Genomic DNA, 125442 nt, shown 5'->3' with positions numbered 1-125442 from the left:
TAACCTAACCTAACCTAACCTAACCTAACCTAACCTAACCTAACCTAACCTAACCTAACCTAACCTAACCTAACCTAACCTAACCTAACCTAACCTAACCTAACCTAACCTAACCTAACCTAACCTAACCTAACCTAACCTAACCTAACCTAACCTAACCTAACCTAACCTAACCTAACCTAACCATAACCTAACCTAACCTAACCTAACCTAACCTAACCTAACCTAACCTAACCTAACCTAACCTAACCTAACCTAACCTAACCTAACCTAACCTAACCTAACCTAACCTAACCTAACCTAACCTAACCTAACCTAACCTAACCTAACCTAACCTAACCTAACCTAACCTAACCTAACCTAACCTAACCTAACCTAACCTAACCTAACCTAACCTAACCTAACCTAACCTAACCTAACCTAACCTAACCTAACCTAACCTAACCTAACCTAACCTAACCTAACCTAACCTAACCTAACCTAACCTAACCTAACCTAACCTAACCTAACCTAACCTAACCTAACCTAACCTAACCTAACCTAACCTAACCTAACCTAACCTAACCTAACCTAACCTAACCTAACCTAACCTAACCTAACCTAACCTAACCTAACCTAACCTAACCTAACCTAACCTAACCTAACCTAACCTAACCTAACCTAACCTAACCTAACCTAACCTAACCTAACCTAACCTAACCTAACCTAACCTAACCTAACCTAACCTAACCTAACCTAACCTAACCTAACCTAACCTAACCTAACCTAACCTAACCTAACCTAACCTAACCTAACCTAACCTAACCTAACCTAACCTAACCTAACCTAACCTAACCTAACCTAACCTAACCTAACCTAACCTAACCTAACCTAACCTAACCTAACCTAACCTAACCTAACCTAACCTAACCTAACCTAACCTAACCTAACCTAACCTAACCTAACCTAACCTAACCTAACCTAACCTAACCTAACCTAACCTAACCTAACCTAACCTAACCTAACCTAACCTAACCTAACCTAACCTAACCTAACCTAACCTAACCTAACCTAACCTAACCTAACCTAACCTAACCTAACCTAACCTAACCTAACCTAACCTAACCTAACCTAACCTAACCTAACCTAACCTAACCTAACCTAACCTAACCTAACCTAACCTAACCTAACCTAACCTAACCTAACCTAACCTAACCTAACCTAACCTAACCTAACCTAACCTAACCTAACCTAACCTAACCTAACCTAACCTAACCTAACCTAACCTAACCTAACCTAACCTAACCTAACCTAACCTAACCTAACCTAACCTAACCTAACCTAACCTAACCTAACCTAACCTAACCTAACCTAACCTAACCTAACCTAACCTAACCTAACCTAACCTAACCTAACCTAACCTAACCTAACCTAACCTAACCTAACCTAACCTAACCTAACCTAACCTAACCTAACCTAACCTAACCTAACCTAACCTAACCTAACCTAACCTAACCTAACCTAACCTAACCTAACCTAACCTAACCTAACCTAACCTAACCTAACCTAACCTAACCTAACCTAACCTAACCTAACCTAACCTAACCTAACCTAACCTAACCTAACCTAACCTAACCTAACCTAACCTAACCTAACCTAACCTAACCTAACCTAACCTAACCTAACCTAACCTAACCTAACCTAACCTAACCTAACCTAACCTAACCTAACCTAACCTAACCTAACCTAACCTAACCTAACCTAACCTAACCTAACCTAACCTAACCTAACCTAACCTAACCTAACCTAACCTAACCTAACCTAACCTAACCTAACCTAACCTAACCTAACCTAACCTAACCTAACCTAACCTAACCTAACCTAACCTAACCTAACCTAACCTAACCTAACCTAACCTAACCTAACCTAACCTAACCTAACCTAACCTAACCTAACCTAACCTAACCTAACCTAACCTAACCTAACCTAACCTAACCTAACCTAACCTAACCTAACCTAACCTAACCTAACCTAACCTAACCTAACCTAACCTAACCTAACCTAACCTAACCTAACCTAACCTAACCTAACCTAACCTAACCTAACCTAACCTAACCTAACCTAACCTAACCTAACCTAACCTAACCTAACCTAACCTAACCTAACCTAACCTAACCTAACCTAACCTAACCTAACCTAACCTAACCTAACCTAACCTAACCTAACCTAACCTAACCTAACCTAACCTAACCTAACCTAACCTAACCTAACCTAACCTAACCTAACCTAACCTAACCTAACCTAACCTAACCTAACCTAACCTAACCTAACCTAACCTAACCTAACCTAACCTAACCTAACCTAACCTAACCTAACCTAACCTAACCTAACCTAACCTAACCTAACCTAACCTAACCTAACCTAACCTAACCTAACCTAACCTAACCTAACCTAACCTAACCTAACCTAACCTAACCTAACCTAACCTAACCTAACCTAACCTAACCTAACCTAACCTAACCTAACCTAACCTAACCTAACCTAACCTAACCTAACCTAACCTAACCTAACCTAACCTAACCTAACCTAACCTAACCTAACCTAACCTAACCTAACCTAACCTAACCTAACCTAACCTAACCTAACCTAACCTAACCTAACCTAACCTAACCTAACCTAACCTAACCTAACCTAACCTAACCTAACCTAACCTAACCTAACCTAACCTAACCTAACCTAACCTAACCTAACCTAACCTAACCTAACCTAACCTAACCTAACCTAACCTAACCTAACCTAACCTAACCTAACCTAACCTAACCTAACCTAACCTAACCTAACCTAACCTAACCTAACCTAACCTAACCTAACCTAACCTAACCTAACCTAACCTAACCTAACCTAACCTAACCTAACCTAACCTAACCTAACCTAACCTAACCTAACCTAACCTAACCTAACCTAACCTAACCTAACCTAACCTAACCTAACCTAACCTAACCTAACCTAACCTAACCTAACCTAACCTAACCTAACCTAACCTAACCTAACCTAACCTAACCTAACCTAACCTAACCTAACCTAACCTAACCTAACCTAACCTAACCTAACCTAACCTAACCTAACCTAACCTAACCTAACCTAACCTAACCTAACCTAACCTAACCTAACCTAACCTAACCTAACCTAACCTAACCTAACCTAACCTAACCTAACCTAACCTAACCTAACCTAACCTAACCTAACCTAACCTAACCTAACCTAACCTAACCTAACCTAACCTAACCTAACCTAACCTAACCTAACCTAACCTAACCTAACCTAACCTAACCTAACCTAACCTAACCTAACCTAACCTAACCTAACCTAACCTAACCTAACCTAACCTAACCTAACCTAACCTAACCTAACCTAACCTAACCTAACCTAACCTAACCTAACCTAACCTAACCTAACCTAACCTAACCTAACCTAACCTAACCTAACCTAACCTAACCTAACCTAACCTAACCTAACCTAACCTAACCTAACCTAACCTAACCTAACCTAACCTAACCTAACCTAACCTAACCTAACCTAACCTAACCTAACCTAACCTAACCTAACCTAACCTAACCTAACCTAACCTAACCTAACCTAACCTAACCTAACCTAACCTAACCTAACCTAACCTAACCTAACCTAACCTAACCTAACCTAACCTAACCTAACCTAACCTAACCTAACCTAACCTAACCTAACCTAACCTAACCTAACCTAACCTAACCTAACCTAACCTAACCTAACCTAACCTAACCTAACCTAACCTAACCTAACCTAACCTAACCTAACCTAACCTAACCTAACCTAACCTAACCTAACCTAACCTAACCTAACCTAACCTAACCTAACCTAACCTAACCTAACCTAACCTAACCTAACCTAACCTAACCTAACCTAACCTAACCTAACCTAACCTAACCTAACCTAACCTAACCTAACCTAACCTAACCTAACCTAACCTAACCTAACCTAACCTAACCTAACCTAACCTAACCTAACCTAACCTAACCTAACCTAACCTAACCTAACCTAACCTAACCTAACCTAACCTAACCTAACCTAACCTAACCTAACCTAACCTAACCTAACCTAACCTAACCTAACCTAACCTAACCTAACCTAACCTAACCTAACCTAACCTAACCTAACCTAACCTAACCTAACCTAACCTAACCTAACCTAACCTAACCTAACCTAACCTAACCTAACCTAACCTAACCTAACCTAACCTAACCTAACCTAACCTAACCTAACCTAACCTAACCTAACCTAACCTAACCTAACCTAACCTAACCTAACCTAACCTAACCTAACCTAACCTAACCTAACCTAACCTAACCTAACCTAACCTAACCTAACCTAACCTAACCTAACCTAACCTAACCTAACCTAACCTAACCTAACCTAACCTAACCTAACCTAACCTAACCTAACCTAACCTAACCTAACCTAACCTAACCTAACCTAACCTAACCTAACCTAACCTAACCTAACCTAACCTAACCTAACCTAACCTAACCTAACCTAACCTAACCTAACCTAACCTAACCTAACCTAACCTAACCTAACCTAACCTAACCTAACCTAACCTAACCTAACCTAACCTAACCTAACCTAACCTAACCTAACCTAACCTAACCTAACCTAACCTAACCTAACCTAACCTAACCTAACCTAACCTAACCTAACCTAACCTAACCTAACCTAACCTAACCTAACCTAACCTAACCTAACCTAACCTAACCTAACCTAACCTAACCTAACCTAACCTAACCTAACCTAACCTAACCTAACCTAACCTAACCTAACCTAACCTAACCTAACCTAACCTAACCTAACCTAACCTAACCTAACCTAACCTAACCTAACCTAACCTAACCTAACCTAACCTAACCTAACCTAACCTAACCTAACCTAACCTAACCTAACCTAACCTAACCTAACCTAACCTAACCTAACCTAACCTAACCTAACCTAACCTAACCTAACCTAACCTAACCTAACCTAACCTAACCTAACCTAACCTAACCTAACCTAACCTAACCTAACCTAACCTAACCTAACCTAACCTAACCTAACCTAACCTAACCTAACCTAACCTAACCTAACCTAACCTAACCTAACCTAACCTAACCTAACCTAACCTAACCTAACCTAACCTAACCTAACCTAACCTAACCTAACCTAACCTAACCTAACCTAACCTAACCTAACCTAACCTAACCTAACCTAACCTAACCTAACCTAACCTAACCTAACCTAACCTAACCTAACCTAACCTAACCTAACCTAACCTAACCTAACCTAACCTAACCTAACCTAACCTAACCTAACCTAACCTAACCTAACCTAACCTAACCTAACCTAACCTAACCTAACCTAACCTAACCTAACCTAACCTAACCTAACCTAACCTAACCTAACCTAACCTAACCTAACCTAACCTAACCTAACCTAACCTAACCTAACCTAACCTAACCTAACCTAACCTAACCTAACCTAACCTAACCTAACCTAACCTAACCTAACCTAACCTAACCTAACCTAACCTAACCTAACCTAACCTAACCTAACCTAACCTAACCTAACCTAACCTAACCTAACCTAACCTAACCTAACCTAACCTAACCTAACCTAACCTAACCTAACCTAACCTAACCTAACCTAACCTAACCTAACCTAACCTAACCTAACCTAACCTAACCTAACCTAACCTAACCTAACCTAACCTAACCTAACCTAACCTAACCTAACCTAACCTAACCTAACCTAACCTAACCTAACCTAACCTAACCTAACCTAACCTAACCTAACCTAACCTAACCTAACCTAACCTAACCTAACCTAACCTAACCTAACCTAACCTAACCTAACCTAACCTAACCTAACCTAACCTAACCTAACCTAACCTAACCTAACCTAACCTAACCTAACCTAACCTAACCTAACCTAACCTAACCTAACCTAACCTAACCTAACCTAACCTAACCTAACCTAACCTAACCTAACCTAACCTAACCTAACCTAACCTAACCTAACCTAACCTAACCTAACCTAACCTAACCTAACCTAACCTAACCTAACCTAACCTAACCTAACCTAACCTAACCTAACCTAACCTAACCTAACCTAACCTAACCTAACCTAACCTAACCTAACCTAACCTAACCTAACCTAACCTAACCTAACCTAACCTAACCTAACCTAACCTAACCTAACCTAACCTAACCTAACCTAACCTAACCTAACCTAACCTAACCTAACCTAACCTAACCTAACCTAACCTAACCTAACCTAACCTAACCTAACCTAACCTAACCTAACCTAACCTAACCTAACCTAACCTAACCTAACCTAACCTAACCTAACCTAACCTAACCTAACCTAACCTAACCTAACCTAACCTAACCTAACCTAACCTAACCTAACCTAACCTAACCTAACCTAACCTAACCTAACCTAACCTAACCTAACCTAACCTAACCTAACCTAACCTAACCTAACCTAACCTAACCTAACCTAACCTAACCTAACCTAACCTAACCTAACCTAACCTAACCTAACCTAACCTAACCTAACCTAACCTAACCTAACCTAACCTAACCTAACCTAACCTAACCTAACCTAACCTAACCTAACCTAACCTAACCTAACCTAACCTAACCTAACCTAACCTAACCTAACCTAACCTAACCTAACCTAACCTAACCTAACCTAACCTAACCTAACCTAACCTAACCTAACCTAACCTAACCTAACCTAACCTAACCTAACCTAACCTAACCTAACCTAACCTAACCTAACCTAACCTAACCTAACCTAACCTAACCTAACCTAACCTAACCTAACCTAACCTAACCTAACCTAACCTAACCTAACCTAACCTAACCTAACCTAACCTAACCTAACCTAACCTAACCTAACCTAACCTAACCTAACCTAACCTAACCTAACCTAACCTAACCTAACCTAACCTAACCTAACCTAACCTAACCTAACCTAACCTAACCTAACCTAACCTAACCTAACCTAACCTAACCTAACCTAACCTAACCTAACCTAACCTAACCTAACCTAACCTAACCTAACCTAACCTAACCTAACCTAACCTAACCTAACCTAACCTAACCTAACCTAACCTAACCTAACCTAACCTAACCTAACCTAACCTAACCTAACCTAACCTAACCTAACCTAACCTAACCTAACCTAACCTAACCTAACCTAACCTAACCTAACCTAACCTAACCTAACCTAACCTAACCTAACCTAACCTAACCTAACCTAACCTAACCTAACCTAACCTAACCTAACCTAACCTAACCTAACCTAACCTAACCTAACCTAACCTAACCTAACCTAACCTAACCTAACCTAACCTAACCTAACCTAACCTAACCTAACCTAACCTAACCTAACCTAACCTAACCTAACCTAACCTAACCTAACCTAACCTAACCTAACCTAACCTAACCTAACCTAACCTAACCTAACCTAACCTAACCTAACCTAACCTAACCTAACCTAACCTAACCTAACCTAACCTAACCTAACCTAACCTAACCTAACCTAACCTAACCTAACCTAACCTAACCTAACCTAACCTAACCTAACCTAACCTAACCTAACCTAACCTAACCTAACCTAACCTAACCTAACCTAACCTAACCTAACCTAACCTAACCTAACCTAACCTAACCTAACCTAACCTAACCTAACCTAACCTAACCTAACCTAACCTAACCTAACCTAACCTAACCTAACCTAACCTAACCTAACCTAACCTAACCTAACCTAACCTAACCTAACCTAACCTAACCTAACCTAACCTAACCTAACCTAACCTAACCTAACCTAACCTAACCTAACCTAACCTAACCTAACCTAACCTAACCTAACCTAACCTAACCTAACCTAACCTAACCTAACCTAACCTAACCTAACCTAACCTAACCTAACCTAACCTAACCTAACCTAACCTAACCTAACCTAACCTAACCTAACCTAACCTAACCTAACCTAACCTAACCTAACCTAACCTAACCTAACCTAACCTAACCTAACCTAACCTAACCTAACCTAACCTAACCTAACCTAACCTAACCTAACCTAACCTAACCTAACCTAACCTAACCTAACCTAACCTAACCTAACCTAACCTAACCTAACCTAACCTAACCTAACCTAACCTAACCTAACCTAACCTAACCTAACCTAACCTAACCTAACCTAACCTAACCTAACCTAACCTAACCTAACCTAACCTAACCTAACCTAACCTAACCTAACCTAACCTAACCTAACCTAACCTAACCTAACCTAACCTAACCTAACCTAACCTAACCTAACCTAACCTAACCTAACCTAACCTAACCTAACCTAACCTAACCTAACCTAACCTAACCTAACCTAACCTAACCTAACCTAACCTAACCTAACCTAACCTAACCTAACCTAACCTAACCTAACCTAACCTAACCTAACCTAACCTAACCTAACCTAACCTAACCTAACCTAACCTAACCTAACCTAACCTAACCTAACCTAACCTAACCTAACCTAACCTAACCTAACCTAACCTAACCTAACCTAACCTAACCTAACCTAACCTAACCTAACCTAACCTAACCTAACCTAACCTAACCTAACCTAACCTAACCTAACCTAACCTAACCTAACCTAACCTAACCTAACCTAACCTAACCTAACCTAACCTAACCTAACCTAACCTAACCTAACCTAACCTAACCTAACCTAACCTAACCTAACCTAACCTAACCTAACCTAACCTAACCTAACCTAACCTAACCTAACCTAACCTAACCTAACCTAACCTAACCTAACCTAACCTAACCTAACCTAACCTAACCTAACCTAACCTAACCTAACCTAACCTAACCTAACCTAACCTAACCTAACCTAACCTAACCTAACCTAACCTAACCTAACCTAACCTAACCTAACCTAACCTAACCTAACCTAACCTAACCTAACCTAACCTAACCTAACCTAACCTAACCTAACCTAACCTAACCTAACCTAACCTAACCTAACCTAACCTAACCTAACCTAACCTAACCTAACCTAACCTAACCTAACCTAACCTAACCTAACCTAACCTAACCTAACCTAACCTAACCTAACCTAACCTAACCTAACCTAACCTAACCTAACCTAACCTAACCTAACCTAACCTAACCTAACCTAACCTAACCTAACCTAACCTAACCTAACCTAACCTAACCTAACCTAACCTAACCTAACCTAACCTAACCTAACCTAACCTAACCTAACCTAACCTAACCTAACCTAACCTAACCTAACCTAACCTAACCTAACCTAACCTAACCTAACCTAACCTAACCTAACCTAACCTAACCTAACCTAACCTAACCTAACCTAACCTAACCTAACCTAACCTAACCTAACCTAACCTAACCTAACCTAACCTAACCTAACCTAACCTAACCTAACCTAACCTAACCTAACCTAACCTAACCTAACCTAACCTAACCTAACCTAACCTAACCTAACCTAACCTAACCTAACCTAACCTAACCTAACCTAACCTAACCTAATAAAAATAACTCAAAAATAACTTAAAAATAACTTAAAAATAACATAAAAATAACATAAAAATAACTCAAAAATAACATGAAAATAACATAAAAATAACTTAAAAATAACTTAAAAATAACTTGGAAATAACTTACAAATAACTTGAAAATAACTTGGAAATAACTTAAAAATAACTTAAAAATAACATAAAAATAACATAAAAATAACATAAAAATAACATAAAAATAACTTGAAAATAACTTGAAAATAACATGAAAATAACTTGAAAATAACATGAAAATAACATAAAAATATAAAAATAACTTGAAAATAACTTGAAAATAACATAAAAATAACATAAAAATAACATAAAAATAACTTAAAAATAACTTGAAAATAACATGAAAATAACATAAAAATAACATAAAAATAACATAAAAATAACATAAAAATAACTTGAAAATAACTTGAAAATAACATAAAAATAACATAATAATAACTTCAAAATAACATAAAAATAACTTGAAAATAACATAAAAATAACTTGAAAATAACATTAAAATAACATAAAAATAACATAAAAATAACTTGAAAATAACATAAAAATAACAAAAATAACTTAAAAATAACATAAAAATAACAAAAATAACTTGAAAATAACTTAAAAATTACTTGAAAATAACTTAGAAATATTAAAAATAACTTGAAAATAACTTCAGGAATCATGGGCTGGCTTAGGGTTATTAAGATTAAATTTAACAATATTGGGCTTACGATTAAGATAACTCGACAAGGATAATTACATTAGGATTAATATAACTAGATTAATTAGGACTAAAAAATTAATAAGAATAATTATTTTCGGATTAATGACTTAGGATTAGGATTGTTATTTAGGATTAATTCCTTGTGATTAAGACAATGACTTAGGATTAATACCTTAGAATTACGGCAATTGGATTAAGATTTTTGACTTAGGATTAACATAATGACTTAGGATTAATACCTTACGATAATTGGATTAGGGTTATGACTTTAGGGGAAAAACTTAGGATTAGATTTTTGACTTAGGATTAGGATCATTGGATTAAAATAAATAACTTCACGATAATTGGATTAGGATAATTGAATTAGGATTAGGATAGTTACATTAGGATTATTACTTTAGGATAATTGACTTATGATTACAATAATTGGATTAGAATAAATTACTTCACGCTTATTGGATTAGGATACATGGCTTAGGATTACGTTCTGACTTAGGATTAGGAAAATTGGACTAGAATCAATAAATAACTTTACAATTATTGGATTAGGATAATTGACTTAAGATTATGATGATTGGATTAAAATAAATAACTTTAAGATCATTGGATTAGTATTAATGACTTAGACTTAGGATAATTGAATTAAGATTAGTGATTAAGCATAATTGGATTTGGTTTAATGACTTAGGATTACAAGAAGTGCACTAAGATTAATGACTTAGGATTAGAAGAAATGCAGTAAGATTAATGACTTAGGAATGAATGCAGTAAATTATTTGACGATAATTTGATTAGATTAATGACTTTGGGTTAGAATAATTGGATTAATTAATAATGACTTAGGATTAACTTAAGTTTTTTGTTGCTTAGTATTAGATCTAAGTCACTTAGGTATATTCGCCATGAATTGAATTTTTTTTATTATTATTAATGACTTAGGATAATTGATTTAAGATTGGCTAATTTTGACTTTGGTCAGGATTGATTGCTTATGATTTAGATAGTTGACTTAGGATTAAGAATACTGACTTAAGGTTTTGGATAAGGTAGATAGGGTTAATGACCTAGGATTGGCAGTAATGACTAGATCATTACTCCTTAACAAAAAACTTACAGTTTAAAATGTTAAGTATAAGGGTTGATTAAACGCCAAAAGGTACACAAATCAGCTAGTACCCAACATTTCATTCATGCTTAGTTCATATAATTTAAGTAATTTTGCTGCATTAACTTTTCCTTCACATTTTTTAGAATTTATTAGATGTCACAGACCCTTATGCTGGCCATTTTCGTTATTATTATTATTATTATTATTATTACTATTATTGTTATTATTATTATTATTATTATTATTATTATTATTATTATTATTATTGTTATTTAGGAAACATCTGAGATTACTGGCGCCCGGAGGTTTTTTTGGTGCACTCCTATTACCAGAAAGGGACCTGTAAGGAGCTCCTAGGAAGGAAGAGAAAATATTATCCCCGACTCTTTTTATAACATTTTTTTAAAAGCTTAGAATGGGATGATATTGGGATAAATATAAATGGAAAATATCTCAATAACTTGTAAGTTTGCAGATGATCTGGTCCTAATAGCAAGAAGAGAAGACGCGATCAAAAACATTTTACCAGCCAAAGGGGATCTCTAGACAATTTTTTAAAACCTCGTTCCCAGGCTCTGGAACTTCAGAAATAATATATAATGAATGTGTTAGTGAACAAAAACAGACATCTGTAATAGGTACTTCTGGGATCTCACGACACGCCTCGCAGTCTCCTCTTCAAAGTTTGTCTTCAATTCAAGCAACTAATTCTCAGCCCTTACCCACTGTTAATGTATTAATATGGAATATTTGCATAACTTAAATAATCTAGATCAACCTCAAATTAATTATTTTTGTAAACACGATTTGCTCTGCATTATTGAAACTTGGGTATTAGAGGATCGCTTTTGTTTACCATCTTTTCTAAAAGAATATAAATATTGCTATAGTAGCGCTGTAAAAGATAAATCTCGTGGTAGAGCAAGTGGTGGCATAATGTTATTCTATAAATCTAATTTAGGTTATACTCTGGAAGTGCTAGATAAATGTGTGTTATGGCTATTTGTTAAAATCAATTTGAATAATAATTCATATGTAATAGGAATTAACTATTGGCCCCCTAGTTGTGATATTATATTTTATACTGAATCACTAACAGAATACATACACAGACCCTATGAAAAATTTCCAATTGACACTAAATATGTTATTGCCGGTGATTTTAACTGTCGCATCGGTGATTTAGATGAAACAGAAGAATCTACCATGGAATCTTTGGGTTTAGCTGTTTGCAACGGTCGGACAAAATCTGACACACCTTCTAAATTTACGTTTATATCATTTTCAGGCAATAGCAGTACGATCGATTTGGTATGGTGTAGTTATAATTTGCTTCATGAAATTGCTAACTTGAAAATTAAAAATTTATCTCCTTTTTATGAACATAATGCGTGTATACTTTCAATCAGGTATAAAGGGCAAGTGCAAAGTATTAAAAACTCAGAAAATTATTGTGTTGAGGATTACTCATTAATTAAAATATTTCATGAAAATTTACAAAATCGTTGCAATATTTATTTTAATAGTGTCGATAGTTATGAGTTATACTGTAATTTCGTTAATACTGTTTGTTCCTCTGGATTACCGATAAAAAATAAAACTGTTGCGGATTGTTCAAATGATAGGAACCGATGGTACAACTTGTCGTGTAAAATTCTTAAAAGAGAAATGCGTGTAGCCTATCGTAAGTGGAAAAAATCATGTTTTTCTAATTCAGAATTGACAAAGTTAGTTAAAAAACAATATTATGAGGAAATAAAAAATAATTTGGCAGTAGTTGGTAATTCTCAACAATTTTGGCAAGTAGTTAGAAAATTGAAGCCTTCTAATAAATTCATAAACCTATGGTATAACTTTTTTTGTGAACATTTTACTACTTCGTCCCCCTCAATCTCTGTTTTATGCAATAATTCAAATCCTTCTCTTGATGGTAATATAACCTTGTCAGAACTCCAGTATGCGATAGGTAAGTCCCGAAATAAAAAGTCCACAGGACTAGATGGGATCCCGTATGAAGTTTTTCATGGGAACATTATTTATTAAATCTATTTAATGTTGTATCTGTTGTATATGTACAAAGGTAGTAAGTAAGAGAAGTAGTGGGGATCACTACTAGACATGTAAGTCAGTTAATAAAGGTATGTTAACTGGTGAACTACTTATTAATGAACCTGCCCAATATACGTATTTTAAAAATAATACAGTATCTGTTCTGTTATTTAAAAAAGGAGATGCTCATGACCCGAACTGTTATCGCAGTATTGGACTTTTGAACACAATAACGAAATTATTCACTTCAATACTACGTACAAGACTAGTGACTTGGGTAGAGCTAAACGGTATTATACAATCTGGATTCAGACATGGGCGCTCCTGTGTGGATAATTTGTTTATTTTGTCTTCAGTGGCAAGCATTCAATCTGAAATTAAAAAAAAGTATCTATTTGGTATTTTTATTGATTTTAGAAAAGCGTTCGATTCAGTCGATCATAATAAACTATGGGCTAAATTAGATTCTCTTGGAGTGAGTGGTAAATTTATTAGATTATTTAGTAAATTATACAAAAATGCCTCATTTAAATTATCAGTGAATAATGTTTTATCGAACTGGGAGATTGATATAACTAAATTGTTTATTCTCTTTATTGCGGATTTTCTTAGAGAAAAAGGTGTCTCAGGAATTTCGATCACGAGGTCTGTTGATATTTTAACTCTAATGTTTACTGATGACTTGGTGTTATTCGCTGATTCATGGTCTGATGCTAAAAAAAATTGCAAATTGTTTCTGAATATTGCCATATAAATTCTTTACAAGTGAATGAATGCCGATAAATCTAAAGTAATGGTTTTTCGGAGAAGTTTTAAAGTGAAAAAACTGAAACCTCTTTCACTCAATCAAATAAATTTGGAATATGTAAATCAATATCATTATCAGTGTCACTCCAATGGTTAAAAAGCGTAAAAGAGAAATAACAAAGAAGAAAAGCTAAAACAAGTGTACATTGACAAAATTTTTAATTATGTTGGTAAATTAATGGAAATGTCTGACGATAGGTTACCTAAAGTGTTGTTCAATAAACTTAAAGTAAACAGTAGAGAAGAGAATAGAAATTTGAGAAAGAAGCGTTGAGTATGGAGTATGCTAAGCATAAAGAGAAGCCAAATTATAAGTGAGAGACGCCGCTCGGTGGTGAAAGATGGACAAGAATGGTTACGGAGTTGTTACGTTTAGAAGGCAAAAGATGGTGAGACGGACGAAGTGAAAAAAGAAGAGGGAGTCAGTCAACTGGATGAGTAAAGCTCGCCTACATATTTCCAGCAGAATGGTTCAATGAACAATGATTTATATCAGTGTAGTTTCATATGTAAATAAAGGCGTATTATTATTGTAGGAACTGCAGATTTGTGGATTAGAAATTAGAATGAACATGTAGAATTAGGGATTCAATTCGAGAGAAAGAGAGAGAGAATTGATTGGATGAAAAGGAGTAAGAATCAAAAATATACTCTAAAATACTAGTATTTAAAGAAAACTACACCTTTTCATAACAAGCATATCGACAAAAACTTAGTTACATTTAACAAATCATTCTTAATTATTTTTATTTCATGTGGGGGCTTCGCCCCCACACCCCCTTTCATTTCTTTGTGGGGGCTTCGCCCCCACACCCCCATGATCGTTGAAGTACAAAGCACCAAGTGTCAAAGTACATGATGCATTACCGTAACTGTTAAAAAGCATAAAAGAGATATAACAAAGAAGAAAAGCTAAAACAAGTGTACATTGACAAATACAAAGCAACATTCCTCAATAATAATACAGTTAAACGGAATTTCTAAAGAGGTTGCCAACTACAGATCCTGTAACACTAGTGCAAATAGTTAATGTCATAAATTCCTATCATTTTTCTTATTTATTTCACTGTAATAAAAATAAATAGTGAAAGTAATAATAATAGGAAATTTAAGTCAAACTATAACATTCTAGAAACACTCTACTGACCATAATTTTAATAAAAATGTATTGAATATTCAGTAAATGGTGAGTTGTTAACATGTAAAGTGTAGTGCCAATAAACTCCGCTAGAATGCATTTGCATGTTCGATTGCTAGAGAAAGATATGTAATTATTAATTTTTCACTTTTTCCCTTAATTCAAGTCAATCAATTATTGTATAAAAAAGATTACCAAGTCGCAATTACCAATTGAAATGAGGAATGAAATAGTTTTTTAATGAAAATGTTAAACAGTTGAATTCATCAAGGAATACTATTGAATTAGAATTCAACCAAAGCAATAATTTTAAAGAGAAATAAAAGAAATTAATTGTAAAATAAAACTTGCAAAAAGTATTAAAATTTTATAAAATGAATAAGAATGCAACATTAAAATATCACTCAAAGTCAAGTGCTGCAATGATTTAAAAGATGAAAATTTAAACTACTAAAAGCATAATTGGCAATTATAATATATGTCAAAATTGTACTCATTATAAGAAACAAAAAAGGAATAACTATCTAAATAAATAATTAAATGTAAAACTTGTTTAAAGAGTATGCATCTTAATTTGTATGGAAATACATACAATTAACAATTAACAAAAGTACAATTGTTGAAATAAATAGATTCATAACTTATAATTTATTATTGAGAAATGAAAGAAGTAATAGAAATACATTAATGACCTTAATTTAAAATAAAAATCTATTCCAATGAATCTCCATTCACATCTCACAATTGCAGCAGTGCAGTACCAGCAAAATCCGATAGAAAGCATGACCTGGCCCTATGTCCATACATATGCAACAAGAGAAGTTATAATTGATCTTTTTTCTTTTAATTGTTAATGTTTTTTTTTTTAAATAAAGAATAAATAAATAATGCAAAAAAGTATTAAATATTGACAATTTCAATAAAAGAGATAAAGTAAAAAGTGAAATAGTTGAATAATTTATACAATTGAAAACAACACTTATATTCATTATCAATGAGTGGTATTAAGTTAAAAAGAATGAATAAACATAAAAATGAACAATTAAAAAGTACCAAATCCATAAAATACATTAATGAAATACGTTTGATTCTCGTATGATCCGGTGTAAGAATGGCTTACTTAACGCCAGCTATGTGGGCAGGAGGTGGGGTTTTCCTTAGCTGTTAATGTAAACTTCTTCATATTAACAGCAAAAATGAAATGTACAAGTTTAAGAAAATACATTTCATAAAAATTTTCTACTTAAGCAACATGATACAAATTATAACAATTACTATTAAATTCTCTTATTTTAAAAAACTGGAATAATATTCCAAAAATGTAGCATTTAATGAATGTAGCAAGCTAGTAAAAAATGAATAATTACATTAAAAGTACTAAAAATTTTCATTTGAAAGTATTATTTTATTATTAAATAGTTTCATAAATAACTTTGCAATTAATCAATTTCTTTAAGAATTTAGCAATAATATTCGCCATTACAAATAATAACAGTCAAATATTTAGCTAGAAAATAAGGAATAAATAAAAGAATAAATAAATAAGAAGAAAAGGTTAGGTTACAAGTGAAGGTAAATAAAATCGAAGATACATATCGATATTCTGGAAACTAGTCGAGTAGCCCTACTCACACAGACACAAGTAGCTTGAGCTTAAGCTCTTTGTGGAAAGTAAACAGGGGTAATACAATCGGAAGTGTATGGTTAACTAGTGTGGAAACTCCTAGGGGGAAATGACGTAATCACAAGTTACTAGTTTGGCGCGTTTCTCCACGTATTCAAAGACTTGTTGAACGTTTACTTGCTTAACAATGTATTAAAATGATAGAAAAGCTAGTATATTGAAAATAGAAACACAGGACTTGGAAAAAATAATAAATAACATTTATTAATAGTAATTATTTAACAAACAAACAGGAGTAATATCACTTTTTGTAGATCTAAGTCTTTTAAATAGTATCATATAGATTGGTAGTTGATTCATTATTGATAAATAATCTTCATCTTTACTGAGTATCATAATTACTAATTTCACTTAAATAGCAAAAACAAAAAAGAAATATTTCAATGATTATGTCGTCTAAAATCATTAAAGACATGAAAATTGATATTTCAAATAATGTGAAACTACTAAAATCAAGTCAAAACAGCGTAATAATTAAAATCAACTCACTTGGTAAGACGCCAATTTTCTCCCGCGCTATTAAATAAAAGTGGAAATTTAGCGCGCTTCCTTTCTCTGGTAAGTGTGCTAAAAGAGACACCTGTGTTGATGATTCTACACTATCACTGCACAATACCAACAAAACGAAGGTGGCCCTGAAAAGGCATTAAACTAGGGAAGCTAGAAACACTGTACGCGGTAAATGAAGTAACAAGTAGCGCACGTAATAAAAGAACACTTCAAATTTAGGCAGATTTTCCAATGTATATTAGAAAACGGCCGGACCATAACGTAGACACACTTTCTATTGGCTGAGTTCGTAACTCATAGCTTGTCAATTTTGCAAATATTGAAATAATTATTTATGGCTTAAAATATTGTCAAATGTTGTTACAATGTGAAATAGTAAAGAGAAAAAACATTTATTACAAAAAGGATAAGAAATTATTGAATAATAATTAATTTTGCAATGTGTATTAGAAGACAGCCGGACCATAACGTAGACAAACTTTCTATTGGCTGAGTTCGTAACTCATAGCTCGTCAATTTTGCAAATATTGAAATAAGTAAATTTATGGCTTGAAATATTGTCAAATGTTGTTAGAATGTGAAATAGTAAAGAGAAAAAACATTTATTACAAAAGGAATAAGAAATTATTGAATAATAATTAAAATATGGAATTTTCAATAAATAGAAATTGCAGTTGTGGCCGCTGGAGTCGTCTGCGTCAAGGGGGGGTACTTTACTGCAGTTCAAGTATTGTACGAACGTAGCCAATAGGAATTGAGATAGAGCCCTATATAAGACGGCCAGTTGACCGCTCTGGTCAGTCACTCAAGAATTTTTAAACCGTCAACATCTGAAGGAGAATAGCAGCGAACGTGGGATTTTACAGCTTAGGCAGCAGTTTCAAGTGAGAAGAGGCTAGCTGCTGGCCATGATTCGCCTGGATGAAGGCGCAACGTGGGACATAAAAATTCGCCTGGATGAAGGCGCAGCGTGGGACTTAAACATTCGCCTGGACGAAGGCGCAGCGTGGGAATACCATCTCATCTGTAACACCCCAGTACTAGTTACTGGTGATATTTTTGAAATGTTCGCTGCGTCTTCGGACTCGGCGAACCCCACTCACAAAGCTGTGGTGACACAGCACGCCTTCGAGTTAGGGGCTAGCCCACTTGTGTGGTTTTGCATTAGGGCTTCTGTCTGTTTTATACAGATATATGTTGCTTGTTGCTGATCAAGACAAGTGGGAATAGCAGAGAGCAGTTCCCTGCTGGCCTGTAAACACGTCGTCCGTTCTTTATGAACAGAGACTTGTGTTATTTGGTGTGGCACAGTTTCTAGAGGCTGTGGCAGACCAAATCAACTACAGGCAGTTTGGAACTTTGCCTGAAAGGTGGGGTAAACTCTTGGCTGGCCAGTAGCACACTTGTCTTCGGGCCCAAGACTCGTGTGCTAAGTGGTCAGGAGTTCAGGCTAGCTAACGTGCTAGTAACATTAGCTGCCCTGGACTGTTGATCCACAGCCATTTGGAGTTTTTCCATCTGAAGTTATTTTTTCCCTTGCCCGCGCAGCAGGATGCGCCTTTACAGGGCGCGTTGCGCACATTTTTTTATTAATTTATATGATAAATCTTGGCCGCCGGCCAAGAAAAATTTTTTTTGCTTGTTATTGAAACAGAAGTTTCCCGCGCTTTTTGAAATTATTTCCTTTTGGCGCCTTTTTTTTAAAACAACCCAACTTAAAGAAATTTGAGTGCGACTCTGAGTTGATAATTTCCCGCGCTTTTTCAAATTCAACTTTTTTTCGCGGTCTCTATTTAAAAAGAACTAATATTTTTACAATCTTTTCGCTAAGTGCGACTCTAAGTTAACAAATTTGATGTGAAGGACAGTAAGTTCGACTCTGACTTCACTTTACTAGGATGATTTGATCACCCCACCACTTCGCAGCAAGGATTCTTGGCCCTGAAAAGGACCCTTTGTTGTCCTAGCTGGTAGTTACTGATCTTATCGGCTGGTTAACGTAGCTACTTGCTAGGCTGACAATATCTCCTCTTCAGCCTCTCAGCTTGCTTCTTCTTCTTCTTCTTCTTCGAGTCTGCTAGCCAGCAGTGCATCCTTTTTCTATCTGCTTCCAAGCCTTGCCTCTTCTCACTTGATACTGCTAGCTAAAGGTGTTCCTCCTTTTTTTTTTCCTTCTTCTTCCTGTGATGTTACTCCTTCGATTGTTCTTCAATGAATGAGCTGCTCCGCACAGTACACCGTCTTATATAGAGGGGATTCGCGCATGCGCACTGCGCAACCCCCACTCCATTCATCCCCACTCTCATCCCCTCCACCAACTCACACTTGTCTCCCTTAAAACTCCTACCCACCCCACGCATAACACAACAGCCCAACCAATTAGTCATCGCCAGAACGAGTCGCGTTTGGAGTCGTTGGATTTGAATCAGTTCCAGGGTTCGAATCCATTCCAACAACTCGTTCACTAATTCCAGTCTGAGCTGAGCCCATGTTTTTTTAAAAGAACTAAACCCCAAAATCAAAGAACAATATTTTTAGCTGTTAATAAAGTGCGACACTGACTTGACAAATTTGGACAAGTATTTTTTTTTTTTTTTTCAACTTTTATTTCTGCATGCTCCATACTATGTATAATACATGCTGGTATACAACATTTACCATCAATAATCAAATAATAATTTAGAGTAGAATATAATAGTTGATAATACTAACAAAATGATATTAAATTAAATGATATAAGAAGATAATACTTAATGATAATAAAATAAAGAATATTAAAATCATAATAATCAAAATAGAGAAAAGAAAGATAAATAATGAAATTAGAAAACGCCACTTAAAATAATCAAATGATAAAAGTAGCTAAATTAAATTGAAATAATGCAAAAATATATAGAAACTTCAAACAATTACAGAATCAACCGAAATAGAATTGAAATTAATATAATTAAATAAAATAATTAAATTAGTCAAATTAATTAAATAATAAAATGAAAATGTTAATTTACTTTTGGGTCGATTCACTTAATTTACAATTTATCAAAATTCATGTTATTTACAAATTTTACAAATAACGGTAGAATTTCGGTATGCAGCAGTGACAAGTGATTCAATTCAAAGTTATTTAACAGCATAGCCCCAACTAAAGGAAGGCGAAAATTTTCAACCAGCCTGCAATCAAAAATAATATGGCTGACCGTCTGACTCGATAAATCTCCACACTGGCAGCTGGCATCACTAATAATGCGCAAGCGATGAAGGTATTGTCGCAACTTGCCATCGCCACTCAGCACCAGCGGAAGCTGGCTCACTGAGGGAAGAAGAGTTTAGTGGTGCTTCCCTTCTCGCTCGCTTGCCACCATTCATTCCACTCACTAATACTTTCACATCTTAAATTCCAGATTATAGTTGAGCGCGGAATTTTTATACATGTACAATCCAAATCCATGTTCCTGGAGGCAGCCTTCGCTAATTTGTCGGCCATCTCATCTCCAACTGTGCCTTTATGTGCAGCAACCCAGCAAAAGTGAATGGACAAGTATTGCAAGTACGAAATCCATCGTTGAATTTCGATTCGTTCAATGGATTGTTTGAGAAAATAATCAAGAGTTTAAAGAAGAATGTCTAAAAAAAGCTTTCCATTCAACCTTTCACTCTCTGTACAAACAACTTAAATTATGTTTGGATAAGCATTATAAATCTGATGACAATAATTTTTATCTAATGAGTAATATTTTTAAAGCAAGAGGGCAGCTTCTTAAATTAAATTACAACAAAACGCGTACAGAGGCACAGCATTACTCTTCCATGTGTAATTTGGGGGCTGTGCAGAATCTTTATCACTGTTGGATCCTCGCAAGGAGGTGCGGCCCCCTTGTGGGAAATTTAGGTTCATGCAGTGCAAGGTTGGCTGCATTGGAGGTCTGGACGGAGGAGACAGGGACTGCGTACGTGACCAAGTGCAGGTGGTTGTGCTTCACTTGACCAAGGAATTCCTTTTTCATGCTGTGGGCTTCAACAACGGAATATACTGTCGGCGTTCTTCCGGTTATGTGAAAAACCTCGTGTTTGTGATCCGCTCACTAAGATAGTTTTTTGTGTTCATTCCATGTTTAATTTCATATTTGGTCATGACCATAGTAATAAGCATGTAATGCCAGTTCATGTAAGTCCTCAACATTTATAATACGTTAATTTCCCTTTTATTCTCTGTCTTCAAATTATAGTTTACTCCTTTTGCTCTCCCAAAGATCGTCAGGGTCTTGGAAGGACCAATTAGTCCTTCCGAATCTTCTCCAATCAATCACTTTATAGCGGTTTGCCCAATTATCAGGGAATTTAGAGTCAGATGTTTTGGCAAAGTAGAATTAAGCATGGCACAACTAATAGATCAATTAAATGCAAATGATTGGCTATTCTTAAATAAATTTATTCCTTCAGCTGGTAATTATAGAAAAATGACAATTCAATTACTAATTGGCTATGTGTATGTAAAAAAGAGTTTTTTTTTTTTTTTTTTTTTTTTTTTCCACTTTATTTTTATATTTACAACTGCAACAATTGTTGCACCAAGTAAATCTGATCTTATTGGTTCAGTTCTCTTGAAAAGTCATGGTTGGAGCAATCACCCACTGGCGAAACTCCTTCACAATGATTTAATCACAACAGATCTCTAGGCCATTTTCGCTTCAGTCGACGAGGAGGATTGTCTGGAAGGTTTAGAGAGGAGAGTTGTTGGACAAGAGGATTAGGATGGAGAGCTAGGAGGCTGTGAAATTTACGGTAGCGAGACTTTATTAGGTCAGTGACGAAAGGGATGTGAAGGTCGGTGTGTATTGTAAGGTTAGAAATGTAGTAAGGAGCATTCAGGATTTTCCGTAGGATTTTTGACTGTAGTGTCTGCAGGCGTTTGGAGTTAGAAGGTTTGGTTGAGCCCCACACTTCAGCTCCGTATGTCCATATGGGTCTTAACAGTGTTTTGTAAATTGTCAGTTTGTGGTTCAAATCGAGTTTGGATCTGCGGTCAAGTAGTCTAGTAAGTAGCTTGTAGCGTCTGTTCACGTCTTGTCGTTTCAGTCGAGTATGTGGGTTCCAGGTGAGTCTCTTGTCAATGTACAGTCCTAAGTATCGTACTACGTCAGCTGGAGGAATCGTTACACCGTTCAGTAGAACTGGTGGACTTGCAGATTTTCGTAATGTAAAAGTAATGTGCACTGATTTTTGTTCATTAATTTTTATTTTCCATTTTCGGAACCAGGTTTCAAGAAGATTTAAATGGATTTGACTGTTCTGACTGGCTTGTATCGGATCGGAGTGGGAAGAAAGTATGGCAGTATCGTCAGCGAATGTTGAAACTATTGTATTTTGAGATAGAGGTAAGTCAGCAGTGTATATTAGAAAAAGAAAAGGGCCTAGAACGCTTCCTTGAGGGACTCCAGCTTTTATGGGTATAAAGGATGAGAGGGCCTGCCCTTGACGAACGCGGCAGTAGCGATCGGTTAAATAAGATTTTAAGATCAAGTAGTAGGTGAAAGGAAGATGATTTTTAAGTTTGTGCAGTAAGCCCGAGTGCCAGACTCGATCAAAGGCCTGAGCCACATCGAGAAAGACACCCGAACAGTACTGTTTACGCTCCAAGGAAGAGGATATGGTATCTACCACACGGTGCAGCTGTTGAGTTGTTGAATGAAATGCGCGGAAACCAAATTGATGTTCAGGCAGCAATTCCTCTATTATAGGGATTAGACGCCTTAGCAGAAGCTTCTCCAGTATTTTCCCTAAAACAGGTAAAAGGCTTATTGGACGATAGGAGCTAGGTTGCTGTGAAGGTTTATTGAGTTTCAGTATCATTTTCATTATGGAGTATTTCCAGAGCATTGGAAAGTAAGTCGTTCGTAAAACTGCGTTGTAGATGTAAGTTAGAAAGAGAATACCACTTTTTGGTAAGTTGCGTAAAATGTTACTAGTTATGAGATCATAGCCAGGAGATTTTTTAGTCGGTAGTTGCTTAATAATGTACTTTACGTCTGAGGGATTAAAGGCTTTAGGAGGTAAGGTGAGTTGTAGGGGTGAGTCTAAGTCCTCTTCAATGTTGAGTTCGTGCAGCTGATCGTTCATGTCTGGATGTGGAATAAATACATTAGATAGGTGAGTGGCAAAGAGATTAGCTTTGTCTTGGTCTGTTTTCGCCCAGGTGGAGTTGTCATGCTGTAGAGGAGGAGAACAGTCTTTGTATGCCAGAATTTTGCGAGTACAGAACCAAAGAGATTTGTCTGATGTTGTTAAGGATGATGTGTATTGACTGTAAATGTCTGACTTTAGTTTGTACAGTTCCCGTTTGAGAAGTCTCGTTAGTTGATTTAGTCGTCTATGTTCGGATGGATATCGGGTCCGTTGCCATCTTGCTCTAGCTTTCCTTTTCTCTGTCAGTAAAGTCCTTAAGTTTAGAGGCAGTAATATGTTCTGGGGGGCTTTTCTTGGTTTTGGAGGAGAGGTAGCTGTCCAGGCTGCTTGTTGAATAGTTTTAGTAAGTTGGTCGACTGCTACGTCTATGTCTTCTGCAGTTTTTAAGGCCGTGAGTAAATCTATTTTCTTGTCAACGATATTCCTGAAGAGGTCCCAGTTTGTTGGTCCAGTGATAAGTGAAGGAAAACTAGAATTGAAGGTGGGTTGAGAATTTAAAGCCAGTAAAACGGGAGAGTGGTCAGAGGATAGGTCAAATGTAGTAGAAATGTCACAAGAGGAAGAAAGTACTCTAGATGAAATGAAAATGTCTAAAATGTCTGGTGATTTCCGTGGAGATGTAGGCCAATACGTGGAATTAGAAGGTGAAATTACGGAATAGGAAGAGGTTGATAGTGAGTTTAGAAGAGTCCGTCCACGTGGGTTTGTGACACGACATCCCCACTGCTGATGTTTTGCATTGTAGTCCCCGCCCGCTAGAAAGTGAGAACCAAGAGATTGGAAAAAGGAAAGGAAGTCATTTTGAGAAATGGTTTTGTTGGGAGGACAGTATACTGCTGCTATTGTGATTTGGAGAGGTAAGATATTTAAAGAAATGGAGGTAGACATCAAAGAGTCAGTGGGAGAGCTAGGATTCACGTAATGTGATAGAGATCGACGAATGAGAATCGCTGTTCCACCTTGAGGTCGGTCTGCAGGATGGTCTGTTCGGTAGATTATGTAGTCCTTAATGTAAAAGTAAGTCGTACTCGTAAAGTGTGTTTCTGTAATGAGTGCTATGTCTATTCGTTTATTGTGCAGTAAAAGGTCCAGTTCGTCTTTGTGGGCGCTCAAACCATTGGCATTCCAGAGAAGAAAGAGGAGAGACTGTTGTTTTGATGGAGTGTTCATGACATCTTGGGCAGAATTTGGGTGACTACTGTAGTAAGGAGAGTTATCAGTGGGCTGATCATTGTTTTAAAGTCACTGAGGAAAGTGGTTAGAAGTGAGGTGATGTCAGTCGCTGCTGGTGGAGGAGGTACAAAGTGAGAAGTCGAAGGTTTATGGCTTTCTGCTGTGGCTTGAGCGTAGGTTTTGGACGAGTGAGCTAATGGGGAAGGAGTTGAAATTTGTTGAGAAGGAGGCTCAGTAATTGGAGGAAAATCGCTTGGCCTGGATGTTGGTGATGGCTGATTTCTTCTGTTTGTGACAGGCGATCCTCTTCTGAGTCGTTGCAGTTCCTTGTGGGTGTTGCATCCGAGGTAGCTTGCAGGATGATTTTCTTGGCAGTTGGCGCACTTTGCTGGTTCCTCTCGGGGTTTAACACATTCAGTGGACCAATGTGGTCCTGCACACTTCACACACCTTGGGAAGTGGTTGCAATAGGATTTGGTATGTCCAAATTCTTGGCATCTCTTGCATTGAGGGATTAGTCGTTTTTTAAATGGTTCTTCCACCTTGATTCTGGTGTAAAGGAGACTGTGAAGTGAGAAGATCTCTTCATTATTGGGACCTTGATGTAAGTCCACAAAGAACAAAGGTAGAGGAATCTTGGTAGTAGTACTTATGACATTTGTTACATTTTTGACTGAGAAACCTAATTTCTCCAGTTCCTCCTTAATAATAGTGACGGGTGTGGTATGGTGGAGATGGCGGAGAACCACTCTGAAAGGCTTGTCCTCTTTTAATTGGTACGTATGGTAGTCTGCTTTTTGTGTCATTAGGTATTTAACGATTGTTCGGTACCCTTCAACAGTGCAGGCGGTTACCATGGTGTCGCTAGCTCGTGCTTTACAAGAGAAGTTATTATCTCCGACTAAGCTGGTGAGTACTCTACACATTCCCACGTAGTTGGTTATATTTTTAATAAATATTGGAGGCGGTTTTGATGTTTTCTCTTTTTCCTGTTCAATGATATTATTTTCTTCGTCGATATTGATAGCTAATGGTGCAAACGGGTTTGCAGTAATGAAGCAGGGTGACTGTTGTACACCATTGCTTGTTGAGACAGGATGATCATGTACTGGCGCTGAAGCAGCATCAACTGATGAAGGCAAAGTTGGTTTATTGGATGGTTCGTGTATTTTTGTTGATTTAACTTTGCGGCTCTTCTTCTTTTTATTTGGAGAGCTGGCATTGAGAGCTGTCCTTTTATGAGTGACCTGGGAGGATGCAATTGAAGAGGCGTCATCACTCATGTGAGAGTGACCGTCTTGATCTAGATCACTTAGGCTCATCTTTAATTTAATGAATTAAAGATTTGCTTTACTTCTTTATAAGAAAACACAAAGGATATGGTTAAGGTTTTGATTAAGGAATAAAGTAAAGAAAGAAGTTTAATAATAAGAAATAATAATATTAATCAAATGTTTCTTTTTGTTTTTACAAATACAATAATAGAAATAACTAAGATTATATACACAAGTAATTATAAAAAGTTTTAAACAAAGAGTCAAGTTAAGGTTATGTTTATAATAATAGTTTTCTAGAAAAATTTAAATTTAAATGAGAGTCTCACATGCTCTTTAGTTTGAATTCCATGTAGGAAAAACACTACAAAGAAAAACTAGTTCACTTTAAGACCGCACTAAGACGATAAAAACTAATTTTTTAATAAATATCTACGAGCAAAATTTTTGGAAATGATTACAAGCACACACATCACAGCTGATCTGTAAAAAAAAAAAAAAAAAAAAAAAAAAAAAAAAAAAAAAAAAAAAAAAAAAAAAAAAGAGTATTTTTATTTTAATTCTCTTTCTTCACTATTTTTCTTCAAACAGAATTTATAATTTCTATTAATTTTACATTTTATTTTTTATTATGTATTTCGTGAAAGTCAATAGATTGTATGACTTATAATTAGTGCAACTCTGCAGATGGACTATTTATGTCCATGCACTTTGTCTCTTTAAGGGTTATTTTTTTTCATTATGTAAATTTTATAATTTAAAGATTAATTGAGATTATAATATTATATGCAATTTTCTATTATATTTATAAAAGTTATGTACTTATTCTTTATGTTTATAATTTATACAGTTTTAGTTTATTTCTTTTGTTGGGTCAAATTTCACTGTTATATACAATTGTATTTAAACAGTTATCAATAAATAAATAATTTAAAGATTAATAAACAATTTATTATTATTAATTCCAGTCTGTCAACACATCAAGTAGTTACCTAATTTCCAATTCATCTCATAAATATCAAATTAACAACCTAACCAAATATTAACAAAAATAGGCCAGTCAAATATAAAAATTAAACAAACTCCAGTTTTGTCCTTATTGTAACTTGATTTGCAAATGGCTAGCAAATTATTCCCATAAAATAAAATTATAACCCTTCAAACAAAATCATAATTACTCATAAACAAAGAAATTTTTATTTACTATCAACCTTTTAAAACATCTTATTACATTTTACATTTATCAGTCGTTACAATCGAATTCTGTTTACAAACAAAAACATAAAATAAAACTACACTTTTAACTTAAACATATAAAGAATAACTAAAAATCGTTCTTTAACAAATAAAATACTTAATATAAAAAACAAAAAAATTAAATAAAAGTAATACATTTTGCAATAACCATATTTATTTATTTATTTTTTAAATTATATTTTTAATAACAAAAAAAACGCACAACTACTAATAATGAATACACTACTAAAATATTAAAAAATATAAGGTTAACAAATAGAAAATAATAATAGAAATTCTCTTAATTTTAGCCAAAAATTCATGTATTTCTACAACAGGAAAAGGCTTTCTTTCTTCTCATTCCTAACTACTCTCTCCATGCTAAGCTGGCCATCAAAATTGCACAGCTTACAAACATTTTCACCACTAATTTTAAAACTTACATTGTCTATAGTAAATTTTTAAAAATGTTTCCCATTTAATCTTAGCTCAGCAAATAGGCCTTTATATTTTACAGCAATATCCAACAGGAGATAAGGTTGCCACAATATTTCTTTACCAATTATTCCATGCAAATCTTTACTATAATTACAATTTCTAGCTCTGGCAACATCTTCATTAAATAAATAAGCCCTATATCTATCAACGATACAGTCTAAATCAGATTTACTCAAATTATTTCGCCACACAAAGGATGCAATCAATTTATTAATTAAACTTCGCAATTGTCAGTACCACTTCAATTTATCATTCATCCTTTCACTGTCAACCTTCACCAATGTTCAAAAACACATTTTCACACTACATTGGTTAACATTTAACCTTCTTTTAATAAATCTACATTCTACACCATCCACACGGGAGCACCATACAGCACAGCATTTCTAATTATTCAATTAAAAAGATACATTCTTCATTCCCAACATTTTCAATTATTTTTCTAAAAAATATTAAACAATCAGCCCATTGCACAGTTCGCCTTCCTAACCGCTTCCTTCATCTTTAGCCTCTTTAAAAAGTCAACATCTACAAAATGTAATGCCCAAATAATTAAAATACCAAACCATCTCCAGCCTGGAACAACCAAAGTAAACATTTTCACAACTTTTAACTTTCCCTCTATTAACCTGCAATTTCTTTAAGCTTCAATAGCACTCTAATACTTTTCATTTCTTTCTTAAATCGGAGGGGCTATCTCCAAAAACCCAATAGGATAATATCCTTTTTCTCATCAATTCCAATTCTCAAATAACCCTCCAAATCCGATACCAATAGCTTAAAAAAAATGGCACTCAAAATTTCTCCCTCAATTACTCCTTCCTTCAGCTTCACCTTTATACAATATCCATTATTATCTCTAATACTCACAAATCCAGTCAAATGCTCTTTGCAAGTCTACCAAAAGACAATCAACATTTCTCTTTTTAATACCATAATTTATCTCAGCTATACAGTTCACAAACTCTGCAACTACATTTTCTGAGTGAAAATCTTAACCAAACAATTAACCACACCAATACCCCTGTAGTTATCTCTGCACATTTTATCCCCTTTTTTATCCAACATAAACATCACTATTTTACACCAATCAATCATCACCAATATCTTCACATTCCATTATTTTATTTAAAAAACACTTCCAAATAAAGTAGCCAATTTTCAGGTCAATTTATAAAAAAAAGTCATCATTTATTTCATCTTGCCCACCAGCTTTACCTAGTTTACATCTTTTTAAACAACCTGCCATTTCATTAGCATTAATAGCATTGTCTAAGAGAGGCTCACTAACATCTAACTTCAAGCAGTAATCGTATTCAATATTAGCAGCTATATCAACCCCAAACTGGCCGTATTCACACCCAATTCAAGATATTTAAGAGAATGCTCAAATGGTGGGTCTGTCTGCTTAATATGCCACATGATAGAACGCCTAAGATCTGCTACAACAGACTAGCTGCACTCTTCGATACTTTTCACTTGCCCTTTAACTCGACCCATGACTTGAGAAACTGTTTAACCTCTATTGGCAGATCTGATGATCAAGATGTCAACTTAATTGAAAGTGAATTTCATAATATGGTATTTGCGTACAGTAACAATTTGTTAAGTCAAGATATTGACAAAGTTATCACTTCTAGTTATAATAATTATTATACAAGTTTCTGTTATTTCAATTTTCATTACTCATATATATTATTTAACACTCATATTAACAAAATTAGAGCTGTCTGTCTGTCAGTTACGTTTAGCCTCCAAGCACCATACCAGACTATACTGTAAAGGGGTAAATAACAGATAGCGAAGTATTCGTAACGTGGGGTTAAAGTTGAAAAAGAATAAAACAGAGGTTCCGTGTGAGGAGAGGTAGTGGGGGTTGGCAGGTGTGTAAGGGACTAGGCAGAGAGTGGGCAGCCACAGCCTAGCGCAGACCGACTGACAGACGCAAGCCGAGAAGCTAACATAAAATCTAGGTGAGCTTGTGTGTCGGTGTAATAGTCCCTTACTCACACGGCCTGGTGTAGCGGTGTTAACTCTGTGTGTGTTTTAAGACTTATCAAAGTAGCTAGTAAGCGCATTGTATATATTTGATTATTATTTGATATATATCCGTATTATTTGATAGAAGAGTTCCTTTATGTTATTTTCAGTTTGCCTTTTTATTTGCTTAATAAAGTTTTGTTCCGTTAACCAATTAACTGTTCCTCATTATTATTCCCTTCCCTAGAGTGTGCGTGTGTGTGTGTGTGTGTAGATTGGAGTGTGCGTGTGTTCGAGAGCATCTCAAGGAGCGCAGCAGCGCTGCGAACGAGAGACCGCGAAAGCAGCGACTCGCTGGGTTTACAATACATTAAAGGTGAAAAGTTTATTTTCCACAAAGAACAATGCCGTTGTTGCTCACTTCCACATAGAGAGGATATTCTTCACTTTCTGCTAAACTGTCCTTTATATTCTACAGCTAGAACTAAATATTTAAGTAAATATATAAAGAATGTGGACGACTGTAGTAATGTCATCACCATACTGGATATTGTTTCTATTCAACAACTCAATCATATTTACTTCTATATTCATAGCAGCCTTAACTTAAGCAAATTAAAGTTACAAATTTAACTGATTATAAAAAAAAAATTTATAAACCTAAATGTGTGATTTTATAATATTCAAAAATTCATTTAGTATCCTGTGCTGGTAGAGGGCCACAAGTAGTGGAAAAAATAAAGGAGAAACTAGTTCTAAGCAAAAATAGCGTCAACTTATTCAATATGAAACTGCTTCCAATCTGACACTGGCAACTACAACTGGACTCATCGAAGGCGTACATGAAAATGTAATTGGTGAATCTGATAACGAAGGTATTGGTGCTCATGATGGTATGTTATCTTTAGTAAACCCTAACAAAAATAAATTAAAATCATTACGCATTTTATCCTATAATATCGCGGGTTTTACAAATAAAGTGCATAATTCTGAGTTTATTGATTATGTAAGTAGTTTCCATGTATTTTTTCTGTTTGAATCATTTTTATTAGACAACGATGCTTATTTAGTTACCAAATGTTTTCCTGAGTTTAAAATTATTTTTATTCCAGCTGAAAAATCAAAAATATTTGGTAGAGCAAGTGGTGGGGGGCATATTTATGGAGTTAAAAACACAAAATTTTTACTGAAAATAAGTAAGGTAGTTAAATTAAATGAATTTCATGTAATACAACTGTTAATTGCTAATAGCAATCTGTATATACTACCGGTATATTTAAACTGCAATAAATGGTATGAGGATTATGAAAAACTGTGTACATTTCTATATGACTTTCAATATTTCAGTTTTATGTTAATAGGTGATTTTAATGCTAGAATTGGCAGTTTACAGAATATACCATCTAAAATGTTTTTTGAAGAAAGAAATGTAATATTTCCAAAAAGAAAGTCAAAAGATTTAATTGTAAATAAGAGTGGATGTCGCCTGTTAGAATGCTTTAGTGATTATGACTTGCTGATATTAAATGGTAGAACGATTAAAGACTGTAACGGAGAAGTCACATTTGTCAGTGCTGTGGGATGTTCCGTAATTGATCTTTGTGTGGCTTCTAAAGAATGTATTCCATTGATAGATAATTTTGAAGTAGATACTCAGTCCTTTTCGGACCATATGCCAATAGTTGTTTCTTTTAAAATTCGTGGTCACGGTGTTTCGGATGGTAATGTTCTCTCTCTACTCCCTAAATTCAACTGGAATATGCAAAATAAAGTTAATTTTCAAAATAAATTACGGATAAACACAGAAGATTGTAGAGCAAAGTGCACAGTGCTAGACTTGGATCATATCTACAACCTGATATCGGATTCCTCCAATTTCCAGCTAAATTATAATGCAAAGGGTAGTTATAGAGCGCGGAAAAATCAGAAATGGTTTGATAAGGATTGTAAAAAATTGCGTACATTGTCGCTTAAGGAACTAAAAAAGTTTAGGAAAACAAATAATGATGAGGATAGAAGTTTGTACCAAAAATTTAATAAACATTATAAAGCTCTATGTGATCAAAAGAGAAAGGATTATTACACAGATTTAGTAAATCAGTTTAAAACTATTAAGGATACCAAAGGGTTTTGGGATTTAGTGAATAATTTTAAGAATAAGGTATTTATAGTTGGAGGGGATATAGATTTAATAGAATGGATAAATTACTTCAGGGCTCTCTATAATCCGCCGCTACTCACTGTCCGTATTTCTTATGCTTCACCCTTTGTGATAAATGAATTTCTGGATAAACCGTTCACAATGTCTGAATTAAAAGTAGTATTAGATAACTCTAAAATAAATAAAGCACCGGGGACTGACCAAATTCCATATGAGTTTTACAAATATGCGCCTGAAAATTTCCATGAAATCCTTTTGAGCTATTTTAATAATATTTTCGAAAAGGGATGGGTACCACTGGAATTTAAAAAATCAGTGATATATCCAATACACAAAAATGGGGATACAAACTATAGAGGAATTGCATTTGAAAATACCATTGGGAAAAATTTTTTCAGGTTTATTATTGCGAAGATTGACGCAGTGGGTGCAGGATAATGACATTCTGAGTGAATTTCAAGCAGGTTTTAGACCAGGGTATTCCACTGTCGATAACCTTATCAAATATTATAAATATTAAGTTGGCGGAAAAAAGACAGAAAGTTTATATATTTTTTCTAGACCTCTCTGCGGCTTTTGATCGAGTGGATCGTCACGCTCTAATTTATAAATTACATGAAATCGGAATTTCTACAAAAATAGTGCGTATTATAAAGGAACTTTTCGAGAATACAGAAGCAATGGTATGGTATAGAAATGAATATTCTCATAAATTTGAGACAACAATGGGTGTAAAACAGGGGGCATTGTTGAGCCCTTTATTCTTTACCCTTTTTATTAATGATATTGAAGATGATCTTATAGGAGGAATTAATATTAACCGAAATAAAATTAAATTGTTAGCCTTTGCTGACGACATAGCGGTGATTGCATTGGATCCTGTTGAGTTACAATATAATATTCATGTTTTAGAAAAGTATTGCCTCAAATGGAACCTAAAGATTAACACAAATAAATCAAAAGTAATGGTATGTCGAAACGGCGCAAGACCGTCTAATAAAGAGCGTTGGTCTTTAGGTAATGAAAATATAGAAATAGTTAATTGTTACAAATATCTTGGATTGCGCATAACTCCTCAGTTAAATTTAAATAAACATTTAAATGATAAATTATTAAAGGCAAAAATAGGTCTAAATTCCGTTTGGAAATCATTTATAGCAAATAGCAAAATTCCTGTTTCGGCCAAGTTAGAAATGTTCAACGCTGTTTCTCGTGCAATCATGTGCTATGGCGCGCAAGTTTCGGGTGGAAAGTCTTATAGGCAAGGAGAACAGTTATTCACGTACTTTATTAAAAAGTTATTAAGATTGCCTAGGAACACCCCAAATTACATTATCACCTTGGAAACAAATATGCCTCCATTGTACATCCATACATTGCAGTTACATCATAATTACATTATAAAAGTACTAAGTATGCCAAATTATAGGTACCCTAAGATAGTAGCATTAGAGACAATTAAAAGACAAATTTATTGGTATAAGGATCTTTGTAATGTAAATTCGGAAAATGGCTCAATAATAAAAATCAATTTTGATAATGTAGATGATTGTAAAAAGGAGTTAAATTTATTAAGAGAACAAATTCACAGAAATCATATAGAAGCATGCATAATTAGAGCACAAAATTCTCAGTTTAGTATAATTTATAAATATCTAAATTTCAGTTTCGGTGATGAATCATTCTATTTCTGCGATAAATATACAACTGACAATATTAGTTGGATAATTAAAATAAGAGGAGAACTATTGAATCTAAATTATAAAAGATACAATAGTAATGAATCACAAGTCTGTTCGCTATGCAGTAGGGAAGAAATAGAAAATATCATTCACTTCATTTGTATTTGCCCTGCTTATAGAGATCTCCGATTGAAGTTTTTAAATAAGATTATATTGTCCCAACAAGAATTAATACAGTATCTAAATGGTGATTGGATTTCTTTATTCAATTACACCAAGCGTGCTTGGATCTTACGATATCAAAAGATACATAATTAATCGATTAGTGTAAAATAAAGAATTTATTTTATTTAATATAAAAAGTATTTCTTTTAGTTTATTATCGATTTACTAAAATACATATTATTTACTCGTATACAATGTTTTCCATACTTATTTAGTTAAGAATATTTATTTATATATATGATTTATTATTGATATATTATGTATATTTATATATTATTTATTTATTATTTGTCCTTTATTGGGAATTGTATATTATTAAAGAACATTTATTTTGTATTTGCTAGCTAGCACCCCCGCTGATGGTTTTGTACCAAGCGTATGTCCTTTATTTGATAATTATTGAATAAGTTGATCTGTTAATTTTGAAATTTATGTACATATTTAAATAAAAGACTTTATCTATCTATCTATCTATCTATCCTGTGCTGGTTCATTTAGATTATTTTCTTGTAATATTATTATTATTATTACTAAGTATTGGTTTTATTTTATCTAAGTTATTATACTGATAAAGATGTTACTTTCTCTTTCTTTTTTATGTAATTTCATTTTTTGTTTTGTTTTATGTTCTTCAATTTTGTAAATACTTTACCCAACTCCCTACAATAAGCCTCAGGCTTTAATGTAGTATAAATAAATAAATAAATAAATAAATATTAGGAGGGTATCAATTTAATAGATAGGTATTCCAAGCTTCCATAGCAATGGGAGAAGGCATTTTAACCTCGTATCTTCTAGTATATTTTATTCTTTTCCAAAAGTCTCAACTCTTCCTACAATCTCAAACTTTGTTACAAATATCTTCCTACAACTCAACTTTTTTAAACTTTATAACATTCATATAGTTTTTTTTACAAATAATATACGCTTGCAACTTATTTATTACATTTCCAGCTTCTATCATTTTTTTCAACTAAAGTTTTACACTTATAGCATTCCCGGTCAAACCATGCTTTTTTCAAATTATTTTCACCATATTTCACATGTTTAAACATACCAACCTCACAGGCATGATTCTCAATCGATTTTATTCACTTTTTATTTAAGCAATCTGCTGTTTCCCAAGCAAAATCTACTTGCACATGTTTACTACAAATCATTTTCTCATGCTACAATTCACTTCATTTTCAATTCCATACAAATTTTCAGCAAGTCAAATAGTTTTTACCTAGTTTTATATTACCACGTAACTTTAAGGACAAAACAACAGGGAAATGCTCTCAGTTAATTAACATAAAAATCATCAATAAAATTAATACACTTTTCATTTGCCCAAACCAAATCTATCACGGAACACCCAACACAACTTGAAAAAGTAAACTGTCAGGGACTGTCTCAATTAGATCGCCCATTAATTCAAACTAAACACTTTTCTTCCATAATTTTAACCAAGTTAATACCCAACTTCTGTCTAAAGACAAACTCCAAGCCCAATACAAAACTCAAACATTTCAATGTTAAAAACATCTTATTATTTTACAAAAAGAAAAAGCTGTCTGCCAAATCTTTAACTTAGCGGCTGGACGCTCTTTCTCTTATCTTCATTGGCCAAACTTAAATCCTGTACATGTCAACTCACCTAAAAAATAGTATTACCTAACTGCTTTACTTACTCAACTCCGGTTCCAGTTCCACCATTTTCTATTCGCTAGATTCACTCAACGAAAAAATCCAACGAGTCCGTCCGCTTTCAAAAACATTTAACTCACTCCTCATTCAACTCCACCAATTCCAGTCGATTTAACCAATCAAATTGCTAGTGTCAGTCAACTTCTACATACTAGCCTCAAGTCACTTTTATTTTAGTGTAAACCACTACAGTATTCATTTTAATTTCCCTCAATTTTTTCGGGCGGGGCGGAATCACTTTTTTTAAAAATACCCATTTCAATCAACTCGTTCCACCATAAAATAAACACAACTTTATTTCAACCCATCCTCATATACAGTCACTCCCATTAATATTCAGACAGACAGTACATACACAAGTTAAAAATTCACCAAAATTAAAAGTGCCACCGAATTTATTCAAATTTTTATAAATTCATTTCATTTTATACTTACTATTAATTAATAAAAACTATTTTATCAAGTACATAAAAATGTTTTCGTAGATTAAAAAAAATATATATATGTATAATAATAAGTGCAAATTCTACCTCTCATAAATATTGGCACACTATTATAATTCATAGTTTGTCCAAGCTTTTGCCCCAATATTTATACAATTTGTAAATATATATAGCAGCGTTATATATTAAAAGAATTCAAAAAGATCACCGACTTAGTGCTCCCAAACTTCAATGTCAAATTTTTCACTTCTTCACAGAGCAAAAAATGTTCGCAGAGTGCTAAGAAAACTCCACTATCATCGTAGGGTAGCCTGCAAGGATTCTTTTGTCAGTAACATAAATCCTATTAAGAGAGTGAAATTTGCCGAAAAATATTTTAATGCAAATAGTCACTTTTGCAATCATATACTCTAGAGATTAATCAAAATTTTATCTTTTTCAGTCTCATGGTTTATAGTAATATATTAAAAAATAATTTCAAAAAAAGTGACAAAAAATTGCGTATTTTAGGCTCTTTTAAATTCTACCAAGATAACCACCCCAAATATATAGTTGCCCAAAAGTTTTCCAAACCTCTCCGCAGTCTCCACATCTTAATACCATTCAACATTTATGCCAATATTTAGCTAGTGCTTTAAGCAAACGAGTAATATCTAACAAAAATTCATTAAAACCATGTTTCCTGCAAGAATGGGAAAAAACACCACCTTAATTAACCAAAAACTTCTTTCATCCATGCCTCATCCTTTCAGGGCTGTTGTAAGTCAAAATAGTAGCAGATTTTAAATATTCAACATTTAAACTCTACCACTTCTGGTGTCCCAATATTTTTCACAGCCTTATTTTACACTTTTTCAAAAAGTCCTACCCAACAGTTTGCAATTTCATCCATTTATACTTATATATAATTTCTACACATGTTGCTAATGTTATTTAAAACAAAAAAAATACAAACTTTTCTATGTAGTTTTCATTTTCCTTTTAAACCATTTTCTAATAGGTGTCCCAATATTAATGGCAGTCACTGTACATTTTACTACAATCATATTTCCTTCATTTCCTCCTCCTCTTCTTGTCTACATTCAATAATGCATTTTCTTTTCCAATCCATCTTACTTCCTTTCCATTTTTTACAACCAATTTTCATCCTCCAAAAGAAATTCTCTTTAAAAAAATAAAAAATATAAAATCTAAACATCAGGTAAATGCCATATACAATTATTCTAAACAGTCTCTTACAATTACAACTTTTCTTTTACTTTATCTTCATTTCTCTCCTCATAACTTTTTCTCTTATTTTCAACTTTATATTTTATTTCCAACCATCTCTCTTTTACAAATCTTATTTCAACTTATAATTATTATTATTATTATTTCTTTTCATTTTATTTCATTTTTTTTTAAAAACTTTTATTACTCTTATTTTATTTTACTTTTGTATTTCTATTTTATTCTTATTTTTATATTTTCTACTTAATATTATTATTATTACTTATCTACTTTTATGCTTCACTCACTTCCTCAAAAGCGTATGTAACCCTAATAGCAATAAATTAACCTCTATCAAATAAACTAAACACATAAATTGTCTATATCAAATTCTATTTTTCATTCTTAACAATAAATCAAGTGATAATCCACACTAGCGCCACCAGCAGGACTGTAGTTGCTCCAGTCACTGCCTTCATCTTATTTCCAAACAAAACATCACTTTTCAAGTGTCCCTACCTACGTAGCTAGCTACCATTTCCGCTATTACTATTCCAATACTTACCTATCACCTTCATACAAAAAACACTTCTTTTCCCAATTAAATAAATAATAATCATAAAATTCAACAAAATCAAACTCCAACAAAACTACCTTGAATACTATGCTAGTATGCTGCTCTGTCTGCATATTATTAATTCTCCATTTCTCTTCCTTTCTTTAAATCTATTATACTTTATTTCCATTTTCCCAAAATTTCATTACAAGTACCCTTTAATTTACACATAACCTTTACCTATGCATTTCTTCATTTTTTTAATCAAGCAATTTTCAAACTTATACTGCTCTTACATAAAAACCATTATTTCATTTATCTCAACCTTCAACCACAATCCTCCTAGCCAATCACATAGCTAGTCTCCCTACCTCACTCTCCCTCTCACTCTACTGGCTGGCTGGTGTGCCTCGCTTTACAACTAGCTAGCTACATATACATATGCCTGCCCGCACCGGCTACTGCCTGTTCTGCCTACTTCACTGCTCTCACTGCCTCGTACGCTTCTTCGCTGCTCCGCCAATACATCTCCCCACAAATTCCCATATTTCTGTCCGTCACTATGCCTGCCTGCCTTCATTCATTGCCTTCCCTTCTACATACCTACATCAACTCACCCAACACTAATACCCATGTAAATCCTACAATCTTACAAGTAAATTAACCCTATTCCTTCTACTAAACAAAACTTTCAACATATAAAACTCTTATCTCTCTTAACTAACCCAAACAAAATTATAAAACATTATTTCCAAAACTAACTTCCAAAACCTTTCACTACTTCCTTCATTTCCCAACCACACTCAGCCACACTTCCTCTTATTTCTTTCTACACCTAAACTTTCTTATAAACAATGTCATTATTTTTACACAATCAAAAAATTAATATTTTCCTTTAATATATTCATTTCATTCTTCAAAAATTTACATAGTATCATCCACAAAAATATACATTTCTTTTTTTATATCAATCAAATAACAAACATAGTATATTCTCAATATTCATAATCAATACAAACAACTAATCATAACAGTACTATTCTTTAAACACTAATATTAATCAAAATACCCAATTTCACTACATTCAAAAACATTAAACAACCAAAACACACTCACTCAAACCTTCCATCTGGTTACAATTTCACCAAACTCGCGCCATAATCACGCATCAAATAAACTACTCCAACCAACAAACAAACAAACTTTCCTCAAATTATACTACACACATTAATCAACAACCAAATTCATTTTTTTCAATCAAACTTCACACACTACACAACCACTTCTACTTCCCTCACAAAACATACCACTCACTACACACATCATACTTTAATTCTTTCTTCATCATATTTCATCAATGTACAATCAATTTTATACATTCATACAAATTCTCAACTATATTTCTATATTCACAAATTTCTATAATATACATACAGTGTCTACATACCCCACAATATTTCACAAATTTTCAAAATAAACACTTATTACAGTCAAAATCTCAAACTATTCTTACTAAATATATCTCCTCAACAAAAACTTACACTTTCAAAACTCAAGTATAAGGGTTGATTAAACGCCAAAAGATACACAAAATTAAACTCCCATTTCACTACTTCCTTTTAAAAGCAGTAACAAAAATAAACTCCAATTACACTACTGCTCCCTAAAAGGCAATCATTTTCAATCCAACCACAATTCATTCATGTAAATCCCTTCACTCATTCACTACTTCCTCTTAGTACCTGTAACAGCATCATCGCACTTCACAGCCACCTACAGCACCTTTAATCACTACTTCCTGCTAAATTTTATCAAAATCCCACAAACCCTTTTACAAATATTCCTAATCATAGTTTTACAAACGGTCGGCCAAACTCCCCTCCTCCACACTTTAAAAGTGCAAATCTCCACAATAATCACACTTCATTCATTCAAATTTAAAACCATTCCTATACTTCCCCTTAAAAACTGTAACAGCACAACGTCGCTCTCATCTTACGTAGGGGAGCCCTAACCCTACCAAATTTTATCATAATCGGCCCAACATTTACACAATAATTTCATCACTAAGTAATCATCATTTTCCATCGGGCCTTACATAAACGGGGCTAACTCCTCTACCATTCCATGTGTCACAACGCACATTAATACTTAAATTAAATAATCAACCATTTTCATATCCTAACATTCCAAACATTAATCAAACAAGCCACTTCACATATCCTTTCCCACCGAGATAATACACAAATATGTAAACTTTTCTTACGCACTCTATCTACATATATCAAAATTCAATTCATTCATTTACTTTTTTCATAATAAAAACATTCATCAAACAATCCCATCGACTTTAACTAAATTATTAAACAAAACAAAAATTATCACAAATTTATTTCTATTCAAAAATTACAATTAAATCTACATTGATTCCCGTACGGTCCGCTTGTATTCTCCCTTACTAGTCAAATGCCTCTTCACCGGGCTGGGGTCGGGCTTTATACTCGCTCCTTCTCACTTCACCACCCTTCTTCTTTCCTAAAACAATTCAACATTATTTATTTCTTCAAATACTCACTTAATCATTTATTCTCATATTCAAAAATCATACTTAAAACAAAATTCATAACAACTATTTCTCTTACAATAATAATAACAACATTTCCATTATATTCAATCTACATAAATACAATATCAACTTTCTTCTTTAACTACATCAACTCAATTATCTTTTATTCTCCAACAAAAATCATCACAATACAACAAAACACAAATTATGGTGAATATAAATAAATAAAAAATACATTCAAAAAACACATCAAATGCATGCAGAGTAAACTAAATCAGGCAATGTACCGAGTTAGATTTACTCGCTGGTGTTCCATCATTGTCCTTACGTCTCGGCTTAATTCACATAATATGTGCAAAATCTTTTCAATATATTAGTAACTTTGCCAAAATTATCTTTTTCATGAGGTGTCATTGGTAAAAAGGCTTGTCTGCAAATGTGGAAACAGTCAAAAATGGACAGAGTTATTCCTTCATTTTAAACACAATAATATTCCTTATCAAAATATTTTGAAAATTCTAGAATTCCTGCTCTCCCTTCCACCAACAAATGCAGCAAGAGAACATCTTTTTTTCTAGTCAAATATTTCAACACATTTTAATAAATGATCCCAATCTATTGCAAAGTATTCACTCCAATCAAAAATATCACCGTCAAAGAAAATCACAATTTTTTTTAAATCAAAAATTTTATTTCATTAAAAATCATCATGTTCAAATATTATTTTTTACAAATATTTTTATACGTAGTTACTGTTGGAACCCCAACTTTACTTTCCTATATAATTGAACAGCTACATAATTTTTTTAAATATAAGCATTGCGGGGCCACCGCCGCCTCAGCCACCTCTCCAATCCTCTTCATCTGACATCACCACTTTACTAAATTCTTTCCTCTCTGATTTCAAAACTCTTCTCACTCCTCTCGTAACTCTACTAACCACCGTTGTCAACACTCTACTTCCTCGCCTCGCTCCTTAATGCCACTTACTAATTACTCTATCACCATACTATTATGGAACGCAAATGGACTAACTAATCACAGACAAGAACTAGAGATCCTGCTACACGAAAGACGAATAGACATTGCACTTGTCACAGAGACGCACTTCACGGAAAGAACACGCTTCTACATCTCTGGCTACAAACTATATAGAACTGACCACCCTGACGGCACTGCACATGGCGGCTCAGCCATCCTTATAAGAACCTCTTTATCACACTTCTTCATTCCTTACAATGCCACTAACTACATACAGCCTACTGTGATCTCCCTCCATAGTGAACCCTTCCATTACAACATTGCTGCCGTATACTGTCCTCCTAACCAAGCAATTCATCACAATCAATTTCTTTCCTTCTTCAAATCACTGGGCTCCCGTTTTGTGAGCGGTGGTGACTACAACGCGAAACATCCTCGCTGGGGTAGTCGAGTGACAAACCCAAGAGGACGCATTCTCTACAATGCACTCTCCCAAACAAGCCTATCCTACATCTCTCCTTCTCAACCAACTTACTGGCCAACTGCTCTAAATAAACGGCCTGACTTGCTTGACTTTTTCATCTGCTCCAACATTTCACCATTCCATACTGACGCATTCACCTTAGATGACCTATCATCCGACCACAGCCCCGTCATACTTACAATGGATATTCACCCCAAACCATCCCCTCCAAAACCTACATTGCTCAATGGACCGATACACTGGGACTTATTTAGAGACCGACTCGAACAACAAATTGAACTTAAAACAGCTCTTAAAACACCCCAACAGCTAGATGATGCTGTTGACAACTTCGCTGCTGCCATACAGCAAAGCATATGGCAAGCGACTTTATACTGTACAACTACACGGACAGAACGTTTGCCTTATAACTTACCTATCCTACTTCGCACTCTTATAACTAAAAAGCGACGAGCAAGATCTCTTTGGCAGCGAACTAGGTATCCTTCCCACAAACAAAATTTCAATCATCTTGCAAGACAGCTTAAAAACGAACTTCAAAAATACTACAACACCCAATACGCTAACTATACAAAATCTCTTACCACTGACGACAACTCGCTCTGGACTGTCACCCGACGAATATTAAAATTTCAACAAACCTCCTCCCCTCTCCGTTCTGCTGACAACTCCTGGGCCAAATCTGATCAAGAAAAAGCTGACTTACTTGCAGCTCACCTCTCTTCCGTCTTCACCCCACATCCTGACACCCAAAATCTACAACACACCCAAGACGTCAATACCGACTTGGACATTCCTTTACCAGTTTCTCTTCCTCCTAAATCATTCACACCCAAGCAAGTCAAGGAGGCCATTATCAATCTTCCCCCTAAAAAGAGTCCAGGTTATGATTTAATCACAGCACACATTCTCCTCCAACTTCCTAGAAAAGCAATAGTCCTCCTTACAACCATCTACAATTCAATACTGAGAACTACCTATTATCCTATTCTTTGGAAATTCTCCACCATCTGTATGATACCTAAACCTTCAAAACCCACGCATCTACCTTCCTCTTACCGCCCTATCAGCCTCCTTTCGATTCTAGGCAAAATTTTTGAGAGACTCCTCCTACCACGCCTTCAAGAAAGTTTTGATGGCCTTGAAATTATCCCAAATCATCAATTTGGTTTTCGCAGTTGCCACTCTACAATCCAGCAGGCCCATCGCGTTGTGGACACCATCGCTACATCACTGGAGCTTAAACATTTCTGCGCTGGAGTATTCTTGGATGTCTCACAGGCCTTTGACCGAGTATGGCACAAGGGTTTGCTATGGAAGCTTAAGGGTTTTCTACCAAGCACATACTATCTTATACTCAAATCCTATCTCTCCGACCGATTCTTCCTAGTAACTCAAGGCTCTTCTCGATCATCTATTTTTCCTGTCCTTGCTGGTGTACCACAAGGTAGCGTCTTAGCTCCTCTTCTCTACACAATCTTTACAGCCGACTTACCTTCAAATCCCAACACCTCCATATACACCTTCGCTGACGACACTGCCATTCTCTCCACACATACTGATCCTGTCTTCGCTATCCGCTCTCTACAATCTCACCTTCACTCACTAGAACCCTGGCTCCAAAAATGGCGAATAAAAATCAACCCAAACAAATCCAAACACATAGTCTTCACACTCAAACGAACAACTCTTGGACCTGTCTTCTTATATAACACTCCTATCCCACCAGCCGACCATGTGCGGTACCTTGGACTGTACCTAGACAAAAGACTAACTTGGAACCCTCATACGAGACTTAAACGGGCTGAATTACACAAACGATACAAACTCCTTGCTAGACTACTGGACAAACGCTCAAAACTAACACTACAGAACAAGCGTCGACTGTACACTTCCCTTCTTGCTCCAATATGGACTTACGGACTTGAACTTTACGGGACAGCTAAACGATCTAACATCAACAGATTACAAACACTCCAATCTAAAATACTCCGCCGCATTGTAAACGCTCCCTTTTATGTCAGTAACCACTCCATACACACAGACCTCAACATTCCATTTATACCAGAACTTGCCAAAACCCGCTACAACACATTCCACCAAAAACTATCATTTCACCCTAATCCTTTAGCTGCAAACCTATTCTCAACCACACTTCCCTCCAACCCCCAAAGACGGCTGAGGCGCCGTTGGCCCCGTGACCAACTGGTAAACTAATGATGGTCATCACTGGATGATCATCATTCATGATTGCCACGCCATTTTTATTGTTCGCCCAGCATATTTACTTATTGTACTGTATGAGTGCAGGTGTAAATTTCAAATAAAAGATAAAAAAAAAAAAAAAAAAAAAATATAAGCAATGTATTTTTATATGTATATATGTTTTTTTTAATAAATAAAAATAAAATAGATAAAGAGGCAAATAGCCCATTTTAAAAGTCTTTCTCAACACTCTGGAATGGCAGTTTGCTTCTTTCGACGGTACATATATATTGAAGAAAGAAGAAAGTGCAGTAGAAAGAGCCGCATTAGTACACCAGCTACAGAGGCAAGCAGAATCACCAGCGCTACCACAGAGTGAGATACGAGCGAGGACCAGGCCAATTGGTACCGGGGTTTATCGGGGTGCTGGCCACACTGCCGGGGCTCCCAAAGCCGGTTCACTGGTATTACCTTACGGCCCTTTTCAGGGCCTCTCACTTCACTTCAGGGCCACTCAACTATGTGGTTTCCCCGCTGGGGAGCGCCATAAGCGATTCGTGGGCCGATATATTTTTGTAACTGGTCCTTGTCAGGACCACCAAGTTACGTGTACCTTCGAGCGGTGAAAAAAAATAGCTTCTATACTGGACTACATCCCTCGGCCACATAAGTATACAACAGTTACCAACAATTAATAATAAATACATTTTTCTGCAGGTATACAATAAAATATATATAACTAAATTCTAATTCTCATTTGTCCCGCTTTGTCTCAATGAAAATATGCTCACTTCATTCTTCACCATAAATTATTCATTTCTCAATTCTAATTTCATCTACTCACTCCCTCTCTATAATTCACTCCTACTTCAACAAAACTACTTCCTTCCATAAAACTTATTACAAATGTATACTTTACTTTACTATACATCATATCCTTCTCCTTATTATTATTACATATTTTTAATGCTTCACTAACACATCCAACAACCAATTTAACTTCCAACTAACGAGAAAAACATCAAATTTCAATAAACAAACTCATTAACATTTCCTTTTTCCTACTTTTCACAATTTTCACCTTCCATCATCACTTTTTTGTAATGTGGTGAAACAAACAAGGAAATAACACACAGCTCCATAGAACACTATATTTTTGTAATAATAATACAAATAAACTTATATTGCTCACCCCAGCTAGGTTACTCTATAACCTTTTTTTGCACGTTTCTATGTCCATATCGACCCGTCATTACATATCGATCATTTGTCACTACAACTTCTTCTCTTCCACTTTCTTCTAAATTATTACATCCATTTCCTACATACTTTTTTCACTTCAACAAAATACATAAAATAACCATCTAATACAAATATAACAAATTATCAACAATTTACCATCCAACATTTCCCATCAATCGCTCAAATAAAACAACTCCTCTTTTTCCCAACCTTTCCACAAATATATTGTCCTCTTCAGTGCCTCCATATTACAAATACAAAACAATTTTCAGTCACTAACATAGAAAAAAAAAACAGTAATACAAAAATAAACAGTAAAATACAATAAATTCTTTATAATTATTCAAACTTACGTCGCTAGGCGGCTTGCTTGAGTTACACAAACTAACAGCCACAAATATTAGTGCTAATATGCCATTTTACAAACACATTACTCTCCAATTTGCTCTTGAATCTTATTGAAATCGTGGGCCAGTCATGTACACAAATTTACGCAATCTATCATTAAGTCCACACACAACTTTCAAAAAAGCTTCTTAAATATTCAAATTAAAATCTGCTATTGCAACCTTCAACAAATCAACAAACCGATTCACTTACACAAATCTCCTGCACATCAACTTATTCCAGCCAATATCATAAAACATTTTCAACCAACACAACTATCACCCCACAATCAAATTTTTAATCACAACAAAACAAATCTCATCAAAAAGTTAAGTCTGCTATAGCAAAAGAAACAATCTCTGCTAACAAAAGAAAATTCCTTAGTCAATTTAACTCACACAGCAATTCCTCAAAATCTTAGTCAATTTCTGTCCTAAATTTGCCATGGATCACAATGTCAAAAACGTTACAACTTTTCATTTCATTAGTAGCCTTCAATATACCTTATTATTTATTCATAATACACAGTGATAGGCATCTTATCCCATCGCAATCAATTAACGCCATTACTAACTGTGTACATGCACCACAAACAACAACATACACAAACACACCACTTACTTCACAAACTATCCAACCAAACACACACTTACTTAACCAATAACCCGGACATATTAATCCTACCCTCTCACAAAACTAATCAAACGGTAGCAATTAAAAAAACTTATTATCAAAGTAAAATCCTACAACTCATTTCCCACAAACATACATAATATGTACAAAACTCAAAAACCATCCTACCAATACAATCAATAAAATCACTATCCAACTTATTAACTGCATTTTCAATCACTGCTTTATTAACACATTAGAACCAAAATCCTTAATCAACAACTCCCCATTAGCTCCAATAATCTATCGCTTGCTTAAAACACATAAACATAACTTCCCTCTTAGGCCCATCATCTCTTTCATATGTTCACCCACCTATCAACTTACCAAATATTTACCCAACATTCTATAGCCCTTATCCAACAACCAGTATAATCTTCAAAATTCCTTACGACTTAAAGGCAAATTCATAATACCACACAAACATTTACTCATCTCCTTCCATCTTTCATCCCTCTGCAACCAACATAGATTAAAACTGTCCGGTAGGACAGTTGTATAAGGGTTGATCGTCAAAAACTGCACAAAAAAGCGTAAATTTCTTTTAAAATTTAGGACAATTCCTCCTTTATAACTGTAATTTTTTTGGCAAAACCCAGATTTAATATATTACGAGAAAAAAGTTGCTGAAAATGAGCAAAAACGGCATTTTCAAAAATTGCTCTTGTTCTTGTTGTTGATGTTGTCCTAAAATGTTGATGTTACCTTTTTTCTAAACAACGTAGCGCCTAAACGCGCGAACCGATTTTCATGAATCAGGTCATTCGATTCGGAATTTTATGTACATTTGCCTTTTGGGGGTCTCGACGCTGTACATCGAATGGGAGAGGAGTTAGCCCCATTTATGTAAGGCCCCCTCCAAAATTATTATTACTAATTACTCTGTAAATCTTGGCCCGATTATGATAAAATTTGGTAGGATGATAGGGTTAGGGCTACCCTACGTAACATCAGAGCGACTTTCAGCTCTTACACTTTTTAAGGGGGAGTATAGCAATCGTTTAAAATTATCGACTTTCATGACCGATTTTCATGAATGAAGTGTCATTCGAATCGAAATATTCTACAGATTTGCACTTTTAAAGTCTCGACGCTATGCCTCATAAGGAGGGGAGTTTCCCCCTCACAAGTAAGGCCCTTTCTAAAACGATTATTACCAATATTTCTGAAACGCTTAGTCCGATTTTGATAAAATTTAGCACGAAGAAGTGGTTAAAGCTCCTCTACGTGGCTGTTAAGTGCCATCATGCTCTTACACCTACTAAGAGAAAGTATTGCAACCGTTAATATTATCAATGAGTGAACCTATTTTCATCAATAAATTGTAGTTCGATTCAAAATCTTTAATGAGTAATTAGTAATAATAATTTTGGAGGGGGCCTTACATAAAGAGGGCTAACTCCTCTCCCATTCGATGTACAGGGTCGAGACCCCCAAAAGGCACATCTACATAAATTCCGAATCGAATGACACCTCATTCATGAAAATCGGTTCACGCGATTAGGCGCTACGTTGTTTACAAAAAAGGTAACAACAACAACAACAACAAGAAGAACAACAACTATTTCTATAAATGTCATTTTTGCTCATTTTCGGCAACTTTTTTCTCGAAACCTATTAGATCTGGATCGTTGCAAAAAATTACAGTCATAAAGGAGGGTTTGCCCTTTATTTTAAAGAAAATTTGGGAATTTTATCTTTTATAGAAAAAGAGAAAAAAATTGTCAAATTTGGGTGTTTTTCAACGTTACGCTTTTTCGTGCAGTTTTTGACGATCGGACAGTTTTAATACAATTAACAAAAGTAAAATTGTAGAAATAAATGCATTCATAAATTATAATTTAATCATAAATAAATGAAAGAAGTAATAGAAATATGTACATTATTGACCATAATTTAAAATAAAAATCTATTCATTGCTCCTATACACATCTCACAATTGCAGCAGTGCAGTACCACCAAAATCCGATAGAAAACCTGGCCCTATGCCCGTACATTTACAAGTGAAGTTATAATTGATCATTTTTACTTTTTCTTTCAATTATTAATACTTTTTTTAAAATAAAGAATAATAATGCAACAAATAATAAATAATAATAAGTTCCGTAAATCAAAATCAAGTAAAAAGTGAAATAGTTGAATAATTTTTACCATTGAAAACAACACTTACAATCATTATCAATGAGTGGTATTAAGTTAAAGAGAATGAATAGACCCAAAAATGAACAATTAAAAACTATAAAATTCATAAAATACAATAATGAAATACGTTTGATTCTCGTATGGTCCGGTGTAAGAATGGCTTACTTAACCATGACAGCTATGTGGGCAGGAGGTGGGGTTTCCCTTAGCTGTTAATGTAAACTTCTTCATACTAACAGCAAAAATGAAATAAATAGAAAATTTCAAAAATGAGATGTACAAGTTTAAGAAAATACATTTCATAAAAATGTTCTACTGAAGCAAAATGATACAAATTATAACAATTACTATTAAATTCTCTTATTTTAGAAAACTTGAATAATAATCCAAAAATGCATCATAACGAGTCTTTGATGAAGGCAGCAAGCTAGTAAAAAATGAATAACTTATTTATTTTATATTACGTATGTACAACATTGTAGGAAGAAAACCTAGATTGAAAATGTAATTGAAGAAAACTATATTATTTATGATAAAGTCAGATTAATTATTATCTATAATTATCAACGTTTGACTACTACATAAAGTAACAATTAGTTTAATCGAAGAATGAACTTAAACCTACGATTTTTATTTAAAAATAAAAATAAAAATAAATAAATAAAATAAACAAAATCATTGATGTATATTGGTGTAAGCATTTTTTGAATAAAGTTTTTGAATTTTTTAGCCTAGTAAATTTTTTTATTTTTTATCACGTTTTTCTTTTTAACCTGTTATTATTAGTTTGATTATTATAGATAAATAGATATTACAATCAATCTACAGTGCTACTTGGAACAAATATTTTGTAGATGAAAATGGCGAGCATAAGCGTCTGTGACATCTAATAAATTCTAAAAAATATTAATGAAAATTAATGCAGTAAAATTACTTAAATAATATCAATGAAGTGTTAATGAAATGTTGGGTACTTGCTGATTTGTGTACCTTTTGGCGTTCAATCAACCCTTATGCTTAACATTTTAAACTGTAAGTTTTTGTTAAAGAGTACACAATTAGTACTCAACATAATTCCCAAAAAATGCAACACCATACACAGATACCGCTTCACAACTTTCTACAACTTTTCAAACATTCTTGTCACCGAGGCTATTTTTCCTACAAACAACATTTCTACAAACAAAATTTCCGCGTAGCCATCGCAACTTGTCTCAGCCCAATATTAACGGACATCATAATCACACAATACTTCACACTTGCCTTAAACAACTTTCCTTTCAAATACCATTTATGTACAAATATGTCCATCATCTCTTAACTGCAGTCCCTAACGAAAACATTAACCAAATAATCACTGTTGGAACCCCAACTTTACTTTGCTATATAATTGAACAGCTACATAATTTTTGTAAATATAAGCAATGTATTTTTATATGTATTTATGTTTTTTTTAATAAATAAAAAAAAATAGAAAAAGAGGCAAATAGCCCATTTTAAAAGTCTTTCTCAACACTCTGGAATGGCAGTTTGGTTCTTTGGACGGTTCAGAGATAGCGACACAGTCGCGTCGCCAGCGCACGGCACGGTAGGCTTTGCTATATAAAGGGCAGAATCGGCCGTGGCTGCATCAGTCAAAGAAAATTTTTCAACATGGAAACATCAACAATAGCTACACTAGCTCGAAGGTTGCTGACTGGGCCTTACTTTAAAAACCACCTGGATCTCTGTACCGGACCAGAAAAAAAAATATCCATCACTTATTGCATATATATTGAAGAAAGAAGAAAGTGCAGTATTCAGAGCCGCATTAGTACACCAGCTGCAGAGGCAAGCAGAATCACCAGCGCTACCACAGAGTGAGATACGAGCGAGGACCAGGCCAATTGGTACCGGGGTTTATCGGGGTGCTGGCCACACTGCCGGGGCTCCCAAAGCCGGTTGACTGGTATTAGCTTACGGCCCTTTTCAGGGCCTCTCACTTCAAGCTATTCTCGGAGCGGCCTTACCCAACAGCGAGATCGCCCTTTTTCAGGGCCACTCAACTGTGTGGTTTCCCCGCTGGGGAGCGCCATAAGCGATTCGTGGGCCGATGTATTTTTGTAACTGGTCCTTGTCAGGACCACCAAGTTACGTGTACTGTTGGATCCTCGCAAGGAGTTGCGGCCCCCCTTGACCAGAATTTTCTTTGAGCGTCAATTGTCCGTTGGCAGCATTGGTAGTATGGACATAGTGGGGATGGTGGTCAGTGCAAGGAAGTTCAGTTGCCCTTGGGCACCTCAACAGAGATGGAACTGCAGACTGACTTTGAGTTGATGGCGTCCTTCCGCAGGAGGAACATGTGCCAGTGCTAATGAGGAGAGATTGTCTGTTAAGAATTGGACTTTAATGGCCATATTGTTATCATTTATTGTACCTTCTGTATCTGACATGTATGTAAGTCTTGTACATTCATTATTAAGAGAAAATTACTTGCCACCCCCGTATGGGGTTCTGATGATTCCAATAATAATTTATGTCAGGATACCTGTATGGTATTTGTAACTAGAGAATTCCCTGTGCACAGCCCTGTACATTTAATACATTGTCAAAACTATCCTTTCCAATACCGTGCCTGGTATTAGCGCGAAAAGAGAGTCAGAACTCTCGTTATATTAATTGTTCCTTGAATAATTATCCCCAATACCGTGTCTAGTAATTAAGAAAGAATTAAATATAGAATTTATTCATTTTGTTAAGTGCATTGTAAGTTGTCATTTATTCTTTAATTGTTATATAGACTTTATTCCTTTTGTTAAGTGCATTGTAAACGTTGTCATTTATACCTTAATTGTTAAATAAACATTAATTATATTTTTTCTAAGGGTATTTCAAGTGTCGGTGGTGTCCCCCACCCCTGATCCTTCTTCAACTAAATTAAAATTGGAATGGTCGAACACTTTGTTTTATATTAATTGACCCCCCCTATTACACTCCTTTTCACCATCCCTCCCACACTTCATCTATTTCACAAACATTCATGGATTGGAAATATTTTTTACTTAAATATTCCTTTCATTTCAATACAAAAAACATTATAACGCTTTCTTAACATCATTTTAATTTTTTCAAATTTCTTTCTTTTTCTCCATTACTCTTATAAAATACCAACAATTTCAAATAAAATATAAACACACAATGATGTAGTATGCAGGAGGAGTCAGTCCTCGTTACCTCGTTATTTTATCAACAGTTACAATTTCTATGCAATAATTTCCTACCCATTTCCCTTTCTCTATCTTCAATCCTCTTCAGTTCAAGCAAGTTAACTCCAGTCAAGCTAGATAATCACAAAACTGCATTGCTTTAATTTATATTTCAGTAGCCTATTTTTCTCTTACCTTCTTCATTTTATATTTATCACAGCAATTGCAAATTAGGGATAGTACTTAATGTGTCTTCAACAAATATACTTTTCTTATTAAATGGCAAACCTAACTTTTAATCATATATTTTACTAAATTCCGTCACATTTCTTATGTTTAATCCTTCCTGCCTCATTTTCATTTTAATTTACCTCAATTTTTTGCAGCGGGGCGAAATCACTTTTTTTTAAAATAGGCATTTCAATCAACTCGTACCACTGCAACGAGTCCGCTCAAATAGCCCGTCACTACTGGCCAACACCCAAACTCCTCTCAAATCATTTCATTAATATTAATACTCTTCCCAATTCTTTCAAATAATCCTTTAATTTATCTAATACAAACTCTAAATCAAAACTTATTTCTATCTCCTCTTTCCTTTAATCTATTTACTTCCGATATAATACAATTTTACAAGTCTAAACGCGCTACCACTCTTCAAATACCTCAACAATCAGATCATCTTAATACCTTACGCACATCACATACTTCTTTTTCCAAATTCTCTTATTCACATGCTCATACTCCAACAGTACTCTTGTTTAAAAGACCTCACTCTTAATGCAAGTAAAACTAAAATCATACATTTTTCAAACAGTACTCGTAAAAAGAAATTCCCTAATATTACCTTTTCACCAAAGCCTATTCAAATTCATCATCTCTTTCATTACCTATTACTTCTAATGGTAAATATTTCCACGCCTCAAAGTACTCGTACTTCGCCAACGCAGAGAAACTGGCATTAAAAAAAGTAAAGCCTATTTTCTTCAATTCTGCGGCAACACTTCACCAAACTAGAAAGAAACTACATACTCAATTCTACCCTCAAACCAACAATTCTCTATTGTAAAGTGACCACATTTTCATTGAGAAAAAGCAGCACAAATAGAATGAAATGACAATTACAATTTAGTTATATATATTTTATTCTATACATTCATATATTTTAACAAAAATCTATTTATTATTAATTATTGGTAACCAGAGTTGGGCAAACATTTATTCAATTAAAAAACAATTGAATTAAACCGAAATTTAACTTTAATCATGATTGAAATTAAAAAATTTAATCGGCCAAAATTAGTTGATTAAAATTAAATTATAAACTATTGTTATTTTGTGCACAGATCTAAAAATGTAGAAGATATAAAGGGAAGAAAATTTTTTGGGTCATGAAATTCTGTAAAATTATGGCCGTTCTATATCTCCCACCGAGAACCACGTATTCGTATGAAAATTTGTTCTCTTGTACACTTTGTTTTTCTCAATTATAATCTATAGTCATTTTGTGCACAGATCTATAATTTTAGAAGATGTAAAGGGATGAAAATTTTTTGGGTCATGAAATTCTGTAAAATTGTGGCCATTTTATATCTCCCACTGTGAACCACGAATTGGTATGAAATTTTGTTCTCTTGTACACTTTGTTTTTCTCAATTATAAACTATAGTTATTTTGTGCACAGATCTAAAAAGGTAGAAGATATAAAGGGTTGAAAATTTTTTGGGTCATGAAATTCTGTAAAATTAGGGCCGTTCTATATCTACCAACGTGAACCACGTATTCGTATGAAATTTTGTTCTCTTGTGCACTTTGTTTTTCTCCATTATAAACTATAGTTATTTTGTGCACAGATCTAAAAAGGTAGAAGATATAAAGGGTTGAAATTTTTTCGGGTCATGAAATTCTGTAAAATTGTGGCCGTTTTATATCACCCACTGGGAACCACGTATTCGTATGAAATTTTGTTCTCTTCTACACTTTGTTTTTCTCAATTATAAACTATAGTTATTATGTGCACAGATCAAAAAAGGTAGAAGATATAAAGGGTTGAAAATTTTTTGGGTCATGAAATTCTGTAAAATTATGGCCGTTCTATATCTCCCACTGTGAACCACGTATTTGTATGGAATTTTGTTTTTTTGTACACTTTGTTTTTCTCAGTTATAGACTATTGTTATTTGTGCACAGATCTAAAAATGTAGAAGATATAAAGGGTTGAAAATTTTTTGGGTCATGAAATTCTGTAAAATTATGGCCGGTCTATATCTCCCACTGTGAACCACGTATTGGTATGGAATTTTGTTCTTTTGTACACTTTGTTTTTCTCAGTTATAAACTATTGTTATTTTGTGCACAGATCTAAAAATGTAGAAGATATAAAGGGTTGAAAATTTTTTGGGTCATGAAATTCTGTAAAATTAGGGCTGTTCTATAACTCCCACCGTGAACCACGTATTCGTATGAAATTTTGTTCTCTTGTACACTTTGTTTTTCTCAATTATAAACTATTGTTATTTTCTGCACAGATCTAAAAAGGCAGAAGATATAAAGGGTTGAAAATTTTTTGGGTCATGAAATTCTGTAAAATTATGGCCGGTCTATATCTCCCACCGTGAACCACGTATTCGTATGAAATTTTGTTCTCTTGTACACTTTGTTTTTCTCAATTATAATCTATAGTTATTTTGTGCACAGATCTATAATTTTAGAAGATATAAAGGGTTGAAAATTGTTTGGGTCATGAAATTCTGTAAAATTATGGCCGTTTTATATCTCTCACTGTGAACCACGTATTCGTATGAAATTTTGTTCTTTTGTACACTTTGTTTTTCTCAATTATAAACTATAGTTATTTTGTGCACAGATCTAAAAAGTTAGAAGATATAAAGGGTTGAAAATTTTTTGGGTCATGAAATTCTGTAAAATTAGGGCCGTTCTATATCTCCCAACGTGAACCACGTATTCGTATGAAATTTTGTTCTCTTGTGCACTTTGTTTTTCTCCATTATAAACTATAGTTATTTTGTGCACAGATCTAAAAAGGTAGAAGATATAAAGGGTTGAAAATTTTTTGGGTCATGAAATTCTGTAAAATTATGGCCGTTCTATATCTCCCACTGTGAACCACGTATTGGTATGGAATTTTGTTCTCTTGTACACTTTGTTTTTATCACTTATAAACTATTGTTATTTTGTGCACAGATCTAAAAATGTAGAAGATATAAAGGGTTGAAAATTTTTTGGGTCAAGAAATTTTGTAAAATTAGGGCCGTTCTATATCTCCCACCGTAAACCACGTATACGTATGAAATTTTGTTCTCTTGTGCACTTTGTTTTTCTCAATTATAAACTATTGTTATTTTGTGCACAGATCTAAAAAGGTAGAAGATATAAATGGTTGAAAATTTTTTGGGTCATGAAATTCTGTAAAATTATGGCCGTTCTATATCTCCCACTGTGAACCACGTATTTGTATGGAATTTTGTTCTTTTGTACACTTTGTTTTTCTCAGTTATAGACTATTGTTATTTGTGCACAGATCTAAAAATGTAGAAGATATAAAGGGTTGAAAATTTTTTGGGTCATGAAATTCTGTAAAATTATGGCCGTTCTATATCTCCCACCGTGAACCACGTATACGTATGAAATTTTGTTCTCTTGTGCACTTTGTTTTTCTCAATTATAAACTATAGTTATTTTGTGCACAGATCTAAAAAGGTAGAAGATATAAATGGTTGAAAATTTTTTGGGTCATGAAATTCTGTAAAATTATGGCCGGTCTATATCTCCCACTGTGAACCACGTATTGGTATGGAATTTTGTTCTTTTGTACACTTTGTTTTTCTCAGTTATAAACTATTGTTATTTTGTGCACAGATCTAAAAATGTAGAAGATATAAAGGGTTGAAAATTTTTTGGGTCATGAAATTCTGTAAAATTAGGGCTGTTCTATAACTCCCACCGTGAACCACGTATTCGTATGAAATTTTGTTCTCTTGTACACTTTGTTTTTCTCAATTATAAACTATTGTTATTTTCTGCACAGATCTAAAAAGGCAGAAGATATAAAGGGTTGAAAATTTTTTGGGTCATGAAATTCTGTAAAATTATGGCCGGTCTATATCTCCCACCGTGAACCACGTATTCGTATGAAATTTTGTTCTCTTGTACACTTTGTTTTTCTCAATTATAATCTATAGTTATTTTGTGCACAGATCTATAATTTTAGAAGATATAAAGGGTTGAAAATTGTTTGGTTCATGAAATTCTGTAAAATTATGGCCGTTTTATATCTCTCACTGTGAACCACGTATTCGTATGAAATTTTGTTCTTTTGTACACATTGTTTTTCTCAATTATAAACTATAGTTATTTTGTGCGCAGATCTAAAAAGTTAGAAGATATAAAGGGTTGAAAATTTTTTGGGTCATGAAATTCTGTAAAATTAGGGCCGTTCTATATCTCCCAACGTGAACCACGTATTCGTATGAAATTTTGTTCTCTTGTGCACTTTGTTTTTCTCCATTATAAACTATAGTTATTTTGTGCACAGATCTAAAAAGGTAGAAGATATAAAGGGTTGAAAATTTTTTGGGTCATGAAATTCTGTAAAATTATGGCCGTTCTATATCTCCCACTGTGAACCACGTATTGGTATGGAATTTTGTTCTCTTGTACACTTTGTTTTTATCACTTATAAACTATTGTTATTTTGTGCACAGATCTAAAAATGTAGAAGATATAAAGGGTTGAAAATTTTTTGGGTCATGAAATTTTGTAAAATTAGGGCCGTTCTATATCTCCCACCGTAAACCACGTATACGTATGAAATTTTGTTCTCTTGTGCACTTTGTTTTTCTCAAACTATTGTTATTTTGTGCACAGATCTAAAAAGGTAGAAGATATAAATGGTTGAAAATTTTTTGGGTCATGAAATTCTGTAAAATTATGGCCGTTCTATATCTCCCACTGTGAACCACGTATTTGTATGGAATTTTGTTCTTTTGTACACTTTGTTTTTCTCAGTTATAAACTATTGTTATTTGTGCACAGATCTAAAACTGTAGAAGATATAAAGGGTTGAAAATTTTTTGGGTCATAAAATTCTGTAAAATTAGGGCCGTTCTATATCTCCCACCGTGAACCACGTATTCGTATGAAATTTTGTTCTCTTGTACACTTTGTTTTTCTCAATTATAAACTATTGTTATTTTCTGCACAGATCTAAAAAGGTAGAAGATATAAAGGGTTGAAAAATTTTTGGTTTATGAAATTCTGTAAAATTAGGGCCGTTCTATATCTCCCACCGTGAACCACGTATTCGTATGAAATTTTGTTCTCTTGAACACTTTGTTTTTCTCAATTATAATCTATAGTTATTTTGTGCACAGATCTATAATTTTAGAAGATATAAAGGGTTGAAAATTGTTTGGGTCATGAATTTCTGTAAAATTATGGCCGTTCTATATCTCCCACTGTGAACCACGTATTGGTATGAAATTTTGTTCTCTTGTACACTTTGTTTTTCTCAATTATAATCTATAATTATTTTGTGCACAGATCTATAATTTTAGAAGATATAAAGGGTTGAAAATTGTTTGGGTCATGAAATTCTGTAAAATTGTGGCCGTTTTATATCTCTCACCGTGAACCACGTATTGGTATGGAATTTTGTTCTTTTGTACACTTTGTTTTTCTCAATTATAAACTATAGTTATTTTGTGCACAGATCTAAAAAGGTAGAAGATATAAATGGTTGAAAATTTTTTGGGTCATGAAATTCTGTAAAATTAGGGCCGTTCTATATCTCCCAACGTAAACCACGTATTCGTATGAAATTTTGTTCTCTTGTGCACTTTGTTTTTCTCCATTATAAACTATAGTTATTTTGTGCACAGATCTAAAAAGGTAGAAGATATAAAGGGTTGAATTTTTTTCGGGTCATGAAATTCTGTAAAATAGTGGCCGTTTTATATCACCCACTGGGAACCACGTATTCGTATGAAATTTTGTTCTCTTGTACACTTTGTTTTTCTCAATTATAAACTATAGTTATTTCGTGCACAGATCAAAAAAGGTAGAAGATATAAAGGGTTGAAAATTTTTTGGGTCATGAAATTCTGTAAAATTATGGCCGTTCTATATCTCCCACTGTGAACCACGTATTGGTATGGAATTTTGTTCTCTTGTACACTTTGTTTTTCTCAATTATAAACTATTGTTGTTTTGTGCACAGATCTAAAAAGGTAGAAGATATAAAGCGTTGAAAAATTTTTGGCTCATGAAATTCTGTAAAATTATGGCCGTTCTATATCTCCCACTGTAAACCACGTATTGGTATGGAATTTTGTTCTTTTGTACACTTTGTTTTTCTCAATTATAAACTATTGTAATTTTGTGCACAGATCTAAAAATGTAGAAGATATAAAGGGTTGAAAATTGTTTGGGTCATGAAATTCTATAAAACTGTGGCCGTTTTATATCTCTCACTGTGAACCACGTATTCGTATGAAATTTTGTTTTTTTGTACACTTTGTTTTTCTCAATTATAAACTATTGTAATTTTGTGCACAGATCTAAAAATGTAGAAGATATAAAGGGTTGAAAATTGTTTGGGTCATGAAATTCTATAAAACTGTGGCCGTTTTATATCTCTCACTGTGAACCACGTATTCGTATGAAATTTTGTTCTCTTGTACACTTTGTTTTTCTCAATTATAAACTATAGTTATTTTGTGCACAGATCTAAAAAGGTAGAAGATATAAAGGGTTGAAAATTTTTTAGGTCATGAAATTCTGTAAATTGTTGCCGTTCTATATCTCCCACTGTGAACCACGTATTGGTATGGTATTTTGTTCTTTTGTACACTTTGTTTTTCTCAGTTATGAACTATTGTTATTTTGTGCACAGATCTAAAAATGTAGAAGATATAAAGGGTTGTAAATTTTTTGGGTCATGAATTTCTGTAAAATCAGGGCCGTTCTATATCTCCCACCGTGAACCACGTATTCGTATGAAATTTTGTTCTCTTGTGCACTTTGTTTTTCTCAATTATAAACTATTGTTATTTTGTGCACAGATCTAAAAAGGTAGAAGATATAAAGGGTTGAATAATTTTTGGGTTATGAAATTCTGTAAAATTAGGGCCGTTCTATATCTCCCACCGTGAACTACGTATTCGTATGAAATTTTGTTCTCTTGTACACTTTGTTTTTCTCAATTATAATCTATAGTTATTTTGTGCACAGATCTATAATTTTAGAAGATATAAAGGGTTGAAAATTGTTTGGGTCATGAAATTCTGTAAAATTGTGGCCGTTTTATATCTCTCACCGTGAACCACGTATTCGTATGAAATTTTGTTCTCTTGTACACTTTGTTTTTCTCAATTATAAACTATAGTTATTTTGTGCACAGATCTAAAAAGGTAGAAGATATAAATGGTTGAACATTTTTTGGGTCATGAAATTCTGTAAAATTATGGCCGGTCTATATCTCCCACTGTGAACCACGTATTGGTATGGAATTTTGTTCTCTTGTACACTTTGTTTTTCTCAATTATAAACTATTGTTGTTTTGTGCACAGATCTAAAAAGGTAGAAGATATAAAGCGTTGAAAAATTTTTGGCTCATGAAATTCTGTAAAATTATGGCCGTTCTATATCTCCCACTGTAAACCACGTATTGGTATGGAATTTTGTTCTTTTGTACACTTTGTTTTTCTCAATTATAAACTATTGTAATTTTGTGCACAGATCTAAAAATGTAGAAGATATAAAGGGTTGAAAATTGTTTGGGTCATGAAATTCTATAAAACTGTGGCCGTTTTATATCTCTCACTGTGAACCACGTATTCGTATGAAATTTTGTTTTTTTGTACACTTTGTTTTTCTCAATTATAAACTATTGTAATTTTGTGCACAGATCTAAAAATGTAGAAGATATAAAGGGTTGAAAATTGTTTGGGTCATGAAATTCTATAAAACTGTGGCCGTTTTATATCTCTCACTGTGAACCACGTATTCGTATGAAATTTTGTTCTCTTGTACACTTTGTTTTTCTCAATTATAAACTATAGTTATTTTGTGCACAGATCTAAAAAGGTAGAAGATATAAAGGGTTGAAAATTTTTTAGGTCATGAAATTCTGTAAATTGTTGCCGTTCTATATCTCCCACTGTGAACCACGTATTGGTATGGTATTTTGTTCTTTTGTACACTTTGTTTTTCTCAGTTATGAACTATTGTTATTTTGTGCACAGATCTAAAAATGTAGAAGATATAAAGGGTTGTAAATTTTTTGGGTCATGAATTTCTGTAAAATCAGGGCCGTTCTATATCTCCCACCGTGAACCACGTATTCGTATGAAATTTTGTTCTCTTGTGCACTTTGTTTTTCTCAATTATAAACTATTGTTATTTTGTGCACAGATCTAAAAAGGTAGAAGATATAAAGGGTTGAATAATTTTTGGGTTATGAAATTCTGTAAAATTAGGGCCGTTCTATATCTCCCACCGTGAACTACGTATTCGTATGAAATTTTGTTCTCTTGTACACTTTGTTTTTCTCAATTATAATCTATAGTTATTTTGTGCACAGATCTATAATTTTAGAAGATATAAAGGGTTGAAAATTGTTTGGGTCATGAAATTCTGTAAAATTGTGGCCGTTTTATATCTCTCACCGTGAACCACGTATTCGTATGAAATTTTGTTCTCTTGTACACTTTGTTTTTCTCAATTATAAACTATAGTTATTTTGTGCACAGATCTAAAAAGGTAGAAGATATAAATGGTTGAACATTTTTTGGGTCATGAAATTCTGTAAAATTATGGCCGGTCTATATCTCCCAACGTGAACCACGTATTCGTATGAAATTTTGTTCTTTTGTACACTTTGTAATTTAACTTCAAATATCTCTAAAACTACTCGATAGATTTTGTTTATATTTTACTTGTATATGAAGACTACTATTGCCTATAATTGTGTAAATTTTAGTAAAAATCTATCGAGCAGAAAACGAGATATTTAGTGTTAAAATTTGTTTCCGTTCTATAATGTGAAAACTTTAACTCCAAATATCTCGAAAACTACTCGATAGATTTTGTTTATATTTTACCTGTATATGACGACTACTATTGCCTATAATTGTGTAAATTTTAGTAAAAATCTATCGAGCAGAAAACGTGATATTTAGTGTTAAAATTTGTTCCCGTTCTATAATGTGAAAACTTTAACTTCAAATATCTCCAAAACTACTCGATAGATTTTGTTTATATTTTACTTGTATATGAAGACTACTATTGCCTATAATTGTGTAAATTTTAGTAAATATTTATCGGTTAGTTCACTTCATTTTCACGTTATCAGCTCCAACATTTTCCTAAAATTGTAAATCACCTCCCCAGTAGTAAACAAAACTATCTTTTCTGTCACATTTCAAACCTGTATCAACTTCCCAATTAAGATTCTTCCCTTTGTATTTCTCATTAGAATTGTATATTATATTGTATAGTACTGCCAGAAATCACTGGAGGTATCTTTCATAGGGATTTCATAGGTGTTTCATAGGGTTATGAACTACAACACCTGTTTTTTTTATCTTTTTTTCCACATTCTACCAAAATAATATCCGTCCTGTATAAACGATGAGCTTTAATGATTAAATGTTATTTACCTTAAGGCTTCTTCAAACAATTCCTTCTCTACGTTATCATTGTCATCATTCATAATTAAATCCTTCGGTCTTTCCTCATCACATTTTCAACAACATTGTTTACCTACATTTCTCTACTTTTTAACTCATCTTTCTATTTTTTTTTTTTATAATATTTTCCCCCGCTAAAAAGTCATGTTTATTTTCAAACACTTTAAATCATCCTTTGGGAATTCCCTTATCAAATATTTTCAATTTCAAAAATAATCCAAAAATTTCGCCTCGTTTTCCATTGATAGTACATATCGTAATTCTTTTTCTTTAAGTCTTCTGGGGAAGATTTACTTCGTTTCCAATAAAAATACTTTTACTTTGAGGACAAATTGATTTTAGTATTGCGCTTTACTACTAAAGCAAAAGAAGAATCAGCTAGGAGTAAACGATAAAAACTCATAGAAATAAACACGATTATCAAATAAACTTAATTAAAAGTAATGGTGCGACATTTTTGGTTGTATAAAACAATATTTTTATGGTTTTCAAAATTATACGTCTCTTCAAAATTTCGCAATTAGTCTTTAAAAAAGTTAGAATGTAAACGATAATGCATAATTGTTTGTCTTACATATAGAAAAAAAAGAAAAACAATATGCCTCCCATCACAATCTCCTGTCCTGCACTCACCCCACTCTATTAGAATCATTTAAAAATAATCTAATTTGTACAGATGTATCTAAGGCGATCGCATCATTTTATAATGTAGTTTCAGAAACATTAATTCTTCAGCACTTGCAGAATCGTTTCTCTTCGTTCAGTGCCACGTAAATAAATTAACAGTGGCCAGTGGCCACTGGCCAGCCAATGAAGGTTATTTCGTACCAAGACCAAGTACTTAGTCAACATGGCGTCAACACTAATGCTAACCATTCAGTATTCTTCTTTTTTTGGTCTTATGTCTTTATTTTTTGGATGATAAATTAATTACAAAAGATTGTCCCAGTTTTTTTCTTCTTTTTTTTATAATTATTATATTGCAAATGTTAGACGCATATTTTTTTCACAAAATAACGACTCAAGTGTAGTTGTAATGTGTGTGAATAAAAAGTCACATGAGATTTTAGTGAATATTGTTTCTTTCAAAACGTCATTTTAAGGGAATATCATAATACGTGAAGTAAAAATAGTACATCAACAAGGTTTGTAAATTTAAGTACTTCAATTTTTAATTACGTGGACTAAATTTTGACAGCTTGTTTACAAATAGTATCTGTCCAAATTTATTCACTTTTGCTTACTTGAAAGGAACAGGTTCTGTTTGTTTCTTCTTTTATCCCGATAAAGCAGAATTAAGAGTTGTTTCACCATTCTGTCCGAAACTTAGAACCATAGAAAAATCATTATACTCTATCAACATATGTATGTATATGCACATTCTATAAACAAGTAAAGGCTAATTTTATGAATTATAATTATCTTTTCCAACTTAAAATTTTAGTTGCATTTTAGTGATTTGAGGAAATTCTCAATTAAGCAACAAATCAAATAAAGCTGATTCAATTTTTCTTCTGTGTTCAAGTGCAACATCCTTAACGTTGATGGAGAACCACAGTGACTTTCTCGTACCCTTTACAGCAATTAATTACAATTACATAATGAATGTTTTGAACCTTCTGTATTTACCAAGAAATACTTGTTCTATACTTTATACATACTCCCTTAAAACACCATTTTAACAAAAAACGCTAAAAATATTCAGTGAACTGCAGCTTCGGGCAGTCAATTTGCTTTAAATTTAGAATTTTGTTATATTTAAAAATTAATTCTTATTAATATTTAGTACACCATTAATTATACTGAAATGGTACTTTCGAAAGTCCTACGAACCACTCAACCACAAATATCCACAATCCAATTTCCTCGAGTAAATATTCTAATAAAAGCTGTACAACTACCCATATATCCTTAAAACTAAACATTACAGGCAAGTTAAACATTTTATACTTATTTGGTAGCACCAGATCCCCCCCCCCCATGTAACATTGTGATCAAAATTCTTCATCTAGAAGTACTGCTTTTACTGAATTCATTTTTACAGAAATTCGTTTGATATTTCTCGAAAATAGTTACTATGATTAAACATTGCACTCGCACTGCTCTAACTTTTATTTGATACTTTTTTCCCAGTACGAATACATTAAGGGTACTTTTTAGAGAAGTAGTTGATAAGTTTTTCTCTAAAGTATTTTTTCAATGTACGGTACTGAACTAAAAAAAGGGATTAATTTGCTTTATATTCATTACTTTATCCAGCAACATAGTTTTAGGATAACTTTTGAAATGTAAATCTCCTACCCACTGAAGCGCGATTGCCTCCTCAAAGATTTGAGCAATAATATAATTATTTTTTTATATAATTATTATTTACGTTCATCTTAATATATACATCTATATTTAGACATAAACCTTATTTAGATACTTGTTTAATGATAACAAGACCATGAATTTCTTCCTTTTTTTTACTAAAGTAATAAAATTTGAAGTTTATACTTCAAAGGTCGTTTTCTTCAATATACCAGCTTTCGAACTTCCACTAACAACCCACTACGAAATACAGTTGTGTTGAGTAATTAATTATACAATGTGCATTAATTACTGAATAAGAGCAAGTGTTATAAAAACGTAAGATTAAGTAAACATTAACAATCTCAATATTGTAATGTAACTAAAATGATTTTTTTAAACCAAAATCCAGATTAAAAGCTAATTTTCAAATGATACTAAAAATATAAGTTTAGGTTGAATATTTTTTATAAAAGAGAAAAAATAAAATGTGAATGTTTCTCTTTAGGCAAAATGGAGCACAGCGAATTAGTAGAAGAAATGTCCACGATTGAACAGATGTCAACACAGGAACGTCTTCAGCTGGCCAAAAGGCGTAGAAGATCTCAGTTGAAAGCGTGGGCGTCTAGGGAAATGGATTGGCTTAAAAGAAGACCGTCTGGACAAAGGAACAACTCACTAAATCGACCAGGAATACGATTCAGTGATAATGTTATACTGTTAGAAGCCGCTTCAAGGAATGATATTTTAGAAGGTTTGTATGATTTGCTTGTCATAAAATTATATTTGTACTTTTTTGTTGTTGCATTATTTAGAATAAAGCACAAACCTCTTCCCGCGCTCTTCTCTTCTGCATCATCCTCCTGCATCTCCTCACTCCCAGTTTATGAGTGCTTGGTCCTATCTCCCGGCCATCGCATGCAAGGACTACCTACCCTTCCTTCTCCTCCCTCTAGGATGTCCAGTGAAAAATTACCTCTTGTCTTCCGTTTCCCATGCTTTCCAACATTATATAACCATTATCTTATTTTAGGAGATACGTTGCACTTTAATCTAGGTCTTGCGGGTTTACCAGGAAATGAGGATTTAAGATTGGCTTCATTAGGCGCAATTCCCTCTTTGTTGGTTCAAACCTGTATTCCACACCTCCTCAAGCGATTCTAACAATATTCCTAACCAGTAAGGGATTAGTCTACGATGAAACATTCAGTCCATTGTCTCTCGATTCGAACTCTTGTAGCATTTGTAAACGTTGTTGCAAATAAAGAACTTTTGTTAAAAAATATATCAAAATAAAGTGATTTTTAATATGCTACATTTAATAATAATTTTCTTCAATAAGTAAAAATCCTGCTGAGACGACCAAACCAGGCTATATATGCTTTTTTCAGTTTGGTGTTTCCTTAAGCACCTTATTTCCTATTGAATATTTAAGGTTTATTTAATTTTTTAAATAAATAAATTAAATAATCTATTTATTTAATTCTTTTATGGACTCACTTGAGAAGTTTGTGAAATTGTCAAAGAAATGCAAGTTCACGTTACTACGCAGAAAAACCAAAATTGCTTTTTAACACCTTCGTTGAAACAGCTGTTTTCCATTTGTGAAAGCTACTCGTTCTGTTAGTAATGAAGAAGATTTTGTATAGTACAGATTTGGGCCTTCTACTAGAAATAATAAGGAATATCACCATCTGATAATAGATATTAATTGTTTTAATCTGGTGCGTAACTTCTTGCGTTCCACTCGACTGAATGTTGCAAGTTCTTTTATGTCTCTATTTCTAGATTTTTCATTTTCACTCATCGTCAAAATTTCAGATAAATTATTTACATATTGCTAATAACTTTACTTTATTAGTCTGTAAAACGATTTATACATAAAAACAAGTGTGATATTTTGCTGTATTTCTATTCTAATCAGATTGTATAAGGTCTGTTCCATATAATCTCTGAGCTGTACTGAGTATGTTCAGTCAGATGTTCCTTCAGCTTTCAAACTTATTTCTATTTTTTCTTTTTCCGCTGTTCCATCACAGCGCAATCCAACTTCAAACTGCTTAGTGATCGATCTGAACAGTCAGAGAACCAAATCTTGTACTAACAGTTTGGAACAAGCGCAGTTGGAGGCTCCATTTGCCTGTTGTACAGAGGATTCAGAAAATTTCTTTTGTGCCAAGTTATCAAAGTGTTCTAATAGAAACAAATTCAAAATTTAATTTAAACTAGTACATTAATTGCATGAAAAAAATATTCTAAACCAAACGGCAACTCATCACTAATTGCATGATGGTAGGTACAAACCTATTATTGTAACATAATTGGTTAATAATCTTAGCTAAATTATCTATTAAATTATGCTGCCACAAAATTAGCTCTAATTTGTTTTTTTGCTTATTTCTTTCATAATTTAACTGATGTGTCCATTTCTAGTGAGGAAGTTATTGATGCGAGGGGTAAGTCCAGATTCTACTAATGAAGATGGTTTGACAGCCCTACATCAGGTAAATATTCATTCATTCCAGAATAAGGATAATTATTTTTAAGTAAAATGTAGCGATCAAATTTCTTTGGTTCTATTTGTGTTTGAAATTTCCATACTTTAGGCATTGTTTACCACTTATTTATGTCCTTATTGCATTACTTTTTTAATTTATTTTTGTTTACCAATAATGCCCTAAATTTTATTTTGTATTTTCTCCTTGAAAATTGAATTGATATTGATTGACATTGGTTCACACGGAGAAATTCATAATTTAATTTAATAATATGCATAAAAACTATTATTTCTTTCCTTCTTTACTTGGATCTCCTTATTACAGTAAGTTGCTGGGAAATTGCCCATTCTATCGATTACTGTCCATTTTTCCCGCAAGCTGACCAATCTTTCGATGTATTCATCGAATAAGTATCCCTTTCCTTTTTGCCGGTTTCCAATATATGTAGGAACATGTAGGAACTTTTTGGATTTACATATTTTTTTTTTTTATTCCCTCAACATGCCTACTGATTGACAGGTTCTTTAAAAGAAACGCGCCTAATGTGATTGATTATACGTTCTAGATGAACTAACTCGCGAAGGATTACTTACTATAGAAACACCAGAAAATGAAGATACGCTGACGTTTGGTCTCTTGGTCGATTGGAAACACCAATTACCATCCCAGAACAGTTCTCGTCACATCACGATTTTCCTCGATGAAACAGTCCCTAGAACATCGTAACTTTTACGAACTTTTAAAATTATAAGTTCAGCAGTTTTTTAATTAATTTAAGAATTTTATTGAACGGCGGTCATCCGGTGATGATAGCCGTAATATGCTCTTTAGGGCGTTAAGAAGTTCTGACTCTCTGTACAGTCGACGTCAGGCATTCAGGTAGTCGCACGGCTAGCGGCGCCTTAAACGTCTAGGAGCGTTTGTGAGAAGGTTTGAGGTTCAGAGAGCTTGGATAAGTGGATTTGAATGAGGGGATAGTTTGGAATGAAAGTTTAGGTAACGGAGTTTGGGTTTTGGAGGGAATTTTGAAGTCGGTATGGATGGGTGGCGTTTGAAATGTAAAAGAGAGCTTGACTGTGGTTCGTAGGATTTTGGTTTGTAAGGATTGAATACAGTTAAGGTTTGAGGGTTTGTGGGCATTCCCGATCAGTTCTAGTCCATAAGTCCATATTGGAGCTAATACAGTGGTGTATAGTTGTCGTTTGATTAGTAAAGAGCGTTTGGAGCGTTTCTCTTATGAACGTTTGCCCCCCCCCCATCTAAAGGACTTGAGAAACTTCTGGGAGGGAAATTTGATTCAGTTACTTCGCGGCGGGAAGGATTTTTCGGTTTTAAATGAAATCACTGTACTTGGAGTTATCATTTTTTACCTTTTTTTCCACTTCCGGAGCCAGGGTTCCAGGACGTCAAGACCAGCTTGGAGATGACGAGTAGCAGCACAGTCTAACGTTAAAAAATGATATTACATATTTCTTCCAGGGATTCGCGGGGGGGAAAAAATTATTAAAATGGAACGCTAATATTTTGATCTGTCTGAATTTGTGTTTCCTAGAATTATTTTAAATCAACTTTAATATTATAAATTTACAGTAAGTATTCCTATGGTTCACAATTGTTTATTCGGGAGCTGAAACCACTTAAGTGATTAGATTGTTTGTTTTTTTTACCATGAAGTCCAACTTATGCAGTTCTACAGGAGTGGTTTCTAACTTTGCCTGTTGATTTGAAAAATTTGACCCATCTGACAATTACTTTTTCCTTCCCATTGAGTCGAGAGGCTGCTGCTTTGTTTTTTTTTAATTACCTTTAGTCGACTCTTACACCTATTGGCGCTGAAGCGGGCATATGTTCACGCCAACATGCCGGCGGTTAATTATTTATATAAGAAATTTAATTTCTGCTTGTGATTGATTACCTTTTAGTGCTGTATTGATGATAATGAGGAGATGATGAAGTTACTGTTGGAATTCGGTGCAAACGTTAATGCTGAAGATAGTGAAAAATGGACACCCCTACATGCAGCTGCTACATGTGGACATTTACATCTTGTTAAACATTTGATTGCTAAGTGCGTGTTTGATATAATGCATGAAAGACTTATCTAGATTAATTGCATTTTCTGGATTAATTGCATTAACATTTACGATTTGATTCAAAGTGGTGCTAATCTGTTGGCCGTGAATGGAGATGGCAACATGCCGTACGACATATGTGAAGATGAAGCCTCTCTGGAAGAAATAGAAGGCGCAATGGCTAGAAGAGGAGTTACTCAAGCTGTCATCGACGAAACCAGAGCTGCCAGAGAAATGGAAATGCTGCATGATCTTTCTGTAGGGGATCTGGACATGGAAGTGCCATTAGATTTTCAGCTTGCTACGCCGGTGTGTGTGTGGTTTTTTAACTTTCTGTGTACAAGTTTTATTCAAAAATTTGCAATGTTTTTTTGTTTTTGTTTTTAATACTTTACACTGAACAGTTTTAATTTATTTCATTATATTCTCTTCAAAGTTTTCAGCGTATACTTTTCTAAACGCTTTCAGAAAACATTCTTTTATACCGTAAAAGATGTGCGAGCAATAGCACTAAAATGAAAAAGGCATGAAGTTCAAACTTTGTATTTACTTATATTTATTAAATACTTATATTTATTAAATCTTAAAATAATCGATAATCCGTTCTCCACAAAATTACAAACCTTTAAAAGTATATTCTGTAAAGCTGTGTATATGGTTAACAGATTTTCTTAACATTTGGAACAAGCAATACTTTCATTGTAGCGGCGGAACTGTATCAACCATTGGAAACATTGTTTACAAGAATGCTTTCTCCAAATAACTCAAATAAAAAAAATTGGGAAAATGATTCGAATAAAAATGAAAAGTATTTATTTCTAGATAAACAGCAATTTCTATTAGAAATTAAAACGCGAAGACAGTAATTCCTCTCAAGAAAAGTAATAAAAATTAAATTTCGTACTTCTACAGTAGTTCTCCATATAATGGCAAAATGAAATCAAACTGCGAATGCAATACTTAACCTGCATTTTATAATTTACAGAGGTATCGTTTAATAATAGTTCAAGAGGAGGCCTTCTTAACATACATGGGGGCAAACTCTCTTCTTAAAGTATGAATGATTCACGACTCCAAAAAGTCATCTACTTATTGGAATAGAATGACAATACATTTACGAAAATCAATTCATAAGTCGATTGCAGTACTTCCACGTAATAAGTGTAAAATCAAACTGACACTTTAATGTCACATAGGGAAGTCTAACCACTTCTACCTGTCAAATATTATCAAAATTGGGCTTTGAAAATTGGTTATCGAATTTGCTCTTTAATAGAAAATTAGCAAAAAATTGTCGAAAGTTCGCTGTTTTTCAACGTTACGTTTTAACGTGCAGTTTTTGTCGATCAACGCTTGTACAACTATCCTGCCGGATAGTTTTAGTTAGAACAGAAACCATATCTTTATCGGTCTCTACTGTTCACTTACAAATACATCTTGAAGAAAACCAACTGTTATGTGATAAGTAATAAATATATTATTTTTCTTTATCAATTTTTAAATTGAATAAATATAAAACCGATAAGCTAAAGAAAGAAGAAATTCTATTGGTTATTGTTACTAATACTAACTGATACATTAAAAATTACCTGTACATAAAACGCTTAGTTAAAACATGTTCTAACCTATTTTCTTGCCTGCAGCTACATATCGCTGCAGCTAATGGATATCTGAGAGTTGTGGAATTTCTACTGGATCATCATGTATCTACTGACGTGAAAGATATAGATGGTTGGCAACCTGTTCATGCGGCAGCATGCTGGGGACATGTAACTATCAACAAATTTTATCTTATTTATTATTAGCTCATTGCTTATTAAAGAGATAATAAACAATCTTCATTCAGATTGAAGCAGTAGAACTATTAGTTCAAAATGGTGCCGACCTGAATGCCAGAACAAAACATGATGAAACACCGGCCGGTTAGCTTTAATTTATTTAATTTTTCGTGTTGCATTGATTTCCTTTTAGCGGTGAATTTTTCCAAATTTTTCACATACTTACAGATATATGTGAAGATCCAGAGTTGCGTGAAAGAATTATAGAATTAAGAAGTGAGCAAGAAAGTAAAAGATTGGCGGAAAGGAGACGTGTACGAAGATCGCAGAGTAATAACTCAAGAGCGCACAGTGTTCGCAGGACTAGCATTCGAGAACGAGGATTGACGGCTAAAAGGGATGCTGCACAAGAAGCGAGATTTAGATTGCATGTGGTTTCTGGTTCTAATCAGGTATTTCTTAGAATTGTTATTATTACATAATTATTAGTTCTTATCTAATTCAGGAATACTGACTAACACTTCTCGCAGGTATCATCTGGCGCCCCTCATATTCTACTTCCAGTGGGAAGTAAAATTGTCGATGGAGATTTGTTGAGAAATAATGTTTCTTCTGCTATGAATTCTGTCTATCATCACGTAGATGTGGATGAGATGGCAAGTCTGGGGACACCTAACAATAGACGAGAGCCAGATGGTCGGGACTGTTCAGCAACAGGCAGTACCTCACCACAGATGCTCCAACAGCAAGATATTCTTAAACCAATGACACCCACGACAGGAAGTAAGTATTTTAATGGACAGAATTTCTAGCTCCTGCATTGGCGGCTAAATAAAATTTTGAAAGCTGTTATTACTTTTGTGTTACTACTCATTAGAGGAAGTATAGCAATCGTGCGGATTTTCTATTTTGAGTTTTCATTGAAAACAAGTTTGGATAGCGTAAAATGGAAAATGGAAAATCGCCGAATGTTCAAAAGTTTTTTACTGAGATTTTTGACTTTCGGCTGTTTTCTGGGTAATGGGTCTAGAAATTATGTGTGTATAAGAAATTAAACTGCTTAGCATTGCTTCCCCTTAATAGAAATTGTACTGTAATCATATTACATTCCATTTAGGTGGGTAAAAGAAATTACACTCTTATTAAAAGAGCTAAGTGAAACTAAACTCTGCGATTACAGTATTTTCCCTTGAAGCGATAAGATAAATTGAACTACGGATATGGCGCGATTGCAATTACTTCGTAATAGGAGTAAGAACAGGATGACATGTTGAACTTGAGTAAGGAACAGGATGCAGGCATCCTCTTTATTGTGTCAAATTTAAGTAAGTAGAATCGGGCGAAGATTTAAGAGCTAACATTACTAATTTTAGTATTACCTCACATGTGTGGGGCAAATTCCTATCTTAAGGAACGTTTATCGATACACCAAAAGGCACATCTGCGTAAAATTTCGAATCGAATATGAAACTACATTCGTATAAATCGGTTCATGCGTCGATAATTTGAAACGATTGAAATTTTATTGCTATGTTTCTTGCAAACTTAGTACTTATTTATTATCTTAACTTAAGATCATATCAAGTTTTTATGTCGTGGGCAAATGATTATTTTAGGAACTTTTTTTGGCTGGGCAGAGCGTCTATCAGACTGACCAAATAGCAACTACTTAAATTTTATTTGCTATTTTATTTTGTACAGATCATAATGTACTCTTTTTTTTCTCTCTTTTTTTTAATGTTTTTAATATTTGTGTTTATGAATATAATTTGTCACAAATTGTTAAGCTGCTTAATCAATTACATAAAAATGTCCTTGGTTTACAGTCCAAAAATTAAAATATTATGACGCTAGATCGTAAGTAATAAGTTTAATGCCGCAAAATAAGCCTTTTCTTGAATACCGAAGCAATAATTTTCTTTCGTAGGCATAAGAGCAGGTTGTTACTTTAATGTTTCACAGGAAAATTCAAATTATCCAAATTTGATCAGACTTAGGCTAAGATGGATAGAGTAGTTAATAATAATAGTATTTGAACGGGCCTCAAAAAAGTAGGACTAACTCTTCTCTTGTCGGATTTACAGCGTCGACGACCCCAAAAGTGAGATCCTCCTGAAAAACGGTACACTTCTTTAGGCGCTTCGTAGTATAAAAAAGATACCAACAAGAACAGTTTCTACTTTTTAGATACGTTTTTCTTAAAACCTATCTGATCAACGTGATATCGATAAATTACTCTTAAAGGCGAGGATATACCTTGTATTAAAAAGAAAATTAGGGAATTTATGGAAAAAGAGGGAAAATGATCATAGATAGTTGTTTTCTAACATTAAGCTTTTTTCGTAAAGTTTTTGTCGATCAATCCTTATACAACTTCCCTGCCGGTCAGTTTTAATAGGGGTTGATTAAACAATAAAATAGACAGAAACCAGCAAGCACCAACATTTCATTCAAAGTCGGAGTTTAAAGAGAGTAAGTTAAAAGTTTGAGTATGGCAGCAGAGGGAGTCGTTAGAAATTTCTTGCCAGATTTTATCTGTTTATTTTCTAAAATATTTATTTTCATTTTCTAGTTGAAGTACCCACAGAAACATCATACTCCACAGAAAGTAATGGTAAAATCAACATCCATGTATCTGTAACCATAAACGCTGGTACTTTGGCCGAACTGAAGAAACAACGCGCACAAAATAGGACTACCAGTCCGGATGCGTCTAGTGTACTGTCCGCTGCTTCCTTATCGGATCTTGGCATTTTACCGCCAGTAAAACGTTTCTCTGGTGACACCTCGGAGAACGTAATCGGAGACAGTAGTAAATCAACTAGATGTTGTGTGATCATGTAAGTAAATAATATGATATTAAGTAAAGGAATTTTGTCCTTTTATCGATCATGTAGTGTCTTACATCAAGTTTATTTACATATTCATTTATTTTCTTTGAAATGAACTTTTTCTCTCCAATAGTTTATTCACTTCAAAGTTCGCTTCAAAAAATAATAATAATAATAATAATACAAAATGATGATATTTTCAAAAGATCAAATCAAAATATTTAATTATATATTAAAAACTAGTGGGCTGCACATTGTCCAATCAAATTTGTTTAGATGATTTTTTTTTATCGAAAAATATTATACCCGTATCCCAGCGTTTCGTCCAGTGGGTCTCTTGAACCAAGAAAATAATATTTTAGTTTTATTTTGCCAGTACATGTAAAAACTCTGATTTTCATGAATATTTCGAGCATTTAAAAGGTTTTTGTTTTTAATAAATCATGGAACCACAAAGAAATAATAATATTTCTTTTATAGGTTTCATTTCTCTCACTGCTACAATGTCCCCCAAGATCGCCTGTATGACGGTTTGTTCGTTGTTTTTCACCAAATCAGCTGGTAAAAACATTTCCGTTAAAAATTGCATTATGTTTTCCCACCCCTTCAACAATGACATGCATGTCGTTACGTTACCTTTTTTTACCAAATCACCCTCCTATAAAACATTTTCGATGTTAACATGTGGAGTTTATTTATTTATTTTTTTTACAATTCTAAAAAATAGTAGTTTTTATAAATAATATAATACGTCTAGTCAACTGTAAATAAATATTTATTAATGTAAAGTAATCGCTATTTTTTTCAGGCGGGCTTAACGTCCAATTACCAATTAGATGAAGTGGATGGGGGCGGAAGCACATACTTTACGTTGACATTTTCTCTAACAAATAAAAAACAGCTATACGCGAGATTGAACTGAAGATCTCCCACTTACAAAGCCATATTTCATAATCGAATGACCAACTTCTAGGCGCCAGATTGCCGAGCTTGTTAGAAGCGCGCACCGCAAGCTAAGATGTATTGTAGTACTGGGTATGAATTACTGACGAACTTGGATATTATTTAATGGAATAATGAGAAAAATTGTAAAAGTGAAATATGTTAGCTATTTGTACTGGGTTAGTTAATATCTACGAGTTCAGAAAGCACAAAAAAGGTTTGATAGCTGGCTATCCGCTTCCGTCCTTGTCACCTGATTGATAGTTGGGATAGTCAAGTTCTTCTGACAAATTAGGTATTCTTTACGACAGTTCTTGTATAGTTCAGGGTACTCTTCATCGGGTAATAATTAAAAATTCTTTTTTTGTTTATAATCCTTTATTTCTTTTACACTTTTTCAAAATTAGTTAAATTAAAGGTTTAATTATTTTTTGTAAGTAAATTAGAAAATGCATTTTTACCCAGAATTTTTTTTTCTACGGAATGTTACAAAAACAAAAATATGTTACTGACATTTTAAGTAGGTTTTCAGCAAAAAAATGATGGAATTGTCGCATTAAGTTCTATTCTTATGTTGCGATGTAAAATAGGTCTAATATAACAAAAGACGGACAAATTATAGCTTATTTTATATCTAAAATATTTCCCGTGTCCAGGAGCCCAAGTAGCTGGAGCGCTGGCACAGGTACTGGTCTAATATTCTTTGATCTATATATATCAGATCTAGTTTTTATGTAGTGGGCAAATGATTATTTTAGGAAATATCTCGATGCCGTATACTTTAGGAGGGGAGTTTGCCCCATATAAATAAAGTGCCCTCTTGAACTATTATTAATAACAATACTGTTAATTTTCCCCGTTTTTGATAAAATGTAGCAAGAAGAAGAATTTACAGTGCGTGACATCCAAGTGCCATTCTGCTTTTACACCTTTTAAGGGGAAGTATTGTAATCATGCTGTATTCGCAGTTTAAATTCTCTTTGCCCTTTAAGGGAGAACTGTAATTACCTTTAAGAGGAAATAATGTTATCACAATTTGTCTTACCACTCTTACTGGAAGGTACTGTAATCGCAATCTTCTTTCTATCATTCCTTTTAATGAGATGTAATAATTCATCACATTATCCTACATTTCTCGAGTATCCATCTCTTCCCACCAACTTCTTACCACTTCCCCATAAGTTTTGTTAGTTTTTTTACTTTCTATATCTACCTTCCTTCCACTAACTTAGTACCAAGCATTAAAATAACAAGAATAAAAGTATTGCTTATTCCAAATGTTAAGAAAACCTGTAAACCCTTTGCAGTTGAAAGATTATGACTTTTACTACGCTACCTTTATCAATAAACTGCTGCTTACGTCTTAAATTGCTAGTACAATTTCTATTGCTTGATGTTCGTTTCGAACAGATATTTCAACATATTCAGCCGGACCATTGCCTTTCTCCAACTGTTATACCCGTTAATTAGCACTAGCTTTCCCAATGTCCAATCGAATTCGAGATTATTTCCGAAACATTTTTGGCACTTACCCTTTAAAAAAATAAATTAATTAATAATAATAAAATAAATACAAAAATACATATCCCCGAACATCAGAAAGAATTTATTAAATTATATTTAATTACGTATATGTTATTTATTTTGTTAAGGGGTTGTGTGTGTGTGTTTTTTTTGCTAGCTGCTTTATTTACAGTTTATTTTATTATATTAGATAATCTTGTGTGATTGCCCACGCTACCGCAGTTTTCCAGTCGAAGTATCTACCGAAATTTTTTCATCTCCTCTAAAAAAATTACTTTTGAGTGAGCGCAACTGCGCATACAACCAATTCTAAGGGCTCATGACTGAGAATCTCGGCTGTAGATTAACCATTGTTGCCTGAAATAACATTTCACTTTTTTCTTCATTCCATTTAATTTATTTCTCATTATAAGTGGTTCAGCTGAGCTTAAATTAATTTAAATAATGAGAATTAATGTAAATGTAATAGAGATATATTCTCAGCCTTTAATATTGCCTCGGAAATGACGTTTAAATGAAATAAAAATAGCAGTTTGCATAGCTTTTTCCTAAAACCTCCACTTACCTATATTTTATATGATTTAAAAATAAGCTTTTTCAACAATTATATTTTATTTTATTTTTTTAAGTGTAAGTGATATTATTAATTAAGTGTAACATGTTTATCTAAAAAAAAGTAAAGTAATTTATGTTTTGTTCTGTGATTTAATGTACTTAAAATTAAAAATTTTTGTTTTTGTTTTGTAAGCTTGGACAGAATCAATTATTAGACAATTAGTAATAAATATAATTTGTTTTTTATATTTGTAATATAATTATTGTTTTTAATTTAATTTGGGATTAAATTACTGTGAAGCATTTATTTAAATTTAAATTAAGTGGACATTTCAGTAATTGATTGCGCTTCCTGAGATGGAATTTCTAGACTTTTTTTTTTTTTTTTTTAATCAAAATGTGATGTTTAAGGTAAATTGTGTTAATGTCAATTGCGTACATTTCGAATAAACTTTTTGATTGTAGGAAGTCTTTCGTTTTTTTGATCGTATTGAGGTTGAAATTTTCTTGACGGATGTTTAAAGAAATTGGGCATAATGAATTTGATTGTGGTATCTGAACAGTTTTTCAGCTAGGTAGATAAATTGATGTCCATAGGAAGGTATATATAAAAAAAATTAAATATATCCTGATGTTAATGTAGAATGTAATCTACGGTTAGGATTTAACAATCTTGTTTTTAAAACTGTTTCTATGCAATACATGAAAGGGCTGAAAAACGTGTTTTATTTTTATAAAGTGCCACTTTAGATGTAGTTTTACTGTTGGTAAAAGTAAAAGCATTTCGGAATTCCGAATTTGAAAAAAATTGGAAAGAGTTATTTTACAAATCTGTATTACTTAATCAGGTTTCTGAGTTTTTAAAATTATTATCTTTAAGAAAGAAAGATTTTGCGCCGGATCGTGTACTAGACCTCCCTCCTTAATGTTCCACTTTAGGATCTGTCTTCTATACCTGGAACCACCCAGAGTCTCTAGGAAAGTACAGAAGAGGGGGTAGCAGCAGGATGAGGTAACTCCCCCCACTCCAAGATGCGTAAAAGCCCCCCTCTCAAAAATGATGGTTTTGGTGTTGGCTTTTTTGAAAAGTTAAATGCCTTTTAAAACCCACATTTTTTAAAAAAAAAAGAAAAGAAAAAAGGATGTTCCTAAGGAGCGTTTGGTGCGTCGGGCTCCCTTCTTGTCAGAATCATCCCTGTGTGAGACCCATCCTTCGTCAAGGATCGTCTTGATACCTTATATTAGGCTGAACTAGAGATTGCAAACGCTAATACTTATCAACACATATCAACGATTAAGATTATCGAGCTTGCTTATCTGCTGTGAACCAGTGATTGATACTGAAGAGTGGGGGTAAATTTCCCAACGAACACTGAGAAATTTAGATAGAGTGGAGTTCTTTTGGGGTCACAATTCCCCACACAGTTATCTTGAATTCCAATAAAACCATCTTAAAAGAGGTAGAATACTATTTCATCTGTCAATTCATAAAGTTTATGAAACTGTGATTTCATTAAGCTAACCGAATACGAAAGCAATACTTAAGACTTTCTACGTTTAAATTATCTAATAATGTGAAATCATTGTTAAGAAAAATAATTAACATCAGTATTGTGCCTAGTTTAAAATGATTATTTTTGTAAAGATATTTTTACAGAATATTAAATAGATGCATTTTCAGTTGTACTCATAAATGCATTTAAATTTTTGTAATAATTTAGTTCCTAGATTTATAAATGTTTAGTAACACATTCCAAAATTTAAATAAAAGTAATACTTAAAAAGTAACGCAAAAATCACTGTCAATTCATGAATTTAAAAACTATGACTGCATTAAAAAACTAAGTTGTAATGATTAGGATGGTCCAAGATGTACAAATTTTCTTTAAGAGTTGACATTTCGGACACCTTTGTTGGGTGATCTTCAGTTACTGCAAGTGAAGGTTTTGATATACTTTTACGTTAACAATACGGGAACATTTATTGTAATAGTAGAACGTTACCTGGACAAAAAACAGTCAGGTTATTTAAGTTTGTGTTGCCAACAGAATGGTCAGAGATTTTTTTTTTTTTGTAATATTATGCAGTCAGTTTTACACAAAATGTTAGCAGTGTATTTATGTTAGTCTCAATATCATTTAACAAGTTGTCCATTTCTTGTTCGTACACTATTATTGTCATTACTACAGGTTTTTCCATTTCAATTGTATCTCCAATATTAATATTTAATCTTAATTGTAGGGTTAGGTATTGTAGTCCTTAATTTTGCATTATAGGCAAGGGTTGGGCTTTAATAGGAAGAATCATTTCAGTGAATCTGTGGACATACTAATGGATTATTAATTTTTTTTAGCGATGTAGTAGTTAAGTAAATTCATAGTGCAACTACGTATTGAATTACGTAAATCGCGGTAAGAAAAAGTCGTGTGTTTTTTTAAAATAACCCCAGATTTTTAAAAAATTATTTAAGGGTTACGGATTGTCCGAAATGTCTTACTTTGAAGAAAATTTGTTCATTATGAAACAAAACATCCACGATATATTATTACTATTTAATTAATTATATTATTACGTATTATTTAGTTACTTTATAAAATTACTATAGGCTATTTTTGGTAAAGAAGATATTGCTATAGTGTCAAATTTTCGAATTGAGCCTAGAAATATCCGTTTTAAGGTCTTCTGAGCCCTTAAAAGTGATTGTTACTAATTCGACAATCTTCTTAGCCTCCTGTTATTTTTGAACATATTTTAATTAATTAATTTTTTAAGCTCTACAGGCCATGTAGTGCGGGCCCGGGGGCTTCCTTAGTAAATTTCCTCTAATCGTCTCTATCTGGTTACTCTGTATCTTCATACGTACCAAGCTTTGCAATATTGCACTCAACTTCATCAATACATCTACCTCTCCGTCTACCGACTTTCGTCCTTCATTGGGTTAATTGCGGTATAACTTATTTGTTATTCTATCCGTATCCTTGCACTGTACATTTCCTAGCCAGTAAAGTCTTTTTCTTTAATTTCTGCTACTATGTCTGGCGACGCTTATAGCTCTCTGTTCTTTTTATTTTCCAAACTCCGTCATACAGTTTTGGACCAAATATTTTCCTCAGAATTTTCATCTCCCAAAATCTCAACATATTACCATTTTTTCAAAAAAAATATTTTTTCAAAACTCAAACAACAAAATTATTAAACACATACAGTGCACTTCCTAAACCTGTACGGGAATGGCTTTTTCAAGTTATTTCGTAATTTTCCAGAAAGTTGTGAAAATAGTGACTTCATGACCGATGTCAAAGGATTGTTTTACCTGGACTTGGATGAAAAGTTTAGTTGGCTTATCATTTTCGTTGAAAACTTTTAGAGAACATTCAATTCTAAGGGAATTCTGGGGGAGCTGTGCCCGTCAAGATTATCATTTTATTTCAGAGAACTTAATATGTTGTCAACTTTATTATTTAAGGATATTTTTAGGTTTCAAAAAAATTTAATCACGTAAACCGCGGTAAGATAAAGACGTGTGAGGGTTGCTACATTTTTTTTTACCACTGGATAGAAAAGAATTGATAATGATGTTTATCATATGTCAAACAATCAATCCTAATTGTAGAATGAAAATGATCTGGAAATGTGATGAATAGTCCTGTATAAAACAGAGTAAAAAATAATGCTTACTTGTTTTAAATTATCTGCAAGAAAGAGCAGACGCAGAAATTGAAAAACATCTTAATATTTTGTTATTCCTTTTTATTATCAGTTTCGGTCAATGTATTCTTTGCGCCAAAATAGAAAATCAGGCAACCTGCGCAATTTTCGCTAGAGACTAATTCGTACTACATCGAATCTATGAGTGCTATGTATGTTACTTAACAATATTAGCAACTTAATCGTTGTGCAGAAAGAATCTAGACTTTTTTTTAATAATTAAAGTTTATATATTGATAATATAATTGATTGATAGTGGATAATGAATGATATGAATTAAATAAATTTTAAAAAATAGTTTAACATAACGTAATACGTTTATGTTTGAAATATTAAAAAAAAATATTGTATGGATTGTGTATTTGTTATAAGGATTCCTAGCATAGAACTGTTTTAGCAAGTTCTAAAACTTATTAATGTTGTTATTATTATTAACTCTAGACTGTGATTATTATAATGATTTTATACTTAATTTTTGGACATATATATTAGAATGAAGTATTGTACATTTTTATAGACTTTTGTTGAAAATTTTCCGTCCAGTCGAAAATATCTATGAGTGATGCCAGCAAAATGTAGCTGATACATTTTACTACTAAAAAAAAGAAGAATTATTGCCACGTGGAATTCCCAAAATTGAGTTTTCATCGGGAATATCTGGTTTCTCTGAGGTCTCCTCAGAGGAGAAATATGGTTTAGTATAGAAACTGTTTTTTATATTTTAAATATAACTCCAAAGTTGCAGGAAGATGAAATTTTATAATTAAGCAGAGCCCACCAAGGAACTTGATCGTAACTTAACTATCAAATTCCTCAGCAGAATATGTACCATTTTACTGTACCGTATTTTTTTTTTCTTGAGATTTTCTCCTAAAATGGCTCCAACACTTTTCCGTAAACTTCGTTTCAGTACAGTTCTCGGGGGGCTTTGGTTTAAGGGCTTTGCTTCTCGTTAAGTTATCCTTTTAGAGTAATGTACAGTTTCATATTTTAAAGTTCGTTTAAAGTTGGAGAAAATTAATAAATTAGAACTACGAGAATTGTAACTAAAGAAAATAGTGCGAGTGCTTCATGCAATTAGTTTTGTCTTCTCGAGATTGTTTTAAATTGTTTCTGCAAATTTAAATTGAAAACTCAAATTTAAATATTTGTTTTTATCGTAATAAATTTAGTGACTTTAAAAACAAAAAAATATAGGAATTATTGACTTTTTTTTTAGTATCCACATAAAATTTACATTTTATATTGAAAATTTGAAATAATTTTTATCTTTGTACTTATTTTCCATTAAAAGTTTGTGATGTACACGTCGTAATAAATGAAACTTATAAAATTGGAGAAACCCTTGAATGAATTAATTTCACTATCACAATTATTGTAATTGTTTGCTTTTTTTCAGGTATATTAATTCAGACATTAATTATAATAACAGATGTCGCTAATGATCATAGCAGTTAATGCGCCAAACAAACAATAAATAACTGGTGGTTATATTGGTAATTCTCTGGTGCCCACAGCGTCCATAAGGATCATAAAAGGCTTTTGACTTCTCAAGATTCTAGTACAGGAGCTAAAGCGGTTCGTTTGGACCTCCAAAATTGTCATTGTAAACGTAAATTTATTTTTATTTTTTAAATGTACGGTTATTTTAAATGATACATGATGCATTCTATGAGCAATATAAGCAATTCGTTTCAGATCTAGAACAGTTTGTTTAAAGATTAGTTACTTCGCTACAATAATCAATTGAAATTTTGCGGTGTATCCTACACCTTGAACTTAAAATGAAAATACTGTCAAATTTTGTAATATGCCTCATTTAGAAAGCGAACGCTAATCCTCAAACAATTCTAATGTTGAAAATAAAGTTCGTGTGTCCTTTTTTGTAATCAGCTTGGCTATAAAAGTATACTTTAAGAGTGCATTTCATAATTGAGATAATGTCTTTTAATAATCAAAGAACTTGTTAAAAAAAAAATTTCATCAAGTACAAAAATGGGAGTAGCTATAGTGGTAGTAACATTAATTGAGAAACTAAATGTCAGTTAGTGGCAGAGTAGTCTATTTTATTTTTTTTAAGCTGTAAATAATTGAAGAAAAACAGTGTAAAAGAAAAGCTCACGGAACCCGGGCAAAGGATAGGAACTCGTTACTAGGCGATTCTACAATTTTCAACAGTTGAAAACAGTTTAATATCTAGGGACAGTGATCACTCAATGTAACGAGCAAATGTAGTTGAAGTAGAATTCCCTAACCTAACTGCTCAAACAACATCTAGTGATAGATGAAAGTCCAAAACCTATCAGGAATACAATAGACATGCGTGGCTACAACGGATAATATCAGCGCATTGTGCTGTGCAACACTGCGGTCCTAACCACATTTTCGACATCTAATACTACAATACTTTTAGAGGATTGAAAAATGTTTAAAAAAGTAGATGACTAGAACAACTGGGCCAGAAAGCTTAAATATTCGGAGATTTCCAGTCCTAATGCAAATTCCACAATTAATGTTTTCTTTAAAAGAATATAGTCTATAGAGATCTTGTTGCTCAATTACTTTCTAAACATACTCCCTGAAACAATTTCAAAAGAAAGTGAGTTTTATTTAAAATGAAATGAACAGTGATAAAATGCAAAAAGTAATGGATTTACTTTAAAAGATAGAATTTGGTGAACCCCTAAAAAAAATTCCGCTTGTGCCGCACTGTAGAAAAATGAGAATATTTCTTTATTAAAATTAAAGGTTGTCCATTTTCAGATTGAATAATTATACAATAATTATATTTTTATTGAATAGTACATATTAACTGGCTATTAATGAAAAATAAATTTTTACCTAAATTATCATTAAGTAGGTAAGTCCACACACAATTTTTGTTTGTTCTGTTGTCCAGCACAAAAATTAAATACTTCTACAATTTATTTCCTGCTTTAAACATAGTCCATATTAGTTGGCTTTCGTCAGCGTGTGTGCACATGATTATTCTGTATCCTAAATGATATTCAATTTGGTTGGCCACATACATGGAAGCATTATATAAAACTAGTTCATCTTTTTCAATGGTGCGAGGTCCTGGCCGGAAAAATTGCGATATTTGCAGCACCTACAATAATAAATAATTATTATAAAAGATCATTGGGCTAAATTACATTTAAAAAAAAAATATATCGAGCATAACTTCAGAAATATTTGTATTATTGTAATTGGACTGCCAAAAATCAAAATCATAAATAAAAAAATAAAATAAACAGTTAAACTCAATAGTTAGAAAAGAAATGGAATTCGTTAACTGTATTAGCTACATTTTATTAGCCTAAGAACAATTCAATCCAAATAAATCATATTCAATCCTCATCTTCGGCACTTCCGAACGTATAAAGTTGGGTCGTATGAAGTTCTTTAAATTCAACTTCTCAACTATTTTGTAACTAATTTGATATCTTTCTAAATTATTGAGTAACAATCAACTGAGCATACTACGAATCTAAATTCTGCAAGTCAAAATTTGAGTTTTAACATATCTCATGATTTATATATCATGAATGTCTCAACATTTATATATCTCATGAATGTTTACGTTGCATTCTCTCAATTTTAAAGGTAGGAGTAGTCTTATTTGAGCGTAATTTTCTAGAATTCTAATTGAAACGAAACGGTAAATTGGGATCAACTTTTATATATTGCCTACTTTTAACATCCTGCACCTCCTCAAGATTATATTAGCCTCAGAAATTAATAATTTGAGAATTATTTGAATTGTGAATTATGGTGGCTAAATGCCAAGCTTAAAAAAATCTTAAGTTTTCCAAAATAGAGAATAATAGCAAGTGCTCTCCCAAGGCTTCCCAAGTTTCCATCCGCCTTACTGTTGCCGGCTGCCAATGCCAACAACGAAGCGCGTAAGCATTCCAAGTCTAATAAAACCTTATCTTGAATGTTTGATTGAAACAGAAGGCAAGCTCGGCAGGCATCAGACTGAATTTCTTTATTTATAAACGCAACTCATGTCGAAAACGTAATTTCATGTTTTCACTAGCAATAAGTTCACAGTTGCTGCCAATATTGATCTAACAAACGCGTACAATAAGAAGTAAGATTCGATAGATATCATATCGAATAAAGAAAATACATAGGGGGTGCTCTTTCTTGTCTTGCACCAAACATCTGGTTCGTACGAACAATCTGGTTCGTAAAATATGTAATGATCATGCCATGCACAGTCAAGATGATCTGACTTGGCCAACAATGAGTGCTTATTTACTAAACAAAATAAGTACTTCTTTCACTGAAGCATACCAATGGGTCTAACTTCTCTAAAGAAGTGGAATGTTCGGTTTTTGACTCGCTAACCAATCATAATGTTGCACACATTATACCTCATTTATACAACAGAAGTAACTGTCTTAAAAAAACATTTATAAAACCTTATACTTTCTGCATATGCACGAACTTTACTCGTTCTTCCTGGAAAAAAATATTCTCAGCAAAATACGATACTCTAATCGTAAAGTTAATTTTAGGGTGATAAACATTTTTCAATTCCTAAAAAAACGGATTTTAATGGTACAATTGTACGGTGATGTGGATTAAGGTATACTCTGTAATACCTGGCAATGAGATTAGACTCCAAGGAAATGGAAGCAACGAACCTAGGCATCTCAATTTTTAAAACTCATCACTCAACAAATATGAAGAGCTTCTAAAAACATATTTATTACAGGAAATGTTTCCTTGAGTATAAAATAAAAACGCCTAGAAGGTAAATATTAAATATTCTCTAATATCCACAATTAACAAAAAATAAGAGTAGTTTACTACCTACCGGAAAGGTACAGGTTGGGGCAAAAGGTATGAACCGGTTTTAAAGGGATGTAAAACAAAAACAATTCAACTTACAAAAATTATGTTTATATTGTTTAATTCAGTGCAGATTCTAGTTTTTTACATTAGGTTTGAAAGATGATATCACGTAGGTGGCGGCCGTCAGCCGCGATGCACTCTTGAAGGCGAATTCTGAAGTTTTCAACCGCTCTTCTGCACATTTCGATGGTTATTGCCGTAACTTCCTCTCTGAATCTGTCCTTAAGTTCTTCCAGGGTATGTGGACGATGTTGAAAATTTTTTTCCTATATGTACCCACAAAGAAAAAAATCACAAATGCTCAAATCTGGTGAGCGCGCAGGCCACTCCACGTCACCCCTCAAAGAGACGAGGCGCTGGGGGAACACTTGCCTCAATCTCGCCATTGAAATCCTAGCAGTGTGGGATGTAGGCCCGTCCTGTTGGAACCAGATGTCTCCCAGATTAGTTGCTTCACTCAATTCTTCCAGCTCAGGTTCAAAAAACTCTACCAACATTGTCACATAGAGCTCAGCGGTGACAGTGACGGTTCGCCCATTATCCTCGAAAAAGTAAGGACCACTAATCCCAAATTGGGATACTGCACACCATACAGTCATTTTAGGGGAGTGAAGTGGCTTCCGGTGAATTTCCCTTGGGTTTTCATTAACCCAATAGCGAAAATTCTGTTTATTAACAGCTCCACACAGGTGGAAGTGGGCCTCGTCACTGCTGAAAAATGTTGAATTTGCTGGAATTCTGTCCAACATTGTAAAAAACTAGATTCTGTACTGAATTAAACAATATAAACATAATTTCTGTAAGTTGAATTGTTTTTGTTTTACATCCCTTTAAAACCGGTTCATACCTTTTGCCCCACCCTTCTGTACCAGTACATCCAGACTAGGTTTTAACCATAACTTTTCACCCGAGTTGTCTCGCATTGGAATCTCAGTCAAACCAGTCTGCTCATGTTATTATGATCTTAAATTCCAATCAACTGATCCTGGAATGCACTAGTCACCAAGTAATAATAGAGATAATTATGGAATGCTTCATTCATAAAACAAAATAATACACTACCTGCCATTCTCTTAAAACCAATCTCACCATATATTTTCCTATTTCCAAATTTAAAACACAAAATAAAATAAATCAAACGGTAACAAAAATAAAAAGCAAAAGGATAATTAAAAGCCAATTAAATTGCAATATTTACATCCCTGGCCAATATGCACAGAAAACAAAACATTTTACGACTAAAAGTTTGAATTTGTTATGAGAAAAGAAAATTTCAAAGTCCTATATACCTATTATCTAAATATTATTTACTAAAGTTTTGAGACGAACTACCTTCGTAATTATATCTCATTGTAAATTTTTCTCAGTTAAAAAATACAAGTTTGTAAGAACTACTCTGACCTCGTTCGTCTTGAGCATCAAGACACCATTCTTCTTTTCCTGCAAGTGTCGACATTCTGATACACAATTTTTTCTATCAACGTATTTTGGTACACATCCTCCTTTAATTGCTTTGACACTCTTTCATAACATAAAAGTACATTATCTTGAAATAGTACTTAAGAGAGAAAGCTTTCTCGAAAAAATGTTTCTAATAAACATTCTACAACATGTCTATGAAATTAAAAGAAAAACACCAAGAAAAAGTGAAAATCCATTTTGTTAAGAAGATGCCTGCGTATTTCGATATTGAAATTTGTTATTCTCTCTCTCTCTCTCTCTCTTTCTCTCTCACAGTTTTCTAAAACCTACTGTTCAAACACAATGGAGCACACATCACATACGGCGAAAACATGAAATCGCAAATTTGATATGACTGAATAGCTTCTTTATCTAGTAAGAGGTAGTAAAAACTTAAATGGTTTTGTTTTACAAACTTAGGTTGACGATCACATGTAGTCGGACATAAAGTTGATATCGTACTGCATCTTATTGTCAAACAAATAAGATGCCCTGTGCTAGTGGGCTAACTCGAAAAATATACTTACTGAAAATTAAAGAAAAACCACAAACCTCTCCTTCGGATAGGCCGTAAACTCTGGTGTTGGCCATCCCCAATGTTCCCCTTATACCAAGGTAAGGCATGACTGTTGGGTGGATTGGAAACAGTTGATAAATTTCTGTCTGATATATTGGTGATAAATCTGTTAGCACTTCGTAAATAACGCTTCTTATCCGCTTGTTCCAGCTGATGTAATACGAAGAACTTCCGTCCAAAACTGACACGATTTGGAATTGAATTTTGTTGCCGATTATTGTTAGATGGTAATCTGACAAATTTCGGCAAGCCAGAGGATGGCGCCGGACGGGTAGAAGGAGGTGTTCGTGGCAGAAACGCTCGAGAACTCACAGGAGAATCTGGAGTGCCGGATTCCTCGTAACTTGATTCTGCAATTTGAAATTTTTGAAAAATTTGTTACTCATCATTATCATTAATTATAAAGCTAAAATTGGTATTAAATATTGTCAAGTTTTCATAATTATCGTTTTATTAATTATCTATTATATCATTATTTTATATCATTATTATATATTATTAAAACTGTCCGGTAGGACAGTTGTATAAGGGTAATCTTGTAAATAATGAATGGGCTTCCAGGAGGGTGGCGAGAAAAAGAGGAAGACCGAGGATTAGGTGGCTGAATGATGAAGAGGACATTAGAAGTCTAGGAATAGGAACATGGAGGAGGATTGCTTTGGTGAGAGGAGTGGGAAAGGGTGATAGAGGAGGCCAAGGTCCTTCGAGGACCGTACAGCCAGATGAAAGAGACATGCTTGTTTTCTTGGAGATTATGATTTTTAATCATCTTCAAAGATTTTTCGTCAAGTTTAGTTGAGAATTTCAATTACACTAAAAATCCATGCATGCCAAACTCAAAAGCTAGCAAGAGCTAAATTAAAACGGCTTAAATTATGTGGCTCACGAAAAAGATAAATATCGTAGAAACTTAGGATTTGTTTCATGAAAATAATATGGGATAAGAAGTGAATTAATTGTTTTCTTTTCTGGCATCTCCTTTGTGCTTACAATATTTGTTTATGTAAAATTTGGTTTGCAAGGGCTTTACCTTCAAAATTGAATGTGTTTGCTAGAGCAAAGCTGAAACGAGATTCTTTTTCCTTCTTAACCAGTTAATTGTTTATGACGAAAATATTCGTCATGAAAAAAGTGTAAAATTTTGCGTTATGACGAGTATATTCGTCATGCGTTTTCAGTAGTGACCATCGGTAGTTAATTTTGTGCAATTTTAGTTAAAACTAAAATATATTCGTCAATTTATTTTTGTTGTTTTTGGTTCCTATTTATGTTAATATACATAAATAAAGGAATAAATGTACAAGAAATAAATAACAAAAAAAATATAAAAAAAGTCATTTCATTGCAACACAATTTCATATCAAACATACCACTGGGTTTGACGAATATATCCTTCGCTTAATTTGTACGACTTACGTATGGGACACATTTTCCAACAAGGACGAAACAGTTAACTGGTTAATGATTAAAGTACTTAGAAGTAAGTTATTTTCATGCAATTTTTTTAGTCTGCTTAAACCTACATGGCAATGATTGTAATATTCAGGCCATCCGAAATTTCTTCCGATTGCTTTTGCCAATAACTAGTTCCAATAAATAATACCGCAAGAACAATAAAGTAGTTGCTTTTGCCAATAACTAGTTCCAATAAATAATACCGCAAGAACAATAAAGTAGTTGCTTTTGCCAATAACTAGTTCCAATAAATAATACCGCAAGAACAATAAAGTAGTTGCTTTTGCCAATAACGATTAATACCGCAAAAACAAAGAAGTTGGCCTCGCAAGCCTGAAAATAACTGAGCTATATAACGAAGTTAATACTCTCTTCTCAGGCTAATGAAAACACTTCGAAACTAGACGATTTCAGCCTACAAGAAAAATGTTGTCACCAACCTTCTAAGGAAGTTGTCGTTTACATCTAACAACTTACATAGAAAACTGGGAAAATAATTTTGTTTGTTCATTTAATTTATATCTGCCTTTGAAATTATTTTTTTTGGGAATGGAAGATGATTCAATTATTTAAACACAGCTTGCCAAAATATTTCCAAATTGACTCCTTCCTGGCATTTTTTGAGAATCCTTTTTAAGAATTATAGAATATAAAAAAATTAAGAAATTTTAAAATACAGTGTTAATACCAGCAGAAAAGTAGTAGCGTTCTTGTTATTTATAGAATTTGGTATGATGTAACAACAGTAGTGTTTATCTTTTCTGATTACAATTTTTTAAAACCCTTACAAAATTTTACGTTCATCTTTACACTTTGGAATAATTCTTCACTTATTATGACTCCTTTAAAAATAGGTTCAAATTTTGAGCTTTTTTAGAAAACAAACTTCTGGCCTTCTACTTTTTATAAGGAGGCTCGGAAACTGCTATATCCAGTCTGATGGTGTTGCAAATGCTAATTTCGACATGGGACCTAGGACACTTTCGATACCAGAAAACATAATTCGCTAAAGAGACTGTTTGGAAAGCTAAGTACTTTAAAAAAGAGGTGTTTCCTAACAGACCTGTAAAGGTTCGGTAAAATTAATCTCTTTTGGCTACGTTCCCAAGCGGTACAAAATTCATCCAAAATCTACCTTGTTTAAAATTACACACAATTTAAGAGATGCCTCAAAACTGTTTACCTATTCGAATGAATTTCTAGATCTTCATTTCTCCTTTTTGTAAATTTCTCTATAAATCACTGAGATAAAAAAAATCCAAAAAGAAAACACCAAGGATAAAAACATTTCAAAAATTCTTTATTAATACTAAATTTATTTTAATTAAATAGAAAACCAAAAAAATATAAATATAAAAACTGTGATAACATATTTACACTGAATTTTTTGAACATTTTTATATACAAATGTACAATCTGTTCTTTTTTTTTTTAATGAACAGTCATCTAAACGTGCTTATAATTTACATTGCCATAATAATAATAGTAACTAAAATCTAATACTTAAAACACAAACTTGACCACCATGCAAATTATAAATATCAAATGTCTCTTACTCTTTTTCGAGTTAAATTAAATGTAATTAAATTTCAAAGTAAATGAAAATAATAATAATAATGAATGAGTTATCTACTGGAAGACAATTCTATTAGTCAATATTTTCCTAGAAAATTAGCTACATCCATATTTTTATTTATCTTTTAATATTTTCTATTGTAAATAAAAAGAAAACTATCTGGTGAGTTCGTACACCCATACATATGTTACGACTTTCTGTTATTACAGTTCCACATCACCATTTTTCTAAACTCCAAATTAAAACTGTCCGGTAGGACAGTTGTATAAGGGTTGATCGTCAAAAACTGCACGATAAAAGCGTAACGTTGGAAAACACCCAACTTTGACTAAAACCAATTCACCTTTACTTTTTCGAAAATGTTTAAACTTTCCACGATTTTTCATCTTTGGAGAAATACTGAAAAAGTTAAGTCGTTCTAATTACTTATTAAAAAGTACAATATAGTATGAAAGTATAAGGAAAAATCTTATCTTAAGTAGCTAATGATTCACTAAAAAGTACCATTTATGTACAATGAGGTATTAAATATTAGAATGAAGACCTATATACTTATAATGGGGCACCAAGTTGATATATATGAGCAATCTTACCACACTTCCTTTTTTGAAGGTACTTCCTAATTTGCCCAAGTTATTTGATAGAAATGGAAAAGTACCACATATATGTCTTGAACGCTACACGCAAAATTTAATACTTTTAATTATTTACATTTAATTATTTTGCTTCAGCCAGGCACATCTGTAATGGTTGATGGATATTCTTAGTAATTACTAACTCTGGTGTGAAGAATGAATCAACATTCAAACCTTTATTGCGCTGCAAAATAAACGGATTATCTATTAATCAACCATATCATTTCAAAATCAATTATGCTAGCTTTTTTACTCATTAAATTTCCTGGAAGGCAGGGATTAATAAGAGCATTTGACTCAAACGGAGATCCTGGTTCGAATCTAGCAACCGTACCATAATTTTCTCTGCCAAAGAGCTTCTTACTACAACCCCTCTGGTCCACTTACTGTTTTTTTCATTGCAATAATAAATCATATACATTCTGTAGTCGTTATTTTGAGAATTTTATTATAGTATTATATATATTAAGATATAGTTACATTTAGTTTTTCATCATTTTCTGTTGGTTTCTGAGCACATTTAGTGTTTTAATATTGAGTTTTCCAATTCTTAATTTTGTATTATTCATTGTTGGCCATGTATCGATAAACCCGGACCATATGGAGGAAAAAAAACAATCAAATAACATGAAGTAAAACACCTTTTATTATAATGATTTAAAATAAAATTATAGGTGTTTATAATTTTATAAAAATGTAAAACAATTATTAAAAAAAAAAATCGTGAATGCCTTTCACGCTTTCTATATCCGAAAATTTCTTAGTAAGGTAGTAAATATACTAATGAAATAGTAAATAATAATAATTATTAAAACAAAATTACTGTGGAAGTATAACAAATTGTTCTGCATGGCCCAGTGATGCACTGACTGAGTAAAAAGGTAAGAGAATATCTCCGTGATGCAGACACCATTTGACACAATGCTGACACTACATGAGCTAAATAAAATATTCGTAAGTGGTGAGATTCTCTGTTACCGTTTTGTTCGTTCGGAAGAGGCTTGTGTTGAAGGAAATGCTGAGGAGATTTTAAACTATGAGATACCTTCATTACTAAGAAGACAGCTTCTCTTAAAGGAAAGGTGTGATAAGAGTAAAATAGCTCTTGGATATCCCATTGATGATAAAAAAAAAGTCAAAGTACTCTAACACATCTCTATGTTCTATCCAAAGCCCTTTGGTACCATTTAAATACCCAAAAGAAATTTTTAAGCAAAACTGAACTAATTTATTGTATGGCCTTATTTGCAATTGCGAGATTTTTTAGCGGTTGGCGTGGACCAGAATAAAAAATGCAGCTTCTATTAAATACCAATAACTTTATTTTTCGACATATTAACTTCAAGTCCAGCATTTTCATCTTCAGAGCTGTCTGAAACTTCAAGCATTAAAGATTATACGAGTTTCAAATAATAGCTTTAGTTTCCTTGTTAATCCACGCCAACAATTTAAAAACTTGGATAAATCAAAGTTAAAGTATCAAGTTTACAGTTTTTTATGTATCAATTGGTCATATTACACAACAAAAATCTGTTTATTTCATAGTATTTTCTCAAATAATTATTAAATTTTCAAATTTGACAAAATATAGTCGTAGAAATTATATTATGATAACAGAGCCCTGAAGAGGCTGCAAACAACCGAAACCTTCTTAATATAATAAAATAAAATATACTGGAGACTAAGACTGGTTTTCCTGAATCTTTTATACATTACATCCATACGAATTTTTAAATAATATATTACTTTCAATTAATAACTCCATCTCCTGAAGAAGCGCTAGTTTAACATAATTAAACTCAACAATTTTGATGGGCGAAAATAAAAATTTCTCACCGTAGGCAATACGTCCAAAAAGAGTTGGGAACTACTTATCTAAACTGATCCTTTCGTTTCTTTTTACATCCTTTAACTGAACTTATTAAAAACAATAAATTCCGACTGAAGATAATTTGTCTTTGCGAACTGTGGGAACTGCAGCAACAGAAGGTCATCTCACCATATTTTCAACATCACAAAATGTGTGATGTTACTCTAAAAAATAAAAATAAAATAAATAAAAAAATTAAACTTTTATCCACCATAAACGTTAAATCAGTCATACAACTAGCCATCTCTAAAATAATAATTGTATATAGCGCTGCCAATGCGCAAAAAAAAAAAAAAAAAAAATATATATATAATAATTAAATTTAGTATCGCCAACCATCGTCGTAGCTGCCTCGGCGATGAACTCCATGATGATGATGAGATCGCACTTCATTTCTATACATTGTCCACATGGTCAGATCAGTATGATGTAAGGTTCGCTGTTGTGATGTAGGCAAATTATTGCACGAGATCACTTCATAGCCAAACATAGCTTCCAACTGGTTGATAACCTTCATCACTGGATCAAAGAAGGTAACAGCGTCTGTGTCTTCATGCTTAGGCCCTCGATGCATGTATTCAGCCAATTGTTCCAAATCCTGCCTATCCATACCATTTACTATGGTATGTGAACTGCCTAGATTGCCACGTACTGTTATATATGACATTTTATCAGTCACCAAAGTAATTATATTTGTAGGAGCTGGTAGGTGGCAAAAAAACTCTTGTTCTTCTTCAGGTAAACAATTGCATCACTCATCAATAATTTCGCTTTTTTATTTTTATTGTGATCTTTTTGAGCCTGTATCATACAAAATTGATTACTTCTTAATTTTACTCCTCACTTATAAATTCATATAGCTACACTTGCTATACTGTCAGTATTATGATTACTTTTCGGAAAATAGGCATCTTTCCTAAAATAACCATGAAGCTACTAACCTACGTAATTATATAATATAAAAACCTAACACACAAACTAAGAAATCTGAAAGTTCTATGTTGATAATAACATTAATTCTATTTGGCAGGGTTCCTAATTTAATCTATAGTAATGACATTATGTCGGCAAGTTTGGCCAAAATATTCATAAATACAAACTCATACAACCTTTCTTTATAATATGAAAACAATAAAATCTAGAAATAAAATAATAATAAAACTAGAAACACGTTGTGAACCCCAGGATCCAACTTCAACTAATTTTTTTGGGTAATCCTCAGCACATCATTTCAAATCTAGTCCGATATATCACACTTCACTGAGGCGATCATCATTCTGAGCAAAAATTAGTTGCATACGTTCGTAGGTTTTCTTGCAAGGGACACTATAGGCACAGAAAGTTATATGAAGAATCTGGGTCTAGAATGTGGAAGAAATGGAGGAGACATCTTTTACACAATTGCTTTGCAAACTCTAGAAACTGGAAACTAGAGTGTTCAAAAATTATATTCCAAACATTCCTGGGTTATTGGAGAGTGGGCTAGGTAAGAGGAAAGCTATATATTGAGAAGTCATTAAGTTTAAGAAGCTTGATTTTAATTCGCAGTTTAGATGAGCTTCTCTTTAAATTATGCGAACGACCACAACGACTGTCTGCAGTTACCGTATTACTTCGAATAATAAGCCTCACTTCTTATTAAAACTTAATGGTCGTAAAATAATGGTTCGCCTTAAATTCAAAATAAATCATTAAAATATTAATTCCGTTGATCTGCCACGTCCCAAAAATGATAACAATTATTTTCTTAAAGAAACATTATCTTTAAGTATCATAGAATTAATAATAAAACAAAAATAATTAAGTAATAAATAAAAATTTGGCCTGTGTAATTAATGCCAAAATTAATGGTAATGTTTTAAATTAATGTATAAATTAAGTAAATTTGCCATGATTATTTTGTACAAGATATGTAAATTAATTTCAACTAAATAAAATTTGAACTCCTAAACATGAAAGTCAGGAGTTATTCCGCATCCATCGATGGAATCAAAATATTATTTTAAAAACTAAAGTTAATAGAGATTTTATACTACACCGCTCGCTCGGTTGTTTTGTCGGTCTATTTATCTTATGTATTAAAGTCCTCGTTTGGCTTGTAGCTTGACTATTTTGGTAGGTCTCTTCAGTGTAAGTCACTTCACCATTACTAAACTAGCACTTTGTGACTATACCAAAGCCAAGAAAATGGACCGGCAATTTTGAATATGAAGATAGTGTAACCCCCAAAACAACTAACTTTTTGTAACTTATTAGAATTAACATTTCGCTGGCTCAATATTACAAGGTTGTATGTTACATTTTCAGTATTAAAGTTGTATGATGAAACATATTTAATTAAATCTAATCTAAATAAGGCGAAATGGGGATTATTCAGTTTTGTTTTTTAGTTAACACATTAGTAAGTAACAGTTAGACTCAATTTTGCAGCGCTAACTTATCTAAAAATAGTAGAATAAAAATTAAAAATTTGATTTTCTCTAAACCTGCCTCTGGTCACATAGAACCTTGTAATATTGAGCCAGCGATTTAGCAATCAATATACCCAATACAATTTAGATAGTTTTGGATCCTTTTAATCTGTTAAACTCCTTCAGGTTGCTGAGCCAACCATTTTCTACTTCAGTAGTAAGTTATGATCACTTACTTTGAGAGTCAAATCCAGAGCGATTCCAACCATTGGGTTCCCAATAACAGACAGTATAGCTTTTTGATAAAGAGGCCTATTCCAATTAAACTCAATAGTCTCAATACACTCTTCCCCAATGGGAAGAGATCGCAGAGCAGAGAAAGCGCTACTAAGAAGAGCTGCAGACATGTTTCTAGGATAACTAGTCTGGCAAAACGAAAGCCAACCTTCGAACTTTAAGACACTTTAGGACGAATGCATAGGATTTAAGAAAGCCGTTTAGGAATAAGGATTTGGACTGAAGATTGTTGCTGAAAAATACGGCAATGTCCATCTCATACTTCGGTATTCTCATCCTTCACGGCAGTGAAGGAAGTGATCGGCAAAGCAGAATTCGTTTCCACTTATCAGAGATAAGAAAAATACAAGGAGTTTGGTCACATTAACTGGAAACATGGCCCAACAATGGCGTGGTTCCCAAGAATAGTAGGATAAATCTTCTGTAGACTGAGCAAACATGGCAATTGACTTTGTTAAGTTTTGGCGAGAGAGGAGTAAATGGAACATATTATGTCAGTGAATGTTGTACGCTGAGGATTTGGCTCTTCGAAAAAAAAAATGCTTTCCGGTAATTACGATTATACCTTTCATCATAATTTAAGGCCTGGCAATTTACTTACAGACTAATCTAATATAATGAAAAAAAGGTTTTTAGGAGTCTCACCAATCCACTTTCTTGCTCATTGTAACTGTGCTAAATTTTATCGTTGCATTCTGAAGATGGGATAACAAATGTACCAATACGATTACCAAAAAAATACAGTCTAAACTATTGTTACTGTAAGGGCCCTGCAGTTTTCAATTTTAAAGAACATTGAATATTGATATTTTTTCTTTACTTGGGTGCTTCATTAAAATGACCATACAATAATAATGATAATCTGCTCTTTTCTAGCATCGAAAACAGTTTAATAAGTACGAGGAAATACATTTTTAACTCTTTATTGGAGAATTTAATGAAAATATAAATTTAAAAACTCACCTTAGTGTCTAAAACTCAAATTAATAGGCATTCTATAACTTCTATAAAACATAATTCTGTTATAATTTAAAAAACAATTATGAGCTTAAGAGAAAAGTTATGATCACTACATACATAACAAAACGTGGGAAGGTTATATGTCGAAAGGCTGAGGTCTACAAACATCATTTCCAAATCTTATGCTTGAAATAAAAAATAAAAGTAATAAAAAAACAAAACAGCATTACAATTTTTGTTTACCTAAATTATATGTGCAATTGTAATCTTTTTAAAGCCATATTTCAATGAAAACCCAACTGAGTACTTGTTTATCTATCGATATTTCCTTTAGTTAGCTGAGAGTTTTGTTCGATATATTGTATTTACACGCATGCGCATTATCAATTCATTTATTGAAAACAAATTCAGAAATTTTTTTAAATTCAAATATTTTCACTATATTTGCTGCACTTTTAGATTGTCTGACTACTTTTCTTACTTTTATATTGCAATTTTCAAAAAATAAAATTAACATTGATATCAGAGTCGGGCACTGATTAAAAAATAAATAAATTCTAAATTTAATTGATTAAATTTTTTAATTGATTAAATTTATTTTTAATTTTAATTAGAATTTAATCGGCGAATTTAATCGTAATTTTAATCATATGACAATTATTTAATCAATTAAATTTCAGATTTAATCGTTAATCAAACTAATTTAATCAAACTAAAAAAATCATGATTAAATCTGAGAATTAAATTGAACTTTAATTTTAATCACCGAATTATTTCAATTTCAATCGTTAATAAAACTAATTTAATCATCCACTTTTATGGCTTTTCAACCAATGGTTCGAACCACGTTTTGGCGAGGCCCTTTTTCTAAGCGTCATCAATAAATACTTTTCGATTAATTTTTGTAGATTTGGACTTCTTCACGAGTCTCTAGAGCAGTGGTTCTTAACCTTTTCATAGACGAGCAACACAATTATATGTACACTGGGCCAAAAAAGTCTGTGAACACTAACCTAAATTTTATTACTTTTATTATTATCTTATTAGAAACTTCTTTTATTTTCAAATGAAATATACTATTCGATAGAGAGAAACCAGAATTTTTCATTTTATATTCAATCTTTTATTTTTGTTCAACAGGAATATCACAATTAAATGTTTAACAAAACAACACCCCAAACGAATGCAAAAAAAGTCTGTGAACACTTTGCAGAAATAAATCATTCTTACACATTGTACGTGAATTATAAATTTTAAAAACTTGTAGGACCTCCTATGTTCCTAATCACTTCCAACAAGCGAGCTTTCATCGATCCTAATAATTTTGTGGTCGTCAATGTTGGAATTTTATCCCACTCTTCTAAAATAGCGTTTTTTAGTTGTTCACGGTTTCTTATTCCTCGTTTATTTATTTCGCGGCTGATTTCATCCCACAAATGTTCTATTGGGTTAAGGTCTGGCAATTGTGGAGGGGTGTTTAGGCGCCAGAGTGTATTATTTAAAAGCCATTCCCGAGTTTTTAGTGCGGTATGTTTCGGGTCATTGTCTTGTTGGAAGACAAACGTTCCCTCCAACCCTAATTTTTTTGAATTTTCTTTTAAATTGCGTCTTAATATATCCACATACACATATTGGTCCATCATACCATTAATTAGATCTAACTTGCCCACTCCTTTAGCACTCATGCACCCCACACCAGAATGTTGCCTCCCCCATGCTTAAAAGTAGGCTTCATATTTTTCATTTTCATAGCTTCATTTCTTTTTCGCCACACTTTTTGTCGTCAATCAGACCCACATACATTGAATTTCGACTCATCTGAAAAGATTACGGTTTCCCAGAAACTAGAAAGCTTAGAAACATATTCTTTCGCGAAATCCAATCGGCGGTTACTATTTATTTTATTGATTAAAGGTTTTTTCCTCGGGACTCGACCGCAATAATCGTATTCATGTAATTTATTTCTAATTGTCTGTGGTGTTACGCTTACACATAACCACTTGATAATTCTTGACTGATTTTTTGAGCGCTTGTCCTGGGTTCTTCTCGAACAGACTCCAGAATTTGCAGTTTATGAAAGGAATTAAGTTTTGGTGGCCGTCCACTGCGTGGCCTACTAATCACATTTCCGTACTTTTTAATTATATTATGCACCGTTGAAGGGTTTTTTTGAACTATCTTCCCTATTTCTCGAATACTTTTTCTTTCATTTCGCAACGTCACAATAAGTTCTCGAATTGGTCTGGGAACTTCCATATTAGTGGTTAAATATGTACTAATTAGATTATTTATTCACAAAACTGACTGTAGTGGTTTCTACAATACAATAGAGAACTTTGAAACTTTATTCAATCGTTTTTCTGTTTGTTATCTTAATGTTTTTACATATTTATACAGCTGTTCACAGACTTTTTTTGCATTCGTTTGGGGTGTTGTTTTGTTAAACATTTAATTGTGATATTCCTGCTGAACAAAAATAAAAGATTGAATATAAAATGAAAAACTCTGGTTTCTGTCTATCGAATAGTATATTTCATTTGAAAATAAAAGAAGTTTCTAATAAGATAATAATAAAAGTAATAAAATTTAGGTTAGTGTTCACAGACTTTTTTGGCCCAGTGTATATATTTTCCTCGCGGAACACTAACATTAAATAATTTGAAATTCGGTATTTAGCAAGAACTTAAAATTAAATTCAAATAAAAAAAAAAAAGGAACAATTTTTTGTTTTCGTATCTTTCCTAAGTTTCTAAATTTCAATACATTTAAAATTGAAATTTCGCGGAACACCGGTTAAGAACCACTGCTTTATATCTTCTAAAATTATAGATCTGTGCACAAAATATAGTTTATAATTGAGAAAAACAAAGTGTATAAGAGAACAAAATTCCATATCAATACGTGGTTCACAGTAAGAGATATAGAACGGCCATAATTTTACAGAATTTCATGACCCAAAAAATTTCCAACCCTTTATATCTTCAACTTTTTTTAGATCTGTGCACAAAATTACTATAGTTTATAACTGAGAAAAACAAAGTGTATAAGAGAACAAAATTCCATCCCAATACGTGGTTCACATTGGGAGATATAGAACGGCCATAATTTTACAGAATTTCATGACCCAAAAACTTTTCAACCCTTTATATCTTTTACCTTTTTGATCTGTGCACAAAATAACTATAGTTTGTAACTGAGAAAAACAAAGAGTACAAGAGAACAAAATTCCATATCAATACGTGGTTCACAGTGGGGGATATAGAACGGCCATAATTTTACAGAATTTCATGATCCAAAACTTGTTTGATATCTACTTCATTTTTAAATGTTTCGCCCTTCAACAAATTTTGTAAGGACAAAAACAAGTGATAGTCGGAGGGTGCTATGTTCGGGGAATATGGTGGATGCGACAGAATTTTCCAGCCTTGTTCTGCTATTTTTAGACGAGTCTTTAAAGCAGCATTTGGCCTGGCATTATCATGATGCAGTATGATGTTCTTCCTATTGAACATCGCCGGCCTTTTTTCTTGGACTGCTGTCTTTAAATTATGCATTTGCTAACAATACTTCTCCGAATTTAGCTTTTCGTTCGGTTTTAAAAGCTCATAATGTGTAGGTCCTCGAATGTCCCACTATATACACAACATTCTCTTATTCAGAGTGAAATTAGGTTTACAGGTGGAAGGGCTAGGTTTTCCGAGTTCACAATATGTCCTTTTCCTTACGATGTTTTCGTAGGTAATCTACTTTTCATCCCCAGTTATCATCCGGTTCAAGAAGAGCTTGATTTTGACCTCGAACTACGGATTGAACCCCAATAGACTATTTTCAGAGGGGATATCTAAAAAATAAAGTGTACAGTAACCTTAATCCCTTGGCTTCAATCGAAGATCCGGAATATCGAATAGCTCTAGCATGCCTAGATCTGGTTTGTTCCAATTGAAAAAATCTTAGATACTGTATCTGGGGAAATTGGGGTATAAAAAATGGGTCAATTACTGAAAAAAACTAGATTTGATTAAATGAGTGTTTTATATTTTTTTGAAATTTCCCGCCGTTTAAAAAAAAGTGGGTGGAACACATAACTCTGGTCACCCTGTTCATAAGTCTATTGAGTCGCCAACTAGGTTAAATGTGAGTGTAAGGTAGTCCTATCTAAGTATAGTGAGTGGTAAACTTGGTTAAATGTGAGAGTAAGGTAGTCCTATCTAAGTCTAATGAGTCGCCAACATGGTTAAATGTGAGTGTAAGGTGGTCCTATCTAAGTCTAGTGAGTCGCCAACATGGTTAAATGTGAGTGTAAGGTGGTCCTATCTAAGTATAGTGAGTGGTAAACATGGTTAAATGTCAGTGTAAGTTGGTCCTATCTAAGTATAGTGAGTGGTAAACATGGTTAAATGTGAGAGTAAGGTGGTCCTATCTAAGTCTAGTGAGTCGCCAACATGGTTAAATGTGATTGTAAGGTGGTCCTATCTAAGTCTAGTGAGTGGTAAACATGGTTAAATGTGAGTGTAAGGTGGTCCTATCTAAGTCTAGTGAGTGGTAAACATAGTTAAATGTGAGTGTAAGGTGGTCCTATCTAAGTATAGTGAGTGGTAAACATGGTTAAATGTGAGTGTAAGGTGGATGGACCTATCTAAGTATAGTGAGGAAGTTTAGGAAAAGTGATAATATTGATAGAGAAGAGGCACCAGCTAGGCGGAATAAAGATGCATTGGTCCGATTCTGGTTTAACCGTTGGCAATGTTTGGTTTTAAAAATTTAATCTCTCAAATTTTGATTAAATTAAAAAATTTAATCGTCCAAAGTGATTAAAACTAAATTTGGAATTTAATTCAATCAATTAAAATTCTGATTATTTAATTTTAATTTTAATCTTAATTTTTAGTTATGATTAAAAATTTTAATTGATTAAATTCCGATTAAATTAAAAGTGAATTTAATTTTAATCAACTAATTTTGGCCGATTAAATTTTTTAATTTTAATCATGATTAAAATTAAATTTCGGTTTAATTCAATTGTTTTTTAAATTTTTGCCTAACTCTGATTGATATCAAGAAAAAATACCACTTTTTAGTGACCGTAAAATATTTTTGTTAAGGAATCAATTGGCGAGAAATAGGTAAAAAAACAGAAAAATATTAACTTTACCTTTTTGCCAACGTTTCAACAAATTTTTAGCTCAACCAACCCGCATAGCCACGGTCTGAAGAAGGTAATAAATTTGTCGAAACGGCAAAAAGACGGAGTATTTTTGTTTTTGTCTTAGGCCCGATTACTCGCTAATTGAATCCTTAATATATCAAGAAAAAGTATATAAAGGAAACCAACCGAAACTATGAATGATGTGTACTATACTTTTTTTCAATATCTTTTTATTTAATGTGAGAGCTCATTCCATTTTTAATGTGAATAATTGTGTAAACGAATAGAGTGCTGAGTAATAAAATTGTTGAATGGTTTTTAAGAAAGAGAAATTCATAAGTAAAGTAGAAGCTACGTCAACGTACTTACAAAAGCAATCACCAGTTTAAAGCTTAGTGGATGATCAAAATGATTATATTTAGTTGCCTCTCCAACTTGATGCACGTTTATCAAAATAAATTTTCAACATTGTGTCAAAATATTATTTTGTTTCGTCACTGTTATTATCCCTATCTTTCGTCAAATAACTGTTGTAGCATGCACCGAATCATTTACAGACAACTGCCAAGACAAAATATTGATAAGGTTCCTACACTGACCTAAAAGCGAACTCGTTCTTTGTATTATGCGGGTAGATCTGTTACAATTCCTTAAATGCAAAATGTGTCCAGCATAGGGTAACAGCTGGATGAATTTATTAAGAGCATTTAAAAAGAACTTTTTCTTTTCCTACTTTTCTATTTTAGAGGAATTTCATTACATCAAGATCATGTTTTGGAAATTCAGCATGAGTACAAATTTTACAATTAAATCTTAAGTTGTAAAAGTATCAGTTATTAAAGGCTCGTCCCAAGTCCGAAATTAAGCAATGTTGGGCGAAACTAACTCCTTGGCAACAGGCAACAACTCGAACAGTTGATATAATGTTTTCTCTCTCTTGTTTTTTTACATGCCTTAGCATAACTAAACTTTAATTTTGATATAACTACTCTGATTTAATTTTCTCTTAGAGCGGTTGTTGATCTAGTGGTCAAGAGCGTGGCTTTGTAAGTAGGAGATCAACAGTTTCAATCACGTGTATGACTTCATTTATATGTTAGAAAACAAATTTTAATTTAAATTTAAGCTACCGCTCCCGTTCACGACAGCTATTTGGACGTAAAACCCAGCCTGAAAAAATAGGTGATTACTTTACTTTTAATTTTCTCTTGTCTACTTTGAACAAAAAGCGTTAAAGAAATCTTTGAAGCCAAAAATTCTTAATAATTCGGTCCGATGGAAGGGTTGTATGTTAGTACATATACTCTAAAAGAACTAGATCCTATAACAGAGCAAGTATTATATTTCGTGTTTGTTTGGGTTAATGGTATTCGCTTTATCGTTCTTGCTGTGCTCTTGGACAACATGCTCAATGTTCGCAAAACATGTAAACATTTACGAGCGTTAAGCAATATGTTTCCAAGTTCTGAACTTCGTCCTATTACTCAGAAAATCAATCCAATAGGCCTGCATACTTGAATGGCATTATAACCATTATACTCGTAGATTTATTCTGGTGGGGGCTATTTTGGACTTACCACAAAAATCGCCTTTTCAATAAACTGCCTAGTTGAAGTGAAGCATGTGACATCTCCTGGTGTTCTTAATTAGCTGGCATTTACAATAAATTTCTGAATTTGTTTCAGGTAAATTTCTCATATGTAGTACCAAAGTCAAGAAGTTACTAAAAATCCCAAGTCTCAAGAATTTGTCACAAAAGTGACGATTGCAGTAAGAAAAAGACGTGTGAGTGTTTCACATGAGATTCTTTTAAACTCAAAATTCACGAGTTTTGAGTGCAAAACGTTTTGAAAATGGTTATTGATAAGGATTCAGATCTAAACTTCGTAATAATTTTTATTTACTAGTAAATTTTAACATTAAATAATATTAATAAAAATGAAAGTATAAATAAATAAAAAATATCCTCCTACTATTCACTTTTTGATTGCATTAGTTGGACCATTATTATTTCATTATTCTAAATTCTTAATCAATGTCCAGATTCCGGGCGATGCAAACTGTAACTGATAGCCATCAGCCAAAAGACTGTTGATCACTCTAGATGGTGGCAGCTTAAAGTCGATTTCATCTAATGTGACACTCATGGCTGACGGTTCGTACTCCAAGTTAGTCACCAATGTTGCCAGATCGTCTCCATGGAGTCCGTATAGAGAACAGGAATTCGAACCCAATATTCCTCTTACGTGGATACAAGGCCTAAAATAGTCAATCCATAGTTAATGTATTTTTATACATTTTGTAATTATCTATTTGCTTTATTTAAATTTCCATGTAAATATTGAAACCTCCCTTACAAATAGCCATCCATATCTTGAAAAGTAAAAGTAATTTTATACTGATGAATTTTAAAACTGTCCGGTAGGACAGTTGTATAAGGGTTGATCATCAAAAAGTGCACGAAAATAGTGTAACGTGGAAAAACACCCATCTTTGACCATTTTTTTCTCTTTTTCTATAAAAGATAAAAATTCCAAATTTTCTTTAAAATATACAGAAAATCCTTCTTTACAACTGTATTTTTTTGCAACAACCCATATCTAATAGATTTCGAGAAAAAAGTTGCCGAAAATGAGCAAAAACGGCTTTTTCAGAAATTGTTGTTGTTGTTCCTTTTTTGGTAAACTACATAGCGCCTAAACGCGTGAACCGATTTTCATGAATGATACTTTAAGAGTTCTAAGTTTCAACTAGTTTAAGTTTCTACCAGCAGGACAATTCCGATCTAGTTTCTATCCACCCCTTTCTCTACCCTAAAATACATTATTCATAACTTCATGCAAATCTGAATCGGCATTCAAATCATCAATGAATTTTAAACGTAAAGTGCCACTGTTGCTTATGTCTGTTTTTTAAAAGTATTTATAATGTGTGTTAATCGATTTAGGCGTAAGAAGTTTTTCAGTTTACTCAAAACCATGTTCTTGTGAAACCTACGACTTGTGCAACTTACATCTTTACCTGTACATATGTATTGACAATAAATATTCAATATCTTCTAATAAATTTGTTTTTTTAAAAATTGGTTTTTACTAAAAGTGCTGCCGAAAACCGTTGGCAATAATAGAATCTGTTCATTTTGAAAGTGGCCCAGTTCCATTTATGTTAAACTCGAGATATTTAAGGGTTAGCATTTTAATGTATTTAAAAATATTGGTAAATGATAACATAATGTTTTTGGCTAAGGTGTATAATTTATTAACCCAATTAGCATAATTAAAATTATTTATAAAAGAATATGTTTTTGATGGCTGTAATTGGACTTAAGCCACTTTCAAAATTAAACAACTTTTCATTTCTTAGAAAAGCACGAGTCCATGAAAGAAATAGTTTCCTTGAAATAAAAAAAAAATTTATTTTTCATTTTTTTGGATAGATTTTCCTTTTTGTCCTTTGGATGGAACAAATTTCTATATCTAGTGATTTTAAATATTCGGAAATAAAAAATAATTAGGCTGATTTACGCGGAATAGAGGTTAGCAAAAGCCTCTTGGATCTAGCCTTATCTAGTTCAGATCAGTCTAGTCCTACTAATACTCTGTAACGAAATAGTTATTAGTAATAATAGTTTTAGAGAGGGCTTTACTTGCGTGGGACAACTCTGTTCCTTAAAAGGCACAGCGTTGAGACAACTAAAATGCAAATCTATATAAAATTTCAATTCGAATCACACTTCATTCACGCGTCGATGATTTGAAAGGAATACTTCCACTTAATACTTATAAGAACAGGATTGCGTTTTCATATTACGTACGGAATCCCCAACCCCTTCATCATTCCAAATTTGATCAAAATCCGGCAAAGGGGACCTGACATCGGAACTCCTCTCTCATAGAAAAGACAGCATCCAGACCTCCTGAAGGCACATCTAAATGAAATTCCGAATCGAATGACACCTCAGTCATGAAAATCGGTCCGCGCGTTACGGCACTAAGATGTTAAAAGGTAACTACAAGAAGTCCACCAATAACAAGAACATTTTCTGAAAATGCGGTTTTTCCAATTTTCGACAAATTTTTTCTCGAAATCTATTAGATTAGATGCAAAAAAAAAAAAGAAAAAAGTTACAGTCATAAAGGAGGATTTGCCCTACATTATAAAGAAAATTTAGGAATTTAAACATTTATAGTAAAAGAGAAATAAATTATTAAAGTTAGATGTTTTTCAATTTTTTGTGTACTTTTGGCGATCGACCCTTATACAACTGTCCTACCTGGCAGTTTTAATTATTGTCACAATTAAATTTAAAAAAAAAAATTACTTACATATTGCAAACTGTGAGACAAATTGACAGAGATGATTATTTCACAGTTAAGATGTGATATTTATAGGCTAACCAATATTAATTGTCACCTATCTTTTTATTGGCAAATAAATATAATTTACCTACTTTTATTGCTAAAAAAAAGATAAGATAAAGTAACTCGTATCCTGCGTGAATTCTCCCACAATCAATCTAATTCCTCCAAATAACTAACACCAATACTGTTAGGGGAGCTGGGATACTTGAAGTTCGTATTTCTCGTCGCCGGTCCTTATTGGCTCTATTGCCGGTGCGCTGGATAAGCTTTGAGAAGACTGGTATTATGAGTACAAAAAAAAAAAATTATTATCAACAACTTAAAATTTCTATATTTTAATAATATTTAATAAATAGTATACAACCAGTTACCATACAAGGGAGTTACCATACATCACCATAGTCATCGTTTTGACTTCCTTCACTTAAGAACTGTCAGTAAACAAATTAACACAAAACCTTCATACTTAAACAGATTGACTACTTAATTTTTTCTCAAACCAATCTCTAACCCAGAAAGCAAACTCTGCTAACAATTTCATTTCATGAAACGTAAAACTCATATCCACCATAGAAACTTCCAAAACAATATCTAACTTAAAAACTACCTGTCAAACACATCAACCATGCCATCAAATCACACTACCAACCATCAACTTCTCAAGAACTACCAACCTACACAGAGAATCGCATCAGGACAGCAACCTAGATACAGAACCCTAACGTTACATTTACCAAATGTACAGCCAGTTACAATAATTATAAAATTCTATCTGATTAATAGCGTAACACATCTCTGTTGATGTAATGTTATTGTTGGACCTCCTTTTCTGATACATTCCTTTCTCGAGTTATTATTCCTCCAATAAAATAATTTTGTATTTTTACTACAGTTTTAGTGGTTTTAATGGTTCAACATCATATCTCTTGAACGGCACTTATGGAGGGTTCCATCCTTGTTTCCAAGAATGTACAGTCTTGGGACCTTAGTAACACAATTCATCCATTGAACTTATCAACAGTATGACAATGCAGTCAAAGTTAAATTTTCCTGATTTAATAATTATGAAATCTATTTAAGAAGTGACACTAGATTTGTTACTGTTTTTGGGGGGGAGCGAGCAACTTCGAGATTGTTAGCGCGCCATCTTCAATGTCTTTTACCATGTTCGTATTTGTATTTATTATTTTCTTTCAGAGTATAAACAAATCGTTTATTGCTGAAGCACATGAACTAACCTAAAGGTGAACACTAAATTGGAAGTAATCAAATGGTGTTAATACTCATATCCACATAGAAGTATCAAATTGTGTTAAATGCATTGAGGTAAGCCTCAATCTTGATTTAATTGTCTGATTTCATTACTCTGCCTGAATCTATCATGGTTAGAGATGTTGCTGAGAGAGTAAGAGCATCTATTCAATATCCGGTGAATATTCGTTTTGAGGTTGTTGAGTCCGAAAAAAGTGGTCCGACCGATTAGCCTCTCTCACACTCTCTCTTTTTATATATATATATGTGTGTGTGTGTGTATGTATGTGTGTGTCCAGCGGAACTCAAAAACGAAAAATTGCAGAAGTTACAAAATTTGATATTTGGCTTAAAGTACATACAGAGTATGTACATGCACAATAAGTTTAGGTTAAAATCGGTCAACCGAAAGTATCACTACAAACTCGATTATCTCTTTTCTCAGAGGCAGCTTTTACAATTTTCTTATTGCACTAATTGTACAGGCGCGGATCTAGAATTGATACGTCCCCCCCCCGCAAAGGGCTTAAGAATAACTTCGTAAGAGGGGAATGATAAAGCTGTCTCGTAAAGTTTTTCATTACTGTTTATTGTACTGGCTTGCCGACTTTATAATATTAGTAAGAATAATTTAAAAATTTGATGAAAAACGGCTGATTGGAAGGGCCTATTTATCGCATAGAATGTTTCTTATTTTTAGATTGCTCATAAAAATCCATTTAAATTCTATTTCGTGATTACAAACATCTGCTGGTATTTAATAGAGTTTTTTTGTGAGGAGATCGAGTAGATCACCTCTAAATTATAAGAAATAAGTATGACTCAAACTGCAGAGTTTGAAGAGAATTTGAGTTAGAAAATTGAGAAAGCTAGAAAAGAAAGAATAGAAAAGTTGAAAGCCGTGAGAGTTGTCACACCAGGTTTTTTAAATTATTTTTATTTGTTTTAAATTTGTTCGTACTCTTGGATTTATAATGTAAGGAAAAGCTGTTGTTAATAACGCTTGTTTAATGTAAATCTGCACATTTCACCAAAATGACACCTTGAAGGACACTAAATTAATCCTCAGAATGCTCTAAAAACATTTTCATGGAAACGCATGTAATGTATCGATGATGTTTATTACATGATGTTTGTATGAAGAATTGATGATGGAATGTTCGAAAAGTCTCATAAAATGAAAAAATCATTTAGTAAATGTAATTCCTAGATAGTAACGTTTTAGAACAATTGTTTTTGCATTTTCAATAATTTTTTATGTTTTAGTATAAATGAATGCATTTTAATTACAAGGCCAAATCATTTGTTGCCTATTACTTTTTCCATATTAATCCAAATTTAAATTCTCTAAAATCAATCGATCCTAATTAAATTACGAAAATTTTTGTGAAAGTTTTAATGGAGAGGTTCACACCAGATTCTACCCGCCAATAATTTTCGACTTGAAGGAAGGAAGCGACCAGCATTGAGTGGAGGAGTGGGGTTGCGGCCAGTGTATGTTGCCTTGGAAACGATGTGTTGCATCAGCCTAGTCTTACCTTAATATAAACTGTCGTGCTCAGCTGGCATCTCGCACAGTTTGGGTCTGTTATAGCTGCTGTCGTACAGCATTCATTTGTAATCTATTTCGGCAACCATTTCACTGTAATCTAATAACCATGCTCCAATCACAGGTATTCTTCTCCAGGGTCTCCCAGTGTCATAAACCTCTGGACGCTGTTGAACATACTGTAAGTTATTTTCATATAAATATAATATATATATTTTAAAATATATATGCACTATTTTCTTGTTATTTTGTTTATTGTTTGTATACATGTTTCTGTTTATTTTGTTTTTGTTACTTCTATTGATATGTTTTCGCCGAATACAATTACAATTCATACTGCTGCCGTAATCTAAAGTAAACAATAGGCAAAGGTTTTGTTCATGTATTAACAGTTAATCATAGTAATAAGTTAATGTTTATTAAGGGGAAATTGTCAAATTATTGTTCATTTCTTCTCTGTTATTGCAAAAACGGTTTATGCTAATAATTTCATTTATCAAGTATCCAAATGATTATCTCAAATATTTTAACTAAAAATTACAGAAATATGAATTTTTATGTTTAGGGTTTCATAAGCAAGCTGTCTTCTTCTTGATCTATTGTATAAATAATTGTGAACTGTTATTCCAGAAACTTTTTATTTTTTATACTTATTAAAATTTCGCAGTTGGTATTCTCAGGACTAAATCCCGTCGGGATGACTTCCCTTAGAATTCTGATTCTGTACTGACAATGTTTAGTTGTTCACTTTTTTTAAAATATTTATTTATTTACTTCCACCGTAGTTCGCACTGTAACAATGTTTACATTATTCACTTCCAGTACTTGTAATTCGTACAGTACCTGCAATTTCTTTGGAAGTGCGTTCCATCACAAATAAATCTAACTTTACTTTCAGTGTCATTGAAATATTCCAATGTAATTTAAACCTTTCTCAATCGTCTAAAGTATGTGCCATTGCTCCCCGACCAGGACATCTAAATGGTAGATGAAGTTGAGTCTTGCATAAAAAAATAGCCAATTACTTTACTACTTGCCGCGATTTTTTTTGCTTCGTCTTCTTTAATACATTCCTACGGGATTCGACGACATCGTTTTTTTTTTTTATAACAATCTTTCAAAAGCTGATTTATTATTGTATCAAGATAGCTTGAAAGGAAATTATTATTGGTTATTATTTTTTTCCCTCTATTTCTTTGTTTCCTCTCTTATATTCCCCCATTTCGACTATGGTTGTTTAGTGTATGGCGGTCTTTCTGGTGATATTGAAGCTAAGCTCAAGCGCCTCATGAACTGCTTCATAAGATTTATTTTCAGCATTTCCAGAGACTCGCATTTCGCACTGCTACGATGAGTTGAAGTGGCTTTTTCCTGTCTATCGCCGCCAATATTTTTTGGCTTCTTTCCTTTTTCAAGTCATCCAGTCTCAAAGGCCTTCCTATATTTTTCAACTCCTTAAGTTTAAATCCTCCATCCATTCCCGTAACACTAGATCTCGCTCATCTGATCTCTATATTCCCTCTCACCGTACCTCATCCTTTGACAAATCCTTCCTAATTCGCGCTACCTCTCTCTCTGGAACTCCTTGCCATCATCTGTCCGCCATGCTCCTACCTTATCTATCTTTAAATCCCGTCTATTCAGTTATCTCCTTTCTATTCAGCTTCCTCCGAAATTCTAATTGTTTTAATTTATTTCCTTTCATTTCTGCTGTTATTTTTATTTTCACTTTTTGTAAATACTTATTTATTTATTTATTTTCTGTTTAATCACAGGCCAAACTGTTAAGGCCTCTATTTGTTCCTGTATTTATTCTTAGGGGACAATTGTCCCAGAATAATAAATTTCTTTTCTATTTCTATTTCTATTTGCACAAGGAAAAAGTAATAATGTAAACAAAATGTTAAAAGTAGTTTTAAACCAATTTCCGTTGCGTTACTTTGTTCCAGTTTTAATAATAATGGTTCTCGCAGAATTTAGATAGTTGTTCTTTCCTTGGCTTTTATGGTTTGTAATCCTAGTTTTCTTGGTTGCCTCAGTCCTTCTAAGGCAAGCTTCCTTTAGACTCCTCCATTAAAATCCACCTCGTCTAAGTAGCCTAAAAGGCTAGATGGACTTTGAACTACTGTGATTGTACTTTAGATGTACCTTTGATTCCCAACTCTACATTTCTAGGACATCATTGAACAAGGAGAGCTGTTGGACACATCTTTTTTTTCTAAAGTTCTGGTTTTGAAAAAATTGCTTGTCAGGAATTGCGAATACGTTCTTTGAAGAAATTTTTAAACTGATAAATCGAGGAATGCATAGTTTGCTCAATGCTTCCAATTTAAAATACGATGAAGATGAATTTCATCTAAAATCATCTCTAAAAGCAAAAATTCCTTCGATGAATGCGTTTATGATGATAAAACGCAAGGTGTTCTGCTTTGTAGCAGGAACAATCATGAAGTGGCTAGCGGTTGAGGAATTTCCTTCAAAATACTCAGCTTACACGTCTTTAAATTTATTCTTTTTAAAAGTGATGTAAGGAATAGCAGCTACCTGGTACTAAGATTACCCTATAACAGCCTAACAGCGTAAGTATTCCAAAATAGATATTTGATGAGGATGAAGCTTACAAATGAAAGTTATACCTCTATGGAAGCAGTAGCGCTTTCATAAAATCAGATAATCATATAGAGGCCATTTCGGAGGAAACGCTCAAATCTTAGAAATATATTCAAGTCAATGTCATTCAGTGATTTTGGCTGAAATCTCTAGTCGTTTTCTGTTCGCAAATCAAATTTCGCTTTGAGCTTTTATTTCCGCTGATGACGAGTTAGAAGAAAGCATGGTATGTATATAAGAGTGACGCGAAATGAAGTGAATTGGCGGCATGGCCAGGGTCATACACGTCGATGATGTGAAGAATGATGATGATGAGTGACATACCACACTAGTGCGAGTCGTCTAAGAGGGGGAAAGAATATCCTTCATCGTGGGTCGTCGCTCTATAATTACTAGGGCCGATTGCCGGCAATGCCTCTATCTAGCACAGACTAATTCAACGCGCTCTACTTGGCTCAGTGCCAACTTGTGACGCTTCCGATGTTCGGATTGCATCAGCCAGTCTCTACACTTAGTTCTACAACTGTAGACACCGTCAGTTCGTGCATTTAATTGCCCATTGGACATTTATTTTGCTTTTACAGCATTTTGTAAAAATGATGAAATAGTTTAGTCGATTTTTAAAGAATCCTCTTCCTTACTCAGTATTTATTATTATTTCATTTTCCACTTGTCTCCTAGTATGAGGTTTAACTGATTTATATCCGCTATGAACTCGCAAAGATATGGTTAGAGCACCTTATCGACAATCTCTTAATACTTGTAGACTTCAGAAGAATCTATCTTATCATTTTTCAAATTTCTATTTTCAAAACTTACACTTCTTTTAAAATGACATTTCCCCTGATCTTTGCTCAAAATTACCCCCTAATAAGAATTTTAATACGATAGAAAAATTATTCAAAGAAAATTTGTTAGATTGTATTCGTATGTATGTTTAGAGGAAACGGTCGGGATTGTTGCTGAAAAATCTCACCATTCTGTATAAGTACTTTTGTTTGCTTTTTCTCAAAATCACTCGAAACCTCTTTCCTTCTCTCTCTCATCCCCTCACTGTAGTCGTTTTGCGAAATTTCTCAAAATAACTCAAACTTGATATTCAGCTTTGACACATACTCAGGTCTTAGCCGAAATTGGTCAACCGTAAATGTCTTTTTATTAGTGCAATTATTCAGTTTTTGTTTTGCATTTTTTTTTCTTTTCTTTAAATAAATGGCTCTATCGATTTTCTTCAAATAAATGGCTCTATCGATTTTCTTTAAATAAATTAACCCTTCACTGCATGAATTTTTATTTTTCGTTCAAAAAATTACAGTTTATCCTTCAAACCCTCTATTTCATGGGAAAAATAGTAAAAAAAAATTATGAACATCTCAAATCGATTTTTGCTGGCACCCAATCGGCTAAAGACTTAAATTTAAAGAAAATAAATTAATTTCTTTTTTAACTGAGTACATCTTTCTTTAGCTAGGTGTATAAAGTTACGCTAGTAATTTATCCAAATTGTTAAATGAAATATCATTTCCACCAACCCCTTTCTGAAGCAGCATGTGACGAAAAAAAATCAAAATGGGAGGACCGATAAAAAAAACACTTCTGTTTCTCTACCAGTGCATTTTGTGGGACAACCTTTGACCTACACAAACAAAAACGTCTATTCTAAATGGTAAATACATCAAGTAACCGATAGGATGCAGTAGTTGAGAAAAATTCAAGCCCAAAAGATATGTAGCCGATTGGCTACACCTTGCAATGAAGGGTTAATAAGTTGAGTAATTTCATATAAATTTCTATTTGCGCACAAATACGTGACTTCAAACATGCTTTGCTTAGGTCTTCTTCAGCCGGGTTTTTGCCCACATTTCTGACCGCTCAGAGTTGATTAGTGTTAGGGGTGTCTTTAGTTGTAGTTTTCCTTTCTGCACTCTCCGCTCCATTTTAAAAGAAGAAGCTCAAACCTCGAGTAAGACACAACTCACGTTGTCTCGAAAACCAAGATTGGCTTAAATTTAGCTATTGCTAAACTGTTTTCCTCCTCCTTGGTCCAGTTTATACGAGTATTTGTATTTTTATTTAATGGTTAATTTAATGACTTTGTTAAATCTAACAAAATGAAAACCATTCAGAACATATTGATCAGATAATTCATTTTAGTATTTTAGTTCACGCAAGGTTCGAATATTAAAAAGAATGATTTAATGAAGACAGGTGTTCCGCTAACAATTTGGCTAACTCGGCAAGCTATGAAGTTTGCCTCTCTCCCTAATCCCACTCTCTCTAATCAATCTTCCAATCTAATCCAAAATCTCTCCAATTATCTGGAAAGTTTGCTGCTTAAACTGGATGAACATAATTATCCAATCATTAAAAAAGAATTGTGTGATCACTCGCGCTATGAAGTTCTCTCTAAACTTAGTTACTTGATCCCATTGATCTGTAAATATTTTATATAAAAATACTTTCTAGGTCAGCACGAGGGGAGAGCCTCCCTTTGGTAAAATATATACTAGGTAACTAAATGTATTATGTTAATAAGAAGTAAATAGGTTCGCTTACTCCTGATGTACGAGTAGTAAGAGAAATTCTGTGAACATTCCAGTTTTGTATTTTGTTAGAGTTTGGCTCTTAAAATTTAGATACATCTTCACTTCATCCCTTAATATTGTTGGCAATATGTTATATCAAAGGGCGCATTCAAGCTAATTGTACAACTCTCTCCGCTTACGAGTAAAATAAATGCAAAACATTTCTTAAGTTACAATCTTGTTTTCTATTTATCTGGAAAGTTTGACTAAAATATCTCTATGGTAACGGGAATCTAAATCTAGAGATAAAGTTTGCTATAATATTATGTTTACAGACATCACTCTTATGTATAGAATTAAAAGCCTTTCTGTAAATAATATTCTGATACATTATAAGAACGCCATTAATTGATAAGCCTCAGTAACAAGCTTCTTATTTCAACTGTTTAAGCTACAAGGTTACTCACGACGACTTTAATTGATAAGCCTTAGTGAACATGTTTTTATTTTAACAATTCAAGCTGCAAGGTTACGAAAGACGATAAGGCGCTCAAAATAGATTGTGTAAAACTATAGAATTTTGAGAAATAATACAAGGGAAAAACATCTAAATAAATTCCATAACAAAGGCAGTATCTTTCTCTCAGTAGGCAAGACAGTTTTCTTTTTTTTTTTTTTAATGATTTAAGGCGCGTCAACATCTAAGGTTATTGGCGCTAGGTAAGATAGTTAATTCGATAATATTCGGTGTTAATCTGATATATCCGTTTGGAGCTCTCCTGAGAATGATCTGATTTTTCACTTTGAGTTGCTGCTCGAGGTTCAAGCGGCGTTACATACACTAGGTGTTGAGGAATAGGGCTTAGTGGTAAGGTAATCTTGATCTTACGTGAGGCTGATTCAATACTCGTCGGTACCAGGTACAGCTTCGATGTCATAGACTGTATAAGGGCCAGGTAGTAATTTCGCGTTTCGCAGCTCGTTCTCCCGATAAGTACCTATAGAAGTTTTGAGGGATTTGTCGGGTCGGCGCCTGAAGCGTCAAGCAGCCAAACAGCTGGAGGAACTTTAAGAGGTTTAGTGTGAGTTGTGCGACAGAGGACATGCTTTCTTTCAAAGCATACCCCTCTTATTAGAGAATCTGTTGTTAACCAAGGTATCACCCCCTCCCCATTGACTTGAATTACTTACTTGAGTTAATGTAAGTAATTTTTACAAGTTTCACCCTGTAACTTTACAGAAGAAGGTGGTGAAAGCAATTTCTTGGCGCGCAGTTTATATTACTAGGAAAGCGTTACTACCCTTGACGATTGTGAAGCTTATCTTGACAAAGCTTGTCAAATTCAATTACGGATGTGACTATGAATAAATTAACTTGACAACACCTAGCTGGGATTTCACATTTCAGATAATATTGTAGGTTTCTTTCTAGGTTACCATATTAAGAAAAGAAGTAAGTTGAAATTTTTTGAAGGGTTTCATTAAGCGGTACCCTGATAATTATTATGGTCATCAAGGCGATAGGTACTAATAAAATAGAAATAAACTATTGTATTCACTGTTACTCAAGCCAATAGAAGCTTTCTGAAAACTAGAATCTCTTTATCTCCGAGGGTCTAAAATTCTCTTTTGAGTTTCCAACTGTCGGTTTTATTAAGATCTTCATCTGGATTTCCGGTCATCACTTTAAAAGAACAACAATAATAGGCCCTACCCCGAAAATTAATTATTCATTATTTAAATCACTGTTTCATAGAAATTTTATTGAAGCAGCAGTATTAAAGTAACAAGTTTACTGAGATGTATTGACAATAAAGAAACTTTAAGGTACACGAACCTTACGTACACGAACTACTTTTGAATCTCTCAAGTGCCTTGTTGATGGAAAACTAAATTTGTTGCCTCAACCGGAAGGATTGCTGCACATCTCATTTTTAGGCTTTTTTTTAAAGTAAGTTGGAGTAGATTTTGCTTATGACCTAGTCGCCTTTATTCACATGGAAAGAAATGAAGAATATACCTGTCTTCATGTAAGCCCTTAAACTCCATTTTATTGTTGAAATCCAAAACTTTTGACTGTAGAAGCTGTTGAAAAATATTGACTTTGGTTTCAAGAAATTCCAAACTGTTTGCAGCAATGTTCAATTTAAACTTGGATAATTCTACTGATTTGTAGAGAAATATTTTAACCTTCTAATTAATGGAATTAGAAAATATTTTGTGTTTTCATCTTAGTGATTAATGCAATCGGTTGCTGCTATACTTTGTGCATTTTCATTTTTCAGTTGTGCAAATGAAACTAAGTAATTTTTCTTTAAGCACACTCCTAGAACAAACGATCGTAGACTATCTTTATATCGTACATATGTTTCGTTATTGTCCTTTTTGTGTATATTTAGCATATTTTCGTGAATTTTGTATAAATTTAAAACAAAGAAAGCAAAAGAATAATGTTTTATAGTTGAGGAGAATATTGTATTTAGTATTTTGTAAAATAGATGGTTTTTCTTCTTCGTGAAATACTACTCAGCTATTGTGAGTTTGATGAAAAATATTGAGTTAGAGCTTGAGAATGAGGCAGATTTTGTAACTGCGCTGTATTACGATATTAGGCTAAACTTATTCTTTTATTGATGACTATAATACTATTAGGTAGAGCCTCTTCAGCTTCTGACAGCCTGAACTCATACTTTGGAGTTACCTTTTTTCGAAACACATCACTTTTGATCCTTGTAGACGCAAAAACATTGCTTTGCGAACATGTTCCCAATGTGGTTGTTTCAATGGACTAAAAATCGTAGCAAGCTGAAACTTGCTAATTTAGTTTCTGTTCGGTTTCGGCTGAAATCCGTCTCAATTTCTCGTAAATTGCTTCTAAGAGTTTGTTTAACATTACTTACAGTACACTTAAATTTTAATCGAATCAAAATTCTTGCTAGGGATATTGTGATCCTGGCTAAGGTTCGTCTCACCATCATAATATCTACTTAGCTTTTAGTTGTTTTTAAATCAACAGTTTTTGCAAGGCACTATTTTAAAGATATGTTTATCTTTAAAATAAATGTATATGTATATGTAAGTGGATATGTATATTGTTTTTAAAGACTTTGAAGAAAACATTGCACCATGTGGACATTCCAACCAAGAAGGCGACCTTTGCGATGGCTTGTTTCTGGGCGCCAGACGCACTTTTCGGCACGACCATTGGTGTCATACGTACCAAGGTGGGCTACTGTGGCGGCACCAAACACAACCCTACCTACACAGATCTGTAAGTTTTTCTTTCAGAACATTAAACTGTGATTAAAGTATTTTGGGGTGGCAGGGGATAGAAGGGGTATTTTTTGCCTAAAAATTTTTCATTTTATGTGATAAATGAAATTATGTATTTATTTTCATCTTTCCTTAAAATACAACTTCTTGCTTATAAGACGCAAAGTACTTAAAAGCAATAAATAAATAAATAAAGTAAGTAAGAAATAAAATGTTAGGTACTTGCTGATTTGTAAACCTTTTATCGTTCAATCTACCGTTATTCTTCACTTTTAAACTGTAAGTTTTTATAAAAGAGATTTTTGTACCTTTTAGATAGATTTTCCTTTTTGTCTATTCTGCAAAGAACCACTGGAGAGATCTTTTAAAAGAATGCTTAGCATTGCGGTCCGCAAAGAATCCACGAAAACAATTTTCATACTTCTTACTAAGAGGGCTAAAAGAAATTAACCATCAGTTACCCAAGATTGCAATACTACCCATGCTATTGCTATAAGAGAAGGACGGCACTTTCATGTCGAAAAATAAAGCTCGAACCACTACTTCATCAAGATCTACAAAAGCTATTCCCACATAGAATATTCGAATCGAATGGCATTCATTTCATCGGTTCACGCATCGGTTCACGATTGCAGTACATCCCTAATTAGGTCTAAGAATCAGACAGCACTTTAAAGGCGTGTAGAGAAACCCTAACTTCCAGCTGAACTTTAGGAAAATCGGGCTAAAATTTACTCAGTTGCTAGTAAAAAAAAAGTAAAGTAATCGCCTATTTTTTCAGGCGGGGCTTAACGTCCAACTTACCAATTAGGTGTCGTGGACGGAGGCGACTAGCAAACATACTTTACTGTAAATTTCTTTTATTAACCATTAAATAAAATCCAAGGCCTAGACTAGAGTATCGAACCCAGTACCACAATTAGCTTCGCAGGTCTCGCCTCTTTCCGCTCGGCTGCCGTGGCGCCTATATCAAGTTTAAAGAAAGAATCGTACAAGTCGATTTCGATAAAATCACAACTAACTAAAAAGTCAATTCAGTGAAATTGTTGGTGACTGATTTACACCAAAAGGTTTTGCTCGCGTGTACAAGCGAAATAACAGATCTCAACTTTCTATGCTTGGGGCAGTTCAGATTAACTAACATAATGCAGAGATTAGAATATAACCTTTAGATCATATTTGATGTTCTGAGGGTGCCCTGGCTGATTAGAGCAATCTTCCAATTGAATTCTACTTACTCGCGGCAAACTATTTAATTCGTTAACTCTGAACACTCTCAGCTACAGTCTCTGCTGAAGACTTAGTCAGAAACCCATTTTATAATTGTCATCAATTCCTATGGCTAAGTGGCCAAGATTAATCATGTTCACGCTAATTTCCATTTAACTGTAACACCCAAAGCTTCACGCTAATTTCCATTTAACTGTAACACCCAAAGCTTCACGCTAATTTCCATTTAACTGTAACACCCAAAGCTTCACGCTAATTTCCATTTAACTGTAACACCCAAAGCTTCACGCTAATTTCCATTTAACTGTAACACCCAAAGCTTCACGATAATTTCCATTTAACTGTAACACCCAAAGCTTCACGCTAATTTCCATTTAACTGTAACACCCAAAGCTTACTACTATACACCATTCTTTTCTCTGATACTATTCCGCCGACTGGAAAATTGGCAGCGTTACTATTCATTTTTCTTTTGAGCTCTGGATGCATTTGATTTCAGTGTTCTTTTAAATCATAAAAAGTTGTTTAGAAAATGGTCTAAGTACGCAAAATCTCTAAGTAGATAAAATTTTGATAAATATTTTTTTGAAAATCCTCCTCTCTCCTCCTCGTATTCTCCTCCTCACATTCTCCTCTCTCCTCCTCGTATTCTCCTCCTCACATTCCCCTCTCTCCTCCTCGTTTTCTCCTCCTCACATTCTCCTCTCTCCTCCTCGTTTTCTCCTCCTCACATTCTCCTCTCTCCTATAGAGAGTGCTACCGCTGGGTAGCTTCTCTCCTCCTGCTCTCCTCCCGCACCAGTTCATCATACTCTTCTCATTTCCTGATTGTATACAATGTATGCAGATTGTAAATCACAAAATAAATTTTAAAAAAATTATATAGGTATATATTTATTTTTAATTTAATTATTTTTGTTGAACTACTGATCAGGCGGCCAATAGTTAACATATACTGCACATTTCTCTTTAACAAATTCCATACGTTAATCGTACTCGGTGCTCACGAACAGCTTTGCAGTCCGTGATTCTAACTGCTCGGCTATTGTAGTTCCTTCTAGCTAACTGTTCTAATAGAAGTCTGTAACTTTTTTTTTTGTATTTTGCCTATGAATGAAGATTATTTTATTTCATTGTAAATTAGTTTCGGACACGTCTTTCTTCAAGAACTGGAGAAGATTGTTGTGGAGGTACGGAATAGAAGGTTATTGAAGAACCTTCAATAACCAAAATAAACGAAAAATCTTAACAAGTTGCAAAGAAATTGTTTAGACTTACAGAGAGCGATAACCTAACCTACGTATTGTTTTTACAGAGGAGATCATACAGAAGCTATAGAGATAGACTACGACCCTAAAGTGATAGATTATGAGACATTGGTGGGGTTGTTCTGGGCTAATCACGATCCCACAGCCAAAGTAAAATTGCAGGTGAGCACAGCGTCAGTCTAGTATTACTTACTTCATTTCTGTGTGATTATGCCAACGATTGGTTTTGTATGTCGTACAAGCAAAGCTGCGTTATTTATTCTGAATGAACTGTGTAAAATAAATGGCCTTGCTGTGACCATGCTACAATGGTTGATTAAATTATGAGTGTATCATTGAAAGAAAATAAACTAAAGAAGAAAATTAAGAAAATAAATGGGAAGGTTTACAAGGTGTTATGTCATCAAATAGAATATTGATCAATAATGTTTTTGACTCTATTTTTCACTTTTGCAGTACACTTCCTTTATTTTCTACCATGATGAAGAGCAAAAAGAGATTGCGGAAAGGACGTTGAAGCAGCAACAAAAATTGTACAACAAACCTCTAGTCACGCTTGTGAGACCTTCGATGAAGTTCTTCGACGCTGAAGAGTAAGTAACATTAGGAGTAAGGAAATTAACTCGCAGCACATTCTCCTACTCAAATAGTCATCCTGAAAGCTGTAAAGTAATTACCCAACCTCGAAATCAGTACACCTGTAATCCAAAGTAGCAGAGCATTTAAAAGCCTAGTTTGGTTTAAAACCCAAAGTTCAGGAAACTACTCAGTACTTTTGTTGGAAAACTCAAATAATAGCTTTCCTAGAGACGCTTTTAAAATCGGTTGGCCAAAAAAGTTCAAGCAAATCTGATTGAGTTTTGTGAAAATTCGCGAAAAGACCTGTTTAGGAAGTTGGCTCTTCCGAATGTGCCAATTAGACCGAATTTTAGCTAATTGTTTAATCCTTATTTGTATTACATTAGGTTATTTTTGAGCAAAAAGTTAAACTGGAAGTCAGAGAATACACCAACTCTTTCCTCAGAAGTGCTTTTAGATACTATTTTTTGGAAAAAATGTTTTTAATTAAAATTAACCAATTTGCTAACTTCTTGTGTGCAATGAGTTTTAAAAGAATTTTTGGAGTGACACAATTTTCTATTTCTGCACCTCTCATGGGTCTAACTCTCTTCTAAACCTTTTCTTTTAAAGTCCTAATTTTTGTCAAATATAGTTCGCTTTAATGTGGTTTCAGTATTATGAAACCGGAAATGTGGACACGAGCGTGATGTTGCAATAAGTTTCTGAACTTCTCTAAGAATTACATTTCCATGAAGTTAAGATAAAAGCGACTGGTTTCTTTTTTATTTACTATTTATTTTTCAAATTTATTATCTTTCGTTTCAAATACACATTAGTGGGTCTAATTGAAGACTCCTTGATTTTTGAGTTTATCCTGTTGTAGCACGCGCCATGTTTATTGTTTGGCCTTGACCAGTTTCATACTTCCGTCCATCATCAGAGAAATCAGTTTGGTTAAAAGATTTCCTCTTCACTTGTTTCCGTCTCTCACTACACTTAATGATTGTTATCAGTGCTTTATCCCATTTGAACTTACCCAGGGCTTCATTCTAGCATCGATTTATAACAAGCTTAAATTTTTTAAAAATTGAATAAAACGTTGTATTCTTTACGACTGGAATTATAGCGAATGATTCATAACAATAATGCATTCTCTAATAATAAATTCTTTTGTAAAATAATAATTTTATTTATGTCCTATATTTATTTTTATCGCCTTAATTTCTTATCTGAAACACTCATGCAAAAGTCAATTTTGCAGTTTACCAAGAAAGCAACAACTTGAATGGCCAGAATTGATAAACGGATTTTCAGTCTGGAGAAAAAACAGAATACCTAGTGAAATGTTTTTATTCAGAATAACCGTTCTTTAGTTAGGGGCGTCTCTCTCGCCTTTCCGAAGACGTTTTAGGCTGCCAAAAGATAGGTTTCGTACCCGCGTACTCTTTGTAAAGTTATCTACGCATGTAGCACCGGCACAGATTCGGAAAATTTTCGAAAAAATGTTTGGTAGCCTTGGAACATAGTAATCCTAACTATACCAAGTTTAATGAACCAACTGGAATTGCTTTCGAGACTATCGTGGAAATTTGCCCCAGGAATTCGTGCTTCCTATTTAGTCAATATTCTCAAACTGTGAATTTATGCCAAACAATAATATCGCGTAATATTTTGCGGGTTTTAGCTCTCACATTGCATTTAATTGTTGTTGAGCAAAGCCTTCTCCCCTCTGCCTTCCAAACATTATATTCCTGGAATAATAGTTTTATAATGTGTAAGCAGTTTCCGACAATGAATTTCCTGATGTTTTAAAAATTATAATGAAAAGCTAATTTATATCAAAATTAAGCAAATTTACTTAATAAGATGAAGCTCCTGACAAATCTTCCAGAACTAGAATATCTATTGGGACGTTCTTCTCGGCTTAGTAGCCTATCTGGTCATAATTACTTGTTGCCACTTTTTGTTCAATATTATGTGAAATAGCATATGTATAAATACAATATAGACACGAAAACTGTGTTACTGTCCCGCACTCTCACTGACTGAGCAATCCATAATTATAAATTAGGCACAGTAAATTAACTACTTTTACCTAACGCAAAACATTAGTTAATAAATTCAGGTTAAGGTAAAACTTGTTTAACCTTTAATGTTGAGGTACACCACGAATTTAAATCGCATTAAACTGAACTTCGAAAAGCTGTTTAGTAATGAAGGAGATTATCTTACCTTCTCTTTTTGGTTCACCTTAATAATTTATATTCCTATTTAAATTTTAAAAAAAAATCAAATAAAACATTAAGAATTAAAATCGCTACATCAGCTGACCGTGAACTAGATTTGTGTACAAGGAATAAATTTATTTGCCAAGCAATAAATTCTGTTAGTTAACTATTGACCCAGTTCTAACAAGGCATTGGATTTGGTAAAAAATCTATGTACATTAAATCTGATATTGCCTTTTATTTCTTCAGAGCCTTAACTGATCCGATCAAACGATAGATGGTGAATGGTCATTCACTTTTAATCAGGACGTAAGATATATCATGTTGATCACATTTACAAAAAAAATCATTTGCATAACTTTACTTACTATTACTCTCAAGTTTCTCACTTAAATAGTCGTAAAATTTCAAACATTTGAGCCCTTGACTTCGAACTCGGAATGCCGGCATCACATTTAATCTGCTTGATTAGAGCACAAAAGACATTTTGCGATTTTTGCTTTGAGTTACAGTGGATATACACAGAAATTTGTTGGTCTCAGCGAACCTCGAAAAGAATACTTCCGGTGGAAACCTAAAGCCGGAAATGTAACGATTACAATGCCTTCTCGTAAGTAGAGTAAGAGGAAGTAAAATTAATAGTAAAGGAAATCATTTATTAGCCAGCCATTAATCTTGAGTATGTGTTGTTTGTGCTGCTACTGCTAATAATAAATAAAAGAAATTTAATCTAATTCTTTTCTTTAAAATAAATATAAAGTTAATTATCTCGTTCTTTTGAAAGTTTGTTTTAGGCCGGCCGGTAGGGGTAGCCTCTACTCTGTGCTACCGCTTTGTTGATGTACGTTACCAACAGTGTAATTTTAGTTACAAATAATTTTAGGTTCAAATTGAAGTGAGTTTGAAGATTGAGAAAGAGAAAGTTCAAACCGGATTAATATGTAGACTATTTCCTCTGTAGTACTTTTCCAGTTCTAAGATCTTGATTACTTAAATACATGTTTTTTGTTTCAGCTATCATCAGAAATACAGACTGCAACAACATCCTTGGCTGTGCGAACTACTGGACTGCAAAAATAGTGATTTGTTGAAGAGTTCCTACATTGCTGCAAGACTGAACGGCTATGTGATCGGATGTGGTGGTATTTCCCAGTTTGAAACTGAACTTCCGATACTAGGACTGGACGAAAGTGCCGGTGAATATGTCAGAAAACTAGTAACCAAATATGAAGGCCAAGGACTTATCTGCTAGATTGCCAACTTATTCCTTTTATATCTGAGTTTTCCTTTTTATTTTCTTTTCTTTTCAAACAGAAAGTTGTTTCCTCTTCGATCTGTAGTATTTTTTGAGAAAATCTTCGTAAAGTATTCAATAGAACAATAGTTTTAGTATTTAAACTTACAATTATACCTCAATAAGAAATAGAACGCGTTAATGAGTTTTGTATTTCTTTTGTTGAGTTTATTTCTTAAGTGATTTCTTCATTTTGTCAGTGTTCAGTACACATCTGTAAAGAAAATAAGAAACTTATATGTAATTATTTAAAGTTAAGTTATTTTTCTGTTTGAACACAGTTTTATAGTATATTTATCGCACAAAAGTAAAGTATCAGCACAAAAATATTGGAATTAAGGAACATTAGTTATCAATTGTACGCCGCTTGATTGTGCTGTTTGAATTTTTTACATTCCAAACCTGAATAAAGTATTCAGTTTTTCTATTTTCACCTCGATCTTCTTTTAATTTATTTTAAGTTTACAAATAAAAAATCTATTATATTAATATTATTTTTATATATAAAATAAAATTGGAAAATGTAATAATTATCCTAAATTTTATTCAAAACCTAGAGTTATGTAGTAGAATTTTTTACAATCTATCTAAATCAAGGATATCAAGCCAGCTCCATCATACTAGAACTCCAGCCAGCCGTAACCGACAAATTTCTTATGCTCTTGCAATCCTCTTAGTACAGTATTCATAGCAGATGAAGATTTCAATACCTCAAGAGTATAGATTTAGGGTCAGCAGCCCAAGGGAGACGACGACCTGGTTAAATGCGAATTCCATCTCAGTGTTTCAGTATGTTGTGTTCCTTGGCAGACAGCTGAAAGCGTTACCTCTACTTTAGAGTATAGCTACAGCCGAATCAGTCTCGTCACCAAAAAAAAAAAAAACATCCAAAAAACAAGAACTGTGATACGAGAACTCGTATACTCGTATCATCATCAATTTCGATAATTTGATTCGATCACAAACTTCCCTTACAAGGAGTAAGAGATAGAAATATTTTGATAGAGTTCCAGGAGAATTGGCACATCTACGTAATTATAAGTTTAAAATTGAGATAACATTTTGACTAAGTAAGAAAAGAATGCTTCAATACAATGTTGTTTATGAATCTCAGACAATAGTTCTCTTCCAGCACCAATCAATACAATGTTGTTTATGAATCTCAGACAATAGTTCTCTTCCAGCACCAATCAATACAATGTTGTTTATGAATCTCAGACAATAGTTCTCTTCCAGCACCAATCAATACAATGTTGTTTATGAATCTCAGACAATAGTTCTCTTCCAGCACCAATCAATACAATGTTGTTTATGAATCTCAGACAATAGTTCTCTTCCAGCACCAATCAATATAATGTTAATTTATATAATTCTCTATTAGAATTTCCAGTAGAGTTATTTGTAATGAAAATTTAAAAAATGGGTGGGTAATGTCAGATTTTTGCAGTAGGAGTAAGTAAAAATTCTTTAAGAAACCCCTCTTAAAGAAGCACTATTTTGGCTTGGTTTAAGTTCTCACCTGGCATATTTAAAGAAGGTATTGCAGCTAACTATAGCTGGTTTCAATTGGCCAACAGATCCTGTGTTCCCTTTACTGTATCAGTCCGTCCACTGTAATTCTTTATTGCAAAATATTTGTGTTTTTCCATTTTCAATTTTAATTATCAAATGATGGAAAAAAACTTTTATTTAAAAAAAAGGAAAAGGAAAATCTTCACCCAGAGCCTTACTCACTGCACTGCCGGCATAAGTTCATTGTTCTCTCGTTACAAGCATCACTGACCATCATTAGGCAGTGAGCCATAAGAGAAAGAGAAAATCCAAGGCTCCTGGGATTGCGCTGGAAATACTGAGCTCTAACCATTAAGATAATTCTTTTCCTATTTTCTAATTTTACTTAAAATGTTAGCATGAAAGCAGAAAAGTTTTAGGTATTGTCCTTTTTATTCAGAAACGAGTACAAGGAAACTGGGTCATGTTGTTCAATAAGAATCCGCTGTTTTTCAAGTTTACAAATTATTTCTAATTCAGTATTGGATAATTCTCCAATTCATTATCTCTTAAGTTTTGAGCAATTTTAGAAAGTTAGAGAAAATCGCTCGATGAGTTTACCCTTATATTTAACATTTTCAACAGTAAGTCAAGGAAATATCACCTAAGGGAGGTTGTTTTAGGAAATTACCAATATTTTCACCCTGTACATTTATTTTGAATTTTACTAAAAAAAAAATTTTTATTTTCTTGAACAATAGATTTTATGGATAAGGTGTACAAAAGAGAACAAAAAAGTGTGGTTATTTTGAGCCATAACAGTTTG

General features: G+C 33.3%; 4 protein-coding genes and 2 long non-coding RNA genes across 25 annotated transcripts; 3 read left to right on the top strand and 3 right to left on the bottom strand.

Annotated features, from left to right (window-relative positions):
• The first annotated feature begins 32533 nt into the window (after window positions 1–32533).
• On the top strand, window positions 32534–34518 carry LOC141446311 (uncharacterized). Its single transcript, XM_074112873.1, has 2 exons — window positions 32534–32624; window positions 32709–34518. The coding sequence occupies exon 2, from the start codon at window positions 32828–32830 to the stop codon at window positions 34145–34147; it is 1320 nt and encodes a 439-aa protein (XP_073968974.1). The 5' UTR covers window positions 32534–32624; window positions 32709–32827; the 3' UTR covers window positions 34148–34518.
• A 4726-nt stretch (window positions 34519–39244) lies between these two features.
• On the bottom strand, window positions 39245–47019 carry LOC141446313 (uncharacterized). The gene is made up of 2 exons (XR_012453636.1): window positions 45380–47019; window positions 39245–40486 (listed from the first exon to the last, which is right to left on the bottom strand). It is a non-coding gene; the product is annotated as an uncharacterized lncRNA (long non-coding RNA).
• Window positions 47020–62225: 15206 nt separating this feature from the next.
• On the top strand, window positions 62226–87068 carry MYPT-75D (Myosin phosphatase targeting subunit 75D). Of its 11 annotated transcripts, none has more exons than XM_074112867.1 (12): window positions 62232–62670; window positions 64323–64568; window positions 66248–66318; window positions 68235–68380; window positions 68471–68693; window positions 70028–70153; window positions 70231–70306; window positions 70391–70614; window positions 70693–70945; window positions 72735–73002; window positions 81122–81300; window positions 86777–87068. In XM_074112867.1, exons 2-11 carry the CDS (start codon window positions 64328–64330, stop codon window positions 81162–81164), a joined length of 1671 nt encoding a protein of 556 aa, XP_073968968.1. In that variant the 5' UTR covers window positions 62232–62670; window positions 64323–64327; the 3' UTR covers window positions 81165–81300; window positions 86777–87068. The 11 variants fall into 11 exon arrangements, with proteins under 11 accessions (XP_073968972.1, XP_073968962.1, XP_073968968.1 ...); XM_074112864.1 differs by having other exon boundaries at window positions 86470–87068; XM_074112866.1 differs by having other exon boundaries at window positions 81122–81328.
• A 2295-nt stretch (window positions 87069–89363) lies between these two features.
• On the bottom strand, window positions 89364–96326 carry LOC141446310 (uncharacterized). Of its 10 annotated transcripts, none has more exons than XR_012453631.1 (6): window positions 95834–96045; window positions 92499–92963; window positions 92129–92326; window positions 90773–90841; window positions 90251–90476; window positions 89364–90056 (listed from the first exon to the last, which is right to left on the bottom strand). XR_012453631.1 is itself a non-coding variant. In XM_074112872.1 (3 exons), the coding sequence occupies exons 2-3, from the start codon at window positions 92827–92829 to the stop codon at window positions 92322–92324; spliced, it is 336 nt and encodes a 111-aa protein (XP_073968973.1). In that variant the 5' UTR covers window positions 92830–92963; window positions 95834–96045; the 3' UTR covers window positions 89364–92321. The 10 variants fall into 10 exon arrangements, 1 of the variants encoding a protein (XP_073968973.1); XR_012453634.1 differs by having other exon boundaries at window positions 90251–90398; XR_012453628.1 differs by having other exon boundaries at window positions 90773–92326.
• Window positions 96327–102854: 6528 nt separating this feature from the next.
• On the bottom strand, window positions 102855–105432 carry LOC141446308 (uncharacterized). Its single transcript, XR_012453623.1, has 2 exons — window positions 105302–105432; window positions 102855–103235 (listed from the first exon to the last, which is right to left on the bottom strand). It is a non-coding gene; the product is annotated as an uncharacterized lncRNA (long non-coding RNA).
• A 2696-nt stretch (window positions 105433–108128) lies between these two features.
• On the top strand, window positions 108129–123558 carry MsrA (methionine sulfoxide reductase A). The gene is made up of 5 exons (XM_074112860.1): window positions 108129–108318; window positions 116377–116543; window positions 119090–119204; window positions 119499–119635; window positions 122846–123558. The coding sequence occupies exons 1-5, from the start codon at window positions 108247–108249 to the stop codon at window positions 123081–123083; spliced, it is 729 nt and encodes a 242-aa protein (XP_073968961.1). The 5' UTR covers window positions 108129–108246; the 3' UTR covers window positions 123084–123558.
• The last annotated feature ends 1884 nt before the right edge of the window (window positions 123559–125442 follow it).

The sequence above is a fragment of the Rhodnius prolixus genome, unplaced genomic scaffold (genome assembly GCF_049639745.1).
Source record: "Rhodnius prolixus isolate KJV_2025 unplaced genomic scaffold, Rpr scaffold_1, whole genome shotgun sequence".
Lineage (NCBI taxonomy): Eukaryota > Metazoa > Arthropoda > Insecta > Hemiptera > Reduviidae > Rhodnius > Rhodnius prolixus.
This window is presented reverse-complemented; position numbering and strand designations above follow the sequence as displayed.

Coding starts and splice junctions, on each gene's coding strand:
- LOC141446311 (XM_074112873.1), top strand. CDS start 32,828: ATGGTATGGTATAGAAATGAATATTCTCATAAATTTGAGACAACAATG.
- MYPT-75D (XM_074112861.1), top strand. CDS start 64,328: ATGGAGCACAGCGAATTAGTAGAAGAAATGTCCACGATTGAACAGATG. Junction 68,694..70,027: donor ATTTTCAGCTTGCTACGCCG/GTGTGTGTGTGG, acceptor TCTTGCCTGCAG/CTACATATCGCTGCAGCTAA. Junction 70,154..70,230: donor CGGCAGCATGCTGGGGACAT/GTAACTATCAAC, acceptor ATCTTCATTCAG/ATTGAAGCAGTAGAACTATT.
- LOC141446310 (XM_074112872.1), bottom strand. CDS start 92,829: ATGTCATATATAACAGTACGTGGCAATCTAGGCAGTTCACATACCATA.
- MsrA (XM_074112860.1), top strand. CDS start 108,247: ATGCTCCAATCACAGGTATTCTTCTCCAGGGTCTCCCAGTGTCATAAA. Junction 108,319..116,376: donor TGGACGCTGTTGAACATACT/GTAAGTTATTTT, acceptor TTGTTTTTAAAG/ACTTTGAAGAAAACATTGCA. Junction 119,636..122,845: donor AAGTTCTTCGACGCTGAAGA/GTAAGTAACATT, acceptor TTTTTGTTTCAG/CTATCATCAGAAATACAGAC.